We start from the raw sequence: 121,680 nt of genomic DNA, 5'->3' as shown, positions 1-121,680 counted from the left end.
CTGAGGTAGGCACGGTAAAAACGGTACATTGAAATAAACGTTACATCCCACAGGATGAAGAAGGTCCCACAAAACGTCCTGTTACACTGTGTGTTTATGAAATAGATACGCGTACTTGGTGTTTGGGTCATGGAACCATAGAACAGGCTGGGTTGGAAGGGACCTTTGGAGGTCATCTAGGGACATCCTCAGCTCCACTGCTCAGAGCCCAGTCCACCCTGATCCTGAATGTGCCCAGGGGTGGAATGGTGACACGTGTATTGAGTTGCTCTCCATACTCATGTTCTTCATATGTTTACCTTTTAAAGAAGTATTTTAAAATAGGAAAAAGGAACTAAAATAGAGGAAATAGAATCGTAGAATAGTTAGGGTAGGAAAGGACCTTAAGATCATCCAGTTCCAACCCCCCTGCCATGGGCAGGGACACCTCACACTGAACCATCTCACCCAAGGCTCTGTCCAACCTGGCCTTGAACACTGCCAGGGATGGAGCATTCACAGCCTCCCTGGGCAACCCATTCCAGTGCCTCACCACCCTTACAGTAAAGAACTTATTCCTTATATCCAATCTAAACTTCCCCTGTTTCAGTTTGAACCTGTTACCCCTTGTCCTGTCACTACAGTCCCTGATGAAGAGTCCCTCCTAGATTCCTTGGCTTGTCTTGACTTGTTCTGTCCTCAGGGTGGCCTTGGGGATCATCAAATCATAACATCACAGAATGGTTTGAATGGAAAGGACTTCAAAGATCACCTAATTCCAGCCTCCTACCATGGGCTTTGGGCAATCTGATCCAGTGGAAGTCGCACTGACCCACCATGGCTGCTGTTTGAGGGCTGCCTTTGCTGCCTTCTGCTCAGAGAGCTGGCAGAGGCTCGGTGGTGGCCTGGCACCACAGGTGATCCCTTTGGGATTGTTGCATGGGAGGGCTTCTGGCAGATTCAGGCTTTGTCCTCTGGGAGCTGCACGGGGGTGTTACCCTCACTGTGTGCAACACGCCTCTTCCAGCCCTTCCCCTGCAAGCGGAGTTAGCTGGGAATCCTGGGGTTATGACTGCACAAAATAGGGTCCATGGTCTGAGGAGTGCAGACTTCAGGGGGGAAATACTCACAAATCCAACATTACTCAGGCAGTTTACAGCAAATCCCTCTGATCCTTCCCCAAGACACCATCCCATAACCGTGATGTAAACTGTCTCCGAAAACCTATGAAATGCTGTAAAAATACCCCACCTCCATTGTGGAGCTATTGTGAAAACACCCTGAAGAGACTAAACCCACTGCCAAGGAGCTATCAACAGTAAGCCCAGATCCCCACAAAGGAGTCATTGGAAATAGGACCATAAAAAATTGAGAGATCGTTGGACAAATCCCTTCAAAAGGCCCCCAGGAGAATGCTTCCAAAAATCACACAAAGGATTTTTAATACTGGATGGTTTTGTGGGATTTTTGCTTGAGTTTTCTTTTCATAATCCTTTTAATGGGGTGTTCATGGCTATGATTTGACAGTACAGATAGCTTCCGAAATGGCTTCTATGTGGTGTTATTTGGGACATTTTTAGAATCAGCAAGATGTTTACAACCAATCCATAGGGACTGGCCCTAGGGCAGCTTCACACCTGCCTTATGATCTTCACACTTGTTTCGTCAGTGGTGCCCTATGGCATTTTCTAGCTGTCCCTTTGATGGGATCATAGACATTTGATGAATTGCTTTGGTGGGACCTTAGATCTCTATGTTTTCAGAATTGCCTTTGGCTGCAGTTTCGGGTGTGCTGAATCTGCTCAGGGAAGTTCAGGACTTCTTCCAGCTTCCAGAGGAGCCACAGAATTGCTCCTGGGCTGGCACTTTCAATGGATTTTCAATCTCTTCCTGGCTCTGTCCCTTAGGTGTGCTCTTTGGGTCAACTTCAAATGACTTCTGGATAGAAAGGTTCCAGAGTCGGGGAGTGTCTTCAGGACCATTGTAAGAAATGTCTCAGAAGTGGTCTAAGAACACTTTAAAAAGCATCCCATGATATCTCATGCTTATCTTCAAAACGACCTATCTCTAGGGTTTGGTTTAGATATTTGTTGGATATGATCTGCTGGGTGCTTTCAGAATGGTCCAGGAGGAACCCATGTGTGAATGAGTGCAGCATCTTCTGCAGACACTGATAAGGGGGATACATTGGTAAGTGTATGGTATGCTCAGAAGGATGTGATACAGTGATAGCCATAAAGATGTGATACAGTGGTAGCCATAAAGATGTGATACAGTGGTAGCCATAAAGCTGCAGTGAGATGTGTTACTTCGGAAGTATCCACACACCACGCGAGGGCAGAGTAGCTCCAAGTCTGCTCCAGCAGCTCTATAAAGAGAGGATCTGCACAGGACCAGTGTTGTAGGAGCTGTGAACTGTGTGCATGTGTGTGTGTGTGTGTGTGAGGCAGTGGCTGAAGAGACCCCTGGTATTTCTTCTGAAGCAGCCACGCAGGAGCTCATGGTCCCTCTTAGCTTGCCAGACACGCAGGCAGGGCAATATGTGAGTATTGGCATGTTGTGTCCATTCTGAGGTTTCTCAGCACTTTATCCAGTCTGGATCTGAAATGCCAAAGGAGGTGTCACTGTTTTGAGATGTCCGTGAGAATCCTGTGTCCCTGACCTGTTCCCCGAGGCTGAATTCCCAGGTATCGGTGCTCAAAGGTCTGCACACCATGAGGGAGTGGTGATCCCCCAACAGCCCCAAGCATAGAATCCTAAAATGATTTAGGTTGGAAGGACCTTAAGGCTCATCCAGTTCCAACCCCCTGCCACAGGCAGGGGCACCTTGCACTGGAGCAGGTTGCTCCAAGCCCCTGTGTCCAACCTGGCCTGGAACACTTAGTTTGGCAGCACGTGTGGGCACAGGATCTGGAAGTGGGTCTGGTGCCCAGGGCTTGGTGTGGTGCTCTTGTCACCCACTGAGGAGCTGACCTGCTGGCTGCCATAGCATCCCCTGGAGTTGCTGCCCCTGGAAACAGTCTCTTTTCACCTTTTGCCACACATTTAACCCGTTTCTGTTTCATAACCCATGTTACCTGACTTTGCTCCCAATGGATGTACCTTAGGGAACATGTACCCACATCCGCACGTGTGAATCAATTCTCAGAGACAATCCTAAGTCTGGTGGTTGGGCACTGAGGAGAGAGCATACCCTTGATGGCCTGTGAGGAGGTCACTGTCAGACCCAATGTGTCTTTGTCCTTCTCCCTGTCTTTTGCCTTCGTCTTTATAGAGTGGGTTTTCACCCAGATCAAGACCTTCAGTTTCACAGCCAACTTTCACAAGTTACCTCTTCCCTAGAATACCATGACACTTGTGTAACCTGTACTCTTTCTCTTACATGCCCTTTGCTGGGGTAGTGCCAGACTCAGGACTCTACATGGAACTAGTAACGAGCATGATGGTGCACCTAAAAGGCTCAAACAAGAGGCCCAGAGTGGGAATAGTGCCAGAACATCCCCAGCTTGCCCAGTGCTCCTTGGAGAGCTCTGGTTCATGCTGCCCAGGAGGTCTCTGTCCCCAGATAGCAGGACACACAGGGAAACATTAGATCCTGCTGTTGCGGGGAGCGTTTTGATCCCCTTCCCCTGCAACTGAGTTTCATTCTTCTGGTTAGTACTGGTTAGCCAGCCCGATGAGGACCCCCAGCGAGGTTGATGCAGCGATGCTGTGATTTTGTGAGGCTTCAGACAGGGATTTCATAGGTCAGAAGATGAGGGGAAAAAAGCAGAAAGAGCCTCACTGTAAGGTCTAATGATCATTTCATTTCTGATGAAAGTGCTGGGCAGGCCAGGCAGGGGAGGTGTTTGAGCTGTGGGTTATGTATAAGGAAGAGCTGGTTGGAGGCGTTTGATGGCAGCTTTGGCTGCTGGAGTCATGGCTTGGTGGATCTGAGAGAAGTGAGGAATGCGAGCAGCAGAGTAACAGTTCTGCCACCAGGACTTGGGCATATTGAGGACTTCAGTGGGATTGCAATGGAGGCTGCCTTCCTGGGGAAAGCTGCCAAGGAAAGCTGCTGGATCTTCAAGGATGACCTCTCCAAACAGAAGAAAAGCCCAGCCTGATCTGCAGGAAGTCAAGCGAGCATGGCAGGAGGCCAGCATGGATTGAACAGGGAACTCATGACTAAGCTCAAATGAAAACCCTCAGTGCACAGAAAGTGAAAGCAGGGCTGGGCTGCCCAGAAGGAACATAGAAACATCCCAGGGGTGAAGTCAGGAAACTGCCCACTGCAAATGGGTTGGTGTCCTGGTGACAAAGGTTTCACTAGCGTGGCCTCCCTCATCTCTGTGCCTCGTGGCAGAGTTCGGTTCAGAAAGGTACATCAGAAGAAGGTAAAATTCCATTTTGTTTAGGGGAACTGGCTATGCATGACCCTGAGATCAGACAGGACGCACCTGAGGGCACTGAGGGGGCTGGATTGATGTCATTTCAAGGCTATTCTACACTGTATTTGAAAATGGTTTACATGGTCTACATGTCTTTGACATGGTTTAGTGTGAGGTGTCCCTGCCCATGGCAGGGAGGTTGGAACTGGATGATCTTAAGGGCCTTTCCAACCCAAACCATTCTATGATTCTAAAACTCTTGGCAGCTGGGGAAGGTTCCTGATGGTTGCCATGAAAGACAATGTCACAACCATCCTCAGAAAGGTAAAAAAGGAAGATCCAGGAGATGCCAGGCTTGCCAGTCTCACCTCAGTCCCCGGGGAAGTTTCGGGGCAGATCCTCCTCAAAACCATGTCCAAGGATGTGAAAATACACAAAGGACAAGAAGGTCATTGGGAACAGTCAGTGTGGTTTTCCTAAAGGTAAATCTTACCAATTACCTTCTGCAGTGAGATGAGTGGCTCTGTGGATGGGGAGGATCAGTGGGTGCTGTGTCCCCTGACTTCTGCAAGGTTTCTAGCAGTGTTTTGCATGCACGCTTGTGAAGATGTTGCTGCCATGAAGGTCAACCACAGACTGGGCTGCATTAGTAAAAGCGCAGCTAGCATGTGGAGGGAAGTGTTTATTCATCTCTATTTGGGACTTAGGAAGTCACAGCTGCATTTTGAGGTCCCCAGCATAAGAAAGATACAGACATATTGGAGAGTCCAGATGTGGTGGTTGGGGACTAAAGCACATGAGGAGGGGGTGATAGAGATGGGTTTCAGCTTGGTCGAGAGAAGATGAAGGGGAGATCTTGCTGTTTGCAGCTACCTAGTGTGTAGCTATGTCAGGTGTGCACATTGGAAAGGCAGAAACCTGTGGACACAAACTGCAGCAAGGGAAATTCTGTTTTGGAATTTCATCCCATTTGCATGGTGCAGCTTTGGGATGGGTACCAGGGAGCTGATGGGTTCCTCATCCTTGATGAGCTTCAGCACTTAACAGGACAAGGTGCTGAGCAACCTGATCTTGCTTTGGGGGTAGTCCTGCTTTGTGTAAAGAGTTAGACCGGAGCCTTCCAGAGGGCTGCTCTGACCAAAATTGGTTTAGGTTCCTTTCATCTCCCTGCATTCAGGGCTTGTTCTAGTTTAATCTAAACATCCTGGTGAAGACATGAAAGTGCAGCATTTATGTTCCAGTTTTATGTGCTATATAATAGGGTTTTTTTATACTGAAGTTTTCTCTGTCTAGAAAGTCTCCAGGATCTTGTGGCCAGGTTGGTCGCTGTTATAACAGATCTGGGCTAATATAAATGATTTCAGAACTAGAACTTGACATTGAGCTCTCCTGCTTGGTGGCGGTGTGTTTGCTGACATGTCTCCAGGTTCTGTTTACAGGCTTTTTTGTATAGCGGGCCAAAACCTTTCTGTAGCCCACCAGCAGCAGGTGAAACTTCCTGTAGTGTGTTTTGCAGCTCGGGATGCTGTTTCTAAACCAGCCTGTGCTTTGATGGTAGATAACAAGAGGATGAATCTCAGCCAGCTCAGTACCTTTTTTCCACCCTGTTTCTCACTGAGCTCCAACCTCAGGGAGGGTCTGGTTTTGGTTGTCTCCTTTAAGAGATTTTCACTGGAGCAGAGCTGACATGTGAAAAGGGCATTTTCAGTCTGGAAGGTGAATTGTGTTTCACCCTATGGTGTGCACATGGTGAGACAGCTGTAATTTCTGCCTTCCTTCTGAGCGTGTGGGAGGCATTAAGAGGTGAGGGTTGGTTGCCTGGACACTGGGGGTGAGGGTTTAGCATCTGTTACTTGTGATCTGGAACACAGACCCTATGAGGTTTGCTTCCCAAGCACCTCTTCCTATGCTGTGCCTGGGGGTCCCATGGCTTTGCTCCGTGCCTCCCTCTCCCAGTACTGACTGCTGAAGGTGTCTGTATCTGACAGGTCGTACCTGAAGGTCCGTATCTGACCCAGCGTCTCACTTTTGTGTTCTTTGAAGGCTGGGTTGTTTTATTTCTTGGAATACTTCCCAGAATATTTCTGCTTCCCAGCAGGATGCTTCCCAGCGTAGCAATGGCGAAGTGTAGTGGCCAGAGGAATCGGAACCAACTGTTAACGTTCCAACCGTGTGCAAGCTGTCTGTGCCTACACCAGCCAGCACCCCCTTCCTGGGGTCTGTGATGGAAGGAAGAGGTGTGTGGGGATTTAGGGCTGGGACAGAGTCTATATGGACAAATGTTGGATCTGGATGGCAGGGGAAAGATCCCAGCAGGAATTACAGCTAACAAAATATCCACAGACAAAAGGTTGAGATTAAACGCCTTGGTTTTGCTTCCAGGAGCTCAAAGCAGCAAACTCTTGTGTGAATGAGATAACCTTGAAGTTCTCAATCAGGCATTACACAGTAATTGTTCTTGGGGCATGTTTGGAAGAGGTTGTCTGAAAAGGTGAGTGTGGTTTTGTGTCGCTGGATAGTAGGGAAAAAGGATTAACCCTTTGCCAGCTCATATAACCTGGAACTGCTGCTGTCAGACCTGACCTGGGGGCTGTCTTAGTCTCAGGGATGGGCTTGCATTCTCCAAAATACCTGTTTTTTGTTGGCCTCTGAGGTGGCCAGTACCAAATAGTGCAATACCATACAGAGCTTCTCATCAGTTGCATTCCCATGGCCATGGCAATGCTGCCATCCCAAGCATTCTGAATCATGGCCCAGGCTTCCAGAAAGAATAACATTGGTGGAAAAAACAATGAGATTGAAAAAACAACCCTGCAGGGTTCTCGCCTCATTGGCTTTGGTTCAGAGGAGTTGTACATCTACAGCCAGGAGGGCTGGACAAGCGAAACATCGACATCTGAGTGCCTACAGACTACCTCTACATTGTCCTGGTGGACAATGCTTCCGGGTCCCTCAGGGCCAAAAGCCTCCCCGACACATGCTGTCTCTTCCCTTCAGGGTGTCCTGACAGTGCCTTGCTGACGTCCAGGGGAAACTTCAAAGGTGCCCAGCCCTGACAATGGCTTCCAGAGCAGCTCCGCAAGCCAAGTACCCAGAAGGTCTCTGCCTGGAATACACCACAACAGCCAGAATGTAACCCGTAAAGCCTTGTCCTCCCCTTCAACATATCCCACCAGCTGGTGCTCACTCAGGCTGCTGCAGGCAGCACCACTGAAGTTTGCCACCATCAGCTCTGGTGTGTCAGCAGGGACCCAGGACCACCCTCTCCCTGGGGGGAAATGCTGACCCACTCTATCACACTGGCAGAACTCGCTGCATTGGGACTTACAGCACAGCTCCACTTATTTCCTCGGGAAATGGAAGCAAATAGCTTAGTGTTTTAATGGTCTGAGCATGAGAACTGATTTGGAGCATCTGCAGGATATCGGAAGTCTGGATCAGGATTCAGCTATCGCAACGGGGCATGGTTTTCATCATTTCCACCTGAACTGCATAGCAAAGCTTTGGATTTTGTCACTAAATTTGGGTTCTGATCCTCTTCTCTAACCTTTGGATCTCATTCCTCTGATTTCCTGCTGACCTCTCAAGTTTTTCTTCTTGAAACAAAACTGCAGGGCTCGTGAGCAGAGAAGGGGAGCAGAGCTTGGCTCTGGGTGGGGATTCTGCCTTCACATGGGAGACCCTGTTATAGGATGTCCTCAAACTGTTATCATCAGACTGTCCTGCTCATGAGCCCTGAGCAGCAGATCACAGGGTGCAACCAGGTGGGTCTGGTCCATGGGGTCTGGAAAGGGACGCAGGTGATGTACTTCTGCTGCATAAAGGTGGGTGTTTTGGCTCTTCCCTCTGAAGAAGAGGGGTGTGGAGGATGATGCCAGCTCATGGGGACACACACAATTCCCCAGTCCTCCCTTAAGCCATACAAACAACATCCAAGCCCCAGCAGCCCAGCTTGGCTTGAGAGGCAGGCAGCCGGTTGCTGAATGAACCAACAAGGTGCTTTCCACACGCAAGAGGACAGAAGCCAGCCACTGGTCAGCAATGGGGCTCATTTATTGTCTCACAAGAATGGATGACATACAGCTGCAGTAATGTCAGCAGGACCAAAGCTTTGTGTGTGTAGGGCCTGAGCTCTGATCTCCGGGCTCCCTGTTGCTTTGGGTGGCAGTAGGAAGGTTTGTGATGGAGAGGGTGGATCTGGGAGATCCCTGAGCTGCAGGGAGCAGATTTGAGACTGTTCCCAGTGACTGGTGTCCTCCTGATGCCATCATCCCACAAGGCTGATTTCTGTTCCCTCCTCCTACATGAGCTGCCCTTAAAATAGGGGAGGGCAAATGCAGCCCCCAAATGGCTATTCTGCATGGGGAGAAGAGCCAACAGCCTCTTCCAGGAGTGAGGTTTGGGGCCAGACCCCAGTTTCACTGGGTGTGACCAGGAGCCTCGTGACTACAGACAGGAGTGCTGCAGCACATGACGGTGAAGGGAGCGATGAAGGTGGATGCACCGTGTCAAGGTGCTGCTGAGTGACCTCAGGCAAAGCACATGGGTTTCTCCAGGGAGGTGTTTGGATTTGGCTGCCTTGAAGTTCAGAGACCCCTTGTTTGTCAGACACTGTGGGTCAGATTGAAGGAGGGGCTGAGCATTCCCAGCTCCTGCTATCAGCTGAAAGTGGGGGTCCTGCCCAACCTGTGAGGCTCTCAGTGGATGAAGCAGAGCCTCCCAAAACAGGGGCGGTCCAAACCTCAGGTGCACACACTGCTTTTAACCCACTTCTGCTCTTCCAGTCGGTGGTGTGGGGCAGATGCAAGCCCATTTCCAGGGGTTTGTGGGGCCTGCAGAGGACCCTGGAGAACAAGGTCCCTATGGGTAGCCACATCATTGCAGTTGGCCGTTTCCATGTGTTTCTGCCACAGAACAATGGCTTTTGCTAAGGCATCTCTGCCTTGAGAAGACGTGCTTGGCTTTGCTGCAGGCTCCTCCTGGCTTGTGATGCTGCAGGATGATGATGAGGATCTCCCTGACCCATCTCCTGAACTGGTGCGACTCGCTCCCAGCCAGTCCCTAGCAGGAGAAGCACTCACACAGGGGGTTTATCTCCTCCCATGGCCAGCCCTGAGTATCTGGATCTCAGTCAGAGCCCTCCCAGGCGAGTGGCAGCTGGCAGAGAGGTGCCTGTTGTCCAGGCAGACACGATGGGGGCGAGGGTAGATGGGTTGTACTGGTGCTTTACATGGAGCAGCCTGCTGTCACCTTGCTGGCCACCCGGTGCTGGGGCTGGCCCTCAGTGTGTGGTGTGGGGCTGTTGGGCATGGCTAATCAGAGGAGGTTTATAAGTGAGACACGTAGGGTGGTGTGGGAGGGGAGGGGAAGAAGGTTATCCGGAGGCTGCTGCCGGCTGGTTCTCTGCTCTCCGAAGTGATCAGCACCTCACTGTCATTGAGGCAGGGACAATGCTCAGAGAAGCCTCTCTCCTTCCCCCTGGTGCCCACCCTTTGCTGGCAGGGGACGAGCGTCATGGAGGGGAAGCTGAAGCTGTCAAGGATGGGGTGCACTCCCAGGGAATCGGGTGTCTCGAATATGTGGTCGATGTCGGAGAAGCTCACCAGAGCCTGCGTGGAGTCATAGGAGCTTTTATCCATGTCATCGACCCCGCAGGACTCGGGGTAGCTCCCCTTGTCCTGGCCCTTCCGCCTCAGCAGGCGGAGGTCATCTCTGAAGTGGGGGTTGAAGAGCACGTAGAGCAATGGGTTGAGGCAGGCGGGCAGGGGCAGGACCACGAGGAGGATGGATTTGATGACCTCTGGGGTGACGAGGAAAAGGTTGAGTGTGGAGGAGAAGGTGAGGAAGGCTACTGGGCAGTAGAGGAGGCAGTTGGTGAAGATCAGCCAGGCCACATGCTTGACCATGGCACAGTCCCAGACAGCGCTGAACTCCCCCTTCAGCAGGTTGCAGTAGAGTCGGATGTAGGTGCCTGTGATAGTCAGGAAGCAGAGCATGTTTGTCATCACCAAGGCCACAGTGAAGCCCAGGGTGGCCGGTTTCCCATCTGGAATGGGATATGGGAGGCAGAGAGGGGATGCTCCATATTCCCCAATGGAGAAGAGAGGGAGAACGGCAGCCACAGAGGACAGCAACAGGCAGCAAAAAGCAGCAGCCTTGACCTTGCCTAAGGAGGGTGACTTTCCATAGCCCCGCACGCAGGAGACTGAGATGCTGCACTGCACGGCAGCCAGCGCCAGCAGGAAGATGGCAGCCTCGGAGGCAAACACGGACAGGAACCCCGTCACCCTGCAGCCTGCTCCCGTCTCCCATCTGGCACCGTAGTTGGCAAAGTGGCCGTAGGTCAGGGCGTCGACGAGAGCCAGCACGCTGCAGTAAATGCCGGTCAGCATGTTGGCTCCGGCGATGGAGCCGATGATGAACTTGACTGGAGACAGGTAGCTGGAAGAGGCAAAGACAGCCAGGATGACCAGCCCGTTGCAGAGCACTGAGACCAGGACGATGACCCAGACTCCCAGGCGGATGATCCAGCTCTCGAACAAGTGATCGCAAGGCTTGAAGGGACCTGGAAGAAAGCAGACCCCAAAGTTATACCCAGGATATTCCCCTTCACAAGTTTTAAGCAGCAGAGATCAAAAGAAATGAGAGGAAACTGAGCGATCTTGCTTGTGAGGACACCACTGAGCTGTGAATGGGCACCAAATCCAAAGGCAGTTCCTGGTGTCCCAGCCAGCCTGTGCTTGCTGGCGTGGTTCTGATGGAAGTAAGGAGACAGTGGCACCTCCCTCCTCTCCCTTTCTCAGGAAACACAGTAAAATACCCCTGCAGTCTGCAGTGCTGCAAGTAGGATCAGGAGATGAAGGACAAGGTCTTGTCATGCAGTATTATGGGCTGGCTGGGACAAAGCAAAGTCTCAGTCTTGCAAGGGAATGGGAACTTCTTGAAAGCATGAGTCTGAGTGCGGGCAGGGTGGTGGATGGAGGAGCTGGATACCTCAGATTCCTGATCAGGAATCACCTGATCAGACCTTGTCCTCCCCTCATAGGAGGGCAGCTACAGCTGGGTTGGGAGAAGGAAGTTCCTCACTTGTCCCCAGTTTGGCCAGAGCCCAACCATTCCGGCTTCTGATCTGCACGTCTGAGGCATGGGAAGGGTTGTGGGACCTTGGGGACTTAGAGAAGCTCAAAGGCTGTGTTCAAAGGGTTGCCCTGACTGCTCACCTGGGCTTGGTGTGCACTGAATAGTGGGGTGCAGCTTGGATTCCTCAAGGTCCAGCTGGAGGTCATCTGTATCTAGGTCATCTGGGGAGAAAATGAGAATCATTGCTCAGAGAATGAGCAGGGCCATCAGGGCTAGCTGGGCTAGAAGCTTTTCCCACCGCCTGTCCTCAACACAGACCTTCCCAAATGATTCCCAGCTCTCCGGTTCACAGTAGCTGCTGGTGTTTGGTTTGACCCCTGCAGTCATTGCTGTAGAGGGAGAGGCTCTTGTAGATGTTGGTGGGTTGCAGTGTGGGCAGCCCCTCTGTTTTGAGGTCACTCCCAACATCTGAAGTGGAAGAGCCACAGATCCCAGTGCTTTGTGACTGCAGATCCCTCCTCCCAGCATGCTTTATTAAACATAAAGAAATACTCCAGCCTATGTGGTTACAGAAAACAAAGCCTTCAAATGCATCTTCTAAATGGAAGCTTTCTGGGCAGGCTTTGTCCAACGTTGGTTCATCCTCAATGACATTGGAGCTTTGTTCAAAGAGAGCTGTTAGCTTCTACTTGCGGCACAAAGTCTTCATCAGCAGCAACCACCAAAGAGCTCAGAAGCAAAGAGGCAAGAGAACCCAACATCTATTGCTTTATTTTATGTCCTACAATTTCTTGGGAATGTGATGCACTGTCTTGCATTTTCTTAAAGGCAGGCTGATTGCCCCTGCCTGCAGACTTCATACCCATGGGGTTTATGCACCCACACTGTGCTGCCCCCATTGCCCATCCTTGCTGGGCCCACATCTCCATCACGAGGGCACCCTGAGCCAGGCGTGGGCTCACTGAGGATCAGGCAGAGTCTCCCTGGCTGAAGGAGAAGCTGCTGGAAGAGAATGGCTCTGGGTTTTTTGTGTTTTGGTGGCCCTTAGGGGTAGGTCATCACCAAGGAGAATGGCATCCTCTCAATCAAATCCAAGGCATGCTTTTCTGCTCTGTTCCTGGCTCCTCTTTTTAAACTGCCACTGATTCACAGTGCTGAGACATGGTGAGGACAGCTGCTGTGCTGCTGCACCATCCCCACCCATGGCACCAGCACGGCCTGCTGCTCCCAAGGGAGATCTTCGGAGGCTTTCCTGCAAGTGGGAAGAAGGGGAAAGGGACGTGGGGTTTTGCTTCTTGCAGCCCAATATCCAGGGACCTGGGTCTGTGGCCGTGGGATGAATTCTCCATGGGATGATATGGGCTGGTGCTGGTGTCCACGTGCAGGAAGGCGAGTTTCCACAGTGCTGAGGATATAACTCACCCAAGAGGGATTTAGTTGCCTGATCTGTTTAGAAATGCGGTCCCTCATGAGGTCTACTCCCTGTCTGTATTTGGGAATATGACTGGGATCATTAGGTTGAAGAACAATGACAGATAACGTGTTGTCTTTAGTGCCTCCTGACAAGCATTGTGGCTTCCTCAGCTTCAGGGAGCTTTGGGGGAAAAAAAGCCATTTTCAAAGTGTGTCTGTGTAAGAGTTGAAATCTTTCTGCTGCTTTGGAGCCTGGCAAGAAAACACTCACAGTGGGATGGGAAAATGTTTCGTCCTTGTATTTTATAGCCTTATAAATCTCCAGTGCCTTTTTCACCCAGAGCGCAGGGGCTGTGGTGTGCGGTCACAATGCTCAAATCAATGCAGAGGCTTGCACTTTCTGCCCAACCCTGCCCATGGTAACGTTAAATCCTAACCTGCCCCCATCCCTTTTCTCTTCAAAGGGCTGGAATGCACAAAGGCTGGTTTGAAGTGGGGGTTAGACCTTTGCATGGAGTGAAGGAGTGATCTTTTGTTTTGCCTCAGCTTTTGAGCTAGCTGGGAATTGCAAAGCAATCCTTGGCCAGTGCAGAGGGGTTCAAGGCAGAAAATGTACCTCTCTCTGCTGGAAATCAGTGCTTCCCCTAGCCTGGGAGCTGTAGAGAAAAGCAAAGGGCTGCGGGGATGTAGCAGGGCAGGCTTCATTCCCTGTTAGGTAGCCCTTATTTATGTGAATTTAGCTAACGTGCTTCCACTTATCTGAGGCCTCATGGAACAGAAGTGCTTTGCTTGTAGTGTCCTTTGCATGGAGAACAGTTCCCAGCTGCCTTACTAACACTGATGTGGAATGAAGAGGAGAACAAAAACCACCCGGCTGGATGCTTCTTCCCCTTTCCTGGTGTCTGCCATAGCCAGGGCAGTCCCCACGTGTGGTTGGCAGATAAGTGCTCTCTCCTTCACAGTTAGGGCATAGGTGGCTGCAAGGGGCCTCAGCAGGTGAATTTGGGAAGCTTGAGTGGTCTTGAATGGCAGAAGTAGTCTTAGAATGGTCTAAGGACCCCTCAGTAATGCTGAATGGTTGTAAATGCTAATGAGTCTGCTTTAGAACCTAGTGGAGGTGCTGGGCTGGGTAAAGCAGTGTGCCTTTATCAAGGACAGCCATACAAGTGTGTTCTCTTCTCACTTTCTAGGGCTTCATTCCATTATTGCAAACACATGTTTGTAAGTAAATACATCCCTTTCTATCCTCGAACTAGTGGTCCTGAAGTGGGGTGTGATGGAAGTGGCCTGTGGCAATAGTACCACTTGCTCTTTCCCTGCCCTCCCTGTTTGGGGAGGGTAGCAGGAGCGAGCTGCCGGATGCCCTGTGTGACAGCCCCAGAGCCATCTTCGGGGTTCCTGCCCAGCCGCACGGGGCAGGCTTAGGGCAGGGGTGAATCTGTGAAATGCCACCAATTATAATGCAAAGAAGCATCTCCTGAGCACCAAAAGTTTTGAAAATGGGACCTTGAATATCTGTTGTGACAAGGGGACAGGAATGTGCCAACCACACTGCTTTGGGCCTGGGGTGGCTCTTGGTTGGATGTGACCAGACGCACTTGGGTGGTGTCTGGGGGTTCCCAGGTACCCAGGACTGTGGCAGGATGGGAAGCAGTAGAGCTGGTCCCAGAGTCCATGGCTGGGCACCATGTGGCTGGAGTCAGCCGGTCCTTTGGTGCTGGGATGGGTGCTGGGTGCAGGCAGGCAGCACTGCCTGGCTGCTGGAGCAGGGCTGGGTCACTGGGGACCCATTTCTCATCCCTACCCAGCTGCCTGGGACAAGTGGCCTTTCACCACCCGGCCGTGAGGTTCTGCAGGCTTGTTTGTAAAGGGCTCCCCAGTCCCTTGCTGGAAGCACTATGCAAGGCTGAGAGGACACGGCTGTCTGGAAGCGTGCCCCATCCCTCTCACAAGTTCTCCCACAGCATCCAAGCACCCTGATGGGCCTGGCTGTACACTGCGGGGATGGAGCTCCGAGGTATTTTCTCTTAATGAGACCAATGTATCTCTTGCATGGAAGGAATGTTTGAGAGCTTTTTTCCTCTTTAATGAGGGTGTGTTACAAGATTCATGTAACGCAGCTAAATACTGCTGGTGGCCATCAGAAAAGGAAGCACTGGGGACAGAAATAAAGCAACAATCGATTAAATAAAATAGCAGTATCACAAAACCCTCATTGTGAAGAGTAGACCATGCATTACCGAGTGGTAAGGAGACTATCTGCAAAAGCTGCACATAGTAAAGAAGGATTTTCTTGAGCCTTTTGCATTTGTACCTCTGTGGTTTGGTATTTCAAGGCAGAATGAGTGCTTTAACATCTGAAAATATGAGCCTTTACAAGCTGCTAATAGTCTCATCTGGCACATCTTGGAATCAGTCAGCATTCCCCTCTGGTCATAGTATCTTGTGAACACACATATAATCCATGAGGCTGAGACTGGCCTGGGGGCCTGGCAGCCTATGGTAGGTCTTGGTCTGTCAACAGAGCTGGGAGAGACTGTCTTTTGACACATCAAATGCTTTGGTACCTAGCAAGAGCAGGATCACATCCTAGCCCACACCACGGCTCTGCCCATGGATTGATCACTGTTCAGCCCAGGTTACTTACAGTGGTTATCAGCATGACCTGGAAACAATTCCATGGTCCTCTTGTGGGGATCCTCCTCCTCAGGGCTCATGTCTTCCGTCTCCCATTGGCTGGACATCTTGAAGAAGCTGCTGCAGCTTCCATAGGCACAGCACTGGTAGGCGTAAGGTACCTCGAGAACTCTGTAAGAGGGGGAAAGCAGAACTTTTGAGGTGCATCACCTCCATGGCCTCGCTCTCCATTGCTGTGCAGTTTGTGCTTGACTTCCATATGTAACCAAAGCAAGTCTATCAGGTGATGGTTACATCGGAGCAGGACTTTGCTCTGGTGAAGGACTCTGTGTAGGACAGAATGTGGGCCCAAGTCATGACACGGTGTCTCTGCACTGCCCGCTTTTGGTGCTGAAGACACTGTTGGTCAATAGGATGTTATCAAACAACAGGTTTGGAAACTGCACTGAAGTTCCTGGATGTTCCTAAAAACCTTCTTGCAGTTCTCCCTAGACTAAAATAGCCTCTTTTTCCTCCGGCCTCTGGCAATGCACCATCTGCATGTGCACCCTTCAGTGCTGACCCCAAAGCAGTTTTTTGCTGGGCATCCTTTCTTTGGCTTAAAGTGAGAAGCTTCCCAAGAGCTCGAGGGAGCGCAAGGTCCTCCTTTGCTTGGTGCTGAAGGTCAGAGAGGCACCTCCAAGCTCCAGTTCCAGGACCACAGCTCACCCCTGCCAGCTCAAACAGGGCAATCTCAGGTCTCTTGAGTGGAGCAAGTTATTTTCATGTCTGATTTCTGCTCGGGAGTCAAATTGTCAGTTAATTACAGCGTGTGTTTCAAGGTTCATTAAACAGCAGCTGAACATCAGCTGGATGAATACCAGCCTATCAGTCAGCAGCTGCATGCTCTTCAAAGGCTGCACACTTCTGCTTCGTTGCTGGGAGTCAGGCAGACTGCTGATGGAGGCAAAGGAACCTCAGGCTTTCCAGACAATTACAGTCTCCTGACGACATCAGTGAATGTGGTGAAACTTTATAGCCTAAAAATACGCTTTGTTTAAGTTCCCAAACATATCTGGCTGAGCCCTGGGAGGCTAGGGAAACTCTGTATACAAGCTGCCTTCCTGTTATAAGCTCCCAATTAAATCCTATTATTGCAAGGTGATGGCGAGGTACAGAATCTCCCAGGATGGCTGAGGACTGTTCTCAGATCATCCCTCCAGACATATGCCCAAGAATAGGTCTATTTAATGGCAGTACCCCAAAGATAAGGATATTGTTATCCTTAAGAGAAGGTTATTTGGTCCGTCACCTGCCATGACTCATTAACCACTCCTGCACACTCAGTTTTTCTGGTACCAATCCAAATCAGTTCCACAGATGTCAATGGAATTAAGTTTAGAGGAGGAACAGTTGAGGAAATGCTCAACTTGACCCACTGGGCGCAAGGGACTGCTATCTTGGGTGTGGAAAGCCCTCCAGAAGCTTCTGGGATCCCCTGCCATTTGGAAACCAGCTATGATAAGTCAAAGCCACCAGGAGAGAAAGCCCTGTGGACAGCACTGCTGAGGCAGACTGAAGTGAGAGATCCATGCTTTGCACCAGGCCTGAGCTCCTAAGCCCAGTGTTGGGGTGGCTGTGACCCCAGCAGTGGGTGTCTAAACTGGAGCAGCTCTACCCTTGGGAACCCGTACTGGATGAGTGGGAGCATCAGCTCATGCATCCTTGGCTCCAAGGGAGCTACCTGGGAGACCCAAGCAGAAGATGGCTTCACTTGAGGGGCATTTGAGTCATCTGGACCATGGGGGGCTCAGCCTGAGGGCAGATGACGTGCTGGAGACCCACCACTACGGGAGGGTCAGGGGAGCCAGAGCCTGCAGCGTGGTGCTGCACTCCAAGCCTTCTGCAGCCCCATTTGGCTTGGTTTGACCCCTTCAGGCTCCTCATTAATCCGTAGCAGACCAGGCGCGGCCACACAAACAGAGTTTACTGAAGGAAAGCTGGATGTCATTAGCTAGGACTGGCTTCTGGGAATGTTTTCCATTCAAGGGAGCCCTGAGCTGGGCCTGCTCCATGCTTTCCACTTGTGTGTGTGTTTGGGTGGGGGCCGATGGGCCCGGGAGCATCACCACTCTCCCATGGAAGACTTTAAAAGATGAGGCCCATTAGCAGCAGATGAAGCTCCCTCACCCTATTGGCCTGAAAGGATGGAGGAAAGCATGAGATAAACAAGGAAAGAAGGAGACTGATTGCTGTAAGCAAACACAGGCCATGCTGAGAGCCAGAAGTGAAAGAGCCAACACCACCACTACCTCATTTTGGGGAAGCTCTCCTTGGTGAAGGGCTCAGAGAGAGCAGGGTTGCCTTGGAGCTTCAGATGGGTCAGTCCACCCAAACCATCCAGAGGCAGCGTGACCAGCCGGTTATCAGTCAAGTCCCTGATGAAGGGAAAGCAGAGAAGGGAGATCACGGTCAGAGTTTTGGTGCTGGTTGTATCTCAGCCAAGCAGAGGCTTAGGGAGCCACACTGCCTGGATTACTCCCTCTAATGGGATGCTGAAATGGGACCTGGTGCTGCACGGGGACCAGGATCCGCTGGAGGTAAATGGTTCCATACTGCAATCCCTGGGGAAAATGAGGGGCAGGGGCTAATGTTCACATTGAAAGCTCAGGATAGTATCTACCTCCTGTACAAATATCTCTCCCCTCACAACTTCCCCCATAACAGGTCAGGTATGACTGCAGCTTCCAGCCCATTCAGTACCCAAGGACCTTAGTGAGGGGCCTGAGGACTGGGGCCCCCTCTAAGGCCAGCAAAGGTAGCCTGCAATACTCTTGCCAAAACGGTGTGTCCTGCTGATCTTTCACAAGGACATCTAAAGCAGGTTTGAAAGCATCAGAAAGTGAAGGTTTAAGTGTTCAGGGTGGCAGCATCTTGAAGATGCTTTTTCATTGTCCCCTTAATATCGGTAGGAAACCTTGGGATTTGGTCTGCCCCTGTCAGTGCTGAGGCATGCACCTCAGCATTGCAGCCTTCTGGTATCTAAATGCCAGGTATCCTTGGGGATATCTGAGCTCCTCAGATACCTGCTCTCCATGGCCCACTGTGAAAGAAATATCGTAGAGTAGTTAGGGTTGGAAAGGACCTTAAGATCATCCAGTTCCAACCCCCTGCCGTGGGCAGGGGCACCTCACACTAAACCACGGCACCCAAGGCTCTGTCCAACCTGGCCTTGAACACCTCCAGGGATGGAGCATTGGTATCACTGCAACTTACAGCTTGGTGAGCGAGTGCAGGGTCACAAAGGCTTCAGGGTGAATAAACTGGATGTGATTCCAGCTCAGGTCTCTGCAAGGCAAGGACATAACAGTAAGAGGGGAGTAAAGCAGGGCAGTGAAGCTGCTGACACCCCCCAGGTAAAGGGGCTCGATGCGAGCAAATGTGGGGTCTGTAGCCTCTAGGTCAGCAGCAAGCTCTGTCTCATTGCAGCTCCTTGGAAACAAATATGTTTGGGTCTTATATATGGGTGATTTCTAACAAAGGGTACCCGGGTTTGCCTTGGAGGATCTCCTCCACTGGGACCAATGGGAAAGGTTCCTTTGGGTTAGTTTCTGTAAATCTGGGGTGCTATGCTAACACACTAAACCTCAGAGCAGTAGACAGGTTATGCTGTAGTGCCAGAGCATCCCTCATGGTCACAGTGCTGGGCTCCCAGGCACAGGCAGATCTGCTCAGGGACTGGGTGAAGGTGAACCGAGGTCATCTGGGAGTGTTTCCTGTCATAGACTGTTGGCTTGAGCACACTGAGGCTGCTCAATGAACTCTGCTTCCACCTGAGCCAGAGGGCTCAGCACCCTCTGTTACCAGCAGAGAAGAGCCAGTGGATCAAGAAGCCTCTTTATCTCCTAAGACTGACTACAGGAGAAGTCTGCTGTGTGTGTCTTCATCTTTCCTGCTCCAAAGGGAGCTGGAGATACCTGCCCAGGTGTGTGTGTGTGTGTGTGTGTCCCACTGCAAAAGGCTGAAACTGGGTGAGATGGATCCTTCCCATAGGGATGCAGGAAACACCCAAAGGCAAATGCTGGAGCTTGCATTCTCAGATGTACGTTTGTATGAGTGTGTGTGCCAGCAGCAGGCCCCTATTTGCATGCTTGTCTGTAGTGTTCCATGCGATATGTGAGTGTTCCTGTGCAGTTACTAACACAATGTGCACCTCTAGGAATGCTGGCCTGTTAAATGCTGCACCAGGGGCAGAAGCTTCCATGCAATTCAGTTCCTATCCTAAGAGAACAGTAAATAGAAACCATCAGCATGTTGAGGGCTCTTCTCACATGTACAGGGAGAATCATGCCCTGTGGAGCCTTGCTTGCTTCTCAGAGGTGCCAAGCACATCAATGGGCTGTGTGCTGCAAGGTTCCTGTGTGTGTATATTATGTGCACACTTGTGTGCACTTCATACATCTAACATACACTGCTGAGTTGTGGGGACACTGTCCCAAATCAAAGGGGATGCTCTGCATGGGGGTCCCAGGAATGCACAGCCTAGGACTAGCATGTGCAGGGAAAGGGATGCTCATGCACAAGTCCCTGCCATGCGTCCATGCCTTTGTGGCTGTCTAGAGGTCAGTTGTCTGTAGTGTGTGCTGTGCATCATATGAGTTGCAGCGTGTAGCCTGGGCATGTGATGGGAAGCATCCCTGTGTGTGGGCAGTGAGGCTGGCAGGTGATGTGTTCTTTTACAGAGGGCTGTCTGCAGGCAGAAGGGAAGTCAGAGGGAGCGTTTTTGCCCTGTGCTTTTGTAAAGGGAAGTGGAAGAGCTGGAGCTCACAAGTCCCCTTCTTCCATCAAAAAGTCCAGTTGCTCCCCTGCTGTACTTACATGGAGCGCAGGGCCATCAGCTGCACAAAGGTGTCCGCTCTGATCTCATGGATCCTGTTGTTCTGGAGACCACTGAAAAAGCAGAAGCCGGTCTGAGAAAGCAGCATTCACACTTGGTAGGGATTGTTGTCACCCCACAGCAGGCACTGTCCCAGTGGAAGCCACCATTTGAGCTTGGGAGGTCTACTCTTATTTCAAGGGGCAAACAGGATGCTCAACAAAACAGCTTAAAGTGGGCAGCTCCAGTGGTCAGACGGCCTCTACTTTTGATGCCATGGCAGCACAGCAAAGTACTGTTGATGTGTAGTGGTTGAATGTGCCCCATTAGCTACAAAGTCATGCTGGTCCCCTACTCTGTTCCACCCTAAGCCTGCAGACTGCTTTTGAAGTGAAATTCAGTGCTGTCACGTTCTAGTTCTGATGCTGTGGCTGGGCCCCCTGAAAAGAACTGAGTTAATGAAGCTCCTGTGCACAGGGGATGTATTCGTATCCTGTATTTGCACAGGGACAAGGCTTGGAGCTCTGGTCTGCTTGCAGCCCACACAGTGAGTTCCAGCGCTCAGCTTCCCAAGCGCTTGGTGAAGGCTGAGGTTTGAGTGTGGGAACTGCCTCTCTCCCCATAAGATCCCTTCTCCCCAGTGTGGTGCACGGGGGCATCTCGTTACTCACAGCTCCTCCAGCCGCTGGCACCGGTGGAAACTGGGCAGGTCTTCGATGTGGTTGTGTGAGAGCTCCCTGCAGGGGAAGGACCAGCACAGCAGTGTGAAGAGATCAAACGGGAGCACCCCGGTCCTTCCCTTGGGAAGCTGGAGAGGGGGTGACCCGGCTTCCATTTTGCACAGATGTGGACAACAGTCATAGAATTATAGAATAATAGAATAGTTTGGGTTGGAAAGGACCTTAAGATCATCCAGTTCCAACCCCCCTGCCATGGGCAGGGACACCTCACACTAAACCATCTCACCCAAGGCTCCAACCTGGCCTTGAACACTGCCAGGGATGGAGCATTCACAGCCTCCGTGGGCACCCCATTCCAGTGCCTCACCACCCTAACAGGAAATAATTTCCTCCTTAGATCCAATCTAAACTCCCAATGTTTAAGTTTTAACCCATCACCCCTTGTCCTGTCACTACAGTCCCTAAAGAAGAGTCCCTCCCCAGCAACAATAAGCCCCAGTGAGGGGGATCTCCACTCTGCACACACATGATGCTTGCTCTGAGTGTCTTTGTGCAAGGCAAGCACTGGTGCAAGCCTCATGCCCGTGTGGTAGCTCTTACAGCCCCCATGCAAGATCTCTGCAGCAGGTCTGCAGAGTGGGGTGAGGAGCAGAGGGCCAGAGATGTGGCATTAACAGCATCATCTGTGTTCAGTTGTGTCAACGTGGGGGAGAGCAGCGAGAACCACCTCTGCGGGGACAGAAGGCCAATGCATCTCAAAGGCAAGAGATGCAAACATGCACAAGCATTGCCCTGCGTACTGTCCTGATTCTGAACGCAATGCAGTTGATGTCAGCAAAACTAAGTGGGAAAGAAGAATGAAGAAAAAGGTGGGGTGTCCCGGTAAAGCTCTCCCACAAGGAGGGGCAGGCATGAGGAACAGGCTCTGCTTTGCACTCAGATAACTTGCAACATAAACAGAGCGCCTGGGACCCTACAGCCTGGCCCATTCCAAAGGCTACACTTTGGTGGCAAGATGGCCATTGAGTTGGTCCCAATGTCTAAAGATGAGAGATCTTCCCTGCAGGGACAGCTAGAGCCAAAATGCTGTGATCTGCAAGGTTCCAAGCTGTGTTCTTTTATTTTTATGTTTTCCTCTTGTTCCCAATTTCTGTGATCAAGGATTCGTTCCTGTTGCTTTCCTGGAACAAACTTGTTTTCATTTTCAGCTTGCTTGTATAAAAACTGATGAGAGGCAAGCCTCCTGCTTGCCCTAAGGCTGCAAACTTGTATAAATCTGGCTCATGACTCATTTCCTGACGATTTCTCTGACTGCAGACAAAGTGGGATCTCGGGAACGAGGGCTGTGACTCCTGGAAAGGTGCAGGAGTCTTTCTGAGGTGGGGATTTCATCATGCACCCAGTTAAAGGAAAAAGCGCATCCCTCCACTCAGCATCGTTCCTTGTTTTGCCAAGCAGGTAGAGCCAAAGCAACTTAAAGACTCCAAGCAAAACCCTGATCTGCCCCAGCTGCACCATGTGAGTCCAGAGCATCACGCTGGGATGAAGCAAGCAAGCTTCATGTAAAGCTCAAGGTGGTGCCTAAGAAAGTGGTGTTTTCTGCATGGAAAAGGTAACAGGAATAAGAACCCCAGGGTAGGCTTCCAAAGCTGGTCCCCTCCCTGAGCGAGACAAGAAGAAAGCTGGGTTTTCTGTTACTTACAGGACTCGGAGGCTGGGCAGCTGCTGGCACATCCCTCTGGGGAGCAGGTGGATGCCTGCCCGGGTCAAGGTCCTACAGGAGAGGAGGAGAGAGAAGAAATGATGTTACTGAGAGCCAGCACACAGAGTCTGTGACCCACAAGCCCAGCTGCTGGTCCCAGGTGGTGGCAGGAGAGACAATATCAATGGGATAATGAAATACTGAGATAGAAATGAAACCCGCCTTGGAAACAGGCACTGCTGCTGGACCCGGTCAATATGGCTATAAGAAATTCTGGGATGTTGCCACATACAGAATTCACTGCTGTCCTTCACCACCTTGAGGTCAGGTGGCAGTGCCCTGTGTGGTGTGTTCTGCCATCCCAGTTCCCCATTGTCCAGACTGGTGATGTGCCTGGAGCCGCAGAAACCTGTGCATGGATAATGTGTCCCTGTGTCCCTGTGTCCCCGAGGCAAAGCACAGCCAGATCATGCTCCTGGGGTGGGGTGCTCAGCTGTGCTCCCACACTGTGCACAGTGCGTGGATGAGTGCCCTAGAGAGGAGAACCATGGATGGCCAGAGACCCCATTTCCTCCAGCTCCTGCTCTGCTGGGTCTGGTGGTGTGAGGAAGAGACCAGAACAGTTGCAGAAGCCCCCAGCCTGGGTGGCAGATGGTTTCTGCCCTGCCAGTGCTGGTCCCAGGCTGGGCAGAGATGCTGGGTCTTGTCAGACCACCCTGAAGCCCTGCACTCAAAGGCTCTTTCCTTCACAGGTGCAGAAGGGAAGGAAGAGAAAAAAATAACTCAAACAAGGATTGGAGCACACTCAACAGTAGCGAGAGAGCAACTCACGGAAAGGAAAGCTGCTTTCAGGAGCCACAGGGGTGAAACGAAGCAGAGAGGTGAGTAACCAGGGAGAGGCAGAGCTGAAGACAACCAGCTGCACAGCGCTGTGAAAGTTGTCCTCGCTGAAACAGCCTGGACCGCCTTGATGGAGGAAGAGCACAAATAGCAGGGTAAAAGGGAGAGAGGTGCCACTCACAAAACTTCTAGGCTGGTGGTGCCCTTAAGGTCTGGGAATTCCCTGATGTCCGTCGCACCATTGAGTGACCTGCAGAGAAATGAGGGTGAAGTGAGATGGCCAGGACCCAGAAGCAAGTGTAGCTGCCCAAGGTCCCAGACCCATCAGCAGTGGGGGCAAATCTGCTTCCTCACACCCAAGTGTGGTGATCAGAGGGCCAGATACAAAGGTCCCCCTCTCATCAGTGTTTCACTGCTGGCTGGGTGGTGGAGCAGACGTCTCACACAGTGCACATGCAGTGAGCTGGAGCTGGGCATTTCTGTTCACAGGGGCTTGACAAGCTCAGACCCTTCCCCAGACCACTGACATCCTTGGCATGATCCCTACACAAATTAAATAGAACCTCCCAAACAATGGGGGATGTAAAGCAGAGCATCCCAAGCAAGATCCCTAAGCCTGTGCACTTGGATCTAAAGAATGCATGGGCATTGGAAGGATTTATTTGCCTGAGTGTGGGAGGCTGTGTGAGGCTTATAAAGAGAGATTCTGAGGTTTCCTCTGCCTCAGTGTTTAGTGCTGTGCCACAAGGGGTTAGCTGAAAAGCCACCCAGTGCGGGCCAGCCTACATGGAGTGGTGGTGATCCTGGAGCAGCCTTAGGGCCAAACGTATGGAGGAAAGCACTGGCACCGCTACCTGCCCACTAAGATTATTTGTGCCGTGGTGTCGGTGCTAAAGGACACATGTTCCTCTGCTTCTCCACCTTGTGGGGGAAGGCAGATGCCTTCAGTGTCCTTGAATTTGAGCCGCCACACACCAGTGCAGGTTTTGCTTGAGCAGCATGCGACAGAAGTTGTGGCACTTATGAGTGTGGTCTTTGCTGGTGCTGATGAAGCCATGGAGACCCTAAATGACTCCCGTGCCTGTCAGCTGTGGTGGCAGGAGGAATGAAATGGTCCCTGCAAAATGCCCTTCTCAAAATGATTCTTCTTCAGCAGAAAACATCTGCAGTGTCCACTCCTTGGCTCATTGCCCTGGGGCTGGCCAGAAGAGTGGCACCATGGTCTTATATTGGCACAAGGGCTCTAGGCAAGGGGAAGGGAGGAGACCTCGATGGTGTCGAGCTCACAGGGCTTGGGGCTTGGATGTGTTACCTCTCTGAGGACATGCTGATGAACTTACAGAGTGTGGAGCTTTGGCAAGTACTGGAAAGCAGACTGTCCAACAAACTGGATGGGATTGTCATAAAAATGGCTGCAAAGAAAATGGGTAACTGGTCAGATTCTGCTGCGCGTGAAGAGAAGATGCTATTACAGGTCAAGAGCCTTGGAGCACCCAGCATAGCAGCAGCTATTGACTGTCCTTGTTTTCCAGATAGCCTCAGGCTCTTCCACTAGCCTGTTTTGGCTGAACATTGGTAAAACTGAGGTCTTCTGCTAGCCTGAAAGGGCTCTTCGGTGTCCTGCTGAACCCAAAGATGCAAAGCCTTCCTTCAACCCTGCTCTAGTGCCGTAACGCTGTGATCACCGCAACGATCTGGTGTCCCAGCTCCCCGACACATACAGATACTGCTGGAGCTGGCGAGCAGCTTTTCTAAACACAAGGAATAAACACAGGCAGATGTCAACCAGGGCTCTGCAAATCCTGTTACACACAGCAAGTTTCCATGCAGACCACCCATACATTGGTCCTTCATTGTTATCAGCCTGTGCTACAGCAAAGTTCAGCTGCGGAGAAAGGAGAACCCATGGCAAAAGTCCTGAGGCATAGCTGAGGAGGAGCTAATTTCAGCTTGCACTGGCCCATATATAACAGACTGCGGTCATGCTGATGACTGTCAGGAATCCCAACCAAACTTCGTCAGGAAATGCCCCTTTCTGGGGGATATAAGGATTTAGGAAACATGGTTTAATTATCTTACATTGTTTGGAGGAGAGGATTCCCAACAAATGCGTTCTCTGGAATAGCTTTGATGTTGTTGTTATGAAAACCGCTGTTGGGAGAAACAAATATCTCAATATTAATGAATGAGAAAGCCTTGGAGACACCTTGTTTCTTCAACAATTTTAAAGTCTTCAAAACACATGGAAAATAGGATGTGTAGGCTCTGCTCCAGATGTAGCATCATCCCAGCAAGTGAACAAGGTCTGCCTTTGGGCAGGACAAAACCTTCATTATGCTCTATTTACTCAGTGTACAGCTTGGTGCTCTGTATGTAACTCACTGAACCCACCAAGAATACAGAGACCAAGACCAATACCTGCCCAAGAGCAAGGCCAGGCTCTGGGTGATGCCCAGGTTTAATCCCACATGGCTGTTGGAAATTTGCCTCTTAGTTAGTGGCAGGCATTTCAAAAGCCACCTCAAAATGGGTTAAGGATCTTATTCTCATTTTGAATGTCCCAGTAATGCTGATTCCTGATCAGGGAAATTCCTGAGAATTCTTCCCAGAATAAAAAGATCAGATGGACTTTGAGACCTTCAGATGTGACGGGAGGATGAACAGCTCCAAACCTGATGGAGAGATCTACTATTCGCCTCCACCAGCCTGTTGCAGAGGTTGATGGTGGTGATGAGAGCTGATGGAAATTGAAGGGACAAACTACTTCTAAGTGCATATCAGAGAGGGCTGGAAAAGCCAAAAGCAAGCCTTGGATCGAGTGCTCTCCTCTGGTCAGAGCACACGCGATGCTTTTGAAGAGGAATAAATAGGAAATCTCACAGCTCCTGCAGTCGTCCCAGTGTCCTGATGGCCCCAGGGAATTCCAGCAGCTCATTGTAGTTCAGGTCCCTGAAAGACAGGGAAAGGAAAACCATTCATTAATGTTGCTGTAGGAACTCAACCGAGTGTATCTGTGCTTTGAAGGAATGGAAACTTGGTTGTTCAGTGTGGGAGCCAGGTTTTTCCTACTGTGCTGATCCAGCCGGTGCCTGGAAACAAAATCTCACACATCTCTGCAGCAGGAATATTCCCTGCTAGGAGCACAGGGAGGCGAGGGCCTGTCCAAGCCATGGTTGGACTCTTTCTCCCCAAGTCCCTCCTTGCCCATTGCTGTGCTGTTGCTTCACATCTTCAGAGTGCCCCATGCCCACTCCCAGGACCTCAGCCCCAGGGGCTTTGCTTTGAGTCATTTTCCTGCTTTTCCAGCTCAAAATGGGGCTTTATGAAGGACAAGAAAGACAAGTGGGGAAAGTCAGCTTTGTGGGCCCCGTGAAAGGGCTTCTCTGGGCACCCTTGCCCTGCAGTGCAGAGGGGACATGGGACCATTCCCTTGGTGTTTGTCCTGGGGATGCCAGATCTCCCTGTCACTGGGACATGCTGTAACTGGAACCAGTGGGAAGAGCAGGCTATGGGAAGGCCTAGGTCTTCTTTTGACGGTTGGGGTGAACCCTGCAATGGAAACCACAAGCTAAAGGTGGAAGAAGTGTACAAGAGGTATTGACACTGCTGAGCATTAAGTTTAATTTGCAGTATAATAAATTAAACAAAATATGATATGTTGGTCATCATGACAAACCTGGCATTCATTTGCTCTGACCTGGCAACCAGAAGAGACATTTGAGCCTGAATGAAACTTCATGAGCTGCATTTGTTCTCCAAGGATGGGCCGGTACCTCTGGAAAAGGGTTTATGTGAGCTATGGGGCACTGCTGGCAGCATGGGAGGAGCAGTCCTCTGAAGGTGCCCATCCTGTTGTTGACTAGAGGGAGGCCATGGAGACTGGCAGGGCTTTAGACACATGTCAGTCCTCCTCTAGCATGCCCAATGCTCTCCTTTGGAAGGCAGTTCCAGCTGCAATGGTAACACTGGCCCTGTCCTGGCCATCCCACAGACCAAGACACTGCAAACCCAAGCGACTGCTTCCTACCTGCAAGACACTCGCTGAGTTTTAAGTGGTAGATACTTTATAACATGAGTGTAATTACTGGCTCCTGGAGATTACTGTATAATTACACTTAATGGACCTCAAAGTAATTACCATGTAACCCGGATTGTGGTTTACAGAACAGAAATAACCATGTATTTACACAGCAATGGGGTGCTGCCCAATTACCTTGTAATTCTCATCCTCTGGGCCCAGCCATGGTAATTACACTATGGTCTCTCTTGCCCACCCTCCCCCCCACCTTTACGTAGTCCTCTCCTTTACCAGGGTTCCTGCTTGGGAATTACTCTACTGCACCATCTTGGCTTTGCCCTGTAGTTATTTACACAGTAAATGAACCAAATTGGCCTTCCCTTGTGCCTTCCAAGACTCCAGCCCTATATGACTTACATCCTAGGGAATACTTATCAGGTAATTCCAAAGCAGGTGACAAAACCAGAAGAAAAACATGGAATGAGGTTGTCTGGGGTGGATTTTATCTTGCGTAGCCCTGACAAGGTCCCTATCAGATCTTGTTACTGGATTCCCTTTGCAGCCCAGGGGATGGGGCAGGTCCTGCTGTGGAACCCCCACCCCAAGGGCTATTTAATCTCCTCCAGTTGCAGAGGGAGCCTGGCTGCCTGCACTGAGTGTATTTGAGCGGATGAACCCTGCTCCTGTAGGATCTCAAGGTCTGGAAAGGGCTCACATAGCGTGACCATTGCCAGTGCTGGCAATCAGCAGGGCTGGTGACAAGACCACAAGCTCTCCACCATGCCCAACCTGCAATGCAGTGACAGAGTGCTGGGATGTGAAGCTGTTGTGCGTGTCCCCAAGGCCCAGGAGTGAAACAGGAGCAATGCATCTCCTCCTCATGCCAACTCACATCTATTAGATAGGAGAGCTCTGTATCTTCTGAGGAGCTTGCTCTGACACGCTCACTTCTCATCTGGGTCCTAGCAGATCACTGATTTTTCCCAGTCTTCTCTGCTAGAGCCCAAAATGATCTGTTAAAGGATAGCCCAACACATGACTGCTCATACACCTCCCTCTTTGCAAGGCAGAGGTAGCTTGTTACCAGCTACTTGGATGCTCTTAGCCAGTTTCTGTCTGTGGTACCCATCAGGTGTCCATCACTGGCACAGCTGAATGCCTCACACTGCACAGGCTCTGTTACGCAGAGGAAGAAGGAGCAGGACTTTCACAATGCACATCCCCTCGCTGAAGCTCAGGGAGGTTCAGGAGCTCATTTCCAAAGCGAATGGGCGGTTAGAAGTGCAGGCAGGGCACTGCTGGGCAGTTTGAAAGCATCACTTAAATCCCATGAACCTTCAGATCACTGAATGAAATCAGAAGGCGTTAGCAGCCTCAGCTGGCTGACAGCCTGTCTGTGTGTAAGGTGTTTCATACCTTTCAAAGTCTCACCCTGCAGTGGCTTCCCAGGGTTACAGCGAGGTTTCTCAGCATTGCAGGAAGCCAGAGGGGTCACTCAGGGCTGGGTGTCTGCCTGTGCCCCTTTCCTCCCTGGGCTAAGCCTCCGTGATGCCAAGGGGCAGACCCTGGGGGATGCTCAGCCCACTGCCACTGTGGGGCCGATGCTGGGGAAGCTTTGTGCGGGGATGAGTTTCTCCCCAGCGATACCTGACGTGCCTGTGAGCAGCCGACAGACTGAAAGTATTGCCCAAGAGAGGGGGCTTGGCTCCGCTGTGATTCACCACCAGAAACAGGGATCTGAGATCTGGAAGCGCTGTTATTTACAGGGAATGATTCCGTGTGCTGCAATATTTGCTCCTGTCTCTCTCTAAACCTGCATTTCCTTTCCAGCCCGTGGTCTCTTCCAGGCAGGCTGCTCTTTCATCAGCAGATGAACATTGTGTTTGTGCCTCCATGTGTGTGCAAGTAGGTACAGGACCGGTGTTTCCTGAGTGAAGACACACCTTTCCCAGCCCTGGCAGCATCTCTGTGCCTCCCTTCCCCCTGTGCTTGACAGACACAAAGAGCACTGTGTTCAGCAGCTCCCTCTGGGTACAAAAGCCATCTTGGAATGCTGGCATAGACTGGGCTTGTTGGAAAGTGGAAATGCAACCAGGTGTAGTCATTCTGCTCCAGCCTGGCTGCCAGGGACCTGGTCTGCTCAATGGAGACAATGTGCCTGTGCTGGCTCCTGCCCGTGCTTCCTGGGTGCTTACCAGGTGAGCTTCTCTCCCAGGGAGCAAACCCAGCTGTGGTTGTTGCAGCTTCCTTGAGTGATGCTTGCAGCCAACTGCTCTTGATCCACAGCCCTGACTTGCCTCCAGCACTGCCCTGTGCCAAGCCCTGCAGGTACCAGGGGGGGTGTGTGTGTGATCTGGTTGGAGGAGGCTGGGAGAAGCCACTGCCTGAGATGGGGCCTGAGATGGTGTCATCTCCTCCCTGCAGTGGGGCAGCTGCCCCTGAAGCTCAGACCCAGACCAGGACACAGCTGTGGCTTTCCTCACCCTTCTCCTTCATTCCTAGAACTTGGTCGCTGGTTCCAGCAATGACCCAGAAGCAGCTTCCAGCCTCCACCATGGGGCTGGGGATGTTATGGAGCTGTTTCCACAGATCATGGGATCACAGAACCCCAGCCTGGTTTGGGAGGGACCTTAAAGCTCCTCCAGCTCCAACCCCTACCACGGGCAGGGACCCCTTCCATAGAGCAGCTTGCTCCAAGCCCCTGTGTCCAACCTGGCCTTGAACACTGCCAGGGATGGGGCAGCCACAGCTTCTCTGGGCACCCTGTGCCAGCGCCTCAGCACCCTCACAGGGATACATCCATCCCCGACGTGGCTCCCAGCTGCCCCAGCTCTGGGGTCTGCCCTAAGACTTTGCATGCTACATGTGGGGTCTCTAGGAGTGGGTTTTGCATTCTGCCCTTTTTGACACACCTGGGAAAGCGGACCCAATGCCAGCATTGCCTGGTGGAAGGATGCCAATGCACCATGGCCATGGCCATGGCAAAGCAATAGGGAAGCCTCATCATCATCATCATCACAACAACAGAAATAATGTGCATGGCATAAAGAAGAGTTTTCCCCATTATCAGGGGCTTTTGGAAGCAAAATTACTCAGCCAAGATGTTCAGAAATGCTGTGCAAGAGAAATGACTACAGAAACATCACTTTCCTTAGTTGGGCTCCAAGTTACCAGCTCCAGGAATCACTGTAGGAACAGCCTTGTCTGTTCTCTTAGCTAAACTGAAAACCTCCTAAAGGTCACCCAGTCTACCCAAGACACAATTGGCTGGCTTTGCTTTGCTGTTATTTCTAGAATGAGCCTATAGCTTCGTATTTGGAAGATCTTAACCCACCCTGTTGTTTATTTAGAAATAAGAGTAAATCGACATCAAAGGCACAGTTATTTTGGGCTTTAGCTGCCAGGGTGATTTGAAGCTGACAACATGCAGCCTGGAACTATTCATATCTTCAGGTAGACCAAAAGGAGAAGAGGAGGGGAAAGAGTCTCAGGTCAACTTTCTGCCTGTGAGGGATTATTAGTGGTTCCACGCAGGAAGCAAGAAAAAATTATATAGTGCTATAAATTCTTCCATAAGCCACAAAACAGTGCAAATTTGCAGCTAATAAACCTGAAGATGCAGTAAGATTAGAAGCTGGAGATGGGACATTTGCTGACTTCAGTCCCGCTGTAGTCTGAGATGTTCCTGAGGTGCCCTGAAGGGAAGCTTTGTGCAGGCTCTGATAAGGGGCTTGCATTTCTACCTGTCCTGTGGTGGCATCTAATCAGGCTGCAAGTAAATGTGATTGCTGCTGCTGCTGGTGGTGCTGCTGGTGACTGCGGCCGAGGCAAGCACTGGGAATGATTTAATTGCTAGTCTGAAAGCCCCAGGGGACAGCTGTGACCATGCAGGTTGACCCCTTGCCTGGCACTGGCCTCACAGCTTTACCCTGTTGCCTTATACCAAGGTCATGGCTTGTGGCTGAGCTTGTGGAAGAGCTGCCTGATTAGTCCCGAGTATGCACAGTAACTGTACCATTAGGAGCCTTAGTTTTGTTGTGTAGCATCAGCATAAGCCCTGCTCTCCTGGCAGCGACCAACCCGTGCGGTGAGTGCGTGCCCTTCCCCAACCCCATCTGGATGACGGGATGCAGCAAGGGTCTGTCATAAGTGAAAGGAGGGAAGGGGGATGCGAAAGGACCCAGAGCACGTCTGACTCCAGTCAGCCTGAGGCTGTGCCCTCCTTGCCTAAATGGAGACGCACAAGAGGAGGATGCTCAGATGTGCACACGAGAGAGAAAAACCCTGGGATCAGGTTATCACGGGATTCCTCTGCCAGGGTCAGTGCTTTAATGTCGAAACTCATCATGTCCTAGAAAGAACCGTTTTGGGCAAGTTCTAAGGAGAAGCCAGGCTGTGGCGGAAGGCAACGGAGCAGCGATGAGCCCCCGCACCATGGGAAGGTTGTCAGGCACTAACAGTACCTGATTTATGCCAGGAGCAAGCAGCAACCTCTGTACAAGGATTCATCCTGACAGCCTGGCCTGGAAACATCCCAGCCTCTCACTTACACGGTGCGACACCACTTTACAGCACGTATGTGGCACTGACAGGTCTATTGCTGGGGCAGGGGGGACCTGTCATGCCTTGTCTGCCTGCAGCTGCCAATCCTCCTTTGCACAGCTCTGTTCTCCATTTAAAAATGCAGCGGTGCCCAGAATGTGTCTGCTCCAACCAGGATTTCTGTCTGTTCTCCAACTGACAAAGGTACTGCATCAAATATGGTTTCAATTCCGTCTGATTTATTTAACAAGGTTGAAATAAGCCTTTGAGAAGGGGATCTCGTGGGGGGTCTTGGGAGCACAGGCGCTGCCATGCACATATCATTTACAAGACACAAAAGGAGCTGACCGCAAAGCAGAGCAGCGGGGACTTCGGTCGCTGGGATGCACAGACAATAACCATGGAGCTGATGACTCAGGCAGGGGAGGCACGGAGGAAGTTGCTGCCCTTTGCCAGGCAGGGAAAGAAGGCTCAAGGAAGCCTGGTCTACAGCAGAGCGTTTCCAAGCTGCGGGAAGGAAGCCGGGGACATCTTCCTATCCCCCGAGGTGCACAAGTTGCTGCTGCTTGGCCCCTGTCCCCCTCCTGGATGGAGGGAGCGTGGGGTGCACAGAGCTTCTGTGCATCAGCACATCCATGGTGAGAACATGCCCACGGTTTGCTTCTCCTGCCAGTGCTGCTGCCTGCAGTGGTGTTCCTCCTGTTCATGGACAGGCAATTCACTCTCACCCATCACTGCTCTCACTCTGGGCAAGGGAGTGAAGCCCAATGAAGCCAATGGAGCCAGAAGAGCTGGGGACCCCTGACAGGTCACAGCAAGCACATCTGGACACCCATGGCTTGGAGGAGTCTCAGTGCTCTCTAGCACTGCAAGATCAGTGGCTCCAGGGAGCAGGGAGCCAGGCAGGGTGCAAGCAGGGTGGTGTGAGGGTTTGGTGGGCAAAGGGAGAATGGGTGAAGGAGGGGAGCCTCCCAGCAGAGCCATAACCCATGCACAAACGCAGTGACTCCGGAACTACCTTTTCACATAAACTGCCTTCAGTTTCTGTCGTTTTTTCTATATAATTTGCAAAATATCATGTCTGCCTGGGGTCGTGTTCAGACAAAGCTCAGAGCTCGGCTGGCAGGTACCTGACTGGTTCAGAGCCTGAGCTGCACCAGCAAGGACACATTCCTGGCAGTTCAGGCTCCTGCTCTTGGGAAAGAAGATGCAGCAACCTGGGACTGGTTGGCCCAAGGAGACCACAGGAAGGAAGGGTCTGATCCCCATGCTCCCAGGCAGTGTTCTGTGCATTTGTCCGTGCAGTTTTACAGGTGGCTTTGTTTGGAAGAGGCACCTTCCATTTACATGATGATCAGAGCAGGCAATGGACTTTATAGCTCTGTTCTTGGACCAGATGCAGGGGCCCATGCAACCAGAGCCCTGAGCCGTGGTCCCTCTCTTCACAAAGCCACCTACCCCCTTCCTTTTTCCATCCCCTGAATTTGGGTACCCAAGCCTCTGCTGAAGTCCCCTGTGGCAGAGCAGGGTTGGGACCATAGAGCCAAGGCTCTGATGAGCTGCACAGGGACCCATGCTGATGCACAGCAGGGCTGGAGCATCAGGATGCTGAGGAAGTAAGAGAGCAGCTCGGCGCAGCATCCTCGGAGGAGACAAAGGCACTTTGGGAATTGCACAGACTTGGATTAGCATCAAGAGACTGCACAAAACACTTCAAATGAAACATGCTGATGCAAACGGATGCCACTTGAGGAGCAAGGCTGGCAGAACAGCAAAGCCTGCCTGGCCCTAAAAGGGTGAAACAACCCTTCTATGAGCTATGGGGGAGAGATTTCCCGCTTCCTTCTTCCTGCCTTCATTGCCCACGGTGCACTTTGTGTTAATCTTCTGTTCTTTTTTCTCCCATAGGAAATCCAGCTCTCCAGAGGATTCCGTAGGTTCCAACTCTTCTCTGCATTTACAGACTACTCTAATTACCCGGATAATAGGGCAGCACACTGGGAAAGGCTGTGGTAAGAACGTTTCCTGTGAGGCAAGGTTAGGCAGATAGAATGCCTGGAGCCAGAGGGTTTGGAGCCAGCCCTTCTGGGAGACGTTTTTAATTTATTAGTGCTATTTTCTGAAAAGAAATTAAAAGGTTTTTAAATGAATGGAGATTTGCTCTTCCCAAGTGATTTATCTCCTTTGTCTGACGAGTGGAGGAGCTGCCAGGGGTGCGCATGGGGAGGGAGAAGTCAGAGAGATAGGAAGCAGCAGGGTCATCTTAGGCAGAGGGGATGAGTGAGGGCTGTGGGGCCAGTCTGAGCTGGTTCCCCATCACATTCATGCCAGAGATGGGCTGGAGATGCCTGAACAATCAGAAGAGCAGCAATCTGGGGGCAGATTGTTGCTCTCTTGGCCATAGCCCTGAGGTCTTCAGCATTATGGCCTGGTCTTGGGGGGCAGTGTTCATTTCTCACCCCTGCCTTGCCCAGGGAGGCACCTCGGTCCTGCTGCAGGGTGGGGAGATGGGACACTGGTGAGACACGTTTTTGCTCTTTGCCAGCATCAGGGTCTTGTCTGGTTGCATGTGCCAGGGCAGGAGGAGCCCTGGCCCCTGTTTTAGTTCAGCCCAGGCTCCATGTGTGTAAGGGACTTGGCCATGTCCATGCACAGGACCACTGAGAGGCCCATAACTCTTACTTTTACATTTCTCCCTTTGTTTCAGCAGCTCAAAATCAAGCCCTGAGCAGGTGCTGGGGGATGTGTGGTGGCTTTTGATGCAGCCCGGGACATGGCTGGTCTCTGGGCTCAAGCACACACCAAAGCTGGCTCATGTTCAGTTTCTCATCAGCTGATACCCCAGGTCCTTCTCAGGCTGCTCTCAATCTCTTCTCTGCCCAGCCTGTGGCTGTGCCTGGGATTGCCTTGACCCAAGGGCAGCACTTTGCCCTTGGCTTGGTTGAACTTCATGAGGTTGGCATTGGCCGCCTCTCAAGTGTGTCAAGGACATGGCATTGGGAGAGGGCTAAAAATTGGCAGGTTATCACCCACTTCAACCATCTAATACCTGCTTTCTTCCCACAACCCTCTGGGGTTGCTCTGTTTCATGACTCAGGCTTATGGGAGCTGGTGAGGGAGCCTCACTATGTTTCAAGGCTATTTTGAAACACTATTGGGACGATGTGCTGGTGTTGGACCCACCTGGTGGGTGCTGCGCATCAACCTGCCCCTCACCAGCATGGAGCTGCTCTTGCTCTGTATCTGGCAAAGCTGACTTGTCACAATAGCTGCAGGTCAGTGCAGGGGAAACGTGAAGTCATTCATCTGCCTTCACTTTGCCTCTTTCTAGATTTGCTGATCTCCTAAAATACCAGGGCCAAACCCTCTCCAAGAGCAGAGATGCTCCCCTGGGTCCTGCTTTTGCAGAAATGGTAGAACCAGGGGTAGGGATGCGACATGGATGTGTATAAGCATCTTGCCCATTGCCAAGACCTGCATGGAGAAATGGGTTCGGATTCTTTTTCAGCTCTGGCTGCATTTGATAAAAGCAGAAGTTTCCCTCTCTAACTGGATATGGGAAGAAACATTTCCCTTAGGGAAACAGGTTCTTGCACCTAAAACTTCCCAGGCTTTGCTGGAAAGCCCCAGACAATTTTTGTCTCCTTTGAACGTCTTCAGCTATTGTGCCTGGTTTGTAATCAGCATCTGGCCACAGACACTCGTTTTAGTAACCCTGGAGAAGTTTTGGTCTTCACCAAACTCTTCCCATCTTGCTGTTTTCCAGGAGGTAACGCCTACGGGGTAACTGGGAGCACAGTTTGGCCTCCACAAGCCAAGAAAATGTGCTAAGTGCTGTCAAGAGAATGTAATCACAGTTTGAGTTGCAGGGTATGTGCGGAGCCTCTAACAGCCTCCACATGCACAGGAGCTGGAGCTGGTAGGTAGGTGCAGCTCTAGAAGCTTGGCTGGGCTGTTGCAGCCAAATGCTTGGCTGTTTTTGGGCACAGAGCTTGGCCAGCTCTGGTCAGCAGGGCAGATGGGAGCTGGCCATGGACAGGATGGGGATGGTTCCAGTGGCAGGAGCAACAAAGGCTTGGAGTACTTGCTGGCCTGGAGGTGAGAATTAGGTTAGGAGGAGCAAAAGGCCCCTCACTGCCTCCTGAGGACACTCCAGTGTGACCAGATGTGGAGGGGAGTCTGGAGAGCTCATCCACAGCCCCGTGCTCTGAGCTGCGGGCGGCTCGCGGAGGATGGGGGCTGTGGGATCCTCACAGGGCAAATCCAAGCCTTGTGGAGCTCTGCTCCAAGGGCACAACCCTGGGGGTCCCAGGGCTGCCTGGTCATGCACTGCCGCAGAGCCACGTCCCCGCAGTGCTGTGCAGTCCGGTCCCTGCGGGCACTGAGGGCAGGAGAGGCAGATGCTGAGCTCCCCTGAGCGCTGGGTGGCATCTCAGATGGGCAACAGGAGGCAGAGAAAGTGATAGAGCAGGAGCAGAGAGGAAGAGAGGGAAGATGAGCTTTCAGCACCAGCATCTGTGGAAACTGAGTTATCCCCCAGGGAAATGGAAGCCCTTTCCAGCAGTAAATAAGGGGGCAGCTGCTTCCCTGCAGCCCCATCCTGCTTGGGATGAGCAGCAGGGTGGTTTTAGTCACCTTGGCTGAATAATTAGGTTGCTCTGATGTAGGCTGTGATGCTGCTGCATGGTCTGCCTGTGCTTATAGCTCAAACAGGGTTTTCTTCCATCAGCAAGTCCTCCACTCCCTCCTGCAAACTGCCTGCCTTTGTGCTGCCTGGGTGACACGACTCTGCCCTCGTGTTTGCCTCTACCCACCAGCAATGCCTGGGCACAAAGCCAAGCCTGCACAGCGATGGGGGAGATCCGTGGGTCACCAGAGGAGACAATCCATCAGGATCCCTTCCTGCATCATCCCTGGCATGGTTCAACCTCTCCCCAGCTGAGCCCTTCTGGGTGGCCCCAGTATGTGCCAGTCTGAAAGTAAGAGACAATGCGTGTCGTGGTCCTGCCCCCCAGGAGGGTGTCTAGGGACCAAGGGCTGGCCTGATGCTTCCACTCTCAACCCATCACTGCTGCTGGCACCGTGCTGGGCACAGAGGGGCCCTGTCTCCTTGAATGCTGGCAAGCATCACCTCTTTTCGCCATGACCCAGACCCCCTAGGTCTCCTTGGCAAAGAGCAAGGGCCTGACTCTGACCCCAAGGCCTGCATGAAGGGACATGTTCTACACAATTGAAGGCAACAGGCACCTCTTCCAGTTCTTTCAGAGCCTTGGTTTCTTTGCTTGCTTGATTATGTCCCCTCCTAGTCCAATGCACGACACATGAGACCCAAGTAATTCATGCAGTTAAAAGGCATGGTGTGTGCAAGGCAAGACCATCAGGTTTAATTCTCTTTGAGCTCAGGGTGACCCATCTGCTGCTAATGAAGATGTGTCCCAGAGGAGAGTTCCTTCCTGCTTTCCACCTGTGTCCTGACGGACTGCCTGAACATGATGCCAAGTGACATGAGAGACCATCTCGAAGAGAGATTCGCAGGTTCTAGAGGATTTTACCAGCCGTGAACTCAAGCTGGTAAACCCACACACTTTGGGCTGGCATTTAGGAAGCTTTTGGACCAGGTGAATTGGTGAGGAGGTGGAGACCTCCCTGAGCAGGGCAGGCATGCAAGCTCTCTGGATGGCACTTGTGTCCATGGCCCCAGAGCCCCCTCACAGACAATACCCACATGTGCAGACCCCTCTGCAGCAGTAGCACAGCTGGACCAGCTTGCACAGATGCAGGGGGAAAGTCCAGTCTGCCATCACCCATGAAGCATCGTGCCTTGGGCATCTGCTTGCTGGGCTGATGCCCTCAGTGTGCGGTGAGGAGTGGATGTGCACTGGGGCTCTTTCCTGCGGGCACTGATGGAGGGGATGAACGTACAAAACCCTACAGGGTAGAGAAGAAAAGAGGGGACTCACAGGGTTTCCAAGCTGTGCAGCCCATCGAAGCCGTTGGCTCCCAGGCTTTGGATCCGGTTGTTGTGCAGGTGCCTGTGGACAAAACAATCATGGTAAATGGAGGTGCGCGCTGACCTGTCCTGCCAGTCTGAGCCATGGCCCAGGGACGTCCTGCAAGCTGAACACAGCCTGGGTTGGGATGCGGGGTGTTATAAGGTCTCCTCTCCTGCCCCATGAGACACATGCTGGGTGCTTGCAGAGCAGCTACAGAGCTCCTGTTTCTCCCAAGCAACCCAGCCTGAGGTAGGAGCTTCCCCGAGACCTCCACTTTCACAGCTGCCAGGTGGCTTTGGATGAACATGGTTAAGCAAGAAGCTTCAAGAAGCACCCTAGACCTCACCTTACATTGGGCCTAACCTTACAAAGTGCTGGGTGGCTTCAACGGCTGTTCATGGGCACAGAGTACTATTGAAAGACACAGTCGTATCTGGACTCCTCAGAGCCTTCGTAGTGGCAAGAAGGCTTTGAGCCCAAAATCATCCTGTTGGTCCCGGTTCATTATCTTGCAAAGACCTGAATAAGTTGCCAGTGCCTGGATTAGCTCCAGTTTGGTTGCAAGGAAAGTTGCCTGACTTTTAATGCTTCAGAGTGCAGGGGCCACGTGAGATGCACGCACATTCTCTACAGTAAGACAACATATTTTCCCCTTGTTCTCATTCATCGTGGTGCTACACGTCATGAATATCTAGTGCTTAAGGGCTGTGGAGCTCCCAGCCTTAATGTTGGGGATGCAAAGCCATGTGCTGGGGCCAGCTGGGGTACTTTTGCCTTGAAAGCTCCATAGGCGATGAGCTCCTGGAGTCCCATCTGCTGGGTTTTCTGTTGTCAGGGGTCCCTTACTCCCATGGCTCAGGTTTTTGGAATATCAGGAAGAGCTGGAGTCTTCCTCTCTGATTGTCAGAAACCTTTTATGTGTGTGTGTGTGTGTGTGTGTGTGTGCAGTGAGTGGTTTTGCCATCCGGCTTCCTTTACAACTGCTGGGTGCTGTGTTGTTAATATCGCATCTCCCTTCGAAACCCCACTCAAGGGCACTCTGAAGTCCATATAGAGAGCAGCTTGAGGAATGTCTGCTGCAAAACAGGCTGCACTTCTCCCAGCCTAGACTTAAGCACATTGTTATGTCCATGCTTGCTATGGTCTTTATGGAGAAATGCCCACCGAGGACGCAGGGTCCTATGGGGCAGGGCCTTTTTCATCTCTCCCAAAGCAGGCTTCCCCACCGTTCATTTTACAGTTTGGGTTCTCCTTTAACACAGAGTCCTGTGTGGTGAATCTGTTGCCACACCACTTGCCTCTGGGGTCCTTTTCTCCCTTCCCCATGCTCAGTGATGCACCAGCCTTTGTCCAACGCTGCTGCCTCCTTCCAAGAGCCCCGGGGAGGCTCCATGCTGGCAGATGGATCAATGACTGTTTCCTTATTTGCTGCTTGATCTAAATCTGTCTCTGCTTGAAAGATCTCTCACTCCACCTGGATTCAAGCGTGAGCTGTTTGGCTGAGCGCAGGCAGCTCCCACTGCCAAATATTCTAGGGTAAAATAGGAGGGAACTGGGAGTGGAGGAGCAGCCAGGCTCTAGGGCAGGTTGGTAGGGGCTTGCAAAACAGAAACCAGCCCAAGACGGATGTTTGTCATTGGGATGAGAACATACAAACATTTCAGAGGTAGGGGAAGGGAGGGGAGAGATGTGTGATAAAGAATGTTTGCTCCTTGGAGCAAATGGGAAGAAGGAAAAGGATGCTGCCTGCAAGAAACCTTGGTTTGATCGTGACTCTTAGAGGGGAAAAGAAGCTGAGCTCAAAATCAGAATCTTACAGGAGAAAGTTCTCTTTATCACAAGGAGTCCAACTCCAGATGATTTTCTCTGTCAAATACTATGGGTTAGCTCCAGATCGTGTTGCCAGTGCAAGATGGTACCAAGTGCAAGGTCCTACACCTGCGTCGGAGCAATCCCAGGCACAGCTACAGGTTGGGCAGAGAAGAGATTCAGAGCAGCCTGAGGAGAAGGACTTGGGGGTGCTGGTCTATGAAAAAATGAACATGAGCCGGCTTCACTGTGCGCTTGCAGCCCAGAAACCAACTGTATCCTGGGCTGCATCAAAAGGAGCGTGAGCAGCAGGTCATGGAGGTGATCCTGCCCCTCTACTCTGCTCTTGTGAGACCTCACCTGGAGTATTGTGTGCAGTTCTGGTGTCCTCAACATAAAAAGGACATGGAACTGTTGGAACAAGTCCAGAGGAGGCCACGAGGATGATCAGGGGCTGGAGCCCCTCCTGTGTGGAGACAGGCTGAGAACATTGGGGCTGTTCAGCCTGGAGAAGAGAAGCTGCATGGAGACCTCAAAGCAGCTTCCAGTGTCTGAAGGGGGCTACAAGGATGTTGGAGAGGGACTCTTCATCAGGGACTGCAGTGACAGGACAAGGGGTAACGGGTTCAAACTTAAACAGGGGAAGTTTAGGTTGGATATAAGAAGGAAATTCTTTCCTGTGAGGGTGGTGAGGCACTGGAATGGGTTGCCCAGGGAGGTTGTGAATGCTCCATCCCTGGCAGTGTTCAAGGCCAGGTTGGACAAGGCCTTGGGTGAGATGGTTTAGTGTGAGGTGTCCCTGCCCATGGCAGGGGGGTTGGAACTGGATGATCTTAAGGTCCTTTCCAACCCTAAAGATTCTATGATTCTATGATTTTGGGTCCCTTTGAGCACTGGCTACTGCAAATAGAGGGTTTGGATCTGGAATCTACAATCACAGCAAGAGGTACCACAGAAACCCCTCACCCCGTACCTCTGCCTGCTGCAAGTGGACAGTGTGAGGAGAAAGGAAATGTTGAATGCTGGGCAAGGTGTGAGCTACGAGGAGCCTTGTTGGGGTGGTACAATGGGACACGCCAAGCAGTTGAGTGCTATCACTCAAGTCAGGCAACAGGATAGGAAAGCAGTGGCCTCCTGTGTTGATATCTGGCTCAAAAGTGCTTTGTTTGGAGGCGAAGTGATGAAACTCATCAGAAGGAAGTTATTTGTTGGTGAGAAAACGATGAGCAACCAGAAAAGAGTTATAAAAAGATTTGCTGTCCAAGCTGAGCTCTGGGGCTCTTCACCAGCCCCATGGCAAGAATAGAAGCAAAACAGCTGGAAAGGTAAACACTTGGATAGAGGTCCCTTCCTTCCACCCTGCCTCTTTTTCTTCCTCCCCTGGTAAACAAACTTCAACAGTGGAATTGCAACATCTCCAGGGTTTGTCAATTTGAGCTCAGCCCACGGACGTTCTATTCTGCCCTGTAAATTACAGCTGGTTTGATAGCAGCTCGAGATGCTCGGTTCTGGGCTATAAACAGCCCTCTTGCGATGCAAAAACATGACCAGGCTTTAAGCCCTTGCTATTCCTGTTGGAGCTGGTATCCAACAGTTTCTAGAAGGAAGATTTTCTGCCCTTGACAACAATTTCTTATGACAGACTGGGCATAAATGTGATTTCCCCAATTTATCTGATTTGAACTGGTGAAACTGGCTTGGAAGGGTAAATGTATTTCTGGTACGCACATTGTTAACTGGATGTTGTTAATTTGGGATGGGTGCAGAGAAGAGCAATAAAAATGATCCAAGGGCTGAAAAAAAACGAGGATGGAGACTTTGAGTGCTCAATCTGTTTAGCTGAATAAAAATAAGATGATGTGCACAGTGTAACGTATAGGATTCTTCCTAGTTAGAAAATGGGTACTAAGACGGTTCTGTGATTTAGTGGAGAAAAGAATAAGAACAAATGTCTGAAGTCAAAGCCAAAGAAAACTCAAATGGGAAGTCTGAGCCTTTCTTTTAACACTAAAGATGGTTGGAACAAAGTACAAAGAGAAGTGGTGGATTCTCCATCCCTTTCTTTTCTAATGATTTCAGTTTTTCTTCTCAGAAAGGACAGATGCAAGTATTTTCCAACAGTTATTTGCATTAGATGACATGATATGAATTCTCCCACTGGACCAGCCAGTGCCATGATGAATTTCCAGCTCTATTGTGGCAAAATTGTCCTTTTCCTCAACTTGGCCATGGATAAGTAGAGAAAACTAAATCATAACTGGTGCAAATTCCCACGGATTATTTCTGGCAGTGAAGGAATAGCATGAGACTTGTCTGGTGCAGAACAAAGCTCCATCACAAGTGACATTCTCCGGGGTGCATTGGAGCGCTATTTGCTTCTTCCTCAAGTGCTGAAGAGGGAAATTCACCTTTGCCAAGGCAGCAGGCTCGGTCCTCAGAGAGAAAAAGCTCTTTTGCAAATTGAACAGCCCATGAATGGGACCCAGATGTTCCAGGAGACATCGTTCTTAGTAATAATGAACTGCACATGCCTGGCACTCTCTGCCAACACCGAGGGTCCCAAGAGGGACTTGTTAACTCCCTTGTGCAGGTGACGGTAGCGATGCACAGGCTTACCCTGACACTGATCTACCAGACTGGGGTTTGCTATCCTGGGGAGCTCAGAGTGCCACAGAGTATCTGAAGGGGGCCTATAGGGATGCTGGGGAGGGACTCTTCATTAGGGACTGTAGTGACAGGACAAGGGGTAACGGGTTAAAACTGAAACAGGGGAAGTTTAGATTGGATCTAAGGAGGAAGTTCTTTCCTGTGAGGGTGGTGAGGCACTGGAATGGGTTGCCCAAAAAAGCTGTGAATGCTCCATCCCTGGTGGTGTTCAAGGCCAGGTTGGACAGAGCCTTGGGTGCCATGGTTTAGTGTGAGGTGTCCCTGCCCATGGCAGGGGGGTTGGAACTGGATGATTTTGAGGTCCTTTCCAACCCAAACTATTCTATGATTCTATGATTCCATGTCAGCTGAAGCTGCTGGTGCTCAGCTCTCCTGGAAAGCAGGGATGAGATGTTTGATGTTTGCTCCCAGGCAGGGAGAACGCTGGAAATCCTTGGTCCTTCCTGAAAGGCCAGAGTAACATCAGAACATGGACCAAAACTGGAATGGGAACACAGGGGTCTTGAAACTAATTTTCTCCTCTAGTCACTCGATCATACTGTTAGAGACAGAGCTGCGTCATGTCCTTACTTGTATCATGTCCTTACTTACATCATGCCCATGATCAAAACTGTAAGAAAGAAAAATTCTACTAAATATCCAACATTTGCTGTATTCAGACATTCAGCTGGGAGGTCTTGACCTAGGAGGGAACCACTTGCAGGTGAGTGGCTTGTCCTCACCCATAAAGCATCAGCTGAAATCCAGGTTGCATAAATGTAAAGTGCTGGGGAGGGGAGGAAAGCCAGTCATCTAGGAGCATATGCAGTAACAGGCTTTGCATATCTAAAGGAAGGGGGTGTTGGTGTTTTGTAGCTGCCAAAAAAGCAAATCAAATGGTTAGGGGTGACTAGAAAAGAGGAAATGTGCTGCAGAGCAGCATTATGTCATTGTATAAACTGGCATGAATTTCTGTCTTTGCTACAGTGTGTGGTTCTGAGGGCTCCATCTCAAAGGTGTGGAGGAACAAACAAGTGTGATATGTAGAGTAGCTTCTGATTGCAAAACAGCTGATGGGATGGGGACTGGAAAAGCTGCGATGAGGGAAGGGTATGAAACAGTGATAAATACAGAGATGGCATAGAGGAGGTAGAGGCAGAGTGCAAGAACTGGAGGATGTGAAGCCAAACTAACTGGCAGTGGCATGAAAACAACTTTCCTAGAGTCCTTGTATTCGAAAGGCTTGTGTGCAGGTAGACAAAGTCAGGCCAGGTAAGACAAGCAGAGCATCTTCGTAGCATTATGGGGACAAGTTAACCCAAGCTCACTGCATGTGAGGCAGCAAATGCTGGGTCCTTTTGACAGCAGCATGTTCAGCATTGCAAGGACGTTTGAGTAAGTCCATGTGAGAGTTTACTGCAGGGCTCAAAGACCCCTCTGGGGACCAGGGCTCAAAGAGGTGCTGTGATGCCTGTTTTGAGAGTTGACTTTGCTGAGATCAGTCAACAGAGGAGATGAGGAATGCTAACGAGAGCTGCTGTCATGCACTTTATCAGCCTGTCAGCACAGCAGCATGGGGGTTTCAGATGCTCGCTTCTAAATGAAAAATCTTCTTTTGCCCCAAGAAAGAAGATGTTTTTTGCAAAAAAAAACTTTGCTCATACAAATCATCAGCTGAAAAATATTCAGAACTATTTCTGCTTGCAGATGCTGAGACATATTCAGTCCTGAATAGATCAGACTTGGAGGTAATATCTTCAGCATCCTATTCCCGAGCCACCCTGATCAAACAAGCCGTCTCCCTTCTGCCATCAGCAGCGCAGTGCCAACATCACAGCACATGAAGCCGTTGTTATCAAAGCTGAGGGAAGGATGGTGCCAATTACTGAGACTCAGATTTCATCACGAGTGATTTACACAGGGCTCTGCTTACTGAACACCCTGCAGCTCTGGTTAGAAACCTGCAGCAGCAATATATGGGAATAAGATCAGTGAATTCCTCAACAGAGGTGTAATTTATTAGCAGAGACCGAACCCCTTAACTTATTCCAGATTGAGGCTTGCATATCCTGATGTTGGTGCTTTGTGTCGGTGCAGGATGAACATCCACGTCTCTCTCAAAGGCCCAAGGTGTGTGGAGGAGGAAAAGCACATCTCTGCACCTGGGAAAGTCATGCATGCCCTCAGCCATGTCCGAGCGTTAATCAGGCTGTGTATGGGAGATTCCCCTGTGCTTCTCCACATCTGCCCTTGGCTCTGCTCCCCCAGCTGGTCATTCGGATACCTCTTCAGGCTAGAAGCTTCCCGACGTTATGGCAGCAGCCGGCTCTTCTCCATCCACATGGAAATTCAGAGGTGGAGAAACCCGTGTAGGTTCCTATAGGCACCTATGCAGAGGAACCAATGCAGAGGAATGTGCATAGGTGCCCTCTGCATCCTGGTAGGAAAGATCTCCTCATGGACCTTACTGCTGAGCTGTGCCGGCTTCTCAGCTTGGTGGGCAAGGCTGAAGCAGGGAAGCATCCTTGGTTGGGGTGCTGGAGAGGCACTGGGTGACTTCCCACTGCCTGCCACTGACAAGGGTGTGCATGGAAGCTTGGGAGAGATTTATGGGCCCGGTTCTGCCAAACACTTGTGATCCCACAAAAATTTCTCGTCGTGTCTCACAGTGCCTGGCAGGATCACACATGTGTTCCCTTCCAATTGTCTGTGGTGGGACATTATTCTCTCCCTTGTGGCCCAGCGGTCAATGACTTTTATTTCTTGAGCTTGCCTGTTTAATTAAGGAGTTGCTTCTCACCCAAAGTATGGGATAAGCCAGAATGAAAGCAGCATGCTTTTGAGGCTGAAAATAAAACCCCAAATGTCAGCTCACCCGCCGGGCTAGCTATTAAAGCTGAATGAAGTGGTTGCATTATGATGGTCATGGGATGCCTTGTAGAAGGAGCACTATTGTGGGTGAAAACTACTTATTTGACATTTCTCAAGTTGCTTTTAGCATTTCTCCTAAATAAGCCTTTATGCTTTGTCTAAACAGCTGAAGTTGATGCTTAATAAAGCTCTAGACTGTGCTTTGTCCAAGCACTTTCTGTGCTCTATGGCTTCAGTAAACACTTCAGATTTTGAAAGCAAAGTAATTGGTAAACTTTCACTGAGGCACCACATGCTGAGGCTACTTAATACCCTGCTATCAATACAGATCACAGAACTCAATGGTAGCATTTTAGGTGTGTATAGGAGCTCAAAAGCAGCTGGCAATCACACCTGAATTTGCTAATCAACACCAAAAATTAATGACGAGCTAATCTGCACGTGAGCTTCCTTTGAAGAGCTAGATAAGCTGCAAACCTCTGCTGATGGAAGGGATGCTCCTGACCTAACTGCCAAGGACATCACTTTGTTTCCTGACTGCAGAGTGTTTTATTTGGTCTCGCTGCCCATGGAGTAAGCATTTCCCTCCTGGACCACTGTTCCCTACATTGCTCTGGATGCTGTCAGTCAACTGGGCAACAACATGCACCACGGGGTCAGGATCACTGCAAAGAATGGTTGATCTGCATATATGATACAGTCATGCAAATAAGCATGCAAAGACTTGGACAAGGTGTTGAGGTTGGACCTTTTGTTCCAAATCATGTTTGGTCAAAAAGTTTTCTTGGCATGGATTATAACGACAAAAAATGCTGGTTTATGTGGATAGAAATTCCTGCAGTTTTAACACAGGGATTGGAGGGAAAACAGAAATGAGAAGCTTTTTGTTGCTCCAGTCTTCAGGCTAAATAAAATCCTTTTGTTTCCAGGTTTTTTGGTTTATTTCTTTAGTTGGTTGGTTTTTTTTTTTAACGAAAAGATTTTTTTTTTTTTAAATTATATTGAGGAGCTTTTTGGCTTTTCAATGAAAAGTGGAGAAAACATGAAAAAAACCAACCCCAAATCAGGCAATTTTAGCATTTCATCTCAAACGGCAGCGGTTCCTTGGGAACAAAACCTCTGCCTGCTGCCCCTGCAGCAAAAAGCTGCTCCAGAGCAGGAGGACCCCATTTGCCATGCACGGTCAGCACCTTGTCCCAGCCGGAGGATGCTGTGGCTGTGAGGGAGTAACAAGCAGAGAAGGCTTACAGCACCACGAGGCTGCTGAGGTTCTGGAAGGCATAATCAGGGATGTGCCAGATCTGGTTGAGAGCCAGGGTCATGGCTTGCAGCGCTGGCAGGTGGTTCAGAGCTTGGACAGGGATCTCCGTCAGGGCATTATCATCCAGCCATAGGTGACGCAAGGAAAGCAGCCCCTCAAAGCTCTTCTCGGGCACCACAGAGATAAGGTTTGCATCCAGGCGTCTGAGTGGGAAAGAAACAGGGTGGGGATAAGTGAGAGATGGATCTAGCGTTCCTTTATGTGCCCGCAGTATTATGCAAAGGGAATTTTGATGCCGAGGCGGGATGGATTGATGGCCAGGGAGATTGGCTTAGGCTGTAAATAGTGATTAGCATAAGGCTGTGCTTGGAGATGTTTGACCACTACCGGTGAGGATCTCTCCTTGCTGGCCATTTAGTGCTGCCAGCTAATGGCAGCTTCTTAAACAAGCGGTTGGCCTAAGTCCTTCCACATGGACCCACCAGATGGACATTGGCCAGCAGCGGCTTGCAGGCACCCCACTTCAAAATGAGCATCAAAGCTGCATCCCCTGGGGCTGGGCTTGCCATGGATCTGCCTGAGCTGATCTGCAGAGGCACAGCCCTACCTGGGGTACCCCACAGCTGCTCACACCCACTGCTGCAGGACAGCCAAACCGTGGGGCCAAAGCCTCATTCCCAAAGAAAAGGGTTTGTCTGGAAATGGGAAATATGGGGCAGGCCTGCTTGGGGGTCTGTGTTTGAGCCGAAGAGCCGGAGCTACCTGCAGCAGCACCGCGAACGAGTCAGACCATGTGTCATGGTGCAGGAATTAAGCTTGTGCTCGCTGTATCGCACATGTTCAGGCCTTTCTTTCTCCTGCATCTGCCAATTGCTTTTTCTCTGTTTCCTCTATTACACTATGGAAACCTAAGGCGGTTGAATTTGAGATTTAATTTGGTGAGAAACTTTAATTTTTAAGGCTTGTTTTTGATCCAAAATAGAATCAGAAGCCAAAAAATATCAGGCTTATTATGGAAAAAAAAAAGAGAGAAACTAAAAACCTAGGATTGGGAATCATCTCTGTTAAAGATCTGTTATGTCCACAGGGGTGAGCAGGATACAATGTGTTATCTGTAGATTTCAAAATCAAAATCTAAGAGAAAAACACTTCAAATCTGGATGAAATACCAGGAACCAATTATCCAGGGAGAAAGCAAATTCTGATTTCCATCTGCAGCCAACAGAGCTTATTTTATTTTTCGAAGCTATCTAAAGGAAAGATCTCTGAATTCAAATTGCAAAGAGAAAGCACCCTGTCCCTTATCGAAACAAGAGAGAAGGGAGTTAACAGCCCTCAAATCAACAAACCTCCACAAGAGAATGGGGTATAGAAATCGGTAGTTTTGACTACTTAAAGTAATATTTTTGATGGGAGTTGGACATTGCAGCAGACCCAACCACTTTCCCCCCTGGAATGAGGTAAATCCAAATAATAAGGAGCAGAAAAGCAAACCCTGCAGCAGAGCAGGGGAAGATTAAAGACTCTGGTTGAAAATTTCCATCCAAATGTTTTGGGACAAACAAGAGCTTCTTGATTAAAATGAAAACTTGAATGGGAAATGTGAATCTTTGCTTCATTTTCCCGTTCCTTCTTCGGTGTAAGAATTGTTTGGTTTTGGCATCATATCTTTCCCAAAACCAAAAAAGTGCTGCTTACTTCTCTCAGAGACATTCTTTCACCCAACTCCTTATATTTTCACTGAAAATAGTTTGAAAATGAGTGCTCTGTTTCAAGTTTAATTAATTAAAGAACAGACAATGAAATAGCCACTGAGAACAGTTGTAGTTTTTCAGAACTAAATGGCAGGGGGTTGGAACTGGGTGACCTTAAGGTCCTTTCCAACCCAAACCATTCCATGCTTCTATGGAGACCCTAAAACAGAGCCAAAGGCTGGTACATTGTGCTGAGTACCCTGAGCCATAAACACTGCAGTGAAAGCACCAGCATGAACCACAAGGAGTTTGACTTCAATGTCATGGTGCACCAAGTGTTGGAGAAACCATTAACGGTAATGGGTTTGCTCCATGGCTGTTTAGCATATGACCAGGAAAGGCTCCCTTTCACATCCATGCTCCGCAGGTATAAGAGAAAAGCCAGTGAGGTAGCATGGGTCCTTTATGGGATTTTGAATGGGCTCGGACACCTCCCTGTCTTTGTGGATCCCTGGGTAACTTGGATTCATCTAAGGAGTTTATTAACGCACTAATGAAGTTAAAATTAGGAACAAGGATGTGTCCAGGTGAAGGCATTTCACACACAGCGTGATGGGCAGGATTCCTTAGATGCCTTTGAAGCATGGACAAGGGAACATGGGCTAGGTAATGGCTATGGTCCTGGTACCCAAAGTGTCTTTGGGTTGTTTAATTGCTCTTCAGGGAGCTGCTGGCTCTTTCTGGAATAGAGGTGCATTCTTTCTAATAAAAGCTGTGCATGTGGGGATTGCTAATTGCTATGGCTTTCAGACAGCTCTCCACTCTCTTTTGGAAGAGAAGTTCTTGGCACAGAGTCGTCAGTAATTATATCAATTATACTAAACAAAAACCAACCCAACAGTTCTCTCCTTTCTTCAGTGTGTGACTCTGGCTCCGTAAGTGTTTTGTGTTATGATTTATACCTAAGATAATTGGTCCGATTAGTGGGTAAATGGGACAGCGCAGGCTGGGGCTGGCTCCTCACCTTCCACGGGGATGTTTTCATCTTTGTTTCACCAAATCACTCAGTTGGTTTTCCTTGCAAGGATTAACCCATTTGTTGCTTACAGAGGAAGATGCCTCTTCCACGAAGCACTGCCAAGGCCACCACTAACCCATGGCACTGAGGGCCTTGTCATCATGCTGTATGAACACTTGCAGGGATGGTGGCTGCAGCACTGCCATGGGCAGCCTGTTCCAGTGCCTGAGCACCTCAATGTCTCTCTCGTAGTGAGAGGCCCAGAGCTGAACACAGGATTTGAGGTGCAGCCTCACCAGTGCAGGGGGACAATCACTGCTCTGGCTCTGCTGCCCCACTGGTGCTGGGATCTAAAACATTCCTAGAAGGAACGAAGCAGGTAAGGAAGCCCATTTCTAACGAGCAAACTGTCAGAACAGGGATAGTCCTCCTTCCCAGTGTGCAGAAAATAAGCCAATGCAATCAGTGCAGCCTTTCAGGAGTTCAGGTGTGAGGGGTGTGTGTAGCTGACAGTGCAGTGAGCATGTCATAAATTTTGTAGTAATTCTAACAAGTCAAGTGATAATCTGAGATTTTTGGTTTCCTGTGCCACAGACCCAGCAGTTCCTAAGACCTGTCTTGTTCCAGTAACTGCTTCCTGGTGTTTCAGAGGGTGTTTCCTAGATATCTACAAGCACAAGCATCCTGCTGTCTGTAACATGACTGGCAGAAGTTTGCAGCAATGGATAACCAGAAACAGTCTCTCTGCTCCCTAACAGATGTGGTGCAAATCTCAGGCTACTACTGGCAGAAGCGACTTCATCCAAATCTCTCCAGTTCCTTCTGGATGTGGAGCGTTTTCAGGGAGCGCAGACTGGGAACGATAACAATGCACAACGCCATGCTCTCAGGAAATAACCCAGACCTTTGCTGCTGCTCCTCCTTGCACACAGTAGTGCCAATAATAGCTGGCTGCCTGGTTGCCTTAGACAAACTATGTGGAGTAACCTGTCTGCAGAGCAGACCCTCTGATGTTCCTCCACTGCCCACAGCCAAGTCACGACAGGACAATGGGACCTCAAGCTCCAAGCCATCCTCACAGTATTTTTTGCAGTGTTATCATAGAATCATAGAATGGTTTGGGTTGGAAAGGACCTCAAGATCATCCAGTTCCAACCCCCCTGCCATGGCCAGGGACACCTCACACTAAACCATGGCACCCAAGGCCTCGTCCAACCTGGCCTTGAACACTGCCAGGGATGGAGCATTCACAACCTCCCTGGGCAACCCATTCCAGTGCCTCAGCACCCTAACAGGAAAGAACTTCCTCCTTAGATCCAATTTAAACTTCCCCTGTTTAAGTTTTAACCCGTTACCCCTTGTCCTATCACTACAGTCCCTAATGAAGAGTCCCTCCCCAGCATCCCTATAGGCCCCCTTAAGATATTGGAAGGCCGCTACGAGGTCTCCACGCAGCTTCTCTTCTCCAGGCTGAACAGCCCCAACTCGTGCTATTATTTCCCTTGATAAAGTTGAAGAAAGCTTGCCACCAAAGACCATATGAAGCATTGGGTGGTAGAGAGCTGGGTTGTTCTCTCTCCAAACTGGTGAGCTCCTCTGCATCTTGATTATAGGTCAACAGCTCAGCATAGGACATAAGGAAGGGACGGTCTGGAGGGTCACTGACCCGGAGCAGTGGGAGGAGGAGCTGGCTGCACACCCCTTCCTGAGACCACCCCTTTCTTGGGGAGCAAGATACTTGCTGTGTTCCTGGCCCCGGCGTGCATGTGTGTCGGCTGAACAGAGCTGATCTCACCAGAAATGTCTAATTGGTGCCTTCAGGCAATCATGTCTCTCTTCCTGTCTGAGTTTATCTTGAAAGGCTCGATTGAGTTACCTCCTATCCCATAATAGGATCTAAGTTCCTTGTAGTAACATAAGAAGGAGATGATGTCACTGCAGCTAAACTGCTCTGATAACTTACTAATGACTGGGGCCAACACCTCAGGTCCTTTCTCAAGCAAAACTCCCAGACACACTGAGTCAGTACCTGGCTTGTGAGCTCCTGGGGAGCTTGCCGTGCAGGGAGGGAGCATGGCTCCAGAGCCCTGCAAAACACCCTGCTCAAAGCACCCTGTCCTGCCACAAGGGTCCCTGAGGCTGCTCAAACAGCCCAGGTGAGGAGCAAAGGTTCTTCCATCAGCTGATACCAAATGGAATAGGAAAAGGCAGCAAGGGGTTGCAGTGCTAACCTGGAAGGTGCAAAACTGGGTTCAGTTTCTGCTCTGCCCACTGTGCCCTTGTGGTCATAACGTACTGCAGATATAGTGGGAGACTGGATCTGTTGGAATTGGTCTAGAGGAGAGCTACAGAAATGGTCAGAGGGCTGGAGAACCCTTCCTAGGAGGGGCTGTGAGTTGGGGTAGTTCAGCCTGGAGAAGGCTCTTGGGAGACCTTATTGCAGTTTTTCAATACTTAAAAGGGCCTTATAAGAAAGACTTTTTAGTAGGGTCTGTAGCAGTAGGACAATGATGAATGGCTTAAACTAAAAGAGGGTTCATTCAGATGAGGGGAAAGATTTTTTTATGATGAGGACAGTGAAACACTGGAAGAGGTTGCACAGGGAGGCAGTAGATGCCCCATCCTTGGAAACACTCAAGGCCAGCTTGGTTGGGGCTCTGAGCAACCCGATCTAGTTGAGGATGTCCCTGCTCACTGACTGCAGGGGCTGGACTACACGACCTTTAAAGGTCCCTTCCAACCCAAACTGTTTTATGAGTCTATGAAAGACACATTACTGAACAGGTAAAACATTGCCTTGTAAGCTTGCTGCAATGCCTGGGCTCTCTGCCTCTGCCGCAGAAGAGCTCGTAGCCCTCAAGCAGGACACGCAGGAGTTCCTTAGCTCCATTTCCAGGCTAAAAACTCTTGAGTAAACCATCCCAGGCAGTGAACGAAAGTCCAAGATGCAAACACGCTCCCAGTTGGCTGCGGAACAGGAACTGGTGGAAAAGTTTGCAGGGCTCTGTTTAGACTGCAGTGAGTCTTCACTCCTGACTTAATGGGACAAGTACCTCTGGGAAGCCCTCTGCGAGGGATGCTCAGGAAATGAAATCAGAGCAATACCTGGGCTCCACACAAAGTGCTTTTGGTAGAGACAAGAGGGCTTTGTTATCCCCAGCTGCAGACACCTCCAAAACCCCTCAGGTCAGAACCGTGCAGAGCAGGATTGCCAAGATCTCTGTGCAGGTACAGAAACTGCTGACAGTTGGACATCTGCACCCCACTGCTGCTCTGATTCCCTTACCAATGCTGTCCCTGGGTGCCTGGCATTGCCCCCCTTGCCCATAGTGCCAGGCACAGGGGAATGGAGAGTGTACAGAAAGGAGGCAGAGAGAAGCAGAGCTGCTCAAAGGCCCACCAAGCAGTGTGGGTCCTGCATACTTGCTGGGAAACGCAGTGTTTGCCAAGCATACAAGCTGTCTGGAAAAGAGAAGGAAAAAGCAGCTCTTTGGAACAGAAGGAGCAGGGCTCTGGGGAGAGTGGCTCTGAACAGGTCACAATGCCCCAGCAGATCCTCAGGGCCAAGCATGCCATGGGACAAAAGAGCCAGTTTGCCCAGGAGCTTGATGCACAGGGATCAGGCCCAGATCAGATGAATCACAAGGTCCCTGTCTGGCAGTGGGGACCCGCAGGGTGTCACAGCTGGGTTCACATCTGCCTTGCTCCATCCACTTCCCACTCACGGGGATCCAAACATCCAGTCTGTGGTGCTTGACTCAGGCAATCATTGCTAGACCAGTGGTTATGTTGTTCTGATGGGCACTTGGGTGGCTCTTCCTCCTGGTGAGGTTCTGGACTGTACCGTGGTGTGTTTGAGTGCCTCCTTGTGCTGGGTGAACGTCCATAGGATCCCCTGTGCCCATCCAAGGTTCATTTCTTGCTTGCCTCCTCTCTCGAGTTTACCTGAAGCTTCTCTGTGGTTCCTCAGGAATGCTTACACATTCAATGCATGTAACATCTGTGACCCATCTTCCTTTTGCACTGGCACATCTACTGTACGTAACATCTGGGACCCATCTTCCCCGCGGTGCGGCTGTATCTACTGTGCGTAACATCTGGGACCCATTGTCCATCTTCTCTATTGAGTTGTCCTTAGGGAAATGCAGCATGCCCTGGATACTTATGTGTATAGGCGAGTGAGTTAAGGTTCATGAGTCCCCATAATAAAGGTCAATGGAAAACACATTGGAACTTACTATATGACTCATAGGCAAGAGTGTGTGTGTGCGGCTCGTGGATGTGAGCTGTGGTTATTGTTATTTCTTTAGTGGCTAAAATGTTCTAGGTACTGGGAGGGCAGTCAAGATTGCATGTGCCTTTTCCTGAAGGCCATTAGAGCCTGAGACTGGAACTGGCAGGGCATATGGGGAGGGGTATGAAGGTGGAATTAAGTTTTGATGTTTGTCAGTCTCTTCTAAGGGGTGTTTGCAGTCATTGCAGAGTGGCCAGAGAAAGGGAGGAACAATACAGTAGTCAGTAGAGAAAAGCTTGGAGGTGACTGCACTATGTGTGGGGCACAGCCATGTAGGTATAACCTCTGCTAGACAAATACAGCTCAAGCCACACAACCTGTGCTGTCAGCTCTTCCCTTGGGAGCACAACCGGTGAATTCTAGAGGTGCCGGGGCATGGCAAGGGTGTCACTTGCCACCACCTCTTTACAGGTGTTGCCAGCCAGCTCTGTGAATGGGAAAGTTGGAAAATGAAGTCCCAAGAGAGGAATCAGAGCACGTTCCAGGGAATTTTAAAGTCTATGAAGAGATGAAACTGCTGCTCTTTACACACTGCGTGCATGGGTGAGGCATGCAATAGCATCGGAGAGATGCTCAGCTCTGCTTTGGTACCCATGCTTTGAAGATGTGTGTTGCTTGGTGAGCTGGTTTTGCCAGATACAAGTGGGGGATGAGGAGAGGAACATTTTGGTTTTGCTGTCCAGGGGCAGGAAAAACACATCTCAGCCAGCCTTATTCACACAGAAGTTGAAACCAATTATAGGGTCTTTCCATAGCCAGAAGAGAAAACCAGAGTCCTCCAGAGACTGATTCATGCCTGCAGACAGGGCTCTGAGATAACAGGGATGATTCACCCTTGAGATGCTGATAATTTTCCACTGCTGACTAGCTGGGATGAGTAATATCTAGACAGCTACGGTCAGAGGAGACAAATCCACCTGGTCTGCCCGAGGGAGGCGTGGGCACAGCATGAGCTTACCTGAAGGGAAGGAAGGTTGTGTAGTGAGGCCATGGAGAATGGATGACTCAGAAGAATCTGGTTTCCTTCCTGGTGGTATCTTAGGATCTTCCCCCATGAGGGAAGGATCTAGCACTCCAGTCATAGCAGAGGCATGAAGACACCAGCCTCCTGGTCCCAGCCACTGGACTTCCCAACTACAGAACAGGCTCAGGCTGCTCTGTTGCAATGCCAAATGCCAGCGTGACTGATCCCACTGCTGTTCTTTGAGGGCTGCAAAAGGGAGGCAGTGAAGCTGCTTGCTGGATCCTACCGAGAGCACAGTGACCAAGACCCTATAAAAGAGTGTGATGTCCTTCCTGCTGAGTGGATTTGCACAAGGATTACAGCACATGGTGCCAGTTCCTGCTTCCATAGAGCCGGTGAGGAATACTGACAGCAGCCAAACTTCAGCAAGGACTTGTTGCACCATGGGTACACCACTGCATGGAGGTTACCTGCAGTACATCCAGATGTATGGCTCTCCCGTCTGCAGTGCTCACTTGGATGTGGCCACTCCTAGACTTCCTTCTTTGAAAGAATTCCATTAAACACTTGAAATGCTAAAATGGAGACCAGGCTTCTAAAAAGAATGGGGACAAGACTCCAGTGACTTCGCTGTGCTCCTGTCCAGAGCTGGCTGCTGAGGAGAGGTTCCTGAGGGAAAACAGGCGATTTCAGATGTGGAGCAGGAAGGTTTTAAACAGCAAGTGTCCTCTGGAATGGAAGGAACTTTAGTGTTTATTCTGGGCTCTCTTTCCTGCCACAGACAGGCTTTCTGCTGCAAGGTGGTCTGTAACAGGTGGAATTGAAGGCTCTGTGCTCAGCAATGCTCATCACCAAGCAAGCACTTGGAGCTGCTTTGTTTCAGTCTATTTTCAGATAGGTAACGCCATTAAGAACTGCCTCTCTCCTCTTCCCTGCCCTTCTTTTCACTGTGCTCCAGAAAGACCCTGTAGCCAATCCATCGTGTTACAGGACTGAGGTGGTCTTGCCACAAGACAACTTCTATGCCAACAGATTGTAAGGCACTGAAATGTGACCTTGATTTCATAGATTTCTGTTTGGTTTGGATTTTTTTTCCTATGGCTTTTCTCTTCTAAACACCCAGTGCAAACAACACCTTTCTTAAACCTTACTGCATCACGTGTGATTGATAGAGAAGAATATTGCTGTTAACAGCAAACTGTCAAATCTCCAACAGATCAAAGAAGCGAAACCAGGAATGAAGACTGAGCTCTTCAGGCCATGCTGATTCCAAAGTGATATTTTTCTTCCTTCTGTCATAAGAATTTATATGCTTGTGAGGATCCGATCAGGTGGGAAGAGCTTCCCGCCTTTGTCTACATCAAAGTCCACATGTTCTCGAATCGCTATAATTCATCCTTTGCATTTTAATCTCTGGCCATATGTATAAAAATCATTACCTGCCTTGAGGAAGAGGGGATGAAGTAGTCTTTAGTGCATTTCCGTAAGAGTCCAAAAGGTTCCTGCTAAAGATGTCAGAGAAGTGGCAAGCCAATGGGTTGCAGGATCTGGATTATTTTAGCTAGAGGCAAGATGAACCTGTATGCAGGAAATGTACATCAGGTTGATTTAGCGTTAAGAGGTTATGAGTCAAGTAAACCTGGAGTGAAATCAGAATATAATGGGAAATATTCGTAGAAAACTTGAAAGTGCTTGCAATATTTATAAGAACAGTGTATATGAGGCTGGTTGTCCTCCAGGTTGAGTCCCATCAGCTTATGAAGACACCAAATCCTTCTTCAGGACAGATGCAAAGAGGACAGTCGCTGCTGTCATGCTTTCCCATCTGGAATGGGAAGGTGATGTTAGCAGGACCAGTGCTGATGGGACTGCGCTGTGGCTGACTTCTGCTGGGAACAGCAGGTTTGTGTCAGAGTGGCAGGTGAGTCCTGAAAACCTTTTGAATGGATGATGGATGTGGTGAACAAAGACTGTGAGGGAGAAAGGAGAACTGAAACGAGAGCAAGGCCAGGATCCCAGAGAATGGGACCTACTGGGTGTAGGTCCATCAGAGAACCCCAGGGTGGTTTGGGTTGGAAGGGACCTTCCAGTCCCAACCCCTGCCACGGGCAGGGACCCTTCCATAGAGCAGCTTGCTCCAAGCCCCTGTGTCCAACCTGGCCTTGAACACTGCCAGGGATGGGGCAGCCACAGCTTCTCTGGGCACCCTGTGCCAGTGCCTCAGCACCCTCACAGGGAAGGATTTTTTCCTAATATCTAATGAAAATCTCCCCTCTGTCAGCTTAAAGCCATTCCCTCTTGTCCCACTCATTCCTTTGTAAAATGTCCATCTCCAGATTTCTTGTATTGGAAGCTATTTAAACTGTTGAAGACTGTTATAACCTCTCCCTAGAGCCTTTTGCTCCCCAGGCATCACCACTGCAACCATATACAGATGGAACAGCAGCTGGATCAGCCATCACACTGTCTGAGGTGTGTCCTGAGGCCACCATACAGCCACCCATACTGGAAAAGTTCTGACACTCTTCTGGCTGGCACCAGTCCCCGTTCCCCTTCCAAACTGCTGTAGACAACACCCACCCTGATGAGCCAGATACACGTTTAGCACCTTCCCAAAACGCGAGAAACTCCAGAAAGAGCCAGCCACTCTCATCACTTTCCATAAGTATTTGAAGAAGAAAACCCAAGAGTTTATCTTGATCTCTTAATCCATCAGATTTCTTTTCTCTTTGCTTTCTCTGCAAGCCTGGTAATTATAATTTATAACACCTGCTCACTTTGAAATACCTTGGACTCCTTCTGCCTGGCAGAGGAACAGACACAGTGCCCATCTGCTCCAGGTAAGTGCTCACAAACCACAAAGTCGTTAATTAGACTGACACACGACTCTTCCAGAATACACATGGTGTGTTGTTACTGCGCCTATAAACCACCGGTAACCAGATACTCTGCCAGGGGATCACAACTGGATCAGAGCATTACGTAAAGTCTTGGCACCCTCAGCAGGGCTCAGAGCATTGCCATCAGGTGTGCATGTTCTCTCTAATCCTCCCCACCAGGTTTCCCAACATGCTTCCCAGATAAAGCAAGCCTGCTGGGAAGCAGCTCCCTCACGCTCGGTAGGAAGCTCAGGCTCCAGTGGTGTATTCTCTCCTTTTGAAATCTAAATTCCTCTTTGTGTTCATTTAGTGATCCCTGCCAAGGTCTCCTTCCTGACAACTCGGGCTCCAGGCAGTGATGCCTCCGCATCCTGTAGCTGACAGGGAGCAAGGCAGGTCTGATTCTGGCCCCACGGGCATGGCTGCAGCTTCAGAGGACCTGAGATGAGGGGTGTTTGTAAGGACAGGTATGTCTGATGTGGATGGGGGTATTTGGGTGGATTTGACACTTGCCTCCTCAGCCTGGCTGGCATCCATGGGGCAGAGTGAATCATGAGCACCTCTGGTCGGGAAGTGCTGAACCCATGTAAGTGGATGCCTCCCTCTGGAAGAGGAGGGGCCCAGAGCACATGAAGTCCTTGGTGAGTGATACTCGGTGATGAGCAGTCAGCCAACCTGGAGCAGCCAAGCTTTGGGTCAGCACGTGAAATGACAGGGAATGGGTGTCCTTGATTGGCACAGAGTTAAGTTGGTGAGTGAAGACCTCTGTCCAGTTTGCAGTCCTCCCAGCGCTTGTGTTAGCGTTTGCAGGAGGAAGCCCTGTTTGTGTGCTTGAAATAGTATTTGCCAAAACTCAGGACTGCATCTCAGCTAGAAAAGGTATGGGGCAATGGGAACGTCCTCTTGGAGAGCATCCATAGGGGAACACCCTGTCCCTCCAATCTCACCTAAGCTTGCCTAAATCAAAGCCAGTTTTCTTGGCATGCTGTCCTGTGAACAATTCTTCAGTACCTTCCATTACTTGGAGAGCCAGTATTTCCTCATCTAAGCGTTAGGTTTTTGCTGCATTTCAGCTCTAACTTGGTGCTGTGCAGTCAATAAATACCAACCTCTCCCTGTCCAACAGTGGTTAGAAGGCTCCCATTTTGTCCCACTTGTTTGGCTACCTCATCCTTGAATTGCCTGGTAAGTCCTATTGGTACCACTATGCTCAAAGCTATTGTTCTCTCCCTTAGTTGGCTGCTTCTGTCATAAACCTGAGGAAAGACGTGTATTGAGAAGCCTGTTTTTCCTCTCCTGTGCCAGCTTGTCCATAAGAGATACACACTTTCCCTTCAAATCCTGCCTGAATCCCAGGATGACGAATGGGGACATCAAATGCAAATATCTGAAAGAGCAAGAAAATAACCAGCGCACAATCCCTTTCTGTCTAGTACAGCTCTCTGTTCCACTCAGGCTGGCTCCCGTTTTCACCCCCCTTTTCAGCTCTCCTGCCTGCTTTGCACGTGTTGCCAACTTGCAGGGCAGAGAGTTAACATTCCGTGAGGTGCCACACAAGGATAGAAACTCATCAATGGTCATGATGCGCTATGAAGGCTCTTCCCCTTCTGAATGGAAAACAAATAGTCTGAGCAACGCGAGTACACTGGGTCTTAGGTAGTCTGACCTGTAATGCTTGGAAAACATGCTGTAGGTGACCTATAGGTGTTCCAGGCTGGCTACGCTTTTGGCAGTGAATACACAAGAGTCTCATAAACTTGTGGAAAATGACTCAGATGTTTGAAAAGGAGGGAAGAAAAAAAGTCTTTCTAACGCAGACCTACACCGGAGGCTCTTGGCCCGAGGTTAGCAACTACATTTGGAGAAGTCGTGGCAGCACCAATGAAAACCAGGCAGAGCATCTTAGCTCTGTATCTGCCTTCAGACATAGCAATGGTCCACCCTATGCAGCTACTGTTTGCAGTGGTTCAGCCCAATTCAGAATGCTCTTACAAGCTTTGGTGGTGTTGATTATACAAGCTGGGCACTTACCAAACAGCCCTTCCCTAAATTCAGGATCTGATTGCAAGTGTGCCCTGACTCAGGAAAACTGCAGCTACTTCAGAGATGTGTGATTTTTAGTGAATACAGTAGGACAAACCTGCTGTGGATATAGTTACTTTAAAGGAAAAGCATGGTTGCAGACTCAGCTTCTTCTCATGGCTAGAAGTGATTTAAAGCATTTCTACCCTGACATAGATACCCTCTATCTGGGTAAAACAGCTCACCTCGCACGTTGACAGATCAGAGCATCCTCTGTGCTCCCTGGCAGGTCCCTGCCCCACTGTGGTCCACAGCAGAGAGGACAGAGCCCTTTTTGGGTGGATATTTTCCAGCATTCCTTGAAATATGCATTGGCGCTGGTGGCCTTTTCATCACAGTGCACACATGGGGAGCTGTAATTTCAACATCCTTTACCAAGACAATGTTCCTTCCTTGAAAACTGCCCTCCTCTCCCTTCTAAGCTAAGTGACAGTAATCTTTGCTTTAATTGGAAAAGAAAAGGAAGAAGGGACAGAACAACCTTGACAAAGGAACTAATGACTCAAGTGCTGGGAAGCCCTGGGGCCCCCAAGGGACTGTGCAGCTCACAGCAGTGATTTTTAATGACTTACAGAGATTGGAGGTTTGGAAGATCTCTCAGTGCCTCTGCAGGGATGCAACTCATCTGATTGTTCTGCAGCATCCTAGAATTAGAAAAAAGAAAACTTTATGTGAAAGAAAAAAGCCAGAACCCTGACACAATACGAAGGATGTCACTGATTGTTTCTGAAGCTGTTCTGGACTCCTGTTGGAAAGCTGGAGGGGTTGGAAAGCACCCTGTTGGTCACTCAGGGCTCTTAAGCAAGCTTAAGGCTGCAGCCCTGGGATCCTGCAGGACAGGGGTACCAGGGGTGAGCTTGGTGGGGAAGGATGTGACCATAAGGGTTTTTTTCCGCTGCAGTTAGTCCAGAGTGCTTACTACCAGTGCTCCCAGCTGAGTTGTCCATATTAATACTTGTGTAAGAGAATAAACTCCCAGTGTGTGCCAGTGGTGGTTACCTCTGCAGGGTCAATGGAAACTGGCCTGTAGGCAGGATTTTTATCCGACTTGTGGGACAGCTGCAAACACAATGGGTGAGGAACCACTCCATAGCTCTTTGCTAAGGGGCTTTGGGGCACTAGCACAAGTTGAAGCAGTAACTGGAGCTGTTGTGGAAAAACCCAAACCAGCCCAGAAGCTTCAGAGGAGTGGGTGACTGGGGCTGTTGGGCTGAATGGGCAGGACCCAGGAGGACTTCTCAGGAATGGAAGTGAGCATAGGACATGGAGAAGGACCATGGGAAGCTCATCAAGGTGGACAACTTTATACAAAGACTAACACGACTTCAGGGGCTCTGAGTGCTGTATATGGGTTTCTCTGTGCAGCTGGGATGTGCTGGAGGGATAAGGCATCCTGGAGCCCAGTGCAGGAGTTCAACAATTGAGGTTTGTTAAAAATCAAGAAGATGCACAGCTGAACAGAGTGGGCTTTTAGGAAGTGCTGGTGGGGTTTTGGTGGGAAACACACTGGATCTCAGTGGCCCTATGAAATCTGAGCTCAGTGTTCAGAGCTGGTGAGTGGAAGTATCTGGAGACAATAAGCAAAACCCATTGTCGTTCTACTGCTGGATCCTGCCGCCTCCCATCTATTACAAGTCCCTTTTCCAACCAGTAACAGACTGAGAGACTTTCCAGACCACCAGCAGCATGGGCTGGTTCCCAAATGAAGCCAATTTGGCACAGACAAACAATGTGGAAAGCATGCTAAGGCACATGAAAAACAACGAGGTGCTTGGTGACAGCCAGCATGGCTTCACTAAAGGGAAATCCTGCCTGACCAATTTGGTGGCCTTCTGTGATGGGGCTACAGAACTGATGGACAGGGTAGAAGGGTTGATGTCATCATCTACCGGGACTCGTGCAAAGAGTTTGACGCTGTCATGCATGACATCCTTGCCTCTAAATGCAGAGACATGGATTTGATGGGTGAACCACTTGGATAAAGAATTGGCTGGATGGCTGCATGCAATGTCACTACATACACAGCTCTATGACCAGCCTGGCTGGTGCAGTTCCTCAATTCCTGAGTGCATTTTTCTGTCTTCAGGCAGCTGTATCAATGAGTAAAGTCCTATAGGACTGTGCTTGTTGATGAGCCACTGTCAAATGCAGGACCAGACCATCTGGACAAGCTAAGAACCTTGATTAAGAGTTCAACACTGTCCCACACAACGTCCTTGTCTCTAAATTGGAGAGACATCAATTTGATGGATGGATCACTTGGTGGATAAAGAACTGGCTGGATGGCTGCACGCGAAGAGTTGTCAATGGCTCAGTGTCAGGCTGGAGACCAGTAATGAGTGGTGTCCCTCAGGGATCGGTGTTGGGACCGCTCTTGTTCAACATCTTTGTCAGTGACATGGCTTCAGTGTGCGCTCGCAGCCCAGAAAGCCAGCCGTATCCTGGGCTGCATCAAAAGGAGCGTGACCAGCAGGTCCAAGGAGGTGATCCTGCCCCTCTGCTCTGCTCTTGTGAGACCTCACCTGGAGCATTGTGTGCAGTTTTGGTGTCCTCAACATAAAAAGGACATGGAACTGTTGGAACAAGTCCAGAGGAGGCCACGAGGATGATCAGGGGACTGGAGCACCTCCTGTATGAAGACAGGCTGAGAAAGTTGGGGCTGTTCAGCCTGGAGAAGAGAAGCTGTGTGGAGACCTCAGAACTGCTTCCAGTATCTGAAGGGGCCTATAAGGATGCTGGGGAGGGACTCTTCATTAGGGACTGTAGTGATAGGACAAGGGGTAACGGGTTCAAACTGAAACAGGGGAAGTTTAGATTGGATCTAAGGAAGAAGTTCTTTACTGTGAGGGTGGTGAGGCACTGGAATGGGTTGCCCAAAGAAGGTGTGAATGCTCCATCCCTGGCAGTGTTCAAGGCCAGATTGGACAGAGCCTTGGGTGCCATGGTTTAGTGTGAGGTGTCCCTGGCCATGGCAGGGGGTTGGAACTGGATCTTCAGGTCCTTTCCAACCCAAACTATTCTATGATTCTATGAATACAGTGAGCAAAGACCACTCAGGCCAGCAAGTGCTCAAAAGCAGGTCTGGATAGTGCACTGCCACCTTTGGTTGGCACTGTTGAGATGACCATACTGGAGCTTGCAGACACTTCCAGACATGGAAGTGCAACCTGCTACCCACAGCAGCCTGACTGGAACCAGCATAAATCACAGCTCCTCAGAGGTCATGTTTTATTTTCACAAGTAGGAGGATTGTTTGTTGGCAGAGACCATGCCTGAACGACCAGAAAAATGCTGGGATCGGGTCCCATCACACCAGCATCCTTGCACAAGACAGTCTTAGCAGACTTAGCAGCCCTCAGAAGTACAGGCCTGTGCATGATAAAGTGTCCCCATCTTGGGAGGCTGAAGTGACTCAGCCAGCACAGTCAAAGGGCTGTTATTGCTTGAGGCAACTGTGCCTGGAGCTTGTGCATGGGGATTAAAGACATTCCAACCTCTGCACGTTTCTCTTCCCTCCCCATGGGAGCGTCTCTTGGATATACCCCACCATTCCCTTTGTCTCAAAGTTATTTCTGTTCTGCACAGGTAGACATAAGGTCTCTCTGGAGGTTCCTGAAGTGTCCCAAGCCACCTGCAGACCTGCCATCCTGGGGCAACATGGCTTTTTTGGTGGTGTTTTGATGTATGCTCAACGAGCCAGGCTAGACAGTGCTTGCCCTGGACCACACGAGATGCTATGATTGCAGCTCAAGGTGGGAAGAGAAGGAGGGACCAGTGGGGGTGGCCACTGGGTAGAGTCCATCCAGTCGGGAAACGTGGCATGTGCAGAGCAAGGCCACCCTGCCAGGCTCACTCCATCCAACAGGAGTTGGATGGAGACCAGCCGTGGACAGCACTGGGACAGTGTGTGGATGGGAGCAGCTGCAGGCAGCACTGAGTCACCACGCTGGTGCTGGCAGGCTGTGGGCAGCGCTGGGTCTGGATGCTCCACAGGCTTATGGAGGGATGGAGCAGCAGCATGGGCTACCCCAGGTGGTTGCTGTGGATGCAGGGTCTGCGGCCAAAAGGATGCACCCAAGCATTTTGCCCTCCACGTTTTGGGGTGAGGCAGGCTCAGGTTGTGGTTGTACTTGGAGTCTTTCCCTGCGGAGTCTGGTGTGGAATTCCTTCTTGGCTAGTAGGTGCTGCTGCTGCTGCTGCTGCAGCATGTTCAGCCAGGAGAGTAAGAGGCCTGGCAGTCCTGCTTGTGCTGCAGAGCATTTGAAGAGGGATAGATGTTCAGGGGTGGGATGTGGCGTTAAGTTGTGGCAGCACAAGCTTAGCCACATTGCCAGCTGGGATGGATGCTTCCTGGCAGATGGAGCTCCATTCAGGGCACTTGGAGGTAAGGGGCATTCAGGCAACTCAAGAGGAGGTCTGGAAGGACAGGCGACTTTCCAGTTTTCCAGAGACTGGAGGCATATTCCAGCTGGAAAGCTCCAAGGCTGGAAGAGCATGGACTAAAGAGTTAATTTTGTAAGGGAAGGACCTTGTCAGAGCAGACAAACCAGCCGATGGCTCTGGTTTCTATTGATCTACTGAAGCACGGACCCAAGAGCATTAGCCTCTGTGGGGAAGGTGTGTGTTGGCCAGCACCCCTGGGAGAGGTGCCCTCCCAATGTCTTTTCACAAAGGAATGTTCCCATCGGCTGAGAAGACCTCAGAGCTGTCATTGCTGCCAGTCTGCACCCACTGAGGGGAGCTGAGGAGGCCACATCTCACCTCGCCTTCGGCTCAAGGCTCGGTGTATGAGGGTCTCGGCATAATCCCTGTGTCACCGCGCTTTGCCGGCGGTGGGGCAGCCCGGCTCCTCGCTTGCCCTCCTTCAAGTCTCCACACACCTGCCTCCCCGGGTGTACTCCTGCATGGTTTCTGCACAGGCCTATCTCCATGGCCACTTTCCAGGTGGTTTTTGTGCAGGGAAGCAGCTGGAGGAGGCAGAGCCAAGAATCTCGTCCTGCTTCCAGTAGCTCTGGGATTCACTGCGAGGGCAGGGAGAGGACCATCTGCACAGGCAGGTTTGTGGAGGAAATCCCAGGGTGTTTCCCATCCTTTCTAAAGCATAAACTAATTCTCTGGAAAGACCGGGAAAGCACCAGGCCCCCTGACAGCCCAAGATGAACGCGAGCGTTTACTCGTGGCCGTGCACATGACCGCAATTAGCACATTAATAGTGAGTTATTAAAATTGCTGCCATCCCCAACCTGTCTCCATGGGGGACACACCAGTCACCAGAGGTGAGATCTCTGGTACTGACGTGAGTCAGCTCCTGATTGCCTACAGGCTTCAGCTGGTCATGTTTGGGGCAGCTATTCCCAACTCCAGCCATGCCTGTGACTGTCAACCCTCAGGCAACCTCTGACAGAGCATCCACAGCTCTAGATGTAAACTGTCCCTGGTGCCACCTGCTCCAAAACCTGCCAGTCCTGTTTCAGATATGGAGCACATGTATTTCCTTCCTTATTGCAGCAGCTGCTTGTCCTTAAAGGCTTGTGTTTGTCCTCATTCACTTCTTGTTCAGGTTAAGTAACCTCAGTTCCCTCGTTATTCCTTTAGGTCATCACCAGACCCCTGATCCTTCTCACTGTTTTTGAATGAAGCACTTTGGTTTTCTTCACTGGGCTGCAGGAGCCAGTGTCATCCCTCCAGCACACCTCGGACACAAGAACAAACCCATGTGCAGGACCAGGAGCCCCAGAAGTTGTGCTGGTCCTCCTGTGAAGTTGTCCACTTGGATGCTTCCCCATTGCAGTGAGCACCTGTGGGATTGATGGGATTGACCACTGGGGCTTACACTGCCCCCTCACAAGTGTGGAGGACCAGGGATGATGACCATGGACCCACACAGTTCACACCTCTCCCACCTGCCCCACGACCTCCACTGGTGAAGCTCCTCTCAGAGGGATCCCAGCAGCTTTGCACCCAGTGGGAACTGGCTCAGTGCATCGGTGAGGAAGCTCGTGGTGCTCTGTGGTCCCTGCACTTGGCCTGTGTCCATGCAGAGCAGGTCACCAGGGAAGGTGAAGAGAGGTCTTGAGGACGGCAGGATGGTGGGAGCGGGGTACAACGTGATTAGAGGCAAATGAGGAGTTGATGGAGCGGAGATCTGAGGCTGCCAGTGTGTAAGGCCCAGAGTGCCCTCTGCATGCACCAAGACATGAGGCTATTTGTGCTGCCCATGGATCAGTTTTACACAGGAGATGCAGGAGGAGGGCATGGGCAGAGCCTCCTCCATCAATCACGCCCAGCCCTGCCTTGCCCCACTGGTGAGGAGTGGTGATGGGGGTGTCCTGAAGCATGAGGACACCGATTTCAGCTCTCACAAGACAGCCTTGAGCAAGCTTCTCCATCCAACCATTTCCCAGCTGGAAATGCTCTAAGCCTTCAAGTCTTTCTTTACAACAGGGTCACTGGTGAATGTGCTGTTGCACTGTGGTGGAGTACGTTGGGTGGCAGGACAGAGCAAGTGTGCTGCTCCCCTTTCTGCAAGCCGTGCTGCCTCCAGAAGGGAGGCACTGCTCTAGTACTCTGCATCAGGAGTTACCTGGGCCTGACACAAATAGGAATTGATCAAAAGCGGCTTTAAAAGCTCCTGCGTTCCTGAAGGAGAAAGTTCCTCTTGTTGAAATTGGGTGGGAGAGCTGCGGTTTTTCCTCAGTTCCTTTGATTTGTTGCCTAATGCAGGGGATGGATAAATCTCTAAGCCCTGAGATTTAGGGCAGGATTCATACTTTACATCTTCAGAAGACGTAGTAAACAGCCCTATGCTCTCTAATCCTGGAAGCAGGTTTGTACCTGCTCGCTCTGTATAAACTGGACCAGCTACAACAATTTCACATTGTGGCTGAGTTCAAAACATCCCCTTGGGGATGAAATGTTTATTGCAGGAGATTTTTAAGATGGTTCTTAAAGGGAGAAATGGATTCTCACCTCACTACCCTGCACAGACCCTGTGGGACTGTCATATGGATGCAAAACCACTGTGACTGCATGAGTGGTGAGACAACCTGGCCCATAGGAAAGTACCTGCTGGTAGCCCTTGTCGCTTAGACTTTCCCCATCCTATAGGCAGAGGGTGGGTGGCTTGCCCACAATGACAAGGAAGCTTTCATCTACCAAGGCTGGCGGCTACCAGGGGCTGGGGAGGTGGTGGCAATGGTGGCTCTGCAGAAGGGAGGGAGTTACTTACAGGATCTTGAGGCTGTAGAGGCCAGAGAAAGCTTCCCCTGGGATCCTGGAGATCTGGTTTCCAGAGAGGCGTCTGCAGTGGAGAGAAGAGCCAGCAACGTGTCAGCATCCTTGTAATGACAGTCCCTTGTCTGCAGAGGCTTAACGATTCATTCATCCTGCCACAGCTCCCGTGGCGAGGAGGCTGCAGCACCTGCAAGCTGAGCCATGGTCACACGCTTGGGGAGCCTTGGCCTTTCATTCCCTTACAGCTGGGGAACGGGCAAAGGAAATAATGGCTTGTTAGCCCTGCCAGACCTGAATCCAGCTTCCAGTGACAGCCCACGGCTCGAGTCATTCCCTGGATACCTGCAGAGGACCCCACTCCATCTTACAGCACAGGCTGTCTGTGAGAGGGACCTCTGCTCGAGGGCATGGACCAGCCTACAGACCCTGCTCTATGCCAGGCACCTGACAGTGAGGGTGGGACAGGGGAAGAACCGCTTTCTGCTCTCTCATGCATGCTCCTGAGAGGATGTCCCTAAATCATGGACCCTTTTCTGTGCCCTTTGTCCGCATGTGGCCTGTGTCCGCATCCTGCAGGTTCTCCTTTGTCCTGTCCATCAAAGCTCAATGCCACTTAATTTTCTTGTACTCCCTCATTCCCAGCTCTGCTTTGACCTGTGTAGTCACAGCTAAGGCCCAGTTCCTCCAGTACATGAGTTTGGTATCACTGCTGTGAGGGGAGACAGGGGAAGGGGCTGGAGATGGGGAGTACTGTGTAGTACCACAGTAGAGCCAGCTCATCTGTCCAAAGCCAGACAGTGGTTCTTGAACAAGTTACAGCTGCAGGTAACTGCAAAGGGAAGACAAGGATAGGGACAATGCAGCCGGGGAAGGCGGATGGATGAGGATGAATGTGAAGGGATGAGAAAGGAAGGTAAAGTGAAAAGCAGAATCACAAAGTGGAACCAACGGGGGGGGCAGAACACAGAGCAAGGGACAATGTTCAGAACTGGCTGAAAGAACTTGTCCACGGAAACCTGTGGGATTCACCATTGTACAGCATCACCCGATGAGAGCACCCAGGTGTTAGCAAGGCCCTGAGCAGGCTGGGGCATTAGCAAGGATTTGGAATTTTTACTGACATTGGAAACTGCATCACTGTTACCATCACTTTCACTGATGTCCATGGCTCGAGTCCAGGCTTGACCTAAGGAGAATCTTCTCCTCTTGTTTCTCCAGTGAGGAGACATGGACCAAGTCCTAGTGCCCACAGGTTAGAAATCATGAAAACAGGTTTAACAACCTATTAAGACCCCAAATTGCTACTGCATTTGTGTTTTACTATCTGAGCCTCAAGCGGTCAAACAAAGGTCAAGGTTGGACTTCTCCATGGTCACAGGTAAGAAACCTGTTGCCCACTTGACTTGCATCTCCCCGAAGGAGACAGTGAACATCATTTGTGACCAGACTCATCTTCAGCCAGTCCAAAGCAGGCCCGAGAGGTTGGGCACAGATGCTGGCAAGCTTTTTATATTCATTTAGCATTGACAAAGCTCGTTCCTTTTTACACCTTTTGCTTGTGAAGGAGGCAGGTGTCGAGGCTGAGCAGGGTCCCCCAGGCTGGATGCAATGAGGACATGGGGAGGATGCGGGCTGTTCTGGGAGCCGCACTGCCCGGTGGCAGAGCAGACGTGTGTGGGTGCCCGAGCCCTCTCCCTCCCTGTCTCTCCCCTCCAGAATCTAAGGAAAATTGCTCCCGTAATTAGGCCTCTGACAGCATAAACAGCACAGGGTCGTCCCTTTAATGTGTGTGAGCAGGTTGTAACCTGCCTCCCTGCAGTATGCGAGCTGCCTGGCAGGCTGGGCTATTTGTCACTTGGGGGCTGTGATTTGGGGTAATTGCTCCTTTTGATTGCTGATTTCCACATGGGAGGGAGTGCTGTCCGGAGGGCTGGGGTGCTCACCCAGAGGGGAGGTGCTCCAGTGCAGCATCCTCAGCCTGCTCCCAGCATCCATCCTACCAGGCTGTGCTTGCTCAGTGAGGGGCTGGCTGTCCTCACCTCCCTGCAGCTCCTACCTGCCCCCATGCCTTAGCTGGCAGCAGTCTACACGTATTCACTGTTAAATGTGCCTCTTGACTTGTTTCCTGGCAGCTCTGCACCTTTATGTTCACTTTCCTGGGTGTGTTTGTGCGTTTGATAAATGGATCTGGGACCTTCAGGATTAGCAGGAACGGAGTGTGGAGCTTGGGGAGCCCAGGCTGGGGCTCCTGGTCTCAGAACAGGGTGGCAGGAAGCCCCATGTGCTGGTGGGACGCATGCTGAACCAGCTTGTGGCATGTCAGCACCAAGGGCAAAACAGAACATGAGGGGAAAACCCCCGCTGTCAGTGGGAGATGCCCTAGTTTCAATGGGCACCATCTCTGAGTGAATTCAGAGGCACACAGCATCGCCGAGCCCCAGGAGTTAGGTCTCTTTTAGGACAGACAGATTCAGTCCAGCTGCATGTCCTGCTGTGAAATAGGGCTGGGAGAAAGGGAAAGCTCTGGACTTAAAGTGACCGACGGAAGAAGAAGGAGAGAAGGGGCAGGTGGAAGGGGAGGGTGGGAGCTGGCTCTGGCTGGCTTGCTCTGGAAAGCTCCTGTGTTCAGTGGATTTCAGATTCTGCTCTCCCCCCACCTTCCCCACTGCCGTGATTTCTGGGAAGGTTCCTCCAGGCTTTGATCTGCGTTCCCAATACACTCCAAGTTGGAACAAACTCATGGTTTACCACCTCATGGTTGCTGCAGTTCAGTTACCACAGGCTCCCACCCCCTCCTGTATCTTGGGCTTGTTGGTCATGCTACAACTTCCATGGCACACCCAAAGGCTGTTTGTTGGGCATGATCGCTCATGTCATGTGCTCAGGCAACACGATGATGCTCTTATCATTCACATTAGGAGGCAGGAACTTTGCCCATTGGCAGGACAGGACAAACATGTGTGTCCATATTCCAGTGGAATTTTCCCCGTGCCAGATCTTTATTGGGCATGTCAGCCTCCCCCTTTGATCTTCTGCTCCGGTTCATTTCTCAAGTACTAACGCTGTCAAGGCAGAATCTGTGCCCAGTTACTCCATGCTTCTGTCTAAACAGTGTCATCGTGCCAAGGCTGTGCCATCCCCTGGGCACACAGGGGACAAGGGCTCTGTGTTCTGCTTGAGCGTGTCCTTGTGCTGGTGCAAAAGAGGAATGAAGCTGATTTAAGTCATACAAGAAAACGTCGGATGTTTGAGGAAAAAGCCAGGCTTGAACTCTCCCTCCCCTTACAGGAATCTGCAGCTTGTCCTAGTCTGGTATCACCTGGAGGTGTCTCTAACGTGCTCCTCGCTTCCTTGCTCCATCCCTGAGGACAACACTACGCAGGCCTGTTTCTAATTCTGCTCCCTGTACCCCCATCAAATGCCTGTTCCAACTCGATAGATTGATGGCATTCGTTTCTTTTGTTTATGGTTCTCAAGCCAGTTTTCAACCCACATGAATGTTCGCATGCAAGCTAGTTTGGATTCATTTGCCAAGACACAGCTCCTTAATGAACAACCCAACGCAGGACACTGAATGCCTTCACTCCATTCCCTTATACTATAAATTGGCAAGTTTTTCAGGGGGTATTTGTTAGTTCCAAACCTTCAGAGCAGTTTTGACCCTTGGCTCTATTCTGTGTGCCCCTATTGGGATACCCCAGAATAGTTAGTATTTGGAAGGCAATTTTCAGGAAAACTGGGGCCAGCTACCCTCACTTGCAAGGATTTTTCAGTCGCTGCACATGAACCCCAGCCCAAATGGAGTAAAAAAAGAACTGAAATCTCTGCATTTTCACTACATTTTGAATCTGCAATAACTTGGCTCCATTTTTCAGTGTTCATGATGGAGAACCTCTTAGAAGCCCCTGTCTCCTGTCCCCACCTGCAGCTTAACCAAGGTCTGCCTCCATGCCTTGCCAGGGATGACCTTTGAAAGGCTTCCTTAGAGGAATTATCCTTGAACCCTCTCTGTGCTTTTGTCCACCCACTGAATCGATGACCAGTGCTGCCCCCTGCCAAAGATCGATGTCAAGCAGGGGGACAAAAGTCCTGGATGAAGCAGGGCTAGACCAAGTTGCATCCTGGGGCCTTCTCAGAAACAGGATGTAGGCAGCATCCTGTGGGAACCATGGAGTCCAAGCAAGCAGGGAGCTGCAGCTCCTCACCCACAGCCGTCTGGAAATGGAGAGCTGCGTCAGGAGATGCTGCCTCCAAATTTCAGCATGGCAAAGCAAGGTCATGGCTCTAAAAGCATTTGTCTCTTTACCATAGACCTCTCCAGGCTGCTGTGTCATGGAAACCAACCAAAGCTGCTCTGCTAGGAGTCCCCAGCTCCAGAGATGCTATTGCGCTGCTCCAGGGAAGGCTTTTTGCCATGGCGCTAGCACGCTTGAGCATTGCCTATGAATGTCAGCACCCTTTACACAGCAGAGCTATCACTGCTGAAGGAGTCGTGCCCCAAGGCCAGCATTACTGCCACGCTGCCTCTTTCAAGCACGAGATCTCCTTGGGGTGAGACCCTGTGCGGGACAATACCCCCAAAGGTGGATGCTTTGGGTGTTTAGGAGCTGATGTGGGTGGTGGTAGGTGCTCCGACACCAGGCACGGGAACACCACAGTGGTGCTGGTGCTCTGTGACCCGTGATGGCTCCACTGGTCCTTGCACCCGCATGGTAAGAGGCATGAGAAGGGGCTCCTTTCTTGGTGCAAGGGAGAAGAGGGCTGCTCTGTTCCCAGCACACATGCTTGCATTTTGCTTTGCTTTATGCCCTTTCTTCCCCTCCAGTCCCTTCGGTTGCAAGAGCTGCTGAGAAAGGGAACAGCCTGCAAGGGGAGGCCACGGTGTGGGTCCTGAGCCTGCTGTGCCTGCGCTGATGCAGAGGCACGGCACTCCCCGTGATGCTGAGTACCTCTGCCCTGGGGGCCTGAGAAGAGGCAGGTGAAAGAGCCAGTGGCTGGGAAGGGGTCTGATCTTGCCGCTGTGCCCTGAAGCAAGAGGTGAATGGCAATGAACACCTGCCTTTGGCTGCAGTTTCTCTTCTTGGCACCAAGTGCTCTTGTTTGGATTCAAAGCGAGGTAACAAAGCCCTTGCCGGCAAACACATTTCAACATGTTATTATTCCCAGGCTGGCTTTCAAGATCCTCTTTCTATTCCTTCTGTACTGATTGCTCTTGTTTCTCTTGGCTCCCAGCTCTGGCTTTTCAGGCTTCATTAACTGGAATTTATTAGCAACTTTAAACAATCTTCCTGCTGCCAAAAAGAGAGAAAGAAAGAGAAGAAGGGGGAAAAATAGAGAAAGAAACAAAGAGGAGACACACTAAACTCCGGCCTCCTCCCTGCCTGTGTGAGGCCCAGCTCTGAATGAACACCTCTGTCAATGGAAGTTTCCTTTGAAGAGCAGGACGGGTGAGTGCCTGGGCTGAGATTGCGTCTGCTTCCAGCACAGCCTCTCGTGTCTCCACTTTTTCCCTGCTGGAGCTGGAGGCTGGTGGTGACAGAGGAGAGCGCAGACTGATGGAGAACCATTGGAGAGGAGTCCATGGTGTCGTGGGATCTTCAAAGCCATCTGAGATTGGAGAATCTGGTCTCTTGGCACCCTCCAAGCACGAGTGCTAATTGCATCCGCAAGACCTTCCTAAGCAGCTTGCAGTAAAAACTAATGACTAACAGGTCCTGGCACACCTGAGAGGCCCATTCTCATTGCTGAATGGATGGGTAAATAGAGGCACTGGCAGGGAAAATCACTTCACCAGGACCACACATTGAGCAAGCAGCTTGAGCTGGAGCACTCCTCTTGCCCTCCTCTGTTGACTCTAATCCCTTGTGGGACATGGCTGTTTGGTCTCCTGAGGGGATCTGAGGCAATGCGGGAATGTCCTGTGGGACACAGCCCAGCTGGACATCATGGTGTGGCTTGGGTGATCCATTTGCTGCCCTCAAAACCCTCATGTGCCACCCTGCTCTCACTTGTTCCTTGCATGCCCGCACCCAGCAGACAATTAACACACTACGGGCTCAGGTGGATCCAGCATGCAGCTGGAAGGATGTGCAATGGGGCACATTTGGCCTCAGTGTCCATGGGACACGTGCATTATCTTTTTTGCAGCTTCCTTTCCTCTTTCCGTTATTCCTGTTCCTTGGTTGAACCCCAGCTCCATGCACAAGCTGAGCCTTCACCTAGCGGCTCTCTGAAGTTCATGAAGTTTCATCTCCATGGGGAGCCTGAGATGATGCTAAATCAGAGGCACAGAAAGAGGAGGCATCGTAAAAGGTGTGAAACACCAGCTCTCCTCCAAGCTGCTGTGACCCTGGGCTACTGGGACTAGATCTAACAAGAGAGGAGATTGGCAGAAGCAGAGCATGAGAGGGAAACTATGAGGAGCTTGTGGAGGAGGCAGAGGAACATGGACTTCCTCTGACTGTCAAAGAAGATGAGTTTTACAGACCACATTCACATGTGTTCAAGGCTGTCAGGAATTTCTAGGATGTTTCTGAGTGTTAGACCAAGGTAAAAATGTCCCAAAGACGTAAGAATTTCCAGAGGACCTGAAAAGAAAACTTAAAAATATGTGTTGAATTTGGCAAATATTTTTGGCTGAGGAACCTGTGATTTTTCTTTTTTTTTTCAGAAGGTTCAAGCATCTTTTTTAAGGCATCTTTGCAATAAACCAAGTATCATTTGGGATACCATTTACTTGTCAAGTTTGGCAGGTGGACAGGCAGGCCTTCCTCCTCCTTAGGAGGTACTAACACTGAGATACCTGGATTGCCCCTCATTGCTTAGCTTTCTGGTCTTCACTCACTTTGCATGCCTCAGCATGGGCAGCTCTTCCGTGGGGAAGCAGACAGAAGGCTTGGTCTCATGTGCTACATGTCACCCCAGTAGACTTAAGGAAATATGTTCTGCATAGATGAAATCTGCAGAGATTTGAGCTCTTAAACCTGAACAAACTTCTATTGAGGATGTGTAAACAGGCAGGATTTGCTTGCTTGATTCTTGTGCACATCCTGGCACAGAGTGTGATCCCATCCCGAATGTCATGGTCCTGATGTAATGTTTTGGGATGAAAGTCTGGTAAAGATAGAAGTGAAAAGAGCAGGGGAAATGCCAGGCATGTTGCATTACTGGTTGATGACAGCCCTATGAATAATGTACACAGTGTCCCTGTCTGGATGCTGTTGAAAGAATCACTTTAAATTCCTGATAGTGTATAAAAAGCCTTCCTTGCTTGGTTTCATATAAATTGCTTGATTTCCATAAATAGGATTACTGTCTTATTGATGTCAAATTCAAGCAGGAACTTGGCTATACATAGACATATAATGCTCCGTTTTCCATTTCTTTTCCTACCCATGGTATTTTTTCCTAGTCAAAATACCTTCGCTTTCCAAATGACGACTTGTGGCATTTTGAACCTCTAGTAAAATGTTCTCTAACAACTTCCAATTATTTTTCAGATTTTCCTGTTTAAAGTTTTTCTTTTCATCTGTTTCATTCCTAATTATTTTTGGCTGTGGGAAGCTGGCTCTTTTGGAGCCTATGAATATTTATTCATTGCTGGTTGAGACTGTTCTGTTTTGTACCTGACGTGTAATCAGGACACAGTTGCTAGCAGCAAGGCAAGAGTTAATTGTCTACGAAAGAGTATGGTCTCTTGTATGAAAAGCTGTACTACCCTCAGTGACTGCTTTGGGTGTCCACACTTCAATGCAGATACTGACAAAAAGCGGAAGAGAAAGGCTGCAAGGTGGATGTGAGGTCTTGAAAAAGCCACCTCTGGGCACAGCTTGAGCTCCAAAGCTAAAGAAGGGTAAAAGATTACTCCTGGTCAGTCTGTAAATGCCTAATGGGGAGGGGAGATTGCGTAGCTCAGGTCCTTACAGGTCTGGTGAATAGGAACGACAGACAGATGAAGAAGAGCTGCAAAACAAAACCCCATGGTATGGTTTGGTAATGATGAGATTTGAGCTGTTATGGGAATAACAACCAGTGGCATCTGGTCCAGCCTCGTTAGTCAAGACTGAATGCTCAGAGGAGTAAGCTTGTCTTTGCATCTGTGTGTCCACATAAGTACGTAGAGTCACCTGCAAACTCTTTCTAAATGCACAGATGGGACTTACTGCTCACAGCAGTGGTGCCTGGGCATGGCACATCACCATGCAGAGAAGAGGCCCATGTCAGCAAGGGGTTAGGCAGGTCACCGCAACCTGTCCATATCACTGCCATTGTGCTCTACTGCTGCATGCTGATGATTCAGGGACGCTCCACTGCAGAACATATGGCCAAGAAGATCTGGGAAGTGAAACTGCCTCCTTCCAAAGTGCTGCAAACACCTATTCTGTAGGAAATTCTGACATTCTGGAAAACACCATTTTTGTAATGTTTATGTAGTGTATGGCGGTGGCTGCAAGAAGTGACTTGGTGAAGTGTTTCATTTAGACGGGTTAAGCTGTAGTGTGTTATATATAGAGAGTAACTTCACAATACATAGATCAAATGCAGCATTAATATTAGTATTTCACTAAATGTGAAAAATGTGTTTTCAAGAAACTGTGTTTCTGAACAGAAGCTATTGCATTGAAAGGAGCAACAACTTGAGAATAACACCTGGAGGCATTTCTCATGGTCAAATTAAATAAGACCATACAGGAGCAATTTACCGAGGCAGAAATGGCCAACCTAAATATTCTCCCCCCCCCCCCCCCCCCCTTCCCATTTTTGGGGCTCCCAAGGGATTCCAGTGGTTTCTAAGTGTTTTTTCCCACTTTCAGACGTGGGGTCCCTCCTTCACCGACACAGCCACACGCCAGCGCGTGGGGACTGCGAGTGCTGTGTATGAGTGCGCCTGCTCAAGCTGCAGCACACACTGATGTCCAATGGAACATCTCAGCCTCTGGGGCAAACGTTTTTTACTTCAATTGCTCAGGCTTATTGCCATCCAAACAGCAATGTGCCCACGAGCTCTTGCGTCTGTGGATGGCAGGAGGCTGAGACTGGCCCCTGTATTCAGAAGGATGAATGAAGCTCCCTGTTTGCTGTCTCTGCTCTGGGGTACGCTGTTGATTATTGCATAATGGATTGGGTCCTGTTTCATTTTACCTCTTGGCACATTGACCATCTCAGCCTAAAGGTAATGACCGCAGGCAAAGCCCTAAGCTAGAGTAGCAAAACCCCCCCGTTCTGGTGTGCAGCCTTCCTCCATCTCATCCAGTAGCCACAGTGACAACACTTGGGGTCACTACCGAAGCCACAGGCACCCTCTCCGTGTCCCCTGGACCACCCCAACAGAGCTCTGCCTGCTGCGGCTGCTCCATACTTACAGCTCCTCCAGGAAGCGCAGGTGACGGAGAGTCCTGGGCTGCAGCTGGCTGATGTTGTTCATGCTCAGATCCCTAGTGGGGAGGAAAGACAGAAGTCTCTGGTCAGTCACAGAATACCCCCCAATGCCAGGCTCTGTGGCCCCTGCAAATGGGATTTCAGCATCAGTTTTATCACAGCTCAGGCTCTGACTGCAGAGGGGTGGAGAGCAGTAACCAGAGAGACCCTTGCTCTTCCAGGGTGCTCTGCCAGAGCTTCTCCAAGTTATGGAGCAAGTTACCACCTTTCTTAACACCACAAGCAGTATTAGTGGACACAGGTCACACCTAGGGAGGGTATAAAGCCTTCCTTTACAGCTTCTCTGGAGAGGTGCCCTGTAACAAAACCAAGTGGTTTCATGAGCCCTACTTGCAGCTACTCCTGCCAGAGATTGGTTTTGGGTTTCTTCTTTCTTTATAACTTTCTCCTTCCAGAGTTTGGGAAAATCCCCCAAAAGACCTTTCAGAACTCAAAATTCTTTTTGCAGAATGAATGCAGAAATAGTTATTTTCTGCAGTCTGTGTGCAATGAAACGTTCGGTAGCTGGATGATCCTGGGATACAAGAGAAGGGTTAACATAGCGTTTTGTGCTGCTTCTATTTTTATTTTTAAATCCCTAAGGGCAGTTGCTACTTAGCACCCATTAAAACATCTTCTTTCCTACATCAAAGTGTCTCCTGTTTATGCTGTAATGAATCAGTCTGAGGTTTTGACATGTTGTGAAACAATGCAAAAATAACGAAAAATAACGTAAAATGAAAGGCTACGGAACAAAACATGGATCTGAAACATCCAATCTCCTTGAAACTCCAAGGCATATTCCATACGTTGCCTTCTGCTCTAGGGAATACTCTTTGCTCACCACAGGAGATGCTTTTCAAACCTCATTAAACCGCATTTTGGATGCCCAGGCCTGATGGGGACCCCTTCACCCCTGGGTGGGCTGGGGTTGCAGGGATGCGCAGCCCCTCAGCATGAGTCCTACCCAGCAGCATGGCAGTATGTGGCTGGTGGTAATGGGGAGGTCAAAGATGTTTTGACCCCTTCTCTTTTCCCTCTTGATCCATACCCTAAAGAGGAACTAAACACATTGTTTTCTGAAGAAATCTTCCAAAAGGCAGAGGAGAAATACCATTATCCCATCACTCTGACAGCCTCACAGCTCCACCTCACATGGCTTTTCTTCACATCATAGAGTTATAGAATGGTTAGGGTTGGGAAATGCCCTGCTCCCTTCTCTCTCACCCTCTTGCACCCCTGGGGCTCCAGGCCATGGCCAGGTCTGAGGGAAGGGGCTCTCTTCCATCATCTCTTGGGGCAGTGAAGAAAAACCCAGCCCTGGTTTCCAAAGCTCTTGCACGAGTAACATTTTGGGTCATTTTATTTAAAACTCACTGACATTTCGGCTGCTTGGATGCTCTGGTGCTTTGCGGTCCTGCAGGACTCGAGTGCAACCTGTCCACACTCACTGAAACAGGACTGAGAAGGGGAGGCTCATAGTGCAAACCTCTGCTAGCTAAGGGACAGTGAGGCAAGTATGGTGCCATGTCCCCATGGTATCAGGACAACACGGAGGGGATGGTGCGAGGACAGATGGTGTGAAGTGATAGTGAGCTCCTCCAAGGGCTGGAAATCAACTCCCTGAGAGCAGTCCTGGGTGCAATGATTTTGCTGGCCACAAAAGGATGAGATGTTTCTCCACAGGTGAGACCTCACCTGGAGCATTGTGTGCAGTTCTGGTGTCCCCAACATAAAAAGGACATGGAACTGTTGGAACAAGTCCAGAGGAGGCCACAAGGATGAGCAGGGGGTGGAGCACCTCCTGTATGGAGACAGGCTGAGAAAGTTGGGGCTGTTCAGCCTGGAGAAGAGAAGCTGCGTGGAGACCTCAGAGCAGCTTCCAGTGTCTGAAGGGGGCTACAAGGATGCTGGGGAGGGACTCTTCATTAGGGACTGTAGTGATAGGACAAGGGGTAATGGGTTCAAACTGAAACAGGGGAAGCTTAGATTGGATCTAAGGAGGAAATTCTTTCTTGTGAGGGTGGTGAGGCACTGGAATGGGTTGCCCAGGGAGGTTGTGAATGCTCCATCCCTGGCCGTGTTCAAGACCAGGTTGGACAGAGCCTTGGGTGCCCTGGTTTAGTGTGAGGTGTCCTTGCCAATGGCAGGGGGGGTGGAACTGGATGATCTGGAGGTCCTTTCCAACCCAAACTATTCTATGATTCTATGATTGTGTGAAAGCTGAGGCACAGGATTCCTGCCTGCAGTGTTGTGGGAGTAAATATTTGTCTTACTACTCACGTAAAGATGTTGTTGACTTGTTGCTGTGTTTTCCCAAGCTCATGCTTTTCCTCTTAGTAAAGTTGCCTGTATTATGTACATCCCCAGTACATGCAAGAGTGGAAATGCTTCCTGTCAGCATAATCAGAGAAGCTATTTATCTCTTTGAGTGGCTGGGGGTGGTTACTTCAGCCAGACACTTTCAGTTAAATTTAAAAGGAACCCATGGCATTTGAACCTTGTTGGATTTGGTTTTGGTTTTTTCAGCACCAGCTGGCAGAAAGATCAGGGATGCATGGACTGAACAGATGAGGGACTCCTCTGACCTTTCTCAGCTCTGTCAATGACTGACAGCTCTCCCTTTTGAGTCTCTAGCATCCAGTGGAGTCAACCAGCTGCTGGGTCACTCATATCTAAGCATGGCTATTGCCCTTTACATTGAAGAAACCACTGTAAAGATGGGGACCAACCCATAACATATATTACAGAAATGCATAACATAATTCAGATCCCAAAGTCCTTTAAAACTCCAGAAGAAACTGGAAAAGAGGACACAGGGTGCTGCAGCTTCATCCATGCTTGCAATGTAGGACCAGCAGAGCAACTGTCCAGATTCTTGCCGTCTAGTTCATGGGACCAGACTGCATTGGTGCACTGAGACAAGCCATCCCCCTCCTGGCCTAGAACTCCTGTGTTCCTCTTTCCCCAGTCACTGGCCTGTCTGTCCTGTCTGTAAGCTATCAAGCTAAAAAGGAAACCTGCTGTCAGATGATTTTGCATGGCTGTGGTGTGCAATGCTGACAGTAAAGCAAACTGCTGCTGGAACTGAAACTCTCTTCTGGTATCACCCCCATTTACCCAGGAAGCAATGTTTTTTAAGGACTCTTGCATTAGGTGTTGAAATCACGTCTGCTTTCAAATGGCACTGCACCAAAGCCGTCACAGCTTATAATTACTGTGATTTAACATCCCCCCTTCCCCAAATAATTCTAAACATTTATCGTAAGCATTTCTAACTTGTACCTGCAGGAAAACTGAGACACAGTTCATGGAAACTGAGCTCATGTGATTCAGCCTCAGACCTTACAACTCCCCTGGCCCTCGAGGGGTTCCTTAAATTATTTGCTTTGATGTCGCCTTCTTTCATGAACAACCTTTGATTATTCACTGATTAGCTGATGTTTCTTACCAAAAACTGAAGTGATACACACCACGCTTTGGGCACCCCGGCAGGACGCCTGCCATGCTCACTACCAGTGCTGTGAGATGCTCACCACAGTGTTTTAGTTCAGGGATAATATGAGCTTTAAAGATCAGAGGAATTTCTCTTTGGCATAATTGCTCAGGCGGGTGGGATGCAGGCTGTGCTCTGAAACACGCAGCCATGGATGTCCCTGTGGAGAGCAGCACAGTCCCTGCCAGCAGACTCAGCTCTGGTGAATTCACCTGTGGGACCTTGTAGAAGTGCATGTTCCCAGGTCAAAACCTCAGGTTTCTGTGCTACAATATGTGGGTCTGCATGAGGGGCACTCTGTGATGCTTGCCCAAAGTAGCCCTAAGCAACAGCCCCAAAGATACCTCTAGGGAGAGAGGGATTGATGTTTCACACAAAACTGGGGAGACATGAACCTTGCCTGTGACTCCCAAAGCTCTCCCCATATTATAAGCAAAATGTTTCCCCACAGATGCACTCTAATGTGAGTTAACACCAGAAGTCAGCAGACCTAAAGCAAACCAGGTTGAAACCACAGCAGTAGCACAACGAGACTGTGGCTGCTCAGGCAGGAGGGCTCGAAGGTGAAACCTGCAGTGATCCAGTTTTGGCTAAGGCCAAGCCCATCTCCCTCAGAGCCAGATGTGCATCTGGGTCATGATCTGCAAATCGCACATGACTGGCAGAGAGTTGGTGCTCTCCATCACGGGACTTGGAGATTTCCCAGCTGTGGCTGGGAGAAGACATTCCCCAGGCATCTCCCTCTGTGGCCCAAAGGGGCAGAAAGTCTGGACACCAGCTTCTGCCCCCGAGGTGCTCCCCATGGGTACCTCTGTCACTCAGCATGATGAGAAGCCTGTGTCCTCCTTCTGCAAGAGCAGGGGGAAGTAGCTGCCTTCAAGTCAATCTTTGAGCTACAAGATCTCCGCAAGCTCAGGGTGTGTTTTAAGGGGAAGACTTCAAGGAATCAGCAATGGGTACTCTATGGGCTTTTGGTTTCTTTCATACCACAGAGAAATCCCCTGTATGTGGCAATGGCTGGAATTGATGACCGACATTGCCTGAGCCACTGGGCAGGACTTGCAGTACTTAGGGAAACGGACCTTGTGCTTCCCTTTTGTACAGAGGCATGGCCATCCCAGGGAACAGATCTGACTGCTGGCTTCAGGTTTGGAGCCTACAGGAAGCTACTCAGAATCTCAAATGGTGACAACCTTCTCAAGCCCTAAGTTGCTCCACTAAATGGGTATCTTCATGATTTTCAAGATGTTTAGGATATTCATATGCTCTCTTCCCAGTACAGACTCAATGTAGCTCTTCTCAGCACTAGTGCCTAACACAGGGGTTCCTGGACTGCAATAAACCCCTTCCTTACACTCAAATGGTTGTGGTGAAAAGCCAATGAGCTGCTATCCTCTTGGTTAGCGAATTGCACAATTGCAGCATGAAGGCCTCCCAAGGCAGCAGGCTGATTGCTGGGGGAACTGTACAAACCAGACCACATTTACCATCCTTCTGCTGCAAAGGTCCAACGCTAAACCTGTTCTTGCAAGGCATGAAATGCTCGTCTCTCTGAAATCACTGGATGATGAGCAGCGTCTCTATCTTCTGGCCGCTCTCATTAACATCCAGTGAAAAACTCACAATTACACCGCCTTTAGGAAAGAAGCCCAAAGGCAAGAAGTGATGGTTTTAGGAATTCTTCAGATTATACTAGAGTGATTCATAAAGGTTCTTATCTCCTTCCCTCTTTATCTGTAAATCTCCGAGGTCACCACAAAATACCTGAATTGCTCAGGGCAAAACTAGGTCTGATCATGGAATGGTACTTGGAGCCATAGAACCTAAAAGCCTGCAGGTTGAATACTACACTAAAGGTAGTCTCCATGAAGAAAAGGAGAAAGGGAAGATAAAGAGATCAAAGCAGAAAGAGCTCATTTGTATTACACCATATCTGGAGGCACCAGCCCTGCTTCAATCCCGTATCACTGCAATAGGCAAGAGCAGAACGTGTTTCTACTCCCACCTCTCCATGTTTGAAAATAGATCAGCCATCTTAGATCATCCCCCATGTGTAGGCCCTATCCAAGATCTCCAAGATGGTTCAATAATAAAGACTCATTCAAGGCGTTTGCCAGGGTGAGATTAAGCCCATCCCTTCACCATCAGGTCTCCAGGAGTGAATACCAGTGATGTGCAGCAAGCTCAACTCTCGTGCCACTCTGGCTACTCCACTTCCACGTCCTCTTGTAACTGCTTTGGCTCTGCACTGTGTTATGATGCTCCATGCATCAGAGCAGAAAGGGGCTGAGCGAAGGAGCAATGCGTTTCTGCCCCTGGGAATGGTTGATGTGAGAACAAGAAGAAACATCTTTAGAAACCAAGTGCTGGGTCAGGGCTGTCAGTGGATCCCATCCCATGCAGGGCCCACAGGGCAGTCAGTGCAGGAGGCTGCTTTGGGCTGGGTGTCAAATTTAAAGCATGAAAAATGACATTGCAAGCAAATATCCTTCCTGCCCACTGTGTCATTGGAACAGCCCAGTGATATCCTGACTTTAAGCAACTAAATGGTCTCTATTAGATCCCTAGAAAGAGCCTCATGCTCCCTGCGTGTGGGTTTGCTCCTTGCCCTTCTCTAGGTCTCTGCTGGGCTCCAGCTCCCCACTCACTGGGCTCTTTGGGAACAGACTTAGTCACTCTCATGGAAAGCAAACCCTCTCACCCTGCCAGAGCAGGTACCCACTTAACACCCAGAGCAGCTATCAGGGAAAGGTAAACACAGGAGCACCTTCCTCTTTGCTGCCCAGCCAAAGCCTTTTGAAAGAGATAATGAGCAGTAAACAGCAAACAAATGTAACTGGTGCATCCCTCACGTTCCCCACGCAAGTGTCCTTGAAATCAACTGAGTCATGGAAATATTGTGCTTTCAAGTTGGCATCTTCTGCTTTGATTAAGGCAGGGTACTTACAAAGACAAACGTGTTGAGAAACTCTTACCCAGCCCTGCTCTGGGACACTAGCCACACTCGCCTGAGGGCTGCTGGGGGGCACAGTGCTGTGTCCCAGGAAGAGCGATGCAGAAGGGTAGAAAGCGGGTCAAGGCAAGCCAGGGATGGTTGTAAGCCATGAGGCTGTTGTAGGGAGCCAGAAAGTCCATGGCAGAGGCACTTGCCAGCAGGCTGGAGCTGTTCCGCACCCTGCAGTACCTGAGCAGGCAGCTTGTTCATCCCAGTCTGCCCTGCTCCTGCCCAGCACCTCCAAGAAGACCTCTGTGGATGGCTCACACTGATGGGCAGTGGGCACAGGACAGTAAAGGGCTTCGGCATTTGAACAGTTAACATGGGAGGAAAGAACAGGAGCACAACGGTTGAGCCTCTGTTGGTGCCCATGTGCTGGGAAGTGAATTGCTACCGAGATGCTCCTGGAAGAACGAATGATCCATTTGGGAAACAAGGCTTGTTGGACTGTACCAAAAAGGCAGACTCTGAAGGAGCAGACAGATCATAGGAGAGGGAACAGGGTCTAAAGAAATGGCAGAGATGAAGATAACAGGAGATGAAGATAACAGGAGATGAAGATAACAGGACTGTTCTGCTTGGCAAAGACATGTAAGGAGAGGTGTGACAGAGATGATGCTGGTTTGGTGCACGAGGAGAATGTACTTTTTAGCTACAAACTGCTGGTGAAGAATTTTGTGGGGTCCCCCTATAAAGACACAAGACAAAGATACAAGACGTGGTGGATAAATGCACCTGTGACTATTCAGGGTGATTGTCTAAAGCTAAATTTGGCTCAAGGGTGCCTAAACTGCTGATTCCTAAGACATGGGACATGGGGCTCCAACCAGGACGAGGGCAATGCAGAAGAGGTTTTTGGAAGTCATCTTCTTGTTGCTCCTAGTGGCTCTTGGTGAGTTTTCATGAGCAAACATCGGTGAGGGACAGCCTGGCTCTGCTGGATGCCAGCTTTCAGCTGGACAGCTTTCCCTGTCAGCTCTTCTGGGTGGAAACTTCCACAGCCCAAGTGCTTCCTGACTGGGACTGGCTTTTGAACTGCCACCTTGGTACCCATGCTTCATTGAGCACTTGCTGCAAGCTCTGCTTCTCCTCTTAGGAGCAGGCTAGGGTGGAACCAGTGTGCTCTCCACACACGTGCCATACACGTGCTTCCAATGGCATATCAGGGGCACAGGCAACCACTCTCACCCACGTCCTTCCTCTGATTGTGCAAGGTCTGCACAATGAGAAGATCATAGAACCCCAGCCTGGTTTGGGTTGGAAGGGACCTTAAAGCTCCCCCAGTTCCAACCCCTGCCACGGGCAGGGACCCCTTCCATAGAGCAGCTTGCTCCAAGCCCCTGTGTCCAACCTGCCCTTGAACACTGCCAGGGATGGGGCAGCCACAGCTTCTCTGGGCACCCTGTGCCAGCGCCTCAGCACCCTCACAGGGAAGAGCTTCTGCCTAAGAGCTCATCTCCATCTCCCCTCGGGCAGGTTCAAGCCATTCCCTCTTGTCCTACTGACAAATCTCTGAGGAGTTTGTCTGTTAGTAAATGGAAGAAGCAGGCAAACATTGGACAAATTCTGATTCATTGCAGGTGTCAGAATGGATGATTGAAATGCTTTCTGCTGACATCAAAACATTTCATTCACCAAAAGCCAAGCCAGGACAATGCAATATTTAATGACAGGCAGCACCTGCACGTGTTAACCTGAGGGTAAATTTGGAAAAATCAGAAGTAAAATGAAACCTGAATTGAAACAAAACCATTCCCTTGAGTCAAACATCTCCAATGTGTTTTCATTCAGAAATTTCAACCCCTGGTATGCGGTGAAGAGCAGGGCACTACCACTGTCGAAAAGGTCTATGGCCACATAGGAACCTTGGTCGTGGTGCTGGGTTGTGTTTAGACATAGGAGATATCACCTAAACCATTGTTCCCCATCTCCCATTGATGGGAAGGTGAGTTTCTGCGTTTCACTGGCACACTGCTTTGAAGCCATCTGTGTTATCTCCAGGGCTGTGCATGCCCTGATCTGAAACCCCATGTGCTGGGGTGGAGCGGTGGCTCAAGTGTCAGGGAGAGGCCAATGCACAAACAAAAAGCTGGCAGAAGGCGTTAGGCCTTGGCATTTGGAGACTTCTGCATGGGCTTCCTCCCCTTGCATGTGACCGCTCGGACTTGCCAAAGTTGATGTCAGTGCTGCAGCTGCGCATCGTTCTCTCAAAGAGCAGGAATCCAGTTACTAAGGGTATGGAGGCTTGTACTTGATTTGGCACTTCTGGACAGATTCTCTAAAGTTCCTGGAAAAGCACAAGAGGTTTGCTGGCAAGAAATAATAGGAAAAACCTCGATGAGAAGCCTGTGCCTTCCTGCCTGTGATTCCTCGGAGCAGATTGTTAGCTACAGAGATAACTGATTTCTCTTACCCAGGAGGTGAAAAAAAGTCTTAGGTCAGAGGAAAATGAGCACTTAATGTGCCAGATGCAAGCTGATGGCTTTACACCCAAATCCTTGACCTGATGTAGGAGTGCTTCTCTAGTACTTGTTAGAAAGCTCTGTGGAAAGGAAGCGTGCACCTCGCCAAGAGTTAAGGTCCTAGCTGGTGTGTATCCAGGGGAGGTTGTGCTGGGGACAGAGGCTCTCCCGTTAGCAAAGGCTGGCCAAGAGGTGAGGAGAAGCCACATCTCCACCTTGGCTACAGCACCATGTCCTACGCCAGCATCCTTGCACTGGCACGCTGAGCCAGCCCTGAACTCCTCTGTGCTCAATGTCATGTTTACCACCACGATGTCCTGAACCAGATGCAGCCTTGATGAGCACGGTCCCCTGGTCTCTGAACTGCTGCTCCAAGGCTGGGGGCTGGCAGGAGAGGCCAAGGGAGGGGATGCTCTGTCCCAGGAAACAGTCCCCAGAAACTCCAAAGCGCTTGGCCCTTCCCACGTTTGGTTTGGAAAGGCAGGAGCCTGTGTTTAAATGACACTTCCTAAATGCTCCCAGCTACCACGACCAACCAGCAAAGACAATTCAGTGTCATAAACAACCGAAAGAGCCAAGGCTGTGTTCTCATGCCTGGAACGGGTGGAAGGCTCAGTTCTGGTGTCTCTGACACTGCTCTATCCGGCTCTGGTGCCAGCTATGTTGCAATGCTGGCTGACGCACATGAGAAGGTGGGCTGTGGGGAGTGTTCCCATCTGGCTCGTGGTGTATTGGGAGGCAAGGTTGCTCCTCAAGCATCACTGCCATTCTCTTACAAGTGTTGCTTTCAGAGCCACACTAGGAACCTGAGCTTGGGTTTGCCCCTGGACAGCAGCAGCACTGGGGGAGCTGGCACCAGCTGGGAAGCCCAGCCCTGACACCACACTGCTGATGCAGTGTCACCACTCTACCCTTCCCGGCCATCCCGAGTTTCAAGCAGAACAAGATATATCTTTCCTTTTTGGCTCATGGGATGCTTATTATGTGAGCATCAGCCTCCCACCCCCCACCAACGAGGACCCAGCTCTCATACTGCCTGTCTTGGGTTTAAAATGGGTTACAAATCTCTTAATCCAGCTGCAAATCTGGCTCTGAGGCACAGGGCTGGCACTCACCATAGGTTTATTTCACAGGCAGCAGCCACCTGGGTGCAGTGAGCACAATCCTTGTCCAGTACAGCAACCGCGTGCCCTGCATAGGCACCAGCGGTGATAGGGAAGTGAGTGTCCTTTGCATCCTCAGGCTTTGTCTGCATTAGGAACCGTGTGCCTGTCCCCTCTGCTCTGAGGAAGAACAGTAAAAAACTGAGGGATGATGGACCTGGACTCCTCTGCTTCCCTGGTGCTCAGCTCCCTGCTGGCTGTTGGGGTGCTGGCAGCAGCAGCATCCTGTATCCTGGCTTCTGCTGCAGGATACAGGATGCTCCTAATTGCCTGTCCTGCCCAGAGAGGACCTGGCCATTGCAATGATGGGGCAACAGAACCTCCCTGAAGGTTTGCACTTTGCTTTTCAGACTGGGTTGTGGCACTACTTTAGTCATGACAGTGAGAAGCTGTTGTTGAGGTACAGAAAGCTACCTGCGCAGGCTGGGATTTTCAAAGCAACTGAAGTAAAGCTCTGAAAATTGCAAACAGCAACACTATGACACCTGAGTGTCTGCCCTGGGCTGAGAAGATCATGTCATAACCTCACACCTGCTTAGCACTGAGGCAGTGTCCAGCTTTTCAGCTCACTCGCATTGGAAACAGTGTGCTCTGTGCCAAAACAAGTCAGGGAAGGAACAATCACGTCATGACAAGGCTGAATACATTTAATGCACTGAAGCAGGAACAGAAGGCAATAATTCACTCCGGAGCAGGACTAGCTTGGGATGGTCTGGCACTGCAGATGATTTATTCTAGAAACGGGCTTGGCAGGTGCTTTTATGGAACGGAAGTTTGGTTTTCTATTGTATTTAACCTGCCCCCAGAATAGTTTAAACCATTCTGCTTTGTGGCATGGCCAGCTATTAACTACCTCAGCTGGGAAAGAAGCACACCAAATCACCCTCTTCTATTCCTTAGGAGCTGGGTGGTGCTAGCTGCTGTTGGAGACATGATTCTGGTGTTGATCAGAGGTGGCCAGCCCCTCCAACATCCTGCAGCCAAGTGTATGGGTGGATTGTCATAAACGCTGGGGAACTCCTGCCTTCCCCTTTTATTGTGTGAGGAGAGGATGGATTTGGGCAGCATGAGAAGGGAAATATCCCCTTGCTCAAGGAAACAGAACAGATAGTCTATTTGGCTGTCTCCACTTGATAGTCTGTTGGCAGTCTGTGCAAGGGTGTGCTAAACACCCCCAAACCAGGTACATCCTGAAGCTTCTTGTTAGCTTTCTAACCAGCCCATGCAATGATCTCAGCGTGTCCAAGGACACAACTTCAGATAGCAGGAAAAATTAGCAACCTAGAGCCATCAAGAGATGGGACAAAGTCATGCAGCTGCAACCAATGATTGGGTTAAACCAACCCGTTACTAAAGAATAAGCACCTGCCTGCAGCAGTCAATACTCCAAGCAACGTGGCAGCCTGAAGCTGTTGTGTGTCCAGGCAAAGGGGCCTTCCACAGCAAAAAGGATGATGAAGTGCTGGCCTGGCTGGATCAGCAATTCCTGATCCGTGCCTGCTACCCCCGCAGCAAGAGGGAGCACAAAAATGCCATGTGGGCAGTTGCAAGTTGTGAAAGTGGCTCTTCCACCTGCAAACGGCTTCCTTCTCACCCCCACACAGCCCACAAGACCTCACCTTTTGCACCAACTTTCCCCTGGCCTTGCCATGCACCCACACACTTGCATGACCCGATGCGTGATGCTGCCGGTCCACGTTCTAACGCCCTATCAAAGGCATCAGGGAGACATCTTAATGCTTACTGCTGGGCGAAATGAGAAAGGGTTGGGACATTTTTATGCTCTGAATAAAGGGGAGGGGAAGGGGGGGGTCAGCAACCAGACACGGTTGAGAAATCTGGCAAAAGAAGTGTCTCGGCAGGTGGGGTGAGCTGCGCCCAGAGGCACAGAACAGTCACAGCCCAAGGATTCGGGTTCGCCTGTGAGCGGAGCTGGCGCACAGAAGGCAAATCTCGCCCGTAGCAAGCACACCGCGCTCAGGACCCTCCCTATCTCTGCTTTGCTGACAAGGCAGCACAATGGAGGCAGCTCCTGAAGCGAAGCAAAGTTCAGATTCCTCCAGCCAATTACCTCATGGCAGTAAATCTTCCACCTCGCTTTCCCAGTCACTGGTGAAGCTTGCCTATTGTCTGGGGAGCCCGTCTGTCTGCCCCAGCACAAAAGGGAGAACAATCAGTGGGCTTGAGTAACATCCGATGTATCAACAGATGGAAGAATAAAACAAGGAAAGGGCCAAGGAGAGTTGGGTGGGGAGGAGAGCCCCAGGAGGCTGCTCCATCCCATGGGTGTCTGGTGTGCAGGGGGACTCAGCCTTGCCTGCCTGGTGCAGGTGTCATTCAGGCTGGGTACTGGTCAGGGTCATGCAGGGGAGGACTGGGGACCCCTTATGCGTGGAGGTTTTCAGAGAAGGGATTGCTGCCCAACAGCATTGCCCAAACCCTGTCCATGCACCTAAAGCTTTCTTCCCCATCAGGTCAAGCTGCTTTGTCTTCTGGGGGTAGTAGAGTCCCTGAGTGCAGGTAGATCAGCACGGTGAGCACCTCCTGGTGCCTCCTCTGCCCTGCCAGGCACTGCTCTTCCTCAGCAAGAAAAGATCCTGTGCTGCCAAGATCCAGGCTGTTAGCGAGCAGTGTCTCCAAATCATTGCCACCAGTCCTGATGGTCCCGAGAAGGGCACAAAGCCTGTGTGTTCACCAGTTAATTCGGCTCAATGGATGGCGAAGGAGGTGCCCTCTCCAGCCTTGCTGCTTGGTGCCCTCATCTGTCTTGCTGAAACCAGACATGAGCAGCCTCACCCTTCCTTCAGACAGCCCAAGGCACTGCTTTTCCTGGGAAAGACCAAGGTCCTGTGGGATTAAATATGAGCCCAGTCCATGCTTAATCATCAGGGCACTGTTTGCTTGCTGTATCCTGCACAATATCTGTGCAAGACACAAGCAGCAGCTGCAGCAATGTCTGTTTTCCAAGGGTTTGTCAGCAGTCTGGAAGAACCAGGAGCTGCACCTGTGAGCTGATGAAGCTGAACTGCTTCCCAGCTTTAGGTCCTCCATCCGCAGTGCTCTGCCTCTCAAGCCAAGCTGTGGCCAGACTCCCAGTCCCAGTCTTGCTGGACAAAATTACTGAAAGTAGGAGAAAGGAAACTGTATGAAAAAGGATTTCTGCGAGCTCTGATGGGACGAGAGAGAGCCCAGAGTTGTGCAAATCAGAAGATAATGAGGATTACCAATGAGAAGCAGATGCCAGGCTTGCTGGCTGGGCTGCACCTCATCTGGCTGATGGCTGACCACCACCTCTTGCTGCCACTGCTGCTCCACCAGATCCGCTCTGAGGACCACCAGATGCTTCTCAAGTGCTTTGAGGGCTGCAGAGCTCTGGACAGATAAAGTGACAGGGCACATCCCCTGCAGCGTGCCCTGAAGAGCCTCCCTGTGTGCAGGAGGTGGAGGCTGGATGCAGGACTATGAAGCAGTTGCAACTCAATCCACCAATGCCAGGAGAGTACAGAACACTTCTCTGATCTGTCTGCCAACTCCGCTGCCACCTCCTCTCTGCTCCATGCTTTTGATGGCCTTTTGGCTGCAGTGGGCACCTCTTGTCCTTCGCAGCCTTGCTGCAGTATTGTGACATCTATTTTTCTGCTTCCTCTTGGGCAGGTAAGTGACTTACCAAGTTTTATTAACAGGGACTTTTTGGACAGCTTGGGCCAGAAGTGTCTTCACCTGTAGCCCAGCAGGGCAGCAGAGACATAGAAAGGCTTTGGCTGCATGCTCAGCCTGAGATGACTCCTCTGCCCTGTTTGAGTGAAGCTGACCTTGGACACAGAGATTGAGGCTTTTGTGTGGGTAATCCAGGGAATGCTTTGGGTTTTGACTGCCTTCCCACTCAGGATGTAGCCACGCTCCTTGGGGTATGGTCAGACACGTTATCATGGTTGGAATGGTTGCTGGCAGCCTGATCCTCCATGAACTGTCTTCTATGACTTTCCTTGCTCCAAATCCCTGTGGTTCCTCCTCCTGCAGGGTAGAAGGAGGCATCTCTAGATGACAGTGAGACAAGCAGCATCCCCAACTCCTGTCCAGCTCCAGTTTGAGTTTGCTTTTATCTTGTGCAGTTCAGTTGTATGAAATGTGCCTGGAGGAAAGCGGTTGTGTCATTTGTCCCCTGCATTTTCAACTTAGCTTTGGGATCAGCAACTTTCATTGCCCCGAGACTGAGGCACAGAGAGAAGGAGTCTTCTACAGTATGCCTTAGTGCTGGCACAATTCCCATGACCTGCCAATCTGTTGAACATTGTGGGGGGAATCTGAAACCACAATCACTGCCACAAAGTGATGTGCTAACCCAGGCAATTGTGGGGATTGATGGATGATGCCTGACAGAGGAAGGGAGACCTCACTCTCATTAGCAGACTCCACAGGTGCTGTGCAGATGTCTTCCTCTGAGCCAGCTGCCTCCATTCATTATCTTGAGCTGTTCCTCATTGCCACAAACCAAAGGTCATCCATCCTACAGGATCTGCTGAGTGGTCCCTGCACTGCTCCTCACAGTTGGCAGGGCTGGGTCAAGCTGCCTTTGATGGATGGTGTTTTGTGGAGTGGGGCTGGCACTGTGCCCACAACCTCTCCATTTGTCAGTGCCCCAGTGGAAGAGGTGGGTATCCCTATCTGCTCTTTGTAGCAGGAACACCTCTATGCTTCTCAGTGCTTGAAATGAAAAGTGCATGGGGACCTGGCAGTAGAATTAGGCAATTCAAGCATTGTAAACCCTGACCTTCTTGCATGGAAACCAGTGCCATGCCCAGAGGACACCAGAGATGTGGAGTGGCAGCTGGCAGGGGAGACTTTAGAAACCTCTGTTGGAGAGCTGCAGCCTTGTCCATGCTCTTGTCCCTACCTGCAGACTCAATTCTTGCTGTTGGAAACTGAGCTGTGCCATCACAGGACATGCCTCAAGTCTATCCTCGAGCTCGAGGTTGTGGCAGGGCAAGGGCACAAAAGCCTGCAGGCTGGGGGGAGGCAGAAGCCAGCCATGTATGGATGTTGTTGCAAAGCTCTTGTACAAGGTTAATCCCATTCTTCAGCAGGTTTCTGTATCTCAGAGGCAGCAAAGCATGGGATAAGGAAAGAAGAACATCCTGGTCACAGTTAACTCAGCACCAGCTGCCACAGATACCTCATAGCTCCAATGGGTGCCCATCACACAGAAGGTGCATGTGACATGCTGTGATCACAGCCTGGGGGCTGTGGGTAATGACAGGATTGTCCTGGAGCAGGACCTGCTGCAGGGAGCCACCACCTTTGTTCACAGCTGCAAGGGGGTCCTGGTGCCCGGGCACCATTTTTAAGCAGACTTCTGCTTGGAAATGCAAAAGAAAGGCAGAATGAGCCCTGAATCACACTAAGACTACTGTACTGATGCAGATCTGCCTGTTTGGCCTCTGAAAAAACATGTAATAGCCCTACTAACTCAATATCCCAATAATGCTTGGATGCCTGGCATTGTTCTGAGTTTCCCTGCTCCATCAGATAGTACATTCCCACCTCCTTGTTCTATCCACCTGCATCAGCGCATTCCAGTCACAATACTGCAAGCAATTCCAGTCTTGCTTTCAGCACCAGAGATGTCCATCTCCAGCCTTCACATTCTCCATATGCTTGCAGAATGATGCCAATATTAATTTATCTTAAGGAGACATCAGATTTTCAAGGCAACCACCTCATTGCATTAAGTTCCTTTCCAGCCATGGCTGCAGTGTAGGTTCCAAACACATCCATCCAGCCTCCAAAAGTCAACTCAGTTTTAACAACCAGGTGTAAAACGCATCCTCCCCATAGTTGCTACCCACTCCCACAGAGGGACCTTGGCCAGAAAGCTGTGTGGGTGCAGGACTGGCAGCATCAGGTCCTGGAGCCAGGCTGCAAGCGTTGGAGCTTGGTCAGGGAGCAGCTGCTTAGGGACAGGGGGAAGCTGCTTAGGGACAGGAGACAGCTTCCTGGGCACAGAGGGGCAGGTGTGGGATTTCTGAGCAAGGCTGGTGGTGTTTGTTCTGCAGTGTACAGGGGAACAGGCCCCAGCATGTGTTCTTGGTAAATAAATGAGATTACATCAAGAATACACCCAACTCCTATAATTTACTTTTCATCCTAACAAAACCAGCCCTACATGACTTGGGATATTGTCAACTCGCTTGGGCAAAAGGGTTAACTATTGCTATTCTTTATGAAGAATATTTGGTTTCTTTTATTTGCCTTTTGAATTGGGAACCTTTAGAGGCCTGGGAAGTGCCTTTTTTAAAACAAAGTCCCTCACTGTGTGTGGCTCCAGGAGCTCTGGGAAGTGCATGGGTTTGACATTGCCACCAGTCACGTGTGCTTCCTTCTTTGCTCCCATAATCTACACCTGCCCAGCTCCTTCTCAACCAGTCTTCCAAAAAGTGACCTGGGACAATGATGTTTGACTTTGCAGAGACAGTCACTGGCACTTCCTAATGCCTGGTGAGGATGGGAGGGGAGAAATCAAGACCTAGGGCTGCTGTTGTGGCATTCCCAGAACAAGCAGTGGCCACTCAGCCAGTCTTAGATATCTGACCCATCTCCCCTTTCCCTTCTCACCAGCCTGCCATCCTTCAGCCATGCTGTGAGTAGTATTTCTCAAAGCCAGGTTGATCCTTGCAACCAAGGTAAATGCAGAGAGTCCCTGTGCTTGGTGCTCAGAATCTGCACTGTTTGCTTTATCCCTGTTGAACGAAGAGCCCTAAGAAAAGCACTGCTATGTTCCCTGCCACCACTCTTAGAGATGCTCCATGTGGAGTCCAATGGCCACGTCCTGCCATGTGGAGGGTGTGCCTACATCTACTGCCATGTATGTGTCTCCATGTACTGCACAGGCACCGGGGAGGTTTGGAAGTGGTTGACCACCCTGATTCCAGCTGTGCTACTGTCTCTCCATGGGACACTCAGATGGTCCCTTCCTTCATTGGGCCCTTGAGACCCCTGGGAAATGAGGAAAACTGAACTTGCAAAGACTCAAGAGCTGAATCAAACCCAACCAAATAGCACAATATTACAGTAAGAGCATTGGAGGTGCCCAATCACCTCCAGCATGTGTACGTTGGCTGGGAAGCCTCTTGACCCTGACCATGAGTTTTCTGGCCCCAGGCTAGGGCAGTCAGTGCAGTGATTTCATCAGCAACTGCCTTTGCTATGAAAATAGCAGCCCCTGGTGCTGCAGGGGTTTAGGCTGGTGTCCTGGCTGGGGCTGCAGGAAGGCTGTAGGGGTTGGCTGCAGGGTGCAGGTCCCAGCCATGCCAGCCCATCCTTCCATTCCGTTTGTGTCTTCAAAGCACTCCTTTCCTGCTCTGCACTATTAATATTGCTGCCTTCCCTACCACAGGCTGTAAATCCTCTTGACAGCAGGGGAGAAGAAAGCTCCAAGCCCAGCTCTGCTCCCTGCCAGAGGATGGTGCCAGATCTCCTCATCTCCCTCTCCAAAGCTGTCCCCATGTCCGGGCACCCTCCATGTGCCCTTCCCTCCGTGGTTGGAGAGGAGCATCTGCTGGGCAGCTCACAGACTGCATTTCCCCATGCAAAGCCAGGATTGCCTCCTGCTGTGCTCACTTGGTGCTATGCTGGGGTACTCAGCCAGCAGCAAAGGGGCCAAAGCAATCAACTTACAGCGACCTGACAAAAGGGGGTTTGACTAACGTTTGCCTTGTCAAATACACTCATGGAATGACAATGCAAGACCTGGCAAATCCGCATTCTGCTTCGCAATTACTTGTGGGGGCAAAGGCTGCAAAATATTAAAATGCTCCGTTTTCACAAAGTCCCTTGGAATACATCAGTCTTGATCCAAAGTGACACTGTTAAATAGATCGAATTGCTTGAAATCAGTTCAGACAAAGCAGTTTCTTCAACTGAGAACAATTGTTCCTATTTTTTGACTTGTGAGAACAGTTGGAGTATTTTCCTCTAGGATTTTGTTCTTGTTTCCTACAGTTTGTCTACCTCCACCTAACAAAGACCACCAGCCATGAATCAGCAAGGACCTGGTGAAAGGCCAGCTAACCCCATCAAGGCTGCCTGAAATATTCCCCATGTATTTTTTGGAACAAAAGCAAAGCTCGGGATACTGTATTTGCTTTCCTTAAATATCTGTTTTCCACATGGAAAACAAATTTCCAGCATTAATGTCTTTAGCACATCACAGTCACCCTGGGGGTCCAATTAGGAAAACTGCTAGCAGGATTATCTGAGCTACAGGTCCAAGCAGGTGCCTCCCATTATACAGTTCAGTGTCACTGTGAAGTCAAATATGGTTTTGTTCAGCCCAGCCAAGTGCTTTGACTGAGCATTAGAGGACGCCAGTCAATTCATCACGATTCAACTTTCCCAGTGGAAACTTGAGATGCTCTGGCAAACATCGCTATGTTCTGAAGGAAATATTCAATTTGAGGATAAAATGCATTTTTCCATTAAAAAAAAACCAACCCTAAATCAGAACCTTCCCTCTCCCATTCAGCAGCTCCCGCACAGAAGCCAGCGTGCAGCACTCACCTAGGAAAACCATGCCAGGAGCTGCTTGTTTTGGAGCCAGGCTTTCAGAAGAGTTTAGCTGCTTTGTAGGTACCCCAGTACAGACTGGATTTCATAAGAAAGCAGCAACACCAGTATCTGCCAGCACAATGGCTCAGTTTTTGAGCACACCAGCACCAAATAGACCGGGCACTTAAAAACTGACCTAGATGGAGGTCCTTCAGAGGGTCTCTGTGACACTGGATGGAACACGAAGAAGGGGGCAGAATACACATAGTTCTTGTGAAGTTATCCTTATCTTGGCAAGAAGAGACAGGGAAGTGGTAGTAGTTGGCATACCTATTCCCTGTCATTGTCGTGAAGGAGTGAATGGCCATTGTTTTGTAATCATTTCACTACCAGTTCCCACATAGTGAGGGCACGTTGCACCCACAAGAGGCTTGAAAACCCCTTCTGAAATGGAATTTTTCCATTGAAGTGCTTCATCGTGGGAACTGCTCTGAGCACAGGCAGGAGGAGAAGCCTGGCAAAATGAGCATTTTCCTAAGCTTCCAAGCATGTGAAACTGGCTGGGGCAGTAAAGCAGGACCTGCTGGAGTAAGTAGAAGGGATTCAAGACTGGTGCAAAGAACTGATTCATGGATATTACAGATCTGCTTTTTCTTTCTTTTGCAGTCTCTTTTCTAAGCTCTGGACCTACAAGACTATTTCATTGCAGTTTGGAAAGGTAGTCCTCACCTCTGGTCATCCCTTTTGACTTCAGTGGACCTCTCACATAGTTTTAGAGACTAGGTCTGAACACTGCCTAACTGCCTTTTTGATTGCCCTGGGGACCAAGCTGACACCCTCATCAATCTGCTTGCATTGCCTCCCTGAGCTCCTTCTCACATGGTCGTAACTTCCATGCAGCTCACTCACGTGTGCACACGAACAGTATTTTGTCCCTGGGTTTCTCCAAACCAAATTTTGCCTCTTCTGTTCTGGCAAAGCTCTGTTGTCTGGCAGGGGTATCGACTCCTGTGATCTTCTCCTGCTCCTCAGTTCCTCTTGCCTTCTGCTCTGAAAATGCCCACTGAGCCTTCCTTCATTTCCTTTCTCCTAACCAGTCATCAGTCCATATCAACTGCATTTCTTTAAGGCAGTTTGATGGGGGCTTATCTTGGAGACCCTGGAAACCCAAGAACTAATCTCTGTTGGACCAGATACCTGTTGGCAACTTTAATGAATGGCTTCCTCTTCTCAGACCCTCCTCTTTCTATCTCCTACTCTATCTACTCTTCATCATTTTGTCTACTAATTTCTGTTTCTTACTTGTAGCTTCATTCCACCTGATGGGCTTAATGGTCTGTGATTCTCTGGATTGCCCTGAAGGCTTTATAAAACTTGTTGCATTTGTCTCTTTGCATTTTTCAGACAGCAGAACTGGTTTAAGCAATGGGCTAAGCAGGATGATTAGTAGGTCAGTAATCTCAAATTTGGATGCCTTTAGAAGCTGTGAGAGTGTTGTTCATCTGCATCTGATGATTTTTGTTATTCATCTTACCCATTTGTTCTCAGATTTGTCCACATTAAAAATGGCTTTGTGATAAGCACCCACAGCCTGTTCTCAGGAACAACAAAGAAAATGATTTACTTCTATGGTGATGGCTCACTCTTTGAGCAGCTCTTTCCATCTCTGCCACCTTTTGGACTGTCAGATCACCTGCTTCTGTATGTTTGGAAATGGTATATTGTTATTAGTGGCTGCTGTTACACTGCAGATGGAATTAGTTATTAAATCCTTTCTGGCTCACTCACCCCCTTCCCCTGTTCTGTGAGGAGGGATGAGGGACTGGCTCTCCTTGCACAGGATTTAGCCCTTTGGAATGAGGGGATAACATTATTAATCTCTGATTTTTGTCTCCATCAACATGTCATCAGGAATAGTGTCATCCCAGTCATGATCTCAAGAGGAAAGATCACTCGCATTACACCAGCCTTGCCCGTTAGAAGACAAGGCCTTGTTACACCAATACAATACTTGGCTATGGAGACAACGCTGCTCCCCTTCACCCTCCCTTTGGGCAGATGACCACACTGGCCCTGGAAGCCAGATCTGGGTTCTTTTATCCATTACCAGAGACGGTGTGAAAGCAGTTGGAGAATACCTCTGAAAGCCAGGCAGAGGGTTTGCACGTCGCTCAGCTTTGCCATAGGTGTCCTCCCATTCTTTGTGTGCAGGCAGGATGGTTTATTTCCATCATACATCAAGGTTTTGGAAATCAGGTAAGAGAGTTGTGAGAAAAGACATCCATTACTCTTGATCTTGAAAATTAGATTGCAGAGAACACCTTTACAAAGCTACAACTGAGAGACCTCTAAGATTTGGCAGGAGAATCCTCTGAAGATAAAATGAAAACGATCCTCTGGACCAGAGACAGACACTTTGAGTACATGGTCATGCCCTTTGGCCTATCCAACGCTGCAGTTCCCTTGCAAAATGTTTAATGAGGTTTTTTGGAGATTTACTAGATCTTTATAACAAGACTCTTGGACAAGGGCAGTACGCTTGTCACAGGGCAAGAACCAACCTGAGCAGCTTGTAAAGTCAGTCCCAGGTGATTTGAGTTGTCACAAACTCAGAGAGCAAATTAGAGAGGTGAAATTCTGACAGGTCTTCCATTGAATTCCCGAGATTCTTCACCTTCCCAGCGGCAATGGAAATGAACTCTGAGAAATCACAGACCTTGCCAAAGACAGTTACTAGCTTTCAGGGCTTTCTTGGCTTCATTAGCTTTTATCGCCAATTAATTAAAGACTTCACCAAACGATCTTTCCATTTCTGGACTTATTAAAGAGGAGGACATTTGAATCGCACCACCTCAGTTTAGATGTCTACAATGCACATATCTATGTCTCAGCTAGACTCTGGACTCCTTTTATAGTCCTATGAAGAGAAAAGAGTCATTTTACGGTGTGATTCATACAGCCTATTTTAGGTATGCATTTTGGGTGGAGATAAATTACACCCTGGTTGCTGAGGAAACGTGATAGTTTTAAACAGGTTTTTATAATTGTCCCATTCATAATACCCACAGACCCTTCCCATCAGTTCAGTGTTAAAGCAGATGTTTCTCGTTGTGCTGGAGGAGTAGCGATAACTCAGATAAAGACCTTTCAACCACAGCTTCCTCCCTACACAAGCCATTTTTAGTGGCTGACATTAGCTGAATCCAAGAGAATTAGTTGTTGATGAGCTACCTGCAACACAGCCAGGATGGGAACACTGAGGAGGCTAAGGCACCATGGCTGCAAGACTCAACTGCTGCTAACCCACTTTATCATCTGTCATTTCACTATCTCGTGTTTTGCCTGTTGAGAAGATGGGGAAGGCAGGCTTTGTATTGAAAGCACAAATAACCAGCTCTGGTCTGCAGCCCTGGAGGTCAGCTTTCAAACCACCTGGAGCTTGCCAATGTAGCCTGTTTAGGTCACTTAGCCACCTGAAGATGTTTTTGCACACTCATGGCTCCTAGTCTTCAACCAAAGCAAGGTACCCACACAACATCCAGACGTGAAATTGCTTACCCTGGCTAGGAGACAGAGACAGTTGTAAGCCCGTAAGGGGCTCTTTGGTTCAAGGCTTGAGCTAAGGCAAGCCACATTTCTGATGCTATAGGTCATACAGGGACTATAAGCTTCTCACCATATTCTTTTTGACTGGCCTACCATACCTGGGAGTGTTGTTATATATGCTGAACCCTGCAAATATATCAAGGCTGTAGAGCTAGTGAAACCCCTGCATCTTTAATTGCACAAGTGCTTTCTTTAGCTTACATTTTTGATGTAAGCTTACATTTTCTATCTCTAGGGAATCAGAACAGCTCTTTTTACCTTATTAATGAGCTTAAGACAATACACTTTCTACCCTTGCACCTATCCTTCTATACTAAGGAAGCAGATCAGCTTCTCTTAGCTTGTAGACTTGCTGCTTAATGTGATTTCTGACTGAAAGCCTCAGATTTCATTCATGTTTCGGAAAGAACATCTTTATCCTATTGGGAACAAAAATGTTACTCACTGTTGCATATTCACTTTAAGGAAATGGGTAAATAGAGAGAATAAACTATGCTCTGGGATGATGGTTAGGATTGTACAGTCTCGATGACTGGTTATATTTCATCCTGCTTGCACAATTTCCATAGCATTCCTCTATTAATTTATCTGTACAGCTGTCTGGACTAACAGGTTGAGGTCTATCAATTCACTCTCAGTCACACCAAATTACAGAGGACCAGATTTCTCAGCCGGGCCAGACTGCGCACTGGGATTACAGTCCCTTCTGGAAAAATCAAAGGAAGTCTTTAAAGCCCAGCCAGATTTTCACTGTTGGGAGTCTCCAACTCCATCAAAAGGAGAGACAGTCTAGACAAAACACCTACAAACTTCACTCCCATCTGAAAATTTAGCTCTTGTTTTTGTGGGGAGCCTTTCACCATTTCTGCTCAGGTCAACCCAATGAATGGCATCTCTGCTTCGAGTTCTCCCATTCTTCATGGATCCCCATGAAAAAGCACTCCCCTCTAATCATAGAAAGGCTTGGGTTGGAGAGATCATCTATTTCCAACCCCCCTTCCCATGGGCAGGGATGCCTCACCCTTGACCATGTTGCCCAAAGCTCTGTTTCACCTGGCCTTGAACAATGCCAGGGATGGAGCATTAAACAGTTGGAAATGAGGAAGCTGAACTGCTAGTGCCTGCATGAGCTGTCTCTGCTAGCAAAGCCAGTGCTTAGCCATGCCTTCCAGAGGACAGGCACCACACCACCCTTGTGAGGGTCATGAGCTCCTGCACATGGGTAGACTTAATAAAACCAGGAGATGGTCATTTTCTGCCCTGAGCTCATGCATTAACCAGGGAGCCATGCTCTATAGTCAGAATTAATATAAGCAGAATGTAATATAAGCAAAAGAGATAAGTCCTTCAGATAAAATCACATCTAGCCATCAAGCCCTGACACAATCACAGTCCACTGAGGAAATCATAGCAGTGACTCATTCTGTTGTCTCCAGGATAAACCTGGTTGAGCCATAGGATGAGATGGGAGCACAGTGCTAAAGCAGATCCACCCTATCTTGAGGTCCCTGTGGTTGACAGGTCTCTGCCCTCCATGCTGGACTAGCCTACATCCGTGGTTTTCAGGGCAAGCCAGAGAGCAAGCCAGAGAGGCAAGTCCCAGCTCCATGCTGGATGGGTGCAGAATGGGATGAGAGCAGAATTCCCTTTCCACCAGATGCACACTGTTAATAGGTGACCTTGCTCTGTCCCGGGCACTGTGCCCTTCAGCTACAGGAAAGAAAGCTATTCCTGGGAGGCAGCTCTCTGCTCTGGTCACAGGTTGCTGTTCTGCCTTCCCTCTGGTAGACCCTGTTGCAGACCTCCAAACCCTGCTCCATCTCTGTCTGCAAGCGCTGACACTGGGACAACGCTTACCTCCATCCCATCGGATTCACAATGGGGCCATCCCGGGAACTTACTCCCAGATGGGTGCAAGACAAACTATTGATTTACACTGAGGGAGCTCACAGACAGCACCAAGTCCCTGAGATTCTGTTTTGGGCAAGCTTTTGACAGCAGGAAATAGTTTGCTCCCACTGGGTGGAAGTTTGAAAGCTCCTGTTTCTGACATCCCTGCTGCTTGTTCTGCTGTGAGCAGTGACCCTCCAGCAGAGTTTTCCTGATTCCCTTTTTTTTGACAGATGTAATCCAGTGCAAATCCACTTGGCTGCAGTGCCTGGAAGCTGGGGGATGTGGAGGATTAAGGAGCAGGTAAATGCCAAAGAGTGGGAGAACAGTCTGGAATTAGTAAATCACCAAAGACAATGCAGACGAGATGGGTTCATCTATTTAGATCAGTCTCTGCATTCTTGTAGGAGGCAGCAGAGCCAGAGAAGTGCAGAGCCTGCACACATCAGTAACAGTGAATTGTTCCATGGAACACTGAATGGGAAGGTTCATTAATTACAAGGAGTTTTTAAACTGTGGGAGTTTACCCTGGCAATGGCCAGGCTCTGTGGGCATGCCCAACGTTCTCTGATGCTCTCCCAGATTGGGAAATTGTAAGCAGAGCTTGTGCAAACCTCCCATCTCTGGCTGCCATATGCTGGACCAGTGCCCGAGTGCTCAGTGGTGGTTTTACTCAGTTGTTCTTGGTGCTGGTGGCTTGATGGGGCTCCCACCCTGCCCTGCCAGAGGCCAAGCTGTGTGGGACAGCAAGAAGGGCAGAAAGGGGTGGAAGGCAGAGTACCTGGTGTGAGGTACTCTGTGCCCTGACACTGATGAAGGGCTGGAACCTCTTTGCTGGGCTGTGGTGATGTGTCTTCATGTGCATAAAGCCACATGCATCCGTCCAAGAGTCCAGAGTCCTAGCCATCATCTACCCAGTGCTCAAGGGAAGATGCCACCAAGTACAGCTAGCAAGGAGGGATGTGCAGGAGCTCTGAGCTGCCAGGAGCTGCCAAGGACCCTACTGCACACTTTCTCCTCCCCACAACTGCAAGTAGGGAACTGACCCAGATGTTGCTCAACATGAAGGAGAGAGGACCTTGCACCATCCACTTTTGCTCCCAGCTCCCTGGCAGCTGCAAGATGTGGGAACCTCTGCCTGCTGGCAGCGGATGCTGCTCCAGTGGAAAGCCCTGAGAGCCAGCCCTGCTCCCTCCCTTTTCAGATACGGATCAATGAAGGGATGACCCCAGCACCTCTGGCCCGGTCTCCTGGGAGAACAGCAGTGAAGTGCGTGGGCCGTGTCTGGAAATCAGATGCCCTGCAGGTGACTCAGTGGCACTCCCTCTGCTCATGCACCAAGGCATCTTCTGTCCTGTCCGGACAAGTTGCACCAGCATGAGCAACAGCTAAAAGCCAGCAATATCCCAAGATGCCAATATCCGAGAGCCTGGTGCTGCCAGGATCTATCTGCAGGGCACAGCCCTTGCTCAAGGAACACATGGTGGGCACTGCTTAAGGACTTCAGTGCGCACAATGAAACACCTTCCTTGGCATGGAGAAAGCCAGCAAAGAGGAGGTGCAGCGACCATGGCAGGCTCCAGGTTGATGAGGGCTTTACCTCCTCTGGCCCCACCACTCCAAATTCCACAGGGCAAACAGAACTGTTCTCACCTGCCCCATGTGAAGTGGGGAGGTCCCAGGTAGCACCCGGCCAAGGGAAGGTTAAATGACAGCACACAGGACCTCCATCACCACAGGTACCACCCAGCAGGCACCCCGCTGTTCCCTGTAACTTCTCCTGCCATGAGCTCCTGTTATGTTGGCACAGTTGCCTCCACTCCTGTGGCCATCACTCAGTCCTTACCTTCATAGAGGCTCCTTTCTCAACAGCTTGGGATCTGCGTTTGAGGAAGATGCTGAGCAGTTGACATCCCTGCTATCTGTCCTCTGAGCAAGCAGTGAATGTGCCCGGCATCCCTAAGAGCTCTACAGCGCAGGACCTTTGCCAAGCTCTGATTGCCCTCTAGGGAAATGCCTCTGACACAGGTTGTGGCTATCACTAACCAAGGTGACCTGCCAAGCACGGCTGTCATGGTCTGACCCTCCATTGGGTTCAGCTGTGACAGGGCTGACCTCAGCTGCTCTGAAGATTTGTGGTCTGTATCTGCTTGAGCTTTGGGGCACCCCCAGCACCTGCTTATGGCTTGCTTTATCAGAACTGGATTGATTTATCAAGGGTTAGCAGAATCCTGCCCACAACAGCAACAATGATCAACGTCAGGATCTACAAGGTCAAACCCAACAATGGGATTAAATAAAAGATGATTTTAATCTGGCTGCGGCCACAAATTCATGCAGTGATAACAGGATCTGGGAGCAGAGCCTTGACCTCCACATCAGCCTGCAAAAAGCTGCCAGAGAGAAGTACAAGTGGGCGGATGCTGGAGCCTGGCAAATTGATGGAGGTGTGAACTGGTTCTGGCTGGGCTGGGGTTCCTTTTTGCAGCAGCCTGTAGGGTGCTGTGCTCTGGGTCTGTGACTCTGTTGAGAACACTCCAGTGTTCTGGCTACTGCTGAGTGCTTGCACCCCATCCTTGTCCCAGTCTGCCCCACCTAGCAGAAGGCTGGGGTGTGCAAGAAGCTGGGAGGGAACGCAGCCAGGACAGCTGATGTGAACTCATCAAGAGGATATCCCATACCATATGGCATCATGCTCAGCAATGAAAGCTGAAAGGAGGAGGAAGGGGGACATCCGTGGTTATGACATTTGTCTTCCCAAGTAATCTGTACAAGCCATGAAGCCCTGCTTTCGTGGAAGTGACTCAGCACCTGCATGCTGATGGGAAGTTATTTCCTTGTTTTGCTTTGCTTGCAAACCCAGCTTTGCTTTACCTATTGAACTGTCTTGTACTGACCCACGAGGTTTCTTACTTTTGCCCTTCTGGTTCTTTCCCCCTCCCACTGTGGGGAGGAAGCAGCTAGGGAGGTACTGACCTTCTGGTCAGGATCAACCCCCATAAGCTGTCATGCAGAGAAGCTCTCTGGGGCAAGGCACAGTCAGTCCTTACATCTATTGCAACTCATTCGGGCTCTTGCACTTTTATCTGGATGGCGACGTTGCAGCCAGAGTGAGAACCATGGTGGTGGTCATTTCCAAAAATGGTCCCAGACCATCTCTTCTTTTTCCTGGACTGGAGCACCATAACCCTGGAGGGGCCACTGCCTTCCTTTTGGGAGTCTTACCAACCTGCTGTTAAATCCCTAATCATGGGCTGCCTGCAAAAGCAGAGCCCAGGACAGTCAGAAGGAGATGCTCTGCTTCCCATCTGCTTCACCAGGAAATTCCTGCTCCTACGGATAGATATATCCATATATCTACACATACCTCACGGGTAGATGTGGGCTCTATTATTGCCCTAAAACACTTCAGTTTCCCACTTGTTACTGTCTCTCAGTCATGGCTTTATTCGCTAGCACCATTAACCTCCCTCTTTGAGCTGAATCCTACTGTGGATCAAGCCACCAGCCAGCATGCTTTATAAATGATGTTCCCATCCACACAGAACCCTGACCCGTGGGCCAGAGGCAGTGCCCTGTATCTCTTTGGAGGTAACACAAATGGTCCCTGAAGGAGGCACTGCGTTGGGTGAGAGGAAAGGATAAACTATTGGGATCGCAGGGCATTGCTGCCCGGAGTCCCTCTTGTAATGAGGAAGGAACAAAACCCAACAGCTGTTGACACTGTCAAATGGAGAATAGCATTTTTACTGGAATTGAGAATTGTTGGTGGTTTTCAGCCGTTTTTGGCTGAAAATTGTCTGTGTTCAGACCAAAGACTTCCTAAAATGAAACATTATGGCTGAAAGCTTTTGAAAATGCCATTCTGGCCTTGTTGTGGGGGACTTTTGAAGCTAACAGCCATGAAATCTCAGCCAACAGAAACGGAGGATCCAACCCAAGGGATCCATCTTGGTCATGGGGACACACACATGGCAGCCAGGATCCTGTTGGGCTTTCCTTCTACTGACACAGCCCATGTGGGCAGACTTCCGTTGCGGTACCATCACTGCAGTGAGTGATACAATCCATTCATTTCTGAACCCTTTCCCGTGGATCCTGCCAGCATCCTCCCTACCATAAACCAGAAAAGCCTGGGTCTCTGTGGCTAGTAGGCATCCAAGCCCTGCCTTCCAAGGCAGTGTGATTTATAGACAAAGAGACTCCAAGCATTTACGACAGCAGAGATGGAGAGGCTCTGCATGCAGTTCAGAGCAGCTTGGCTTCTTGGCTGAAACTCCCAGCCCAAGGTAAGATGAATACCAGCTGCATTCCTTCACCATGCTCACCGCCTTCTAAGGGCAACAGGGATGCCTGCAGGGATTTTGGCTGAGGTGCTCTCCAGCCAAGCCCAGCAATAGCCTGGGAGGGGTTTGGGAGGTCCTCTGGTGGGACAGGCTGCGTTTCAGAGATGCCAAGAGTTAGCTCATCTCAGAGTGATCTCTGCTACCCTGAGTGACAAGCGGGTTTCCATTAACTGCAGCAGACTCTATGGTGTCACCAAGGAGCCACAAGACATTAGACCGTGATGGCTCTTGCCTTGTCTCATTCTCCGCTGGGTGGTCCCAAGAAAAGCCTTTCTTTTTGCTGTCAAATGGGTAACAGAGTCTTCCTGTCTCCACACATTGCTGCTGGAGGCCTGGTATGGCCTCAGTTAGACACAGGCACTTGAGTGCTGGGGGTAAAGCTCCACTTCCCAACGCAATTGGGAAAGAGTGAGGCAGGGCTGGGGAGCTGATCCCTCCTGCTGAGGAGCCAGACCTGGCTTGTGGGAGCTCAGCAATGCAGAAACTGCTGCGGACGGACCTGACTCGTCATCCTTGATGTGAGCCAGCCATTGCTCTGTGGCCCTTGTGCTTCAGGTAGAGTCCCTGCTGCTGCGCACCTGATTTCACAAGGCACATGGAGTTCAAGTCAGGGGTGATACTGGACCAGGAGAATACAAGAATTCCCAGGAAGCCAGCACATCTTGGTCAGAAAGCTTTGTTCAAAGGGCAAACTGGCAGGATGGGTGGGTGAAGAAGGAGCACAACAGCCTAGGACATCGGGATACCCGAGTCCCAGGGCCTGGCACCCACAGAGCCGGGTGGAAACCTGCCCAGGGATGCACGGAGCGATCCTGAGGGCTCCTCCAGTTTGCCTGGCTGGGGCACAGCAAGGGGCTCAGGCTGCTCACAGACACACATCTGCGGTTTACAGCCCTCCAGAGACTATTGGCAAACATCTTATCAGAAGAAATGTTTTTATGTCTGGATAGTCTTGGGAGGATCCATTGCTCCAGGGACAATGGCTCCAGGGACACCTCTGCTAGTTCAGGGCTGTCAAATATGTTCCTGTCTTTACTTAGTGGTGAGTTTTGCTTGGCACTGCTCAGTTACACAGCTGTGCCCAAGTGCTGGTACCAAGGCTCTGCTCTTCAAGCAGCATCTGCTCTGCAGGCAAGGTCTGGTTTGATGTGAGTGTCACATCAAGCTTAAGCTGCTGGACATCTCTTGAGAGCTGGTTTTTCTAAGGCTCTTGTGCTGATTCGAGTCAAAAAAGCTCTGGCTGGCACTACAGATCCTCCCCTGCTTCTTCCAAGATCACAAGGAATAGTTACAACTGTTATAACTTCCCCTTTCTCATAACTATTATAACTTTCCCTTCCTTATAACTGCTATGTTATAACTTCCCCTTCCTTGCAGACATTTTGAATTCTTTTTTGTACCTGCCAGAAACAGCATCAGGTGAGAAGGAGGTTCCTTTGCCAAAGTGTATCTGGTGGCACCCCAAAGGACTACCAGGATGCAGCTATTTCCTGCACATTTATCTCTGGCAGTTGTTCCACACTCTTATGGGAAGAATCTGTTTGGGAGAAGCTGCTCTGCTGCATGTATTCCTGGGCACTGAAGTGCTGCCACAGAAAGAGCAAGACTGAGGCTTGAGACTGTGAAAGAGCCTTTGTGTACCTGAGCCTTGTAGACAGAATTATTCACTATCCCATGTCATACCCACTCTTGAAATGAAAGCTCTTCCAGGCTAAACTGGTTCACACAACACTGGAGAAGAATGGAAGCCTGGATGCTTGAAAAATCTCTAGGTGCATTGGTGCAATCAATTCAATCTACTCCCTGCCTTGCTTCATGGACCAGGTCCTACAGGGTAGGGTTGGATCCGGCTGGAGCTCATCAGCCAGATCCCAGAGGTGCCACATCAGAGCTAGCCTGTGCCAGCCACAACCAGCACTGCTACCCAAGGAGAAAGCCTCCTTCAAAGAGAGGCCAGCTCTAGGAGAACAGCCCTTCCCACTGCCACCTGCCTCCCGTGGCCCTGGCTCAGCTCTTAGCGAGACCAGTGCCCTGCAGACCTGTCTCTGCACTCTCATACACGATAGCCCCTGAAGCAGGAGAGCCAAGGCCTGATTTTGTTTGGGCTTTCAAAGCTGATGGAAATCGGAGCAGATTAAATCCTGCCCCCACCTTCCCCAGGAGAGGCAGCTGGAGCTGCTCACTGGGGTGAAGCCTCATGCTTTGAGGAGCCAGTGACACAGGAGAAAATCACTGCAGGTGCTGTCATGGGGAGTCCCAGTTCAGCGCCTGGCTTCACCCCCGTGTGAATGAGATGTGAGTGCAGAGCAAGACAGAAGAAACAACTTGAGGCCGACGGCAAAGGCTGTGCAAAGCCCCAGCCTCTATGATGGATCAAAGCTGGTCCCTGTCTTCCTTCATGCTTTACTCCCAGGCTGCTCAGGGAAAGGCGATTGATGGCTGGAAAGAGGATGCCGAGCTCAGGATGCTGGATCTGGCCCCACCTCTGCTGGATCAATGGGCACATGAGCTCTCTCTCAGCTCAGTGACACTGGGAGCTCACTCCAGTTTCCACTCCAGCCCCTAAACCCTGCTAAGAGTCACCAGTTCCTGCACTTCTCATAGGCAGATCAAGCACCAGGGACTTACCCTGTGACAGCTCCAGTGTGCCTGGCAGCAACTGGAATGTCTCAGAAAGAGTGGTGAAAATGTCTGATGGAATTTTTCCTGCAAAAACTGCTCTGGAAGAGCTCCTCCTGGAGACACCCTTCCGAGAGTTAGAGCAGCTTGGGTTTGGGAATCGTGCCTGCATGCAGGACTTCTTCCATAAAAGCCCCTAAGCAGCCAGAGCCAGCTCTGCTGCCCCCATGTAGACAAAACCTAATTCCAAGGTGAGATTTCCTTAAGACGTATCTTGTATTTCAGGATCTTGTGGTGTTACTTTCATCTCCAATCCACATATTGCAGCCCTATAATAATAATAATAGTAATAATAATAGTAATAATAATAGCAATAAGGATAATACCTTTTGTATGTACATAGCACCTTTCATCCGAGGATCTAAGTCACAATTACAGCCCCACACATTCCTGTATATTACAGCCCTATAATTCTAAGACTGCTCTAGTATTCAGACTTCAAAGGGAATGTGGATTTCCCCTCCAGCCCAGTCACGGTGCCCAACATGCTGGAGACGTTTCAAAGGTGTTTCGAAGGTGCCTTGGCAGTAGCCAGATTGCCAGAAGAGCCAGAGGAGCTCTCTGAAACCAAAAGGAGCCTTCGTGGATTCTTTCCTCCCTTCTCCCAGCCACTCTTTAGTCTCCTTGGGAAGTCAGCACAGCCCCGGGAGGAGGGTGATGCTCTCACAAGACCTGTGTGTCTGTAAAGTGGGAGGTGAAGAGATGGAAATGGTGTGGAAAGGAAAAACACGTGATGGCACAAGCTCAGCCAGAACCACAGTGTTTCAGTAAAAGGTAAAATCACGCAAAATGATGCTCCACTGAAAACAGAAGCGGGGAGAAGGGGAGGGATGGGGAAACATTCTATATTCTTTTTGGAGTCAAACAAAACGTTTCAGGGATACCCACAGCAAACATGGTTTGGTTTGGTTTGGTTTGGTTTTAATTGCATGGGAAACCTGAAAAAGAAATCTATTTGTTTAAGCCAAGCCAATCTTTCCCCTCCCTTTTCTTCAATCACAGCTGAGCTGTTATTTACCCCCATATGTTCAGGGAGAAGTGTGCTAAAAGCTTCCTATAGACAACAGGTCAGATGAAAGAGCTGGGGTTTACAGCAGCTCTGGCCAAGCAGTTGGGTTCACTTCCTCCACCGAGCTCACCAGTGCTGCCCATGACCTCCAACCAGCTCTGCTGCGGCTCCACAGGAGCACTGCAGTAGCTGCGCTGTTTGCAGCTGCATCCCTAAGCAAGGAGTGATGAGGTCAGTGCACGTGAAAGGCAGGATACAAATCCCAGAGCTCGGGTTTGCTTTTCCTCGTGTTGTGGCGGAACAAATGGAAAGCTCAGGAATGGTTTAATAAAGCCTGAAGAGGTGTTGTAGCTCGAGAGGTGCAGACATGTGGCTGGAAAGGGCTGAGAGCCTCCAACTCTTCTATAGCACTGTTGGAATCAGTTGCATCTCAAGGCACATTAGAGGAGGGTTTATTAGGACTGCTTTAAAGATAGGGAGACTGAGGCACAGGAAAAGGAGAGAACTTGTTTGGGGTGAGCCATAAGGTTGGGACAGAGCTAGAAAACAGCTCAAGCTTCTTGTGCTGCGCTCCAGTCCTCTCTATCTCCCACCTCCACAGTAAGAGGGAGCCAAAGCTCATGGGGCACCTGCCTGCTCCTGGGTGTCTTTGTGCCCCTCCATGCAGGAGAATTCCTTTCCTCAAAGAAACCCATGGTCAGCGGGAGGTTGATCCCTGGAAAAGGACGGGGTCTGCCTCATGGCATCACCAAACGAGCCAGAGACCTCATGGAGGAGCAGGGCAGTTTTCACGGCTCACCTCAGACACACCACACTAACCAGCATGGGCTGCAACACGTTTCCTCTCCCCCCTCATCAATAAATCACGGCTTCCAGCATTCATGCTTCTGTCACTAATAAATCTTGTGCTGCCTTACACCACATGAAAGCACAACAATACCTTAACCAACAGGCACTTCCCTGTGCAGGACTGCAGCTGCAAACACAACCTGCAGCACCAGGACCTGCTGGTTTGAAGAGAAGTTAGAGGGGACATGGATATGGCGAGGCTGGTTCCACGCTCAGTGAGGCCAGAGCACATGGAAAACCATGCTGTGACACAGGCACCTTGACCATGTGTGGAAATCACTGACACAGGACACTGGTGCGCCCGTTACCTGCAGCTATCATCGGGGTCCTGTCCTGGTTGTGATACTTTTGGTTCTTTGTGTGCAGTTCTGGTGTCCTCAACATAAAAAGGACATGGAGCTGTTGGAACAAGTCCAGAGGAGGCCACCAGGATGATCAGGGGCTGGAGCAGCTCCTGTATGAAGACAGGCTGAGAAAGTTGGGGCTGTTCAGCCTGGAGAAGAGAAGCTGTGCGGAGACCTCAGAACTGCTTCCAGTGTCTGAAAGGGGCCTATAAGGATGCTGGGGAGGGACTCTTCATTAGGAACTGTAGTGATAGGACAAAGGGTGATGGGTTCAAACTGAAACAGGGGAAGTTTAGATTGGATCTAAGGAAGAAGTTCTTTACTGTGAGGGTGGTGAGGCACTGGAATGGGTTGCCCAGGGAAGTTGTGAATACTCCATCCCTGGCAGTGTTCAAGGCCAGGCAGGACAGAGCTTTGGGTGCCATGGTTTAGTGTGAGGTGTCCCTGGCCATGGCAGGGGGGTTGGAACTGGATGATCTTGAGGTCCTTTCCAACCCAAACTATTCTATGATTCTGCAAATCAACACGCCTGATCCAAAGGTCCTTTGGTACCTGGGTCACTTCTCAGAGAGGAGATGTCCCAGTGTTGGGACATAGCTTTGGGACAATATCTGACAACTCCCATGCCTTTATGTACATGGAGAAGAAAGCCTTACAGTGCAGCTTTGTGACTCTGCACCTCACTCTTCCCTTGAGAGAGCAGCAGCAGGAGCACTCTTTTCATGCCCGTAGTAAAACCGACGATGAGCACGCAGTGTCACCGTACAGAACCTCTCAACACGTGTGGGCATCCTCCCAGCAGCCCTCTCTGCCCCCATGAGTGCACCCCCTGCTCCCCCAGCAAGAGGACACCACATTTCCTCTCCTCTTCCACCCCTGTGGTTCCCACCTCAGCATGCAGAGCCCCGAGAGAGGACACACGTGGTGCTTGGGCTTCACCTTCCCTTTGAAGGAAGAGGAATGTTACTAATTGGTGCCCCACGGGGATGTTCAGTGCTCAAAACTACCCTGTCTCCCCTGGGTCTCTTTGTAGTGGGACCTGTGGCTGCTCACATGAAGAGAGAGCAGGTCCCTTGAGCAGGTCCTACCCTTACAGGTGTGTCTGCCTCGCTCCACTCCCATGGGGGCTGCTTTTCATTTCCAAATCCTTCAAAGAGGTTTAAACAGCTACAGGAAGGACTGCAAACAAGGCAGATGGAGATGGAGAAGTGCTGATACCTCGGGAGACTCCTCTGCCAGCCCATGGAGGGGAGGAGACTGCAGAGCTTCCCTCCTCCATCGCGGTCAGCAGAGCCTGTGCTGTGGATCCTGGAGAGGTTTTGCATTACCCCTTCCTGGATCCTTGATGCATCCCTGCAAGACTGCGGGAACCAGCTGAGCTTCACTGTGTCCTGCCTTTGCTCCCTGCCACTTGGGCTGGAGCCTGGCTCTCTTTTGGCTTGGCTGAAACACTGGATGCTTGTGCTTGGTCCTGCTCTTCATGGAGGCTGTTTCTGATCTCTCCTCAGCTCCTACCGAAGTCCTTCTCTGTGACCTCTGGCTCCTCCCAGCCCTGACAGTCCTCCCCTATCCCTTCCTACTGCCCTGGCCCTGGCTCTCTGGCACCCAGGAAGCACCCTGTGGATGCCTGCAGGGATCTCAGCATTCAGCTGCTCTCGGTGCCCCTTTCCCCACCCAGAGCTTCCTCCTTGTGATGCATGAACGGGGCTCATGTTCCTGTTTCAGGGTTCCCAAGAAGCTGCCCTCCAAGCAAGGATGGATGGATGGGGGGGGGGAGCATTTTGTCTCACAGCAATGAAGGCATTTTGGCACCCTGGTCTGGGCTCAAAGGCAGCAGCACCCCCTGCCCTGCTGTTGGCACTGAGGAGGTGATGGGGGTCCCACGCAGTGAGCTGGGAAGCATTGCGTTTCCCTTTCCCTCCTCCACCTCCTCCTGCTGCTCCCTGACCCAGGCAGGTGCAGAGGGGGAAAGGCATTTGCAGCCCCATTGCTGCCTTTTGGCACCAGAGCCTCTGCCAGAATCAAAGCGTTTTTCAAAGAAAACCCTAAACTCCTTTAATCGCCAGCGAGAGCTCCTCCCGCACAGATCTAAGGGCCGTGAGCTCAGTGTTTTCATTGCCCCAGGCAGATTTATGAGCTTATTCTTCAAGGAAGGGAGGGAGAGAGGGGAGGCTGTGGCACATTGCTTAGCCTGGGGGGCGGGCAGGGAGGAGAGGGGGAGGATGGAGGAAGGCTTTTGCAGTGGAAGTGCGCGATGCTGCGGAAAGCCAGGCTCTGCTGCGGCCGCTGCTCTCAGGCGTGCCGAGGCCAAGTGGGCTCGGATGTAAGCGAGGATGAGCCCGCTGCTGCTGCTGCTGCCCAGAGCGGAGGAGCAGCAGCTCCCTCCCATCCTGCTCCCGGTGCCGGATGGAAGGGAGCGCTCGGACACGGCGCGGCTGCTGCTTCCCAGCATCGCTCACCCTAACGCACAGGACCAGGACTGGGGCATCCCTCAAAGCATCAGCGGGAGGGACCGGCCTCTCCTCCGCTCCCAGCCGAGCTGCCCCGGCTGCCGTTTGCAGAGCGAAGGAGGAGGGAGGAGGTTTGCTGTCCATCCACCCCGGAGCACAGCCCCATCCGTGCACGTCTGCTCTGCTCCACTGTGCTGCCTTCCCCATCGCGCTCCTTATCCATACACCTGCTCCCTCTTTGCCAGGGAATGCTGTGCTCACTGCCAGCTTTGAAGCAAGTGCAGCAAAGGTCTGGCTGCTCCTTCTCCCTCTTCCTCGTCACCTGCAGCACTGCCTGTTGTAGCTGGAGGCATTTAGGGACTGCAGCCCAAGTTTGTGGACCAGCTGCTGCGCAAAGAGTACAGCATCCCTTGAATCCCAACAGTACCTGCACTGGGATAGCAGCAGTCAAGTAGAGCAAAACTGCTGGACTCAAAATGTTTCTAGCCCATCGTATCAAGAGGTTAAAGGGAGCAGAGGTTATGGTGGCTCTGCCACCACAGAGAAGAAGGTGGCTGGAAGATGATGAAGCAGGAGGAGACAGGAAGAGCTGTCATAACCCTGAAAGTTCATTAGAAATTCAGTCGCCAACATTTCCTTTCTCTTCAACCCAGAACAAAGAGCCAGCAAGTCAACACTTAGTACAGAACAAAAGAAACCAATACTGTGTTTTAGAACCATTAGGGTGCTTTGATAGTGTTGGAGTCCTTCAATGTGAACATTAAACTGCCTCAGGTAACCATAACACCAGCAGGTGAAAAGATGGAAACAGAAACTTTCCTTTAAAAAGTCCTAAAAAATCCTTTAAAAAGCCACCATGAAGTGAGAACACTGAAGTCAACTCTCTTGATTCAATGTGTCACATCTCCCCTATTCAACGTGTCACCACATCTCCCCTATTCAACGTGTCACCACATCCCCCCTATTCACAGTCCCACGAACGCTGCTCCGTTTGCATCAAGCTTTTCCTTTTCAAAGAGATGAGGTATTGCTTCGAAAACCAACCCACCACATGCAGCTCGAGGACTGACCTCCCTGTTCATGGTCCTGCAACGCTGGCTTTGCTCTGAGCACCACTGATCCCCCCCAGGACACTGCTTCCCTCACCGCTCCTTTGCTCTCTGTCGGGTTCAGTGTGTCCCCACTGCTCTGCCTGTTGGACTTGAGCCCAGGGACACCACCCTGCAGCACCCGTGGCATCAGGCTCCTGACAGCCATACAGGGATGAGGCTCCTCTGCTCTCTGACTGCTAAACCAGCAGTGCTCTGAGCACTGCCATGGGCCAAGGGATTGGGATATTCCAGCTGTTGGCTGTGGTGAGAGTTCCGCGATGCCTAGGGCATACAAAAGGCCATTTGGAAGCACACGCTCAGTGGCTGTGGCTTTTCACGTTGCTTTTCAGTTTCTCTCACAGTTTACTCTCAAGCTGTGCCTGATTCCAAGGCTGCTCGGGTTGGTTTCCTCCTCGTTACAAGCTGGGGAGCACAGGGGTGGGAATTACATGGCTTCTGGTTCGTTTTCATCTGCCTTCCCCATAAGGGAAGCAGCAATAGAGTCTGTTGGACCCATGGCACCTGGGGCTTGGGCAGATCTTGGTTTGGCACACTTGGGTACCCCAAAGTGACAGGGTTCATTAGTGCTGGGAGATGCTTCCCCATGGGATCTTCAGCTCAGAGGAGAGCATGGATGACGTGGGGCCTGCAGACTCCCAGTGGGATGCTAAATTCCAAGCAATGGCTCAAAATGTCTCTGCAAAGCGAGAACAGCCCTGAAGGCTCCTGATCCCATTCACCTCAATGGAAACAGGGTGGGAATGAGAAGCATTTTGTCTGGGCAGCCTCCTGAGGTGCCTGGCACTATCCAGGAGCAGCCAGGCTCTGGGTGCTCTTTCTCTGCTGCTTTCTTTCTCCAAATCCTGCTGTGACAGCAACAGCCCAACAACCTCATCACCTGCCTTGTGCCCCAGGTGTTTGCTGACTTTCCAGGACAGAGCAACAGCATCACTCACAGTGAGCTGTGCAGTGAAGCCTTGCCTGGCTTCACTGCAAGGGGTGCATGGGGCCTGGGACAAGGACATGCAGTCATCGATGCTTCTGAGGAATGGGCACACAGAAGAGGGAGAGCCTGGCCCTCCAGGGACCTGGGACCCTGGGGAAGGGGGGGATGGCTCCTCCAGCTGAGCTTTGAGCCATGGTGCTATTGATGTATTCTACAGGTTTGTGTCCTTCATCCTTATCACTTCCACTGCAGTATCCCCACTGTCCTGCATGTTCCCGTCTCCCATATTGCCATACTCCCTGCTCCATCTCTGTCCCAAGCACTGCTCCTCTTCACAAGAGAAGGAGAAATGAATGTTATTGCTGTCTCGGACTAACTACTGACTGGGACAGTGTAGAGAAGATGGAGTGGATGTGCTGACCTTTAGTGTTTCATGGCTGGACTGTAAGGCCGGGCTAAGACACAGTTCGTACCCTCAACCCCTCCAATACAACATGCACTAAAGCTCCTTGCCAGTCGCCACGTGATGAGGCAGGCAGGCTGGTCTGTGCTGCTCCAGAGGAATGGGCTGTTGGAGCCAGCAGGAGCCCTGATTGAGCTCAAGGATGCTGGCAGGAGCAACGCAGCCAGCAGGGACCTGTCACCTAACATGGACAACCCCAGCCGAGCTGCCAAGAGACAGCAGCGTGTCTAAGTGCCTGCCGGAGAGATGCCCCTGAGGAGAGGTCACTGCTTCTCTCCCATCCCCCTGGCCACAGCTGCAGGCTCACCAGGGATTGCCTCCATTGGTAAAGCTTGGATTTGGATGGAGGGATAAGGTGTGAGTTCAGGGAGGTATCAAGTGAGCAAGGACAGGGTTCTTGGAGAGAGACAGGCACAGGGGAGGCACAGCATGGTCAGGATAGGGCATGAATGCAAGCTCCATAGTGGGTGAGGCAGTGTCTAATCAGAGGTTATTACGAGGATCCTTTTGCACCTGAGGGATTCCTGTTCCTTACAGAAGGGGACCAGTAACTTCCTTAGAACACAGGGTATGGAGTAAAGAAGATGGAAAATTTTGGGAGCAGCTTCCTTCAGCTCCACGCTCCCCGTTGCCATCACACAGCTGCTTTTCAGCTCTTGCAGATCTCCCTATAATCCTCGGCATTTCTTTACGTCTCTGAAGGTGATTTCCAAGGCTGAATTCACCTGAAGAACACAGATCCCTCTCCAATATCCATCCTTCCTGCAGCATTTATGCCGATTGGCTTTGAAAAAACAGCCCTGACTGCACACCTTGTAACTGAGAAACTCACCGTGCCGAAGGCTGGCCGGGAAGGTGGTGGCAGAAGCAGGGAGGAAACTCGGGGACAATTCCCTGCTCATCCTGCCTTCCTACCTCTGCCCAATCTCAGCCATTAAGGCAGTGTGTAACAGGCAGCAAACGCGCCGGTTTCCCCTCAAACAGGTCCAGCCCCAAGGGGAGGAGGGGAGCTCTGGACCCTCCAACACCTCCCTGGCTCTACCCGAGGCGTTTCGCACCGGGGGGTCCCTGCAGCCCCGCTCTTCCCGCACGGGGATGGGCGGCGCTGCGGGCGCAGCTCCCGCAAATCGCTGTCGTTGGCGCCCCCGTGTGAGCGGAGCGGCCGCCGGGGGTGCCCCGAGGGACGGGGAGCGCTGATGGGGCTTGCCCCGAGCACCAGCTCCCAGCCACATCCAGGGCTCTGCCAGCAGCAGCCGCAGTCGCCGGCAGCACCAGGCCGGGAGCATCTTTAAGCACCCACCCGCTGGGGTCCATGCACGGGGAGAGCCGCAGCCCAGGGCTCAGTGTCCCTGCTCCGAGCACCACGGTCAGGGGGAACGGGGCAGTGAGAGCCCTTTAACACCAAGCTGCCCTTGTTTCATTCAATGGAGCTGGCAGTGATGTGCTGCGGAGCCACAGGTGCCTGGTCTTGTGATGACCACAAGGATGGGCTGGGTGCTGAGCAGGGCTGCAAAGCTCTGCAGCCCCCCTGCTTACAGCCCACATGGTTTTAACCCCCTGCGCCAAGGCATGGTCAAGAGCCACAGTGACTTTGCGCTCACAGGCTCCAAACTTAGCCCCAGGATGTGTGCGGAGGGGACAGCTCTATACAGGACACACCTCATGTGACAAGTGCTCTGTGGTTCCTTGTCCCAGGGAAACATAGCTTGTATTGCACATTTCAATCATCTTTCATGCTGCCCAGTGAAAATCATCCTTTCCTGTCATATTTCTTTCTCAGCTGACCTAACACAGCTCTGGCTAGCGAATGGTTGGCACAAGACAAACCAATGCGATCCTCTGGCAAGCGGGTTGAGTGGAGAAGCTCTTATCCATCTGTGGCAGCTTCAGCCTGAAGCTGCAAAGCCCTTCCCGAATGAGTTAGGGTGCTCAGCTTTAACAGCTGAGTAACTGCCCATCAGGAGAAGCCACCAACACCAGAAAGCCAGCAGCACGGGTTGTGTGCCACGTTGGGACAGCAGCTCCCTCGCAGCACGGTTGAACACAAACCGAACATCCCCAGCACTGCCTGGGGACCACCAGTTGTCCTCAATGGCTGTGGTGCACACAGCTTCCCTTGGCAGCACCTCAGCTGCATCCCTAGCTGGGACAGCCAAGGTCCTCAGCAGCCCATCTGCACAGATGAGGTTGCTGGCTGCAGCACCTCTGTGAATACAGGTGAGCATCTTCCCCAGCGCATGCCAGGTCCAGCTTGTCTCCCTAAGAGAGGTGTTTCCTCTCCTGGTCAAACCCTGAGATACTTCCATGGAGTCCTCTGCTCACCCTGAGGACATCCTCAGTCATCTCTAGTCAGATGGCATCACTGAGACCATCTCTGGGGCTAGAAACAAGCACACCAGAGCCCTGTGGCAGTGTAACCCATTGGGGTGTTAAGACCAGAAAGGATGGGAAATACTCAGATCATTAAGAATGTAAAAGTAAACAAATAGCCAAAAATAACCCACCAAAAGCACCACACCTCTTTTAAGACTTTACTATTGGTTTTAAAGAGGCACCTTGGACACTGCTGGTGGCCAGCTCAACCCAAACCCCCTCAGCTATCACAGCTATTGAAATGTTTGACAGAAGGACCCCAGAGCAGTTTGCACTAATTGCTCAGTATAAATACTCCATTATGTTCCCAGACAATCAGAATCTACCCAGCAAATCAGCTCCTCTGATCCACTGTAATCAAGAAGCAAAGCATGCATAACATTGCAATATAAACAGCATTTGCAGAGGGCTGCGGGGAGGAGGGGGAGCTGGCTTAGCTTGGCAGGTCCTGGAGCCATAGCTGCCTTTTTTTTTTCTTCTTTGCTGTTGTTTTGTTTTGCTTCTAATTTCCAGAGGAAATTCAATTTCAGGAAAATGTGGCAGAAGCTTCCAAGCTGCAGGAACGCTGCAGCTGAGCAAGGGATCCGGGGAAAGCGTTGCAAACCAACCCCAAACCCAGCAAGGGCTGTACTTACAGGTAAGCTGTTAGGGGGCTCAGGTTGGCAGGGACCTCCGAAAGCCCCAGCTCGGAGCAGTCCACCGAGAGCACGATGCCATCCTCTTCGCAGTGGCACTGGGGTGGGCAGGAGGGTGCAGCACCTTGCTCTGCAGGCACCGCCTGGACGCTGGTGGAAGAGGCCAGGAGAATGCCCCAGAAGAAGAGCGTGTCCATCCTTGCCTGCACCGGTGCCGCCGGCTCGCCCCGGTGCTGCGGCTCGGCTGGATGGAGGGCAGCGATCCTGCTGCCTCGCGTGCAGCGGGCAGGGTACCGCCGGCAGGTCGGAGTGAGGTAAGGATGCAGCCGGGGAAGGGGAGGCATTGTTGAATGATCTTGGTTATTGGGTTTCAAGGGCTGGGCAGGGGCGTGAGATGCTCCAATGGGAGGAGTTAAACTTTCTACTCTTTTTCCCTCTCTCTCTCCCTCTCGGAGCTGGCAGGAATTTCATTCAAAGGGAAGGAAGGGGGAAAGAAAAACCTCAACAAATAAAGAGTTGTTCAGAGCTCCGGGACCTGCACTTGCTTGGGTCCAATGCTGCTGTGGGATAGGGCAGGGGAAGGCAAAGCTGGCTCTGACAGGGCAGAGGATTTTAACTACAAAGGCAGGAGTACCCAACCGGCACTTCAAGGGCTCCAGACTTCGGGACGCTGAAATTCAACCCCAATTAAAGGACTCTGTGTGTCTGTGCTGGCTGCTAACCCCAGCTGCAACTGAAAGTCAGGGAGTGAGGAGCTCGCAATGAGCTGCTTGCTGAAGAGACCGTGCCCAGGGCTGTGGGGTTGTCCTGGACTTGGACCCTCACCCACGAGCAGCCTCCTTGCTGTCCCCATGTGGGGCAGAGGCTGGGTGGGGGATGCCGGGGGATGGAGCAGCAGTGGCATGGTGGGAACTCGGTGGGACCTCTCCAGGGCACTGGGATGTGGTCCTCTTGCTTGCTATGGCTTTGCCCAGGTCATGATTGAGTGCGTGTGTGAGCTGTATTTGCAGGAGCTGCACAGCACTGATGCCACAAGCAGGCAGCTGGTTTGCTCCTAGGCTGGAGGTCAAAGTAGAGGAATAGTCCATTGAATGGGGGTTTTAAGACTGGAGCAGGCCTGTGCCAGTGCAGCCCAGAGCGTTTGGGGTGTCCTGAAACATGTGGGATGTGCACCAGAACACGATTTCTTCCTGCTTGGGTGTCAAGGAACTACCAAGTTCTGTGGCAGCCGAAGCAGCTGCTTAGAAAAGGGCACCGGATCTGCAATGATTTAATTTGAATGAAGCCCCTTCCATCATGAGCACTTCTGGAGGTGTCATTAATTAGATGTTTGTGGTGTGTTTTGACAGCTCCAAATGTAAAACACTACTTGGTGCAGAGATGGGAAGCCCTCCTTGGAGAGAGGGTTCCTCCTTGGGTTCCTTGAGAAGCTTCTCTTCCCCTGCTCTGTTGCAGGCCTTTAGCATGGCCTGAAATGGTCAGATTTGCTCTGACAGCACCCAGGAACTTGGTGTCAGTTTGGAGGAGGTGTCAGGCCCATCCCTCTGCTCCTGCCTGCAGCAGCAGCTTTTATCTACAACTTCCCTGTCCCTCTGCAGCCTAAGAGCAGGCAGACACCAACGGCATTGGGAGCTCCTGACAGCTTCTCAATGCGTTCTCCCTGGGGATCCACAACTCTGGCAAAGCTCACTATTAATAGAGCTCTTCAAAAGATCACACTAAAGAGATTCCTATTGAGAGCTGCCGTTCTGCTGAAACAGAGCCATTTCCTCAGGAAGGCATTGACTGCAATGACATTTTTCATGTTGTTTTTGGAGCAACACAGCCTGAAGTTGGAGGCTCTGCTCTGTGGGGCTCACTTTGCTGTAACGTTTGTTTTGCTTTTCATTCCAGCCTGGCTGCGGTGTTTCATTTCCATGTCTCGTTTCTCTGACACCTGATAATAGATGGTAATATTAAAGTGCTCACTTCTTCCAGCGTGTCGCCCGGCTCCTGGCAAAACCGAGGCTGGGAGTCAAGTTGTTGGGAGCAGAAAGCGTTGCTGCTCCCATGGTAAACCTGGGATTTCAGAGTCCCCCTGGGGTGGAAGTGGCACGTTCCAGCCAGCTCTTACTGAAGCTGTGATTTGCTGCCAGTACTGCAGGCTGCACCGCGGCCCTTATGGAAGGCACCGGGAGCTCCCGGTCCAGCTCATCCCTGTGAACGCGGGTGGATGCTCCTCTGCCCGGTTCACCCGCGTTGGTGTGTTGGCCTCTAGCGGCAGGCTGCGCTATGGGGAGCTGAAGAGCTCTGCTCCGTAGCAAGCAGAGCAGCATCGCCCGCTCCCTGCGCTGCAGCTGCATCAGCCAGGCCCCCAACAGGCGCTGCTGCATCCCATCCACAGAGACCTGCTTTTAAAGGATGGAGCTGAGGCTTTGGGATCACATCCCAGGGCTTTGTGGCTGAGCATGGGACCTTAGCACGGGGTAGCTTTGGGTGGCAGGTGGCATCCCAGGTGCTATTTCTCCTGCTGCTTCCACACTGCATGGCTCTCAGGTCTTCCTGCAGCTGGCTTAAAAGCAGGGAAAAAACCCACCTTGGGAAAATCCAGAGTGCAGCCTAAATGGGGAGCAGAGTCCAGTTCATGTGAGCTACTGCAAGCTCCTATGGGGCAACTGATGGTGCCTGCTGCGGCAGGGGGTGGATGGGGGGCTGGAGGTACCCGTGCTCCCTGGCAGCAGGAAGGTCTGGTGGCAATGAAGTGTCACAGAGTGAAGGATGGTTCCTCCCTGATGCCCAGGGCACAGAACAGCACGAGCCTCAGGCACTTTGACTCCCTGCTCTGGAGGCATCGCTTCCAAGAAGCCATGAGGCAACCCGAGAAGAGGCACAGAGCTGCAGAGCTAGTTAGAAGCTCTGATAGAACCAGAGACGTGGTTCAGTGTCCTATGTGCTTGAAGACCTTTCTTTTTGGACTGCCAGCATCAAGCGGGTCAGGGAGCCAAAGCCATGGCAAGCCCATCACATGCAAGAGCAGGATGTGAAAGAGGGAACCTCAGCTCTGATCTTACTTGGCTGTCCCAGGGGGAATTCCTCTTTCATTTCAGACCTACCTTGGATCTGCCTGGCCCTAGCACTTCTGCTCTCCAGGAGGTGCCTGACAGCAGCAGCTGGTGAAAGACAGCACTGGAGATCCTGGGGAGGAATAGGCTGCAGTCCTGCTGCTCCTGGTGCTGGTACGGCTCAGGTGGAAGACCCGTAAGCAGTTACGGCATCCTCACACTACGGCTACAGCTGGGGCAGCCACAACCTGGTATCAGGCACCTAATATCATGGAGGTCCCCGGCTTGGAATGTGGCAGGGTGCCACGGGCCCTGTTACTGTTGTGTGAAGACGTGGTAGCTGCTGGACTCCCTGGGCCCTGGTGGGAGCTGGGGACATGGGAGAGACTAGGGCAGAGGAGAAGCTGTGGGATCAAGGAGCTGTGGTGCCCTGGAAGCCACCAGCAGGTTCCCACAGCTGTGGGTCCCCAGGAGATGCAGGAGTTGGGTCCCCATCTCTCCTGCCACTTGGCATTGCCAACCCATCCTGCCCCTGCTCTGGCAGCCATGGGAAGGGGGGGTTCAAATGACCCCTCATTGTCCTGCTCATCTCCAGGGTCTTGGCATCACGGGGGCTGGTGGAGGAGGGTGGTGGTTGGACGCTGCCAGGCTGGAGCAGGCTCTGGAGACCACCACGGCACGGCGCAGAGCGCGCTGGGCGGCCCGACCTGGAGGCTTGTTTTGTTCTGTTGTTTTGTTGTCCCTCTCGTGGCTCCGAGCTGCAGAGCTGGAAAATCATTCCCGCAAACCGCAGCTCCCCCCCCAACGCCCTCTGGAAGCAGCTGTGGGTCCAGCCTCCAGCAGCAGTGGGGGGGGAGGTCGTCAATTCATTGTCATCACCAAGGCAGCCTCCTTCCAGACAGGATCTGGAGCACGGAGCAGGAGGCTCCAGCCATACCCAGCTCCCTGGGTGAAACCTGCGGGCCAGTTTATGTGACCAATGCCTGTCCCACTGATGGGAAGGTCCCTTCGTACCTACCAC

At 50.6% G+C, this 121,680-nt stretch overlaps 1 protein-coding gene across 1 annotated transcript; it reads right to left on the bottom strand.

Moving 5' to 3' along the window:
• Positions 1–8,105: 8,105 nt before the first annotated feature.
• Positions 8,106–118,123, bottom strand: LGR6 (leucine rich repeat containing G protein-coupled receptor 6). The gene is made up of 18 exons (XM_062625708.1): positions 117,619–118,123; positions 76,223–76,294; positions 66,856–66,927; positions 60,200–60,271; positions 46,684–46,899; positions 38,077–38,148; positions 26,437–26,505; positions 25,636–25,707; positions 24,897–24,968; positions 23,738–23,806; positions 22,717–22,788; positions 21,006–21,071; positions 20,337–20,408; positions 18,735–18,806; positions 17,771–17,896; positions 15,490–15,650; positions 11,570–11,650; positions 8,106–10,914 (listed from the first exon to the last, which is right to left on the bottom strand). The coding sequence occupies exons 1-18, from the start codon at positions 117,960–117,962 to the stop codon at positions 9,677–9,679; spliced, it is 3,018 nt and encodes a 1,005-aa protein (XP_062481692.1). The 5' UTR covers positions 117,963–118,123; the 3' UTR covers positions 8,106–9,676.
• Positions 118,124–121,680: the final 3,557 nt, after the last annotated feature.

This window comes from Pezoporus occidentalis, unplaced genomic scaffold (assembly GCF_034315485.1).
Source record: "Pezoporus occidentalis ecotype Australia unplaced genomic scaffold, CSIRO_AGI_Poc_V1 ctg280, whole genome shotgun sequence".
Lineage (NCBI taxonomy): Eukaryota > Metazoa > Chordata > Aves > Psittaciformes > Psittacidae > Pezoporus > Pezoporus occidentalis.
Note: the sequence above shows the minus strand (reverse complement) of the source record. Positions and strands in the feature narration are given on the sequence as shown.

What these genes read in the sequence shown, in the direction of transcription:
- LGR6 (XM_062625708.1), bottom strand. Translation starts at nt 117,962, where the DNA reads ATGCCTCCCCTTCCCCGGCTGCATCCTTACCTCACTCCGACCTGCCGG. An exon ending in TTGCCAAAGCTCCACACTCT is followed by an intron (nt 23,807 to 24,896) that starts GTAAGTTCATCA and finishes ATTTCTCTGCAG; the next exon opens with GTCACTCAATGGTGCGACGG. An exon ending in TGCCAGCGGCTGGAGGAGCT is followed by an intron (nt 20,409 to 21,005) that starts GTGAGTAACGAG and finishes CTGCTTTTTCAG; the next exon opens with TGGTCTCCAGAACAACAGGA.